At 32.8% G+C, this 144,179-nt stretch overlaps 6 protein-coding genes, 1 long non-coding RNA gene and 1 pseudogene across 26 annotated transcripts; 5 read left to right on the plus strand and 3 right to left on the minus strand.

Moving 5' to 3' along the window:
* Positions 1-15,252: 15,252 nt before the first annotated feature.
* Positions 15,253-17,531, minus strand: LOC112293330 (BURP domain-containing protein BNM2C). 3 transcript variants are annotated; one of them, XM_090243476.1, is made up of 2 exons: positions 16,999-17,531; positions 15,253-16,665 (listed from the first exon to the last, which is right to left on the minus strand). In XM_090243476.1, the coding sequence occupies exons 1-2, from the start codon at positions 17,110-17,112 to the stop codon at positions 15,766-15,768; spliced, it is 1,014 nt and encodes a 337-aa protein (XP_090099602.1). In that variant the 5' UTR covers positions 17,113-17,531; the 3' UTR covers positions 15,253-15,765. The 3 variants fall into 3 exon arrangements, with proteins under 3 accessions (XP_090099602.1, XP_024398383.1, XP_024398382.1); XM_024542615.3 differs by having other exon boundaries at positions 16,784-17,526; XM_024542614.3 differs by having other exon boundaries at positions 15,253-16,668; positions 16,784-17,526.
* Positions 17,532-31,773: 14,242 nt separating this feature from the next.
* On the plus strand, positions 31,774-32,891 carry LOC149987681 (uncharacterized). The gene is made up of 2 exons (XR_016506835.1): positions 31,774-32,059; positions 32,514-32,891. It is a non-coding gene; the product is annotated as an uncharacterized LOC149987681 (long non-coding RNA).
* A 14,250-nt stretch (positions 32,892-47,141) lies between these two features.
* LOC112293017 (long chain acyl-CoA synthetase 9, chloroplastic-like) lies at positions 47,142-52,845 on the plus strand (annotated as a pseudogene). The gene is made up of 13 exons (XR_016497859.1): positions 47,142-47,209; positions 48,186-48,438; positions 48,579-48,815; positions 48,950-49,006; positions 49,257-49,370; positions 49,731-49,862; positions 50,117-50,290; positions 50,511-50,740; positions 51,019-51,136; positions 51,349-51,477; positions 51,773-51,907; positions 52,059-52,261; positions 52,437-52,845. The product of XR_016497859.1 is annotated as a long chain acyl-CoA synthetase 9, chloroplastic-like (transcript).
* Positions 52,846-54,019: 1,174 nt separating this feature from the next.
* On the plus strand, positions 54,020-58,117 carry LOC112293659 (putative HVA22-like protein g). 2 transcript variants are annotated; one of them, XM_024543343.3, is made up of 8 exons: positions 54,020-54,658; positions 54,948-55,058; positions 55,326-55,382; positions 55,737-55,800; positions 56,181-56,459; positions 56,847-57,097; positions 57,496-57,640; positions 57,757-58,117. In XM_024543343.3, exons 2-7 carry the CDS (start codon positions 54,961-54,963, stop codon positions 57,551-57,553), a joined length of 807 nt encoding a protein of 268 aa, XP_024399111.1. In that variant the 5' UTR covers positions 54,020-54,658; positions 54,948-54,960; the 3' UTR covers positions 57,554-57,640; positions 57,757-58,117. The 2 variants fall into 2 exon arrangements, with proteins under 2 accessions (XP_024399111.1, XP_024399110.1); XM_024543342.3 differs by having other exon boundaries at positions 54,960-55,058.
* Positions 58,118-76,396: 18,279 nt separating this feature from the next.
* LOC112293712 (splicing factor U2af small subunit B) lies at positions 76,397-78,725 on the plus strand. 2 transcript variants are annotated; one of them, XM_024543463.3, is made up of 4 exons: positions 76,397-76,884; positions 77,102-77,188; positions 77,345-78,011; positions 78,355-78,725. In XM_024543463.3, exons 1-3 carry the CDS (start codon positions 76,639-76,641, stop codon positions 77,993-77,995), a joined length of 984 nt encoding a protein of 327 aa, XP_024399231.1. In that variant the 5' UTR covers positions 76,397-76,638; the 3' UTR covers positions 77,996-78,011; positions 78,355-78,725. The 2 variants fall into 2 exon arrangements, with proteins under 2 accessions (XP_024399231.1, XP_024399230.1); XM_024543462.3 differs by having other exon boundaries at positions 78,425-78,725.
* A 69-nt stretch (positions 78,726-78,794) lies between these two features.
* LOC112293710 (uncharacterized) lies at positions 78,795-84,229 on the plus strand. 11 transcript variants are annotated; one of them, XM_073539659.2, is made up of 11 exons: positions 78,795-78,933; positions 79,707-79,830; positions 80,403-80,623; positions 80,765-80,960; positions 81,179-81,349; positions 81,711-81,827; positions 82,056-82,253; positions 82,694-82,753; positions 83,001-83,099; positions 83,337-83,421; positions 83,551-84,229. In XM_073539659.2, the coding sequence occupies exons 3-10, from the start codon at positions 80,448-80,450 to the stop codon at positions 83,418-83,420; spliced, it is 1,101 nt and encodes a 366-aa protein (XP_073395760.1). In that variant the 5' UTR covers positions 78,795-78,933; positions 79,707-79,830; positions 80,403-80,447; the 3' UTR covers position 83,421; positions 83,551-84,229. The 11 variants fall into 11 exon arrangements, with proteins under 11 accessions (XP_073395760.1, XP_073395761.1, XP_024399223.1 ...); XM_073539660.2 differs by lacking the exon at positions 79,707-79,830 and having other exon boundaries at positions 78,798-78,933; XM_024543455.3 differs by lacking the exon at positions 78,795-78,933 and having other exon boundaries at positions 79,644-79,830.
* A 314-nt stretch (positions 84,230-84,543) lies between these two features.
* Positions 84,544-93,033, minus strand: LOC112293709 (homeobox-leucine zipper protein HOX32). Of its 5 annotated transcripts, none has more exons than XM_024543448.3 (19): positions 91,881-93,005; positions 91,515-91,657; positions 90,452-90,651; positions 89,917-90,115; positions 89,606-89,709; positions 89,284-89,374; positions 88,762-88,971; positions 88,468-88,551; positions 88,159-88,314; positions 87,950-88,024; positions 87,714-87,820; positions 87,403-87,592; positions 87,037-87,219; positions 86,747-86,824; positions 86,370-86,507; positions 85,917-86,230; positions 85,549-85,654; positions 85,147-85,296; positions 84,544-84,913 (listed from the first exon to the last, which is right to left on the minus strand). In XM_024543448.3, exons 2-19 carry the CDS (start codon positions 91,563-91,565, stop codon positions 84,773-84,775), a joined length of 2,577 nt encoding a protein of 858 aa, XP_024399216.1. In that variant the 5' UTR covers positions 91,566-91,657; positions 91,881-93,005; the 3' UTR covers positions 84,544-84,772. The 5 variants fall into 5 exon arrangements, with proteins under 5 accessions (XP_024399216.1, XP_024399218.1, XP_024399219.1 ...); XM_024543450.2 differs by having other exon boundaries at positions 91,515-91,663; positions 91,881-92,023; XM_024543451.3 differs by lacking the exon at positions 91,515-91,657 and having other exon boundaries at positions 91,881-93,033.
* Positions 93,034-123,155: 30,122 nt separating this feature from the next.
* LOC112293018 (uncharacterized) lies at positions 123,156-126,473 on the minus strand. The gene is made up of 3 exons (XM_024542053.3): positions 126,113-126,473; positions 125,481-125,798; positions 123,156-125,246 (listed from the first exon to the last, which is right to left on the minus strand). The coding sequence occupies exons 1-3, from the start codon at positions 126,266-126,268 to the stop codon at positions 123,591-123,593; spliced, it is 2,130 nt and encodes a 709-aa protein (XP_024397821.3). The 5' UTR covers positions 126,269-126,473; the 3' UTR covers positions 123,156-123,590.
* Positions 126,474-144,179: the final 17,706 nt, after the last annotated feature.

Below are 144,179 nucleotides of genomic sequence, written 5' to 3' on the forward strand. Positions count from 1 at the left end.
ACGCATGGAGGGTGTTGTTATATGCAAACTCAGCTAGTGGCAAATATGCGGTCCAATCGTCTTGCTGATAGTTGATGCTGCATCGTAAGTATTGTTTCAAGTCTTGGTTCACTCGTTCCATTTGGTTGTCAGTTTGAGGATGAAAAGTCGAAGAAAGCTTGATATCCATCTTCAGTATCTCAAAAAGAGATCTCCAAAATTTTGATATGAACTGGGTTCCTCGATCTGATATGATATCATCTGGTAGTCCATGATATCGATACACATTATCGAGAAAGAGCCTTGCTGTGACTTCACTAGACGATGTCTTCTTGCAAGGCACAAAGTGTGCGATCTTTGTAAGCCGATCTACCACGACAAAGATGATGTCCAATGAATTTGATGATGGCAGGTCCGTGATGAAGTCCATGGAAACTGAAGACCATGGTCGACATGGAATTGGCAATGGCTGTAGAAGTCCATAAAGGCGATGCCCAGGATTCTTGGATCTTGAAAAAATATCGAAAGAGAGGACAAAATCTTTCACATCCTTCCACATTTGGAGCCACCAAAAATCTTAAGAAATAAGCTCCAGGGTCTTGTTGAATCCAAAATGTCCCGCAGCTGGAAAATCGTGGCGAGATTGAAGAACTCGGAGTCGTGGTAGTCCTTTTGGAATATACAACCGCTCATCAAAGTATAAAAGATCTCCTTCCACCTTGAACTTGTCGTCATTGGTATGCTGCTTGATATCAATGGCTACTAGATCTTCAATGGTCACGGCACGTACCTGGTTCAAGAAGTCAGTATCAATTGGCACAATAGTAGCCCAAAGCTGAAATTGCTCTGGCTTCAACAACGTAGTACATTGTTGATCAAATGCTGCTTCTCCAGCCTTTGGTACAAGATATGATCTCCTCGATAAGGCATTGGATAGTCCTTGCTGTTTTTCAAGTCGATAAGTGATAATAAAATCGAATCTAGATAGCAACATACTCCACCGAGCTTGACGTCGATTTAGAACTCAAGCCGACATGAAATACTCCAAATTCTTGTGATCCGTCTATACGGTCACTGGGTGTGCAGCTCCTTCAAGAAAGTCATGCCATTCTTGGAAAGAATCCACTATAGCAAGAAGTTCTTTATCGTGGATCTCATAATTGATTTCAGCAGCAGAGAAATTTCAAGAATAGAATGCAACAGGATGGAGTTTCTTGTCTTCTCCCATTTGTGAAAGTATAGCTCCCAAAGCAAAATCCGAAGCATCAATTTCTAAATAAAAGGCCTTTGTAAAGTCTGGATGTACGAAGATTGGAGCCGTAATAAATGCCATCTTCAGGTCTTGAAACGCCTTCTCTGCTAGAAGTTCCCATTCCAGCTTATCCTTGCATGTCAATCGAGTGAGAAGAGCAGCAACTTCAGAGTAATTCTTGATGAAGATTCGATAGAAGTTAGCAAAACCAAGAAAGCATTGTACGTCTCTAAACGTCTTCGGAACCTCCTAGGACACGATTGCTTCCACCTTCTTGGGGTCCATCTTCAAGCCTTCCGTAGTCGCAACGAACCCCAAAAACTCCATCTCCATTTGGTGAAATAAACACTTCTCCAACTTGGCATATAGTCCTCGCTTGCGTAGTTTCTCTAAGACCAAACGAACGTGCTTTTCATGCTCTTCCTCATTTTTGGAGAATATCAAAATATCATCCAAATAGATGACAATAAAATCGTCAAGGTGCTCCCAAAAAATATCATTCATCATATGTTGGAAGACTGCTGGAGCATTGGTAAGACCAAAGGGCATGACATTATACTCAAAATGGCCATACCTTGTATGGAAAGCTGTCTTCCACTCATCTCCTTCTTTGATTCGTACGAGGTTGTAAGCTCCTCTTAGATCAATTTTTGTAAAGATCCTTGTACATCCAAGTTATTCTAAGAGACCAGAAATCAAGGGTAACGGGTAATGATTCTTCTTTGTTACCTTATTGAAGCCTCGATAGTCCACGCACATCCGCAACGAGCCATCTTTCTTCTTTACAAATAAGATGGGTGCCCCAGTTGACAATTTTGAATGACGGATGAAGTTCTTGGCTAGATTCTCATTGATGTACTTTCGCAACTCTACCAACTCCGTCTGCGATAGATTGTAGATTGGGCCAAAAGGTGGTTGTGCTCCTTCCTGCAACTCTATGGTGCAATCATATGGTCGGTATTCCGGTAGCATGTCGGCATTCGACTTTTGAAACACGTCTTTAAAATCCTTATATTGCTCCGGTATACTTGCTGTCGAGATCTTCTCTCTGGTAGTTGGAGCCGCATAAATGACAAACGATGTGCCTTCCTTGGATGATCTTACAAACGCTCTTGCTCCAATGAATAAGGATTTTTCTATTCGGGGTTTTCTACTAGGCTTGTTCTTGGATGGTTTTGTGGCAAAGGTCATCTTCCGCAACCTCCAATCTATAGATGGATTGTGCTTTTCCAACCAGGAAAGACCAAGAATAATAGGATTTGATGGGATTCTAATAATATTGAAAAGAATATGGCTACTATGGCCCTTAAACGTCACTTCTATAGGTTCTGATTAATGGGTGACACTACCAGACAATAAAAGTTGCCCATCTATGACCTCAACGTGAACAGGTTTGGATTTTTGTACTAAAGGGATCTTATGACGCTTTACAAATTCTTTGTCTAAGAAACAAGCAGATGCTCTTGAATCTAATAATGCTAAGGTTCTCAATTTTTGAGGGCCAATAAACAAAGGAATTGTAAAACAAAGGGCAGGTTGAGCGGAAAGAAAGGAACCTGGTTGTTGTTGCGATATTTCAATGTCCAATCGCACGGTTCTTATTGTGGCTGGGCATCCTCGTTTTCCTGAACAAACGTGCCCCTAGTCTTGACAATGCGTCAATTTTGCTTCTTGGGACAGTTTCCAACTTTGTGGCCTTCTTCACCGCAATATAAGCATAGACCTTCCTCCATATGTCGCTTTTTTTCTTCTAGAGTAAGGGATTTGACACGTACCGCATCATTTTGCATGTCTTCTATCTCTGAATGTGAATTCACGCTGCTTGCCAACATAGTTGGGGCGTGGCGAACCATATGTTGTCTTGAGCATTGGTCTTGGCGACGTTGGAATAGGTGATTATTGTACTTTTCAGCTTGGCTAATAGCTTCGTTGAGTATTCGCAGATCAGGAAGAGTTAGCAGCAAATCCTTCACATCGTCCCTTAAACCCCAATAGAATTGACTCATCAATGCTTCTTCATCCCAATTGATGTCGCATGCTAGTTGCCTAAAATTCGATGCATAGATTGATGTAGAGTGCATCCCTTGTCGTAGTGACTGGATCTTTGTTGTAGTCCATCGAACCTTGTCATGTTCACCAAATGCTTCCGCAAACGCCTCCAAAAAGGTTTCAAAGTTGTTTAGCATGGATGATCGTTTCTCAAACAAAGGAGCAAACCATGATAGAGCTTGCCCTGTAAGTAAGGTTCCAACAAGCCCAACACGTGACTCCTCCGTTGGATAGTGTTCGGGCTATAAAACTGTTATCAACCTGATTTGATTGACAAATCCTCGAAACTTGGAACGCGTACCATCGAACTTGTCCGGAAGACTAACTCGGGACTTCTTATGTTGTAGAACTAGCGGTGCTTGTCAAACCTGAGGCAAAGTTGTTCTCTAAGTGTAGAAGTTTGAGGCTGGTGCAACCTAGATTGTGCCATCCCAGATGCTCCGTCATTATGAAGCCTTGCCATGACTCCTTCAATCTCTGCAGTTCTTTGCGATAACGTAGCGAGGGCATTCATGATAGCATCCAACTTGGACTTCGAACTTTCTGTCATACTAATGTCTTGGCCTCCGGCCATTCTAAGAGAAGGACAGAAATGACTCTACAAGAAGACACTATTGGTTTAGAAGAAGGTACTCCGCAACGTCTAAAACGCCTTAAGAGCTTCAAGAAAAGGGATAATCCACTCTCTCCAAGAAGAATAAGACTCCAATATTGTAACAAAAGAAGTATCAATTTAGAGGAGGGTAATCCGCAACCTCTAAAATGCTAGTACACCTTCAAGCAGAGGAATAATCGACACTCTAACGAGGAAGAAATTAGCTGTGATATCAGAGGTGAGTTCAGTCTGGACAAACTGTCATGGACACAGAAATACAGGCTCAAGATCTAACAAGAAGTCCAAGAAGAATTGACAAGAACTAGATTAATCAGATGAATACAAGAACAACACCAGAGAGGTGAGCTAGAGCTCCAAGAGAAGTGTTGTTGAGACTGAAGAACTCTTCAGCCTCGATTCTAATATATACTCATATTTAGGAAGCTTCTTAAGTAACTTCTACCAACTAGGAAGCTTCTCAAGTAACTTCCACCAACTAGAAAGCTTCTCAAGCAACTTCCATCAACTAGGAAGTTTCTTAAGTAACTTCCACCAACTAGAAAGCTTCTCAAGCAACTTCCATCAACTAGGAAGCTTCTAGAAGGTTCTAGAGACTTACTTCTAGAAGATTCTAGAAACTTATCTCTAAAAGGTTCTAAGTACTATGTCCCTAACAGATAGTCGTAAGTCGGGGCAAGCTTGGTGCTACCTCTTTTTGTTTCTTTGTTATTGACGAGTAATAGTTAGTTTCTGAATACTGAGAAGTTAGTCTGGACTGCCAGACTATGATAATTGTAAGCCAAGATATTGAATTCTGTGTGATGAATTGAGAAAGTGAAAACAATAGATAAGCTAGAGATCAATAATTGAATATATATAAACCACAAAGAGAGTAAGTGGGAGATGAATGGATAAAAATATGGAAGTATTGTTGAATTGATAGTCATAGAATGGATTATGTGTTGAATTAAGATGGAAGTAATAAGCCTTGGTGTTTTGTAGTTTGATAATTGATTTCAAATAGCTCGAATATAGTCAATTGTAACACTAACAGACCTAATTCATATAACCAGTCTTTTCCCGTGTTCGAATCCACCTCTATTAGTTCAATTACTTTGGTATATTGAAGCTTGAACACAACGAGAACAACATTTTGATGCCACTGCTGGAGAAATGATAACAATATGAAATGTTAGAAATTGATTGTATGAAAGATGGAATTATATGTTGAATGAGAACGTGATAAGAACCAGTTTTAGGATTACAAATTTGTGAGTTATAATTCAAGGCAATATTGATTTTGTAAAGAAGAATGGAAGATTATGAATGACATTCATGAAGGGAAGGATTATCAAAGAATTAATCGACAATCAAAAGAAAGACATGAGCAATTATGCATAAGAAATCTCCTACGGGAACGATAAAAAGAAATTATAGGTCCAAGTAAAACCAAAGGATGAAAAATTCAAATTGAAATAGCAAGGAGACGAGTGATAACACCAATGGCCACAAGAGTGCTTGAAGTACCAATTGTAGTATAAATGGGAGCAATAGGAGACCGAACTACAAGTGTGACACCATTACCTACTTTTAGTGGTTGGCCGGGCTGTCATCCCGATCACCATATATCTCAATTTTTGACAATATGTGTGGCTAATAATGGTAGAACTGAAGACATTTGGTTGAGATGGTTGCCAACAACTTTAAAAGATACAGCTTTTGAATGGTATAATTGGCAACCAGTGGATAGATTTTTCAATTGGGAGGCCTTGAGGAATGCCTTCCTAACCCATTTTAGACCAATTGAATTTGAAGATCGGCTTAGAGAAAGTTTTATGAATAGCAGGATGTTTGCGAGGGAATCAGTAGAGTCCAATTATGGCCGGGTTGCGGATATACTTTATAAATGGGCAAATAATCAAATGCTAGATGCGTTTATATTATCGATATTAATCAATGGTTTGTATCCACCAGAATTAAAAATGTTTGTAAAAGAGGCTCGACCAGCTATGGTAGAGGCATCGTTGGCACGAGCAAAGGTATGGGAAGAATGTCATTATGACCAATTGTTAACAGTGGGGGCCACGATGATTCCAAGTTCAGGAAGCCAACAAATACAATCGGAAAATGTGTCGATGGATAATTATCCACAAATGGCTGACTCCAACATGAAGAATATTATGTTGCAACAACCAATTAATCCTACTCCACTCCAAGCAATAGCGCCAATAACAATGACACCTTATTTTACATCGCCAACTTATCAACAACCGGAGTTGCTCACAAATGCGACTGTTAAAGATTCAAATGAAGCCTTGTTATTAAATCTAACAAAGAAGATGGAAGAATTGGCCGTGAATTTGACTAAAGACAAGGAGAAACGTTATAAGCCTTCTAATACGAGACCTAATGTATGGTATAATAATTATAAGGGACAAAGTCATTTTGATACAGAATGTCCATCACCCAGACAAACAGGTGTTCAATGTACATTTTGTGGAGGAAAGCACCCTACCCTAAATTGCTGACATTTACAAAGGCAACAAGAATTCAATAACCAGATGATACAACCAATTCAATGGGATATTAATCAAGTACAGATTACAAATATGGATGGTTGAAATAGTAATCGCTCAAATCGACCTAATCATGACTTTGGAAATTTTCAAAATACTAATTATAATTCGGTTTATGGAACGAAGATGCAGAACGATGGAAATAATCAAGGGGGTAATCCCCAAACTATACCAATTCAGCAGTCCAATTCTCAACCAGTAGCAACTGGTCAGTCAGGATCATTTACTATGGCTACTTGGAATCAGCCTAGTAGATATATTCCAGTGGAGACTCCAAGTGTACCTGACGGTATGGATCGAAAACCACTACGTTGCTACCGGTGCCAGTAAATTGATCATTATGCCAGTGAATGCCCTAATCCAAGGTTTATAGATGAATATGCTCCAGTATGTGGAAATTATAAGCAATCGGGTCATTTTCATTATCAATACAATTTTCCATTTGATCCTAATAATCATGATCAAAAGATACAATCGACTATGCAAATTATAGAAGAAAAAAATAATGTGACACAGGAATCACTAATTCATCGGATAGAAGTAGTCCAAGCTATCTATACAAGAAGTCAAAAAAAGGGGAATGGACCAATTCAACATTTGAGTGATCCTAAAGCGAAGGTTCAATTGGACCCATTTATGGAGCCATCCAATCCAGGTCCTAACATGGGTCCCTTACTCATTATAATACCTAAATCAGTTGTGTACCCCAATGAGGTACCAATTACAGAGACTTCGGTTCCATGTCAAGCTATTCTATTCTCTACACAATTTCGAGAAATGTCTTTTCCGTTGAAAGATCCTCTCAAAGGCATGAATTCCAAAGAACTAATATCAGCCCAATTGGGAGAACAATCTTACCTGTTGAAAGAACTGATTTTATAGGCTCCGTCAAATTTAGTTCCAGTAGCTTTACCAATTTTCAATATAGAGAAAACCAATTTATCTGCATCGGTGTCTAGGACTGGGAAGAAATGGACATTGAAAATTACCACTAATATAGAACCATATCATATTCTAAAAGATTTGGGCACCATATAACCCACAATCTCTATGAAGCAACTATTGGTGGTAGCACCTGAGTGCTGAACCATCTTGAATTCCTCATTAATTTTTTGCAGATCTCAAAATGAAGAAATTCGAGAAGTAAGTTTGAATCTTGATCCGGGTGCACCAACGATTGATGTCTCAATTGATGGAATATTATTATTAGAAGTGCAAGTAGACGGAGGATCTAGTCTAAATCTTATGAATACCGCTACAATGGAGGAGTTGGATTTGGATCACTTCTTGCCTACTACAGTAGTTTTGAAAATGGCTGACTCTAGTCAAGTTAAACTTATGGATATTTTACAAAGTATTGATACAGTAATTGTGGGGATTACCTATAAAATGGATTATATTGTTTTTTGATTGCAAAGCTCTACATTGTCATATCCAATTTTATTGGGGCGACCGTGGTTGTATCAAGCTAATGCTCGAAATGATTGGGGCCATGGTACATTGACAATTGGGAAAGGTAATGATAAAATTGTGCTTCAAATGTACCTTGTCCAATATCACGAAGAAACTCAATTTGTCAGTTCAAAGTTCATGTCGAATTATGAAGATGAGTCTACAGAAGAAGAAATTAGTACACCTGATCTAATTTATGCTGATACAAGGTAAATTGTCGAGCATACTAGAGTGAAATACTAGTGCAGTGGATCGAGAGAGTACTTAATTCCTCTAGATTTTATTGACGATTCTGATCATATGATTGCATATTGGATGAATAGACAGGATGTTAATCATGTTAATGCTATTGAATTGAAGTTGGAAAGTTCTAATTTGTCAGATTTTATGAAAGATTTTGAAATAGAGCAGAATATTATTCTAGAGACTCCTGAAATTCCATGATGTTAATCAATTAATTTAGGTATAGAGGAGGCTCCTCAAATCATTCAGATTTCCGATGGTATAAAAGACAAGGAGAAAGAAATTTGGATGGATTACTTTTTAATGCATAAAACTACTTTTGTATAATTGTATGTGGATTTGAAAGGAATTCTAGCTGAAGTTTGTGAGCATTGAATTATATTGGAGGAGAACACTACACCAGTATGCCAAAGACAACATTGACTTAATCTAAAATACTCACTTATGGTAAAAAAAGAGCTAAATAAACTCTTGGAAGTTGGATTTATCTATCTAGTTCCTTCCAGTGAATGGATTTCACCAATTATTATGGTACCAAAAAAGAATGAAAAAGTTCACATCTGTCAAGATTTCCGCAAATTAAATACGGCTATCAAGAAGGATTATTTTCCTTTACCATTCACAGATAGTATATTGGATGCTATTGCTGGACATGAATGTTATTCATTTCTTGATGGTTTCTCCGGTTATAATCAAGTTAAAATTGCAAAAGAAGATCAGTTAAAAACTACTTTTATTACGGATTGGGAGACCTTTGCCTATAAAGTTATGCTGTTTGGGCTTTGTAATGCATCAACTACATTTCAGAGGGTAATAATGCAAGCATTCCAAGATTATCTATAAATTTCAATGGAAATATTTCTAGATGATTTCTGTACATTTAGTATGAGAGTCCGACATTTAGAATGTCTAAGTCAATGTTTGCATCAATGTGCCAAATATGGAATTTCTTTAAATTTAAAAAAGTCCCAATTTAGTGTGCCTTCTGATAAACTATTTGGTCATATAGTTTCAATGGCACGCATTACTATAGATCCACATAAAATAAAAATTATAGTAGAATTAAAGCAACCAAATACTATTACGGGTGTTTGAGCATTTGTCGGCCATGTCAGTTATTATTGGTGATTTATCTATCTATTCATAGTTATATGCCTTCTCTTGACAAATTTCTTGAAAAAACCACCAATCAATGGGACCAGTCCATTTTAAACAAACGAATGTACAATTGCATTCGAAACATTGAAACAGATATTGGTTTCAGCACCAATATTGGTGGCACCTTGTTGGACAAAACCATTCCAAGTTCATATAGATGCATCTAATGCCACGATTGGTTTTGTGCTAAGCCAGAAAGATGACTAGAGTTTTGATCACCCTATTTATTATGTAAGTCTTCAATTGGTAGCAGCTAAAAGAAATTATACAACAACTGAAAGAGAAGCATTGGGGATGATGTATTATGTACAAAAGTTTTGACATTATCTTCTTGGTTATAAATTTGTTTTCCATGTCGACCACGATGTTTTAAAATATATGATTAATAAGCCTCAATTGAATGGTCGTATTGCACAATGGATTTTACTATTGCAAGAATTTGACTTTACTATTCAGGTAAGACAAAAAAAATCACATTCCAATGCAGACCATTTATCTCGGTTATCTAATATATTGGATAATGAACCCATTAACGATGCACTACCTGATACAGAATTGTTTGCAGTAGATGTAATTACTTCGAAGTATAGTGAAATAATTCAATACTTGACATTTCAAACCTTTTCACTCAATTTTAATGAAAAGCTTAAAAGACGCTTAATATTAAAATGTGCACCTTATATAATGATTGGTGAAGCTTTATATAAACAAGGCAAGGATGGAGTTTTGCGATGCTATATTTATCAAATTGAAGTGCGTACTATATTGAAAGATTGCCACTTAGATAGTTGTGGTGGATATTTTGCGGGGGACAGCACGTCTTGTAAAGCTTTACAGGCTGGTTATTGGTGGCTAACAATGTTTGCAAATGCCTACCAATTCATCCATTATTGTGACCCATGTCAGAGAACGGGTCGACCTAGTCGAACTTCAACAATGCCATTGGTACCAATTCTGGCTCAAGTACCTTTTAAAAAATAGCAAATTAATTTTACAGGACCAATTACATCAACCTCGAGAAATGGAAAAAAATGGTATATATTAGTAGCAATGGATTACGTAACAAAATGGGCCAAAGCTGTAGCTACAAAAATTGATAGTGTAAGTGCAGTAGCAACCTTTTTGTATGAAAATATTATTATATAGTTTGGTTAGTGATCAAGAAACTCATTTTATAAATAGTACAATCAAAGCACTCACAGCTAAATATGAAATAAAACATCGGAAGACTACACTGTATCATCTTAGAGCCAATGGACAAACAAAAAAGACTAATGGAATTTTATATAAAATCTTAACAAAAACAGTTTCAAGAGCAGGAACAGATTGGGACACTAAGTTGTTCGCAACTTTATGGGCATACCATATTGCGTATAAAGTTACTACCAATGCTACCCCTTTCTAATTGGTTTATGGCCAAGAAGTAATATTACATATTGAATTGGAAGTCCAAAGTTTACAAATTGCTATAGATACTAGATTGGGAGATCAGGATTCATTATGGCACTGTTTAGAAGAATTGAAAAAATTAGATGAAACTAAAGCCAATACATTAATGATCATAGAAAGTATATAAAAACGAAAGAAGACTTATTATGATAGTAAGCTTAGACCAAAGGCTTTTATGCCAAATGATTTGGTACTTCTTTATGATAGTCGATTTAAAAAATTTCCAGGAAAAATTCATGTTTGATGGCATGGACCATATCAAGTTATTGACGGATTTCCAAATGGTTCCATGCAATTGGAAGATTTTATGGATACTAAATTTACAACGTGGGTCATTGGCAATCAACTTAAATTTTATTATACATAAATCCGTAATGGATTTTTTGTTCCAAAAAGGGGTGGGGTAAATAATGATGATTATAAGGTATTTCATCATGAAAAATCGTGGAAAATAAGTGAGAGTCGATCCAATTGATTGGACCATAGTAAGAAGTAGGAGGAGGGCTCTTGACAAGCATCATATTTTCTTTTGTGGTTAAGGAGAAGATGGCGAACATGGTGTCTGAGAAAACAAGGTTAGAGACCGATTCGAAGGAACGGCAAGAACGGCTGTAAGTAGAGGTTGTGATGTTGCAGACTAAACTAGCTGCATTAGCAAAAGAGGCCAATAATTTAGTGTGGGCCAATACGCCAGTTTCAACAACAACACCTTCAGAGATACCTTTGAAATTGACAAAAGAATGACAAAAGATGTTAGAGGAGCACGACAACCAAATTGCCCGACATGAGTCTAAGGTACGGGAATTGGATTTGTTGAATGAAGATCTAATGGCACGTTTGGATAGAGAACCCTCGAACATTGAGGCAGATGATGAAGATGTAAAGAAGAGAAGGTTACTAATCCAAAGGGTGGTAAGCCAACGCCATTGACTGAAGAAGCCAACAGTACTATGTCTATATAAGTTGAGGCTAAATAATGTTTGCGAAGACACTGCATAGATAGGAGTGGGCTATGTAGAATAGGCAAATAAACTTTGTTGTAAGTTACTGATTGGTTATTGATAACCTTGAAAATTAGACTGATGGTTAGGCAGTTTAGTTGGTAACAGTAGGTTGTTAGTGGAATAAATAGTTAAGAATTCAAAGGGTCATAACCTTTGAAATCTGCTAGCCGACGATCCATCTTTTGGTAGGATAAAGAGGTTGAGGAAAGGAAGATCGGGGCCAGACTGTGATAGTCGTAAGCCGGGGCAAGCTAGGTGCTACCTCTTTTTGTTTCTTTATTGTTGGCGAGTAATGGATAGTTTCTAAATACTGAGAAGTTAGTCTGGAGTACTAGACTGTGATAGTCATAAGTTGGGGCAAGCTTGGTGCTACCTCTTTTTGTTTCTTTGTTATTGACGAGTAATAGTTAGTTTCTGAATATTGAGAAGTTAGTCTGGACTGCCAGACTATGATAATTGTAAGCCAAGATATTGAATTCTGTGTGATGAATTGAGAAAGTGAAAACAATAGATAAGCTAGAGATCAATAATTGAATATATATAAACCACAAAGAGAGTAAGTGGGAGATGAATGGATAAAAATATGGAAGTTTTGTTGAATTGATAGTCATAGAATGGATTATGTGTTGAATTAAGATGGAAGTAATAAGCCTTGGTGTTTTGTAGTTTGATAATTGATTTCAAATAGCTCGAATATAGTCAATTGTAACACTAACAGACCTAATTCATATAACCAGTCTTTTCCCGTGTTCGAATCCACCTCTATTAGTTCAATTGCTTTGGTATATTGAAGCTTGAAGACAATGAGAACAACACTAGTAAAAAGATGCAAGAAAAGACATGGCTTGAGTTTTGATAATATATTTTTTATATTTTAATAGAAATACAAGATTTTTTTAATTTTTTAATTTTTTTATTAACAATAACCATTCTATTTTCTTTTAATATCATATTTTCTTTTTATTTGTTTATTTTTTTCTTTTAGCTATACAAGAGAGTATTATATTTTTAAGATTTAATTCTTATTTATATTCTTATATATATACATACACCACAATATTCTTTATAAAAAAATTGGTTTAGTGTAAAAATATTATCTTTGTTTTAGTATCTTGTAAATTATGTTATGTAATGATTAATTTGGTCCTAATACAAATATTAACTTTATTATCCAAATTTTAAAGTAATATTAATAACAACTAATTCTTAGCATAAGCTACTATATAAATGTTTTTTTTATATAATTTGAATAAATTAAGTTCTATCTTTGAAATGACTTCTTTGCTTATTTTGTTAGCAAAAAGGTCAAATTTAAAATAGAAGCAATTTTTTAATTAAAATATATTAAAAATAATCTATTGATATATTTAACTTAAATATTACAAAAATGAAGACATAATACTTTCTAAAGACCTTAAAATATAATTTAAAATTTATTAAAAAATATCATATATATTTTCTATTATAATAGTGGTGCTACTATATATTCAATATAATATTAAACATATTGATTAAAATTAGAAATACATATATATATATATATATATATATATATATATATATATATGCATATTTTAATCTAATAAAAATATGTATTTATTAGAAACTTATATATATATATATATATATATTTATTTATATATATATATATTTATTTATATATATATATATTTATTTTTATATATATATATTTATTTATATATATATATTTATTTATATATATACATATTTATTTATATATATATATATATTTATTTATATATATATATTTATTTATATATATATATTTATTTATATATATATTTATATATGTATTTATATATATATATATATATATAGATATATATAATTTTTTTAAAAAAACACAACACAAACTAAAAGCAAAAAATCTATGTAGTTGCATTTTACATATTTTTTTGTTATGTTTTTAGGATATTGCTAATGCCACCACATTTTGCTATTGCCAGCACATCTTGCCACCCACTCAACATATTTATTTATTTAGTTTTTTATTTTTTATTTTTTATTATTTTCAATTAAAACATTTATAGCTTTATTCTACAAAGTGAGTAATGTTCAATTCAATTTTTTTGACTGGAATAAAAAAAATCAAATATACAGATTGAGAAGATTGCAAATTTTAGTGATAGTAGCAAGAGCTCTATTTGCATTTGTAATATTCTATTTTTATTGCATATATAAGTATAATTATCATTTTTTAATTAATTTTTTTAAAAAATATTTTAGATTTTTAGATTTCTATAAAAATATATTTGTAAGATTTTTTATGTGTTTTTTGAATTGTAGTTGTTTAATATAGATTATTTTATATCAATAAGTTATTTCTTTTATATTACTTCTAAAATGAGCAAGGATTGTTAATATTCTTGATTAAATAATTAATTTTAAGCATATTTATTTTTTATTATTACAGAAGTTTTGTGATAGAATAACTTAAATATGAATAAATGTTGCTGGATTAATTTTCTTTTGTATTTTTACAAGAATTCCAAGATAGCTTTTGCAAAATCAATCAATTGACATTGTATATTAATTGTTTATTATGACATATTTAACTTAAAATTTTAATTCTCATGGTTATCAAATTCAACATTGCTGTTGGATCTTACATTATGATTCAAATTGGTATTGGAATCTAATTTAATATTAAAACATTATTGCATATTGATACATCGTTTACATAGCATCTTTTACAATAAAATACATAATCAACCACTACACTACATTCAACTGTTAATTGTTCTAATATTAGAAAAGAAACTTGAGGTTTAGAATTTGAATTTTGCAGTTCAATTAAAAAAATTATGGTTTCATAGCCAAGGTTAGGAATTTAGGGTTTGAGGTTCTAAGTTGAGGTGTAGAGCTTAGGATCAACTCTCATGTTCAGGGTTTAGAGCTCAGCCCTCTCATGTTAAGGATTTCAACTCTCATGGTTAGGGTTTAAGAATGTGGACAGTAGAATCCAGACCGCTGAAATTAGTAACTAGCTACCAGATCTCGCTGGCTTCAAAGCACTAGATTATAAGAAAATGGCTGAAAGTTAGCGTTACGAATCGGATTGTCGGCATCGCAGAAACGAAAAGTGCGGAGCCACAACACCGCATTTATTGTCCACTCCAACCGAATCATTCATCAAAGCTCAGAAAACCAGGTCACCAGGCTTCGAATTGCCGTCTGCATCATCGCATGGCGTCACCGCGTCTAGAGCCTGGCCTCTTGATGCGGCACTGCCATAAAGATCCTGGTCGCAGGCCATGCCGCAGCAGAAGAGGATGATATGCAGCGGCCATAATTGCTTTAGCAATTGGGTTTCTCAGAATCGACACCCACGATATGGGGATGCGTTCAGAGCTGGGTGGAACTTCAGTCGGATCTGAGAGACACAAAGACGGTAATCGAAGCAGGATTGTGCTGACGCGATGGTTCTGGACGATTCATTAGAAACTGAACTATCGCTGATTGATCCACAGCCCCTTTGTTCACAACCATACATAAACCTTTATTTAATAAGAGCTGTTGTACAATAATCACTCCGGTCCATACCATGATGCACGATTGCAACCACGGACAAGCCACAATCTATAGTCTCGGAGCTTCGACGACGTACATGTACTGTGCTAGTAGCACTCTGCTACGCTCCTTGCCGTGTAGGACCTCAACTGGCTTATTTCAAAAAGTTTCCTGGGAGCATAATTTTCGGCTGGTTTGCTCACTACCGGTAATGGCGGTTTAGAGCCGACATTGCCTTTGTTTGGATACTTCCTGCGCAAGAGCTCTAGCCGCACATACTCACGCCCTCTCATACAACTGAACTCAGGAACTGTTCAATAATCTACCAGATTCATGGAGAGGTGAAAGAAACGAAAACATGAAGATCAACTACAACAACATCCGCAAATGTAGGTCACACATGAATGATGTGTGGACTGGACGGCTCAGTATTGGTAGATCAGATTTGGATAGAATGGAATAGCTGCAATTTGAACCTCAAACTTTTGATGTAGGCTTCGTGGCAGGTACCCACACAAGGTCACCCTCAACGGTCCAATGGCAAGCTTCTGCGCCATTTGGGACGTTAAGTGCCGCAAATGCAGGATGCGACGACGCCCACAGACTTGTATCCAGATGACATATGCCAACGGCGTGGATCGTGTAATCGGAAGGGGCATCAACCTTGAGCGACGCCTCGATCACCTTCGTCCTCCTCACAGCATGACAGTAGTAAGCTTGCGCCGGGAACATTATGTTGTGACAAACAACGATGTGTGCAGCTTGCTCGATAGAGCTGGTGTGGAAGTCTACGATCGTCACCGGGGCCTTGTGAGTTGGCGGCGCCTTGGGGGCGCCAATCGTGGCCAGCAGCTGAACGTTTGATCCCATTTGCTTTGCAACGAAATCGCTCATTGCTTCTAGGGAGGTTAGGCAAGCGCGTGCTTCTCCGGGAAGCGCTGGACTCTCACAGAGATAAGCACTGGTTGCAATCATCGCTGCCTGCTTCGACCTGCGATCAACACTAAAAATGTCGAAAATAGCAGGAAGGTTGGGCACTGTCAGGGCGGGTATTAGTCTCGCATCTTCGTCATTGAGGAATGGGCGCAGAGGAATGCTGTCTCGAAGATTGGAATCCAAATTCATCTTCTCTCCAACCACGAGAGCGGGTTCAACAAAGAAATGTTGGAAATCATTGATTGTCTTAATACCCTCCTGTCGAGAGATTGATCCTACGGTCTCAACAGTGCCCATGACGTGGACGAAGTAATCTAGGTCTGCCTCGCAAGCCACGCCAGTTTCTTTACAAAGCTGCGTCAGAATCTCTGAGATGGGCTTCTGGAAATGTGTAACTTCTTGCTGTGATTCCAAGGGCCTCGTTGCCAAGACAGCATCGATCTGCTAAAGTCCATGAAATTCATACAGCTCAGTGAGAACTCGAATGGATAATTGCCAGAAAACTCACCGTTCAGCTCAAGATAAATTACATGTGGAATACTGAGTGGTACTAACATACCACGCTGGTACATCCGATCAGCAAGGCTATCAGAAACATGAATACTGGTACACCCTCCATATCTGAACTTTTGGCGTGGATAGATGCTCGAGCACCTCTGCATGTGCTGAGACACTCCAGAGACCTACGACAAAACCAACAAAAATATACGCAGATGGAAAATTTGTAAGCTGAAGCTTCAGGACATCGAGCGACAAAGTTGAATTGTGTGATACCAAGGGTGAACAAGGTTGTATATGTATCCCCTGGGGAGTGTAATGATTGCTGTCTCCCATTTTACTAACGTTTCCACGCCACTCAATGATGAGCACTTCTTCGTGTTCATGCATGGGTTGCGATACATAGCCGGAACGCTTTGGATGATTCCAAAGTGTGGTCACACCGCAACAACTTGCACAGTATGATTGTCGCAGAGGTCGCTTTCAGCGAGGTCTTTATTTGCTGACCATTCACGTTGTGATCGCCAGCATTATGGACAACTTGTTCCACTGTACTGTTGAGTAACTGGGGGTTTGGAGGAATCTTCAGCTGTAGATTTTCCATAGATCTCACCCTAAAACTCAGCTGTCTGCACTTGAAAATATCAAAAACCAAACACGGAAGAATCTGAACCTCGAGGTTGATTCAATAGTTGCTTGTAGTACACAATTGGTTTGATTGACTAGCTTGGCATTGCACAGGGTAGAGAAGATATGCGAATATATGTAGGTTGGCCCTTCAATCTGCACTCATTGGGTGCACCACTCAGAACCAACCAGTTCACAGAAGAAACTGCTCCTTGTTTTCGTGTGTGTGCTCAGCTTGAAGAATTGGTCGTATTCGCTTGTCCATCTCAAAATGACTCTTCCACTGGAATTCGAACCGGGTGGGGAAAATCTAACCCTTGGTATTTCCGCCCCTGCGAAAAATTCAAGGGTCGCATTCCGGTTCTTTGAACTGTTTACATTCCTGGTGCGATTCTAGTCAGGGATGGGATCAGTAGTGCAAAAGATCACCCTCTCAGCGAAATTTTGGTGCTTCTAGAGCAAAAACGTTGTGAACAGAGCACTTAACAAAACTTGCAACCTGTATGTTGGCATCGAACTTTACAGGCTTGTTGAACTGAATATGGCTAGAGGATTCCAATTCTTACGTACGTACACGAGCGCTCTCTCTTTCACACTCTCACACACACACTTATATATATACATATATATATATATATATATATATATATATATACGTACATATATAGAATTCTTTCCTTCCGTTACCACATGATTAACACAAAACATCTCATATTAGGTGTGAAAGACGCAACAACAAAACCATTTAAGGTTTGAGACAATTTTACTATATAATTTTTTCATAATATAGTTTCCTAACTTTTCTAACTTTAAACTGAAGAACATCTGTTATACGTACCATAACAAACGATAGGAATATTGCTGCGGATGCCGAAGGGAGAGAGCACCCTACTAGGAGAAACTGCTGACAACTTAAACATCATTAAATTTTCATGCATTAACCATAACAAGGGTTCGAAATGACGCATCCTCGCTGTGTACTACAAGGTTTAATAATGTCATTGACTATTCTCCACGGATTTGAACAAATCTTCACCAATTTCCTCCAATTTTTGGATTTGTTACAGCAACGCGACACAAGGCCTATCACACGGAGGAGAAGATTGGCCATAGAAATATCGTCAGAAATGTTCACGAGTGTAGGTTCAAGGCAGTGGAAGCGTGGAATAGCCGTAACAGCTTCTGACTGATTGTGTCCACTTCATGGTCCCTCCGCCGTGCTCCCCATGATTGGGTCCCTGCAACGGGTGGGCTTGGTCAGGCTAGGGTCAGGTTGCGATGCAGCTGAGCAGTTCGCGGTCAATCACGTCACAAAAGCTGCAGCGCTGTCATCCGGCGATGCCGATGCCGTCGACTGATAGCCATTGCAACACCCACCTTGTGGTTCGCGGCTTCACAGCTCATCAGCCTGAACCTGGTGCGTAACCCCCTCCTGGATGTGAGCTTCAGCATGGTGTCTCAAATCGCAGCTTCCAATCTTCCCTTTCAGTCCCCCGATTTCATGGCTTCTACTGCAGTCTAGTGCTGGACGCACGCGCCGTGTCGACGATGTGAGCGTTCATCTTCAGCTCCCGAGCAGCCACGCGACGATGCTTGTGGTGGCGTCGCGATGCTTCAAAGTGCCTGACTAGACTGTTTTTTGCATTCTAGTTGTGCTTGTTTTGTGTTTGTTCTTTCTGCGTTTTGGCAGACTGCATTGAATGATGGTCTACGGCGAAGACTGATGTGTCCTTTGCAAGGTTGCCGAGTGACCATGTTTATCAAAAAGTGCTTTTATGCACCGTTTAGCTCGTTTGTGGAGCGGCAGATGAGCAGTTTCCCACATGATCTCAGTTTTAGTTATAGGTTCGATGAATGAGAAGGCTCCATTTCTCATATTTCTTTCGAACTGCAGGAAAAACAAAACCACAAACAAACAAACAAACAAAATCGTAACCAAGACAAGAATAGACAAAAGAAATAACAAACAAAAACAAAAACACAATCATAGACAAAGTCTCTATCGTATGAATCTGCCTTTCAATAATAATGATAATAAAAAGGCTATAGTCAATGTGGAATAAGATATTATTGTGCCATTGTAGGGTTCACTACTAAATATGTCATTTTTCGCTAGATATTTGAGTAGAAAATACTACAATATGATAGGTTGATTTTTGTGTGTTTTGTAATTTGGAATACCAAATCATAAATTTGCAAATTGTGCATGTGCAAAGTTATTCAAATTTTGAATATTTAAAATTCAAATCTAGATCTAATCCTGAAGACAAGTGAGATTTTGTAAATTTATTAAGTCTGGTGTTAGTAATGATAATAGGCTCTTTAAGAAATTAACCTTTGTATTATAATGATAAATAGGCTCTTATTTTAATGCTAATTTATGTGATGTTTCAAATTATTGTGTAAATTATTGTGTTTTATTTTTTATTATTATTAATCTAGCAATTTTATCCTCAAAGCTCTATTAACTCCAAATTGATAAACTTTTGATTAGTAAGTAATTATAGAACCAAGTTCCAAATCAAAGGCACAACAAAGACATGTAAAGACTTTACATCAACAGACCCTTATAGTTCCGAAGACCATACTAATGGCTCTACAGGTCAATGTTTGGATTTTAGACCAAGCAATATTTGCTCTTTTTGTCTTGTCTTCTCTACTTTTACACCTGTTAATTTTGGTGGTTATTTTGGATGGAATATCTTTTTTGACCAGTGTAAAAACTAAAGTTAATAATAATATATTATAATATCTTTTTTAAATATAAATTCAATATAATTTAATATATATATATATATATATATATATAGCAATAGATCAGGCCATCAAAGGAAATGAAGGTTATCAAGAAAGGTCTTTCTAAACATCTAATGTTTTTTGAATTATAAGAAGAATTTTAGGCTTTAAAAAAATGTCGTCCTTAATTAGATGATTGATGCATTTCCAAGCTATAATTCACATAATATAATACTTTCTTTCAAATATTACAAATTTATTAGATACTGAAGCTAATTATGAGCCCAATCTATTATTGTGAGCTTTATGAAGTTAAAAACTCATTAATCTTATTTAGATGGCCAATTTATAATGATTTTATTCAAGGACACAATCCAATAGTTATGTTGGCTAAAATGAAGAAGAGTACTAATAAAACATTATAACTAGAATAAAGTGACAAAAGAATAGAAAAAAACTATAGCATTAAAATAAAAATCTAAAAATAGATAACTTAAAAGCTATAAGAGATTGTTGTTTGATATAGATTGTGTTTTTGCAAAAAGACAAAGTGCATACTGAAAAGAACACCAACAAAAGTCATTCAAGAAAACTAAGATTATTTTAGAATGTATAAGTAGAAGAAAAAAATATTAGATTTTTATTCATTATAAGGTGTCTTAATTCAAATAATAAGTTATGAAATACTAAAATTAAGTTTCAATCAAATTACAATATTAGAGTTAATATTTATTTATATTATGGTAAAAAAAGATAAAATGATATGAACAAGGTTAAAAGATCATCAAATATATAGTAATAGATGGTTGGATTAGTAGTATGATAAATAAGTGATATATTGATATTGAAATTAATTATAGAACTATAAATAATACAAGAACAAGCTAACAAAAGCTTTTAAATAAGAGGCAGTGCCAATTAATGCCTTGAAATTACACACTTAGATTTAAGACTTAAACATATTATAAGTAAGAAGTGGCAATAGGTAGGAAAGATAATTCATCAAATCTTATAACAATGCATGATAGAAATAAAAGTAATCCTAATTCTTTTAATGGAGACATGATTAAGATATAATATGGCTAAGAATTGACAAAAAACCTCTAAAGTTTTGTCTACACCAGACAATTAGGATACTTAACAAATACTTTAAATAAAAATTATATAAAATCAATAGAAATTGAGGATGTAAATCAATAGATTTAAATGATTAGGTTGAAATTTGTACAAAATTTACTATTAAAAAAGAAGAAAGAAAAAATTTAAAGTCACATTATATCAAGTCAAACTCATGCATGTTGATGTAAGTGTGACAAAAAATTTTATTTTTCAAAAAAATAAAAAAGAAGTATTACTTAAAATTTGTTTAGAATTAGTGATTTGGTTAAAAATCTTAATAAAAAAAAGTTAATTAAAGAATAATAATCAAAACTAAATTTATAATATTTATTTGATTTTTATTTATTAAATGATAGAAATAAAATTTAATTAATTCTTTGATGTTTTTAATGATATTATAAAAATTACATTATAATATTAATAAATATTTTATAATAATTTAAAAATAAAAAATAAAAATAAAAATTTAAATAATTAAAATTTATCTCAAGAATAATTTGATTATGTGATACAAGATTTGAGCCTCAAAAAGACTCATAAGTTGTGTGTAGAATTTTCTAGAAGGATCTTGAGGTTTTAGTCTTATACTCTTATCTACTTCTAAAGCACCACAATCCATATGAGACATATACCTACCCAAATTTTTATTAGTTGTTGCTTATACAATTTTTTCCTAATTTTATTTATTTATTTTATTTTTATTTTTTATTTCTCTATAAATGTGGCTTAATTATGATGTTTATTTATACTTGATTGCTCTAAAAAATCCCAAGATTTGCTCTAATTTTTCTCTAATTTTTTATAATAGCCTCTAAAAGTTGGTAAAATTATTATTTATTTAAACCTTTAAAATATTTTTAAAAAATATTACAAAATAGTCTGATTAAATTCTAAAAGTTCTTCTAATATTTTTAAGGTGCCAAAATAAATTATAATATCTTCTACTTTGGTATAGATATGTTACTATTTAATATATATGGAAGTGATATTAATATATATATAAATATATATACATAGATATATATATATATATAAATATATATACATAGATATATATATATATATATATATTTATTAACAAAAATCCTAAAAATTGATGATTAACCATCGATAATAAGATGGTATAAATTAAGAAGAATAAAGTTTAGAAATCAACTCTTAGAAACTATTTGCATCATAGAGAATCAAAAGCCACCAAATTCATTTCAAGAATTTTCATTTGAAAAATTAATAAGTAAAGCATTCAGTTTATCTTAGCCTTCACAAAATAAGAATCAAAACAAAGATTCTGAAAAACAAAAGGTCTTTCTTTGAATAGATGTGAAGATAAAAACATATATGGTATTACAATTTTAGAAGAAAAACTTGATGAATAATGATATTAAAGAAGATGGATAAATATCTAATGGCATTTAAATTTTATTATTTAAAAATAATTAAAATGACCTAAAGAATAATTATATAATTCTAAATTTATAATTTATGTTCAACAAAACTTTGACTTCATCAATTTATAAAAGAACTTAATCAATTATTTTAGAATTCTTTTCTAAAATAAGAAATAATAGAAAAGATACTAATATTGATTTAGTAAGTAGAAGTAAATAAAATTAAATATAGATATAATCTATATTTGTAAATATTAAAAAAATATATATTTTTTTAAAAACTTTGAAGCCGTTTTATGAATATAGATTGGATCTATAAATTTCTTTAGATATGCCATGCAATTATTGAAACTTATCTCACATATTTTTTAATTTTGTGAAGCTATATTTAAAAAAACCTACAACTTTGTGGTTGAGGTATAAATCTTATGGCCTTCAAGTAGTTTATTCAAGGTATTCTTAGTAGCTAAGATATAAATAGGAAAATGTTAAAATGATCGAAGCTTTTGTTAAATTGATCCACTTGTCTAAACCATTATTACATACTTTATTGTCCATCTCCATTTTCTTGTTTTCAACTACTATTCAGATTCTTTATTCTTGTTCTCTATCCTAAATAATTTTCATATAGAAAAAATGAAAGCACAATGGAGGTGGATCATTTGAAGAAAGGATCCTAAATTGAAGAGTATCTTGTGCAATGGCTCTAAGAAATCAAAACTAGTATAGGCTTTAAGAAGGCGACTATTCCTTGTTTTAACAGATGGATGTTTATTCGGCTTCAAGAGTAGTATAGAAAAAGGAGCACAATGTGAATCTATAATAGAAACTAATGTAGCTATGACAACAAGCCTTCTTGTAAGCCTATGACATGCTCTAATTCCATCTGCTGATGCTCCAAACAAAGTAAACCTTCGACCCAATACAACTTAATTGCATTCATTCTTTATTTATGGATTGCAAAAGTCCAATTGGATTCCAAATTTACTAGATCTATGTCAACACATGATTAAATCTTGTATTGACAATTTGTCATCTCCTCCTTCAAAATCAATTTTCTAAGCACATTCAAATACATGCCGCTGATAGTGTCATTGAGGATGATAATAAGTACAAAGCTCCAACACATAAAGGTGTAGATTGAGAAGTTATGTTGCATCTTTTCCAAGAAGATATTTACGTGCTGATGAAGGTGGACAATACATTAAGGCTTGTATCCAACACCGTGTTATTTTCTCAACAAAATAATATGTACTTGATTGATGAATTATTAAAACATTGATCTTCTGCCATTAAACTTCTTATACAAGGTAATTCTTGGTTTTCTAATACTTAAATTATATTCCACCATAGGAGAAGTAACATAATTTAGAATAGAAGTTGAAGCAATTTCAATCATCTCTATATCTTTACTTCTTATTAATCTTATTACTTCTTGTAGTGATAAATTGAATTAATGTATTGTAAGCATTAAACCTCTTATTTGTACTTGTATTTGTGCCGTTACATTCTTCATTTTAACAAGAACTTCTATGATAAGAGAAAAAAAAATCTAACATCACTTAAGATAAGTTAGAAAAAAAAAAAAAAAAAAAAAAAAAAAAAAACTCTAAAATATAAAAAATTCTAAAAATAATATTACTTTAAAAATAAATAATCTACAATTACTAATGTATATATGTCTTATAAAGAAAAAGATGTAATATATTTTTAATCAAGAAAAGATAAAATTTTAATATTATAAATATAATTTTATCAAATTAATAAGGATAATAAATCAAATAATATAAATAAATAAGTAAAATATTTTGAAAACAATAAAAATAAAATAAAATAATTATATATATATATATATTAAAAAAAATTAAAATAATTTTTGTCAAAGACTAGAAAACTAAAGATCCTTCAAACTAGATTATAAGTAAGAAAAGAATTGACAAGACTGAGAAAGGTCTCACTCTTGCTTCTACATATGCTATCTAATTAGGAGTTATATGACAACATTCTATAAAACCTCTAACATGTATCAAATTTGTAAGACATATGTTTAATTTGCAAAGTAAGTTGCTTGTATATATGCCACATGTCCAATTTGTATTGGAAGTGGCCAACATGTACAATACATGGCCAAGTTGTTAGCCAAGTTTTCAATCTATCAATTACCTATAGACATATATAAAGATATCAAGGACATGAATCTTGAAGAAAAAACATCCTCAATATACTCTTATATCACTAAAAAAAATTAAAAATTCATTTAAAGAAAATATTGTATTAGAATGGCTATTTCCAAAAACAAAAAGATTGGGAAGTCTTAAAACAAGAATAAAGACTAGAAAGGTATTGACAAGAGTGAAGAAGGCTTCACTTTTGCCTCTATATATGCTCTTAACTAGCAGCTATGTGGTGATATCCTATAGGACCTCCAAAATGTGCTGACTTTGTAAGACATGTATCTTAACTTGCAAGATAAGTTTTTATATGTGCTCCACATAGTTAGCTTATTTGACAAACTATCAATATGTGATTAATTTGTTGACCAAGTTTTTAACCTATCAATCAACTATAAACATATGTAAAATCAAAGTAGCATCTATGAAGCTTTTAAAAAGCTTCTCTAGAAGATATTATGAAATTTATCTATTTTTACTTACTTCTATCTAATTATATAGGTATTTATTAGAATACTTATATATACATATATATACATATATATATATATATATATATATATATATATTTGTGACATTGCCTCATCTTCTAAAGACAAGTTCCACAAGGAGCAGTCTTCATATATTGAAGAAATCTAAGATACGATGAATTCTATTTGTTCATACTTTAATATTTGTTCTATTTGAAGATGGTTGATAGGTCTTCTCAGCCATTGATAATATCTCATACTAGGGCAAAAAGACCACCTTGTTAATTGGTTGTTATTGAGGCCTTTATAACTTCTTTCAAATAAACCTTTGAAATACCATCAAGAACTATTCCTATCTCAAATAATATCACTAAACATCAAGAGTCTCTTTGAAGTTTGTAATACCAAATATGTTGTATCTCACCATCTATTCAAAGAAGGACATGTCATTCTTGAAGAACTTCATCCCGATTTCATTGTCTTGAAAGTTGTGACAATCACAATGTCTCAACTGGTAAGTCTACAAATAAAAGCTCTTGAGTTGAATTTGCTAGTTGTTGGTTCTCCATCTCTTTAGCATTACAAATACACAAAAGTTAGAAAGACGAATAAAAAATAGAGTTTTATATTTCTTTGATCTTGTTTCTTTTATAGAAAAGATTTATTATTCTTCATCTTAGTTTTGATGAATATTGTCAATAAAAAGTTTCAACTCTCTTTGCTACATTTGCAAGATTTTGTGTTGGCTCCCATGTCCATTCATTAATATCATATCCATCCTAATAAACAAGATATTCTAACATATTTCAGCACCGCCTTAAATCTAAGTCTTCTTCTACCTCAAACTCTTAATTATTATCCACTTCTATAGGAAGAGGTGGTATTTGTCTTCTTTTCAAGATATTCACTGTCTTATATGGCTCAAAAAGAGACACGTGAAATACATAGTAGATCTTCATAGACTCCGATAGATATAATCAATAAACAATAGGCTTGACTTGTTTGCTAATAAAAAAAGGTTCAAGCCAATGATAGTCTAACTTATTACAAAGATGAATAGTCTTGATACTGCAATGAAGTAATTATATTTTATGACCTACATTAAATGGTGGTTATTTCTTATGAAAGGCATCTCCATTAATCTTTTGTCATTTTTGAGCTCCCTTTAATTACGCCTTCATTGTTGTATGTAGCTATGACAAACAATTTGTCAAATCTTCCACCACAAGATTATTAACTTTTGAAAAGTCAAAAATATCAAGTCATGGATGATAATAATATTTGGCAAAAAAAGGTGTTTGTTGAATGGAAGAATGTACCAAATTATTATATGCAAACTCTGCCAATGATAAAAGAGTTGTGCAATCATCTTGATGATAGTTAATGGTACACTTCAAATATTGCTACAAAACTTAATTTTCTTATTCTACTTGTCCATCAATTTTGCAGATGAAAAGCCAAAGAGAACTTTAGATCCACCTTTAAAATTTTGCAAAGGATTTTTGAAAATCTTGATATAAATTGAGTCTTCTTATCCAATATAATATCTTTAGGCAATCCGTGATAGTGATAGAGATTATTAAAAAAAAACTTAGCTATTTTTTCATCTATGATACATTTTGTATATGGTATAAAATATTCCATCTTAGTAAAACAATCTATTACTACAAAGACAAAATCATACAAACCTAAGATTGGAAGATCCATAATAAAATCCATAGAAATAAAAGGCCTCAGTTGTTTTGAAATAGGTAAAAGTTATAGAAGTCCATAAGGTCGATAGTGAAGAGTTTTGGATCTTGAACAAATATCACATGATTGTAAAAGGTTTTTGACTATCTTCCACATTTGAGGACACCAAAAATCTCTTGATATTAGCTCTAAAGTCTTGTTGTATCCAAATTTTTGTTGCTCAAAGGTGAAAATATTTTAGCTTCAAGAGAATCATTTTTTTTTTTTTTTTTTTTTTTTTTTTTTGTACAAGATAAGAATGTCTAAAAAGAGTGTTCAACAAATCTTGTTATTTTTTGGATTGATAAGTGACCTTGAAATCAAATTTTGATAAGGACATACTTCAATTAATTTGGCAATAATTTAAAATATGTGCTAATATGAAATACTCAAGATTCTTAAAAATTGTATACACGATGACTAGATTTGAGGCGCTTTCTAAATGATGATACCATTCTTGAAATGAATCCATGATTATAAGGAGCTCTTTGTCATGGATCTCATAATTAATTTTGGCTGCTAAAAATTTTTTGGAATAAAAAGCTACTAAATAGAGTTTGTAATCTGCTCCCATTTGTGATAATACTACATCCAAGGCAAAGTTTGATCCATCTATTTCTATAAAAAAATACCTTGGATAAATTGACACAATATAAGATTAGTGCACAAGTAAATTCTTTTTTTGAAGCATCAAACCATGCTTTGGATTCTTTACTCCACTCAAGTTTGTTTTTACAAATCAAACATGTAAGTGAAGCTGCAACTTAAGAATTTTTTTAATAAAGATATGATAGTAATTGACAAAGCCTAAAAAACATTACACATTTCTTATTATTCTTGGAATCTCCCAATCCATGATAGTCTGGACCTTCTTTGGATCCATCATTAGTCCTTTATTGAAAATGATGTATCCTAAATACAATTAGGGCTAGCACTCTTGGCTAGTTCCCATAATTGGTATCACATCTATAATTTAAAATTTGATGATATTTAGTTGATTGGTTGTAATAAGTGTATGTAAAATTTTGTATCAATTTAATAATGCAATTGAGAGATATCTAGGTTTTGATACAAAAGGGTATTAGAAGTTGGTAGTTTGGAGTTGGGTAGGATTTCTATAATATCTAAAGATCTACTAATTGGATCAAGATGAAATTTTTCATAGTATTGGAAGACTTCAATATCAAGCTACACACTGATTTTGAATTGAAGTTTACTATTGAAGAAGGAGAAATTGCTACTAGAACATTTGCATCAACTTTCAAGTTGGCGGCCAAGTGACATCAATACAGTTTTTGGACTTTTTTTCACAATTTGTAAGTTGAATTGGGTTGAATTTTTTTGAGTATAAAGAAGAATTATAGTAACATTTTGTACCAAGTAGACAATCAAATTAGGAGTTAGGGCTTATAAAGATAAATCAAAATTATCTAACTATAAAAATAATAAGACAATTGGAGTTTATATATGATTGAGGTTAATAAAAATAGTCTTTTTGAGCACTTTATACTGATTTTAAGTACTTTTTAATTAAAATTCGAATTGCATTCTTCTTATATAGATAAAACCTATTAAGGTTTCCTAAATATTTATAAAACATAACTTCACCTTACATAGCCAAGTGCTTGATTCAGTTCCAAACAAGACAGCATATAATACAATAGTCGTGCATTCTCAAATAAGAAATTATGTAATACAACAACATGTTATTGTATTACATGAAATTTGCTTAAGAATTTACTAAATACTTGGCTGTAGAAGAAAAAATAGAACTTGCAATAAGTTGATCATAATAATTATAATAGAATCCTAAACAAAATTCAATCAAATTATAAAAATTCTAATCAATTTTTAATTAAATCCAAAAGAAGTCTCAAGAACTTATAAAAAAAAACATAAAGAAATCATAAATTCATGTTAACAAAATAAATATAATAAAAAAATCTTAAATAAGTATTAAAATTAAAAATCTTAATTGAATCTTAATTAAATTTTAATATAACTTTCATTAAATCCTAATGAAATCCTAAACCAATTTAAATCAAACCTTAATAAAATCCTAAATCCTAAAAAAATCCTAAGTAAATTCTAAATCTCAATTTTAGACCAAATCTTAATCAAACTCTAAGTCCTAATTATAGATCAAATTCCAATAAAACCATAAATCCTGATCAAATCCTATCAAATCTTAAAAAAATCCAAATCAAATTCTAAAAAACTCCTAAATCTTAATCTTAAAGCAAATCCTAATGAAATCTTAAATCTTAAATAATTCTCAGAAAATTCCAAGTAAATTTTCATTAATTATTATAATTATTTGAATCCTCAATAAATATCAATTAAATTATAGATCTTGAATATAATTTTGTCCAAATTTCAAATAATAAGTATTTAACAAGCATACAAAATTTGAGAAAAAATAGACTTATCAATTGCAAGAAAAGCTTCTAAAACCTTTTGGTCATTGGCCACCCTCCCTCTTTAACTTGAATGTTGATCTTTCAACACCAATTTTTTATTTTCAAACTATATAATTTCTCTAAAAATTAGATTAAATATAAATATTTAAGTTTTAATTGCTTTCACCAAATTTTACTTCAATCCAACTAGCAGATGTTACTAGATCTTTGAATCAATCACTAATTCTAAATTTCAAATATCCAAGACCATTATCTATAAAAACCCTCATATATTTCAATCTAATTGCTCGATTGATCTCAAATTTTTCACACATATTTATAAAAAGTAAAAAAACAAATTATCCAATTTTTACTTATAAATATGCTACAAAATTCACAAAATCCTAAAATTTGTAAACTTATTTTTATTTCTTAAAATTCAAATCTATTAAGTACATTATTAATTTTAAAAATCCTCTAAAATCTCAATATTAATCTAAATGACATAAAACCAATACTCAAAAATCTCTTCTCAAGTTTGCTCTCAAACCTTATTTTTCAATTTACAAAAGAACCTTGAAGTTGCTATAGGTGCTCAGTTTTATATTTTAGGATCTGATTTTGATCCTAATTAGCAATTAGTCCTCTCTAGATATCAATTCCTGTATTTTTAGGTAATTTTTATTAAAAATAAATTCTCAACTCTTTCTTATATATGCTTATATCATTTATTTTTTTAATCTATTTTATTTTGCCTTATTTATGGCCCTATAAAGCTAATAGAACATATTTTTATAAAAGGTGATTCTAACACGAATAGATTTTACTACTTGCCTTCATTTATCTATGATTTTTTATCATATATTTTTAATTAATTTCTTCTATAATAAAATATTTTGTTATTTCTTTCACCTAATGGCCATTTATATAGGTGTTGATTTTGAGGGTTTTGGGTGGATAATGACTTTGTAAGAGCTTTGCAAAGTCAATGTTGTTTTTGATGACTTTGATTTTTGGAAAATAAAATAGGATTAACGTTTTGGGCAACTTCAAGAGTTTAATAATACATCTATTAGTGAAATTTTTTAGATTTGTGGGTATGATTGTGCTTGATGTGTGTTGTGAATTTGGATTTGAAATGTTAGATTGAAATGCATGAAGGTTTTTGTGGGTTATAGTCTTGGAATTCAAGGCTTTGAGAACTAGTGAGGTTTTCTTAGATATCTATCGATCTGCTAGTCCAATTGAAGTAAAATTTATTTATAAAGGTAGTAGACTTGATTTTCTATTCATGTATGAAATTTTAAAAAAATTGAATGGTTTGAAAGGGAGATTATGGCACTGGAATTTTATCATTTAGATTTGAGTACGAGGATAGCTAAGACTTGAGCAGATATTAGAGTTGATCTTTCTTTTAGTGAGTTTGATCTTTTTCAAAAAAAAATTGCTTATTGTCAACTTAATTGTTAAGTAGTATGTAAATTTTGAGTTAAAATCATTGGTTCATTATTAGTTATTGAGGTTTAAATTTGCTATAGAAATTTCTTGGGATTGATTAGAGTTTTGTTAAAGATAAGAGTTAGGATTTTGGATTTGATTTAAGGTTTGATTAGGGTTTGGTTCAGGTTAGAATCTATGAAGCTTCTAAAAAGCTTTTCCATAATATATTATCAAATTCATTTACTTCTACCTACTTCTACCTACTTCTACATACTCATATTCTCTTGATAATTATTGGAGTATATATAGATGTTTATGATATAGCATGTGGTTATAAATATTCTTTTAAAAATAAATGAGAAATTAAAAATACTTAAATTTGTACATATCAATATTTGTAGTTTTGTTCTTCATTAAATAAATTAATCAATCAAATTTTTACACAACTTGAAAGCTTAAAATAAAAATATAAAAGATAATTAAAAAAACTAAAAATGGTATTTAAGAAATAATTATTCATTAATAAATAATCCCACATTTTTATAAAAGGAGTCTAGCATTGTTTTATTCATATACACATTATAATCCTATATAATTTATAAATTTAGATAAATTTTAAAACAATAATATACATATATATTATTAAGAAGAGAAAAAATAAGAAAAAAAATAGATAGATACAAGATAGAAAAGAACTTGAATGACTACCATCAAATAATTAGTAAGTTGAGGGTCTTAAATCTAGATTAGAATATAAGACTCTCTCTCTCTCTTTATATATACATACATATATATATATATATATATAAGGAAATGTTAAAATGACCCAAACTTTTATTAAATTGGCCCACTTGTCTAAACTGTCATTACATACTTTGTTCTCCATCCCCGTTCCCTCGTTCCCAACCTCCATCTCCGTTCTCGGCTACTGTTCCGACTCCTCTCCCTATCCCTGTTCCCCATCCTAAGTAATTCTCATATAGAGAAATGAGAGCACAGAGGAGGCCCTGAATTGAAGAGTACCTTGTGCAAGGGCTCTAAGAAATCGAAAGCAGTACAGGCTTCAAGAAGGCGACTATCCATTGTTCGAGCAGGTGGATGTCCGTTCGGCTTCAAGAGCACCATGGAGAAAGGAGCACAACGGGAATCTTCGATGGAAACTAACGTAGCTGCGACAGCAAGCCCTCTCGTAATCACACCACACGCTCCAGTTCCATCTGCTGCTGATGCCCCAGACGAAGTGAACCTCGGACCCGGTACGACTTCGTAGCCCTCATTTTTCATCTGTGGATTGCAAAAGTTCGATTGGGTTCCAAATTTGCTTGATCTATGTCAAGACGTGATTAGATCTTGTGCTGACAATTTGCTCCTTGGTATGGATATATTGAAAATCCATGAATTGATTTTCATATTATTCACGTATTGTGAAATATTTGATGTCTATATATTTTGTTTGTCAATGGTATTTTGGATTCTTTATGAGAGCAATCACAGCTTGGTTGTCAGAGTATATAGATGTTGGTAGTTCTTGCTCTGTATTGAGAGATTTCAATAGGCTGCATAATCAGGTTGTTTCTTTAATAGATTCTATAAGTGCAATTAGTTCAGCTATTGTCATTGTTAGACATCATTAGACATCCTTGCTTGTGGTTTCCCTATGCAATGGCAATAGACCCTCGGATCGCTCCATCACAACTTGTGTCTCTGCAGTTTGTTTGTGGAAAAGGGTTCCGCAGAGCATCAACAGTGAATGAACCACCAGTATTACCAACACGGAGATGTCGATCAAGAGCGTTTCAGTTCATGATTCCGTGGGACGGCTAGCGCATTCCCGAAGATATTTGAGAGCAATGTCATTGAAGCATGCCATAGTCTTGTACCTGGTGATGGATGTTGGATGAACATCCAAACACATTATACTCGAAGATCCATTCGTCCTCAGTATACAAGTTCATGTTCGATGGATCCATAGTGTGGCGATAAGTGTTAGACAATCAGAGAGTGTAAGTTGATTAGAGAGAGAATACGAAAAGTGTTGAGCTTTGATGTCACTAAAGGAGTTTACAATGGAATAAAGAAAGTGTTTAATACCTTATTCTGAGTGTTTGATCATAGAGAGAGTAGAATTCCTTTAGGTTACGGGCCCACCCTTGAGTGTACTCTGCTCAGACTTCTAGAAATTGATATTTACCTTATTTTTCTACTTCGAACAATCAAGAACATTGCAAACAGACTCAAGGCGATTAAGTACTCATTAGTGCATTCTTCATCGACCTTGAGCTTCTAGCAATCTTATTTTGCAGCATGTCGTTCATAGATCATCCGATGTCTTGATTGTAGTTGTCGATCGAGGCGAAGAGTTATATATATATATATATATATATATATATGTATATAATGAAATTTTACATTTATGAGCATAGGATTCTTATAATTTTTTAATAACGAATTCAAAGGTTCTAAGTTCTAATCTTTGTAATCTTTGATCTGCATTTTTGTTTTTGTTGAATTCTTATTTCTTGTTTTCTTCATTTCTCATTTTCTTATCATCTTGAATTCTTGCTACTCTTGATTTTTATATTCTAATATCTTCTACTTTTCAAAATATTCTAATATCTTCTAATTCATTTTTTCTTTACTATTCTTTACTTTAGTATTTTTGTCATAGATAAACATGACAAAATACCTATTAAAATGTTTAATGGAACTCATTTTTCAATCTAGAAATACCACATGGATATTATTTTCAAGCAAAGAGGTTTTACAAGTTGTTATTGGACAAGAAAAAAAACTTATTATTGATACAATTTATGCCTCTCCCAATAATCAAGAACTTCTTGATACTTGGGACAAGAAAAACATAATTGCTTGTATATTTTTCAGCAAGTCTATTTCACAAAGAAAACTAAAAAATACTCACTAGTTGCTCAATTGAGGCTAAATGTGGCACAAACTATGTTTCATTTATTCAAACAAAAATCAAAAAAGCATATTTACTCTTTAAGGCAAGTTCTTCAAATATCAAATGCAACCTATTAACATATCATCTCATATATAAAATATAACTGAGATAACAACCATTCTTGTAGATCTTAGGCATTCTATTCCAAATAAAATGATAATTTTAAAGAATATATATAGCCTACTACTTAGTTACAATACTATTATAGCCACATAGTCAAATGTACCTAAAATTTCTCAAATTATAGACAACCTTGAGGAATAACTTCTATATCATGAAAATTTATTCTATTGCCAAGATGGAATCAATATTGAAATAGATCATATTTTCTTCATAAGAATAGCAATCATATCTTTTAGATTTCTTAATAAAAGAGAATAATGACATAAAGATATAAATTACATCTGAGATCTTAAGACATGAACAAAGTATTATAATTGTCATAATATTAACCATTGGTTGGTTAATTGTCCTTAACAAAAAAAAAAAATGACCTCAAAGTAAAGATCCTTGTAAAATAGATGGTGGTATTAGTGAGGGCTAATTTGGATGAAAATTTATAATCATCTAATACTTCTAAAGAAGAACCCAATTTGAGTTTTGATTGTGATTTTATGTTTTTTATTATGGCAACTATTTTTAGTCAAGTATTAGTAACTGACTCATGTCAAGATACATGGTTTGCCAATAGTGGCACAAATGAACATATAATAGACTACTTTGAATGATTCATCTCAGTTCAACAGATTCTAGAAGAGATTCACATGATCTAGATTGATGATGATACTAAGCTCTGGATGTATGGCAGAGGTGACATTTGAATTAATTCTTTCATTAATAAAAAGTATTATAAGGAGATTACCAAAAATATATTATATATAATATGCTTAAAGTATAATTTATTTTTAATTGGACTTGTTTCAAAATAAAATTTATCCTTTATTACATTCCTTAGCAAATATGAATTTTGAACTCTTGAAGGCAAAAAGGTTTTGGAGGGCATTGGCTTACAAAAACTCTATTAACTATCTATTCAAATAATATCTCCAACTACTCCTCTTCTTTTATATGAAACCACCTCACTCTCTCATGAAATTGCATCTCATGATTCTATACATCATGATTTTTTTGTTTCACAAAGCCTTCTTTTTATTCCACAAGATTTCTATCTTATCTCATGTGTATACTTTGCCTTCTCTTCTCCCTTCCATTGATTTTGATTCAACATTTACAATTATATCATCTTCACACAAACATAATATACAACTATGGCATGTGCATATGAACTACACCAATATCCCAATTATTCAAAAGATGAACAAAAGACAAAGCTTATTAGATTTCAAATTACTCAATACAAAAACATTGACACATCTTTGTTTAGGATGCATAATGGAAAAACAACATAAATTGATTTATCTACATGATCCAACCATCCAATATTTTACTATCCTCGGTGAATTCATTCATAAAGACATCCTAAATAAACAACATCAAATCTTATTTTTCAAAGGCTCTATATGTTATATATTCTATAAAGATGATATAACAACATATTCTTTTGTATATTTCACAAAGTAAAAAAAAAAGAAGCATTTTTATTTTTCTAACAAGTTGTAAACTTCATCAAGCAAGACACAAGATAGAAAATGTGGGCCTTATGCACAGATCAAGGCCCCAAATTTTGCAACAAAATTTTTGATCATTATTTAGAAAAAAATGAGATTATATAACAAATCAGCATAATATATACTCCACAAAAAAGTAGATATATTGAACAAGATAATTGAACCATATTTGAAATGCCTTGATGCATGCTTCATGGAAAATCTCTTTAAAAAAACTCTAAGTAGAGGCTATTAACATTGCAGTTTATATTCTAAATTGCACCATTAGTAATCAACTTAATGATATAACATCATACAAACTATGGTTTTGTGAAAAGCCATTAGTACAAAATTACTATGTATTTGGCTCTTTCTCATGGATCTATATCAATAAGCCATTCTAAACAAAACTTAATTCTAAAAGCATGTACATATATTTTATTAGTTATTCTATCAACAACCAAGCTTATAGATTTTGAAATCCTATTATAAATTTTATCATCAAAAGTATAGATTATAAGATTAATAAAACTTTTGGCCATTACAACTTTGATTTATAATATGATCTAGGCAATGATCTAGTCAATGTCCTAATATTGCTCTTGACATCTATACCTACCTCTTTTCAACAACTTCTTTGAAATTCAATAAATGCACCAACATTGCATATAAGTGATCACTTAATTTTTGAGTCTATATCCAATAATGACAACTTACAAACAAACCATGTATTTGATGTCACTCCAAATGATGTAGAACATAACTATTTAAGTGTAGAAGATGCTTTGATCCTAAAAAAAAAAAATTGAGAATATCAACCTACAAAGAATTACTTTTCAGCAATACATAATGGCACATCACAATTTATTAATCCAAAGAGAGATATTACTCCAATAGTGGAAGACACTACCTTAACTGCAGGAGATTTCTCTCTTGATATTACTTGACATGATTTACAATATATACTAGTATTTACTCACTCACCAACTGAATAAGATTCATCTTTGGATGGATAACTTTACTCTAGATTCAAATCTATTTAAGAACTTCTAATCAATACATCAAAAGTCATTCAATAATAACTTCTTTTTTTCTAAATCTTCTAAAGTTGAAGATTCTTTGTCATCTATAATTTCAGATTTTCTATATTCATAATCAATATTATATTCAAAAGCATTACTAGCATCTATTGGTGAATCCATTTAGGAACCTTAATTGTATAAAAAAGCCCTATTATCTTTTGATTCAAAATTATAAAAAAAAAGACATGAATTGTGAATATACTTCACTTATAAAAAAAAATACATGAAAATTAGTTCAAAGGCCACTTCATCAAAAATTGATTCAAAATAAATGGATTTACAAGGTCAAATATAAGCCAAGTGGTGACATTGAAAAATTCAAGGCATGGTTAATTGCCAAGGAATTCACGCAAAAACTAGGAATTTATTTCATTGACACTTACTTTCTAATGATCTCTTATGATTTAATGTGTGCCATCTTTGCACTTATTACTATAAAGAACATGCACATAAAATAGTTTGATATTGGAACAATATTTTTGAATGAAGTTTTAAGAAAAGAGATTTATATAGTATAACCTCAAGGTTATGAAGACTCACAAAATCCAATGTACTATTGCCAATTAAAAAAAAGAATACATAGATTGTGTCAATTTCCTAAATAATGGAACATAAGAATCTCAAATTTTTTCAAATAATTTTTATTAATCGCAAGTGAGGCAAATTCATGTGTATATTGCAATTATAGCAATCTTCATGCTATCATTGGTATATATGTTGATAAAAATATCATTGCATCTTTGATTTTTTCATTTATTATAGATATTTTATAATATTTATAATCAAATTTCAAAGTGACTAGTGAACCAATAGATTATTTTGTTGGATTTCAAATCCAACAATGTAAAATTATAAGATCTATCATTTTTTTTTATTAAAAAAGATATATAAATGATGTTCTCTTATGCTTTGGTCTCCATGAAGCCTATGAAGTTTCTACTCTAGCTAATACTTATATAAAACTCTAAAAAAATACAAATTTACATGACCCTCAAGTTTCCATTCTTTATCAATAAGGAGTTAGTTGCTTCATGTATGTAATGCTTATCACATGCCTCAACATTGGCTATACTATCAATAAAGTCTTTTTTTTTTCAAGAATCATTATGACGAAGTCATTAGACTCCAGTTAAATGTATTATGCAATATTTAAAACAAACATGTAATTATGGTTTATATTATAATGCTCAACCTTAGCTACCTCACCTTGTTCGCTATACAGACATTGATTTTAGTAGAGAACTTGATAATTGTAAGAGTAGCACTTGCTTTGTGTATACATTGGAATCTATTGCCATTGCATAGGGAAACCACAAGCAAGGATGTCTAATGATGTCTAACAATGACAATAGCTGAACTAATTGCACTTATAGAATCTATTAAAGAAACAACCTGATTATGCAGCCTATTGAAATCTCTCAATACAGAGCAAGAACTACCAACATCTATATACTCTGACAACCAAGCTGTGATTGCTCTCATAAAGAATCCAAAATACCATTGACAAACAAAATATATAGACATCAAATATTTCACAATACGTGAATAATATGAAAATCAATTCATGGATTTTCAATATATCCATACCAAGGAGCAAATTGTCAGCACAAGATCTAATCACGTCTTGACATAGATCAAGCAAATTTGGAACCCAATCGAACTTTTGCAATCCACAGATGAAAAATGAGGGCTACGAAGTCGTACCGGGTCCGAGGTTCACTTCGTCTGGGGCATCAGCAGCAGATGGAACTGGAGCGTGTGGTGTGATTACGAGAGGGCTTGCTGTCGCAGCTACGTTAGTTTCCATCGAAGATTCCCGTTGTGCTCCTTTCTCCATGGTGCTCTTGAAGCCGAACGGACATCCACCTGCTCGAACAATGGATAGTCGCCTTCTTGAAGCCTGTACTGCTTTCGATTTCTTAGAGCCCTTGCACAAGGTACTCTTCAATTCAGGGCCTCCTCTGTGCTCTCATTTCTCTATATGAGAATTACTTAGGATGGGGAACAGGGATAGGGAGAGGAGTCGGAACAGTAGCCGAGAACGGAGATGGAGGTTGGGAACGAGGGAACGGGGATGGAGAACAAAGTATGTAATGACAGTTTAGACAAGTGGGCCAATTTAATAAAAGTTTGGGTCATTTTAACATTTCCTTATATATATATATATATATATGTATGTATATATAAAGAGAGAGAGAGAGTCTTATATTCTAATCTAGATTTAAGACCCTCAACTTACTAATTATTTGATGGTAGTCATTCAAGTTCTTTTCTATCTTGTATCTATCTATTTTTTTTCTTATTTTTTCTCTTCTTAATAATATATATGTATATTATTGTTTTAAAATTTATCTAAATTTATAAATTATATAGGATTATAATGTGTATATGAATAAAACAATGCTAGACTCCTTTTATAAAAATGTGGGATTATTTATTAATGAATAATTATTTCTTAAATACCATTTTTAGTTTTTTTAATTATCTTTTATATTTTTATTTTAAGCTTTCAAGTTGTGTAAAAATTTGATTGATTAATTTATTTAATGAAGAACAAAACTACAAATATTGATATGTACAAATTTAAGTATTTTTAATTTCTCATTTATTTTTAAAAGAATATTTATAACCACATGCTATATCATAAACATCTATATATACTCCAATAATTATCAAGAGAATATGAGTATGTAGAAGTAGGTAGAAGTAGGTAGAAGTAAATGAATTTGATAATATATTATGGAAAAGCTTTTTAGAAGCTTCATAGATTCTAACCTGAACCAAACCCTAATCAAACCTTAAATCAAATCCAAAATCCTAACTCTTATCTTTAACAAAACTCTAATCAATCCCAAGAAATTTCTATAGCAAATTTAAACCTCAATAACTAATAATGAACCAATGATTTTAACTCAAAATTTACATACTACTTAACAATTAAGTTGACAATAAGCAATTTTTTTTTGAAAAAGATCAAACTCACTAAAAGAAAGATCAACTCTAATATCTGCTCAAGTCTTAGCTATCCTCGTACTCAAATCTAAATGATAAAATTCCAGTGCCATAATCTCCCTTTCAAACCATTCAATTTTTTTAAAATTTCATACATGAATAGAAAATCAAGTCTACTACCTTTATAAATAAATTTTACTTCAATTGGACTAGCAGATCGATAGATATCTAAGAAAACCTCACTAGTTCTCAAAGCCTTGAATTCCAAGACTATAACCCACAAAAACCTTCATGCATTTCAATCTAACATTTCAAATCCAAATTCACAACACACATCAAGCACAATCATACCCACAAATCTAAAAAATTTCACTAATAGATGTATTATTAAACTCTTGAAGTTGCCCAAAACGTTAATCCTATTTTATTTTCCAAAAATCAAAGTCATCAAAAACAACATTGACTTTGCAAAGCTCTTACAAAGTCATTATCCACCCAAAACCCTCAAAATCAACACCTATATAAATGGCCATTAGGTGAAAGAAATAACAAAATATTTTATTATAGAAGAAATTAATTAAAAATATATGATAAAAAATCATAGATAAATGAAGGCAAGTAGTAAAATCTATTCGTGTTAGAATCACCTTTTATAAAAATATGTTCTATTAGCTTTATAGGGCCATAAATAAGGCAAAATAAAATAGATTAAAAAAATAAATGATATAAGCATATATAAGAAAGAGTTGAGAATTTATTTTTAATAAAAATTACCTAAAAATACAGGAATTGATATCTAGAGAGGACTAATTGCTAATTAGGATCAAAATCAGATCCTAAAATATAAAACTGAGCACCTATAGCAACTTCAAGGTTCTTTTGTAAATTGAAAAATAAGGTTTGAGAGCAAACTTGAGAAGAGATTTTTAAGTATTGGTTTTATGTCATTTAGATTAATATTGAGATTTTAGAGGATTTTTAAAATTAATAATGTACTTAATAGATTTGAATTTTAAGAAATAAAAATAAGTTTACAAATTTTAGGATTTTGTGAATTTTGTAGCATATTTATAAGTAAAAATTGGATAATTTGTTTTTTTACTTTTTATAAATATGTGTGAAAAATTTGAGATCAATCGAGCAATTAGATTGAAATATATGAGGGTTTTTATAGATAATGGTCTTGGATATTTGAAATTTAGAATTAGTGATTGATTCAAAGATCTAGTAACATCTGCTAGTTGGATTGAAGTAAAATTTGGTGAAAGCAATTAAAACTTAAATATTTATATTTAATCTAATTTTTAGAGAAATTATATAGTTTGAAAATAAAAAATTGGTGTTGAAAGATCAACATTCAAGTTAAAGAGGGAGGGTGGCCAATGACCAAAAGGTTTTAGAAGCTTTTCTTGCAATTGATAAGTCTATTTTTTCTCAAATTTTGTATGCTTGTTAAATACTTATTATTTGAAATTTGGACAAAATTATATTCAAGATCTATAATTTAATTGATATTTATTGAGGATTCAAATAATTATAATAATTAATGAAAATTTACTTGGAATTTTCTGAGAATTATTTAAGATTTAAGATTTCATTAGGATTTGCTTTAAGATTAAGATTTAGGAGTTTTTTAGAATTTGATTTGGATTTTTTTAAGATTTGATAGGATTTGATCAGGATTTATGGTTTTATTGGAATTTGATCTATAATTAGGACTTAGAGTTTGATTAAGATTTGGTCTAAAATTGAGATTTAGAATTTACTTAGGATTTTTTTAGGATTTAGGATTTTATTAAGGTTTGATTTAAATTGGTTTAGGATTTCATTAGGATTTAATGAAAGTTATATTAAAATTTAATTAAGATTCAATTAAGATTTTTAATTTTAATACTTATTTAAGATTTTTTTATTATATTTATTTTGTTAACATGAATTTATGATTTCTTTATGTTTTTTTTTATAAGTTCTTGAGACTTCTTTTGGATTTAATTAAAAATTGATTAGAATTTTTATAATTTGATTGAATTTTGTTTAGGATTCTATTATAATTATTATGATCAACTTATTGCAAGTTCTATTTTTTCTTCTACAGCCAAGTATTTAGTAAATTCTTAAGCAAATTTCATGTAATACAATAACATGTTGTTGTATTACATAATTTCTTATTTGAGAATGCACGACTATTGTATTATATGTTGTCTTGTTTGGAACTGAATCAAGCACTTGGCTATGTAAGGTGAAGTTATGTTTTATAAATATTTAGGAAACCTTAATAGGTTTTATCTATATAAGAAGAATGCAATTCGAATTTTAATTAAAAAGTACTTAAAATCAGTATAAAGTGCTCAAAAAGACTATTTTTATTAACCTCAATCATATATAAACTCCAATTGTCTTATTATTTTTATAGTTAGATAATTTTGATTTATCTTTATAAGCCCTAACTCCTAATTTGATTGTCTACTTGGTACAAAATGTTACTATAATTCTTCTTTATACTCAAAAAAATTCAACCCAATTCAACTTACAAATTGTGAAAAAAAGTCCAAAAACTGTATTGATGTCACTTGGCCGCCAACTTGAAAGTTGATGCAAATGTTCTAGTAGCAATTTCTCCTTCTTCAATAGTAAACTTCAATTCAAAATCAGTGTGTAGCTTGATATTGAAGTCTTCCAATACTATGAAAAATTTCATCTTGATCCAATTAGTAGATCTTTAGATATTATAGAAATCCTACCCAACTCCAAACTACCAACTTCTAATACCCTTTTGTATCAAAACCTAGATATCTCTCAATTGCATTATTAAATTGATACAAAATTTTACATACACTTATTACAACCAATCAACTAAATATCATCAAATTTTAAATTATAGATGTGATACCAATTATGGGAACTAGCCAAGAGTGCTAGCCCTAATTGTATTGCATAAAATCCAAATCACCAATACAAAGTCTTACTTTGAACAATAATTTCAAAGTCATTCAAAATTCTCTGAAAACAAACCTTATCCTTCTTGAATCAACTTAAAACTAGCTCACCAATGCTAATTTCCAATCTTTAAATGACTCCCTACTTTTTCCTAAGTGATTGTTTTAGTAGCTAGATGTCTAATTTCGACCTTGTTCCATTGGCGATCAACCCCCGGATATCAATCTAACCTATCTTAGGAATGTTTTTAGTCCAATCTTATCTTTAATTTAATCCTAGTATCAACCATACAAATTATTTATCAATTTTAGCTTAATTTTACCAATTTATGGTCTTTTTAAGGCAATAAAAGAATTTCTATAGCCTAAAAGGTAAAATTACTAAGCAACCTTTAAGCTACTAGCTATTAAGACAAAAAAATAAACTAAGAGGTTTTTGTAAAAGCCGTGTTTAAATATCTTAAATTATTATTGAACCAAGATGCTTAAATATTAATTAAAATTTTATTTTTGATCATATTTTTATCATATATTTGTGTTACAATAAGACATTGCACACAAGACATTGAGCACTTGGTTGTGGAAGGTCAAGTCATATGTTACAATTATCTAAAAAATCCTAATAGGTTTCAACTATTACAAAGGAAACAATTTGAATTCCAATGCAAAAAGGTTTAAAGCCAATGCAAAGTGCTCAAAAATACTCTTCTTAATTACCTCAAGCAAATAAAAATCCTAATTATTATTTTTTTGTAACTTCTAATTTTATCTCTAATTCCTAATTTTATGCAATAAGTTTCAACTAGCTGTAATTTCTAATCTATTTATCTAATTAATGTGAAATTTTTTATATTAGTAAAAAAAATACTTCTTTTGTATGCTTAAAAAAATTTAATCCAATACAACTTACATATTATGAGAAAAATACAAAAGAACCATGCTAGTGTCTCTTGATTGCTTACTTGAAGGTTGATGATAAAATTCGAGCAATAATTTCTCTCTCTCCAACTATTAACCTTAATTCCAAATTGGTATGTAGCTTGATATTTTAGTCTACTAAAACCATACCAAATTCCTCCTTATTCCAATAAGTAGATCTTTAGATACTCCAAAAATCGTATCTGACTTTAAATTACCAATTTTTGGTACTTCCTTACACTTATAACTAAATATCTCTCAATTGTATTATTAAAATAATATAAAAATTTTACAAAAAATTAGCATATCTATTTAACTATGCATTAAAAAAGTTTGAACTATAGATGTCATATATATCTCATAAATCAATTGATAGTGTTAGTTCTAATTTTATTGCATAAATTCAAAATCAACAATATAAATCTTAATTTTGTACAATAATTATGAAGTCATCTCAAAACCTATGAAAATAAGATTTATAATTTTGAAAAAAATCTAAAGCCAATTCTTTCATTTAATTCTTCAATCTCCAAAATTTCTCCTATTTTGTCCTAAGTAATAGTTTTAATAGCAAGTTGTTTGATTTTGATACAATCTACAAATAGTTATTTTCTAGATATCAATCTAATCTTTCTTAGGGATTTTTTAGTACAACCCTGTCTTTAATTTAATTTTAGAATTGATCATATTAAATATTTATCTAATCTATTTTATTTTTATTAATTTATGGTCTTTTTAAGTCATTAAAAGATTTTTTTATAATCTAAAAGGTAAATTTTTTAACCAACTTTTAATCTATTAGCTATTAAAATAAAAAAATAAACTAAGAGGATTTCATAAAAGCCTTATTTAAATATTTAGAATTATTATTGAATGAAGATAATAGAATAGGAATCATAATATTATTTTTTTTGTATTTTCACTATATAGTTGTATTACAACACAATAGCTTACTACAATATGGAACAAACTTCCATCTAAAGTTTCTTCAATAATAAACTCTATCTTTACACAAGCTTCCAACAAAGTCTAATGTAGATATATAAATGCAAAAAATCTACTTAGCTCAATTGGCTATTAGGATACTAATGTTGATCACATAGTATTTTAATATGGATGTTACAAGGATTGTAATATTATATCTAAATCTATTGGTTTTTTTGTTTATGATTTTTTTGTTCTGAAAAACTTGCACTTTGTATATTTCAAAGAATCTCATCTTTTTGCAGAGGTTTGAGGACATTTTGAGTTCTTGTAAAAAAAATCATACCAAGATAAAATCAAATAGTATTTAACTGAAAGCAAAGCCATTATCTTTTTACTTGTCTTGTCTTGGAGCTAGAGAGGCCTTTTATATTCCAAAAGAGGATATTAGATTTGAGACTAAACATGGTAGGACATTAGTTTTGATGAAGTCTATTAATATATCTTCTCACAAGTTGAGATAAACAATAGATTATTGGCTAAGAGTCAAGGTGCAATGAACCAAAGGCTATTTTTTTAAGATATGATATGGTTGGAATAAACTTTGGAAATAAAGATCTCTACTATAAAGTAATTATTTTGTATCATTTCTTTATTATAAAATAAGTATGTAATCTTAAAGAGAGAGAGAGGTGGTGAGCATCTTGATTAGAAAGCTAACTCATTGGTAATCATTGTAATCTGTATTGAAGGTAGAGATGGTGAGAATGGTAATAATGGAAATGGAAGGAGATAAGGGGTGGAAGAAGTGAGGTGGTTGGAGTCCTACCACTCTAAGGAATTGTAATTGAAGATGTAGAACTAGAGACAAGCCTCTTCGTTGATTGAGTTCCTCTTCTTTTGTGTCTCTTATCTTTGTAGAAGGTTAAAATAGTGAATCATTGTCTATGTAGGAAAGAATATCAGTATCATGCATTGACTCAATGAGCATGATATCAAAACTTCTTTCATGATCTCTACACTTTATTATTCTACAAACATTGTGAGTGGAAATTCATCTTTTGATAACATCATTTAGTCTAAATATATCCACATTTTGAAGTTGTCTATATTGTTTTAATGTACATTTATGTGGACTTGATCCAAGCAAGTCTTGTGTACATCCATAATTATTTGAGTGGTATTGGTGGAGAGAGAAATCCTAATTCTCCTAATTTCATTGAAGGTATCATTGATGTAATGTTTTTAGAGGCTAGAATTATTCATGTAGATTATTGGCCAAATATGGAGTCATTTTTTTGCATCTTTTAGAATAGAAGAGAAATTGAGCAGATCTCACACGTAGACATTAATAAGGCTTAATGGTATTGGTAGTTTGTTGTTTGGAGATAGAGTTAATGGATTAAATCCTCCAAAGCAATGGAATTTTTATTACCTTTTCTTTCTTGTTGATCTTTTTTGACTCTAATTCATTTAATAAAGAGGGAAGAATTAGAGGATCCAATAAGGAAGTTTGTAGTCTGAAGTATAAGACCAAAGTGTCTACAATTATTATAGTAGTCTATTCCATTTCTTAAGTTCTTGTAAGAAAAACCTTATATTTCCATATTATAGTAGGTTGGATGGTTGGAAGTATCAAGATGGATAATGATGTGATTAAAATGTTTTGTTTTGATTTATTTTTTTATGTTCCTATTTGAGTCTTACAAAAGCATTATACAGACTTATATTCTAGTTCTAAACAAAGGCTACACTAATGAGGGATTTCTTTGTATTCTATTTTAATTTCAACTTTCTTTTTGAGAATGAGATTAATAATGCTAGAGCATTCTAATGTGTGACATCATTGTTGAAGGTTCAAATAGGTTGACATTGATCTAGTCTTGTAATTCCAATTGCAAAGGATGCTTTATCAAAGCAAATTTGATGACAGTTAAGCGAGATATAACTTGGACATCTTTATCAGTGATGACAAAAATATCTGGTGAAAGAGTAGGTCAAAGCTTAGGTTCAGAAGGGAATTATGTGGCCTTAACTATCTTGGACGATTTTGTCCAAGGTGAGGGTCAGGAAAATGTAGTAGTATCTCCTATGTGGAAGTACATATACAATTCAAACTTGTGCTATACTACTGTCAATAAACTATTCATAAATCTACACTGAAAACAAAACAAATACTAAATCAGAAAATAACAAACAAAAGAAACTTCTAGGGTTTTGAAGTGCTTCACAATTTTTCTTGAAATTCCCACTACTTGATTCCTCAAATACGTCCAAGTCGTCCGATGCACGTTCTATCGATCCAAGTATCCTACATACAAAAATGAACAGAAAATATTTGCAGAAGGTCCAAAGAGCATCACCACCGGTTTGAGCCTGATGGATGGCGTGAAGGCATGGTGCACATGCCAGGGCAGCTGCAGTTCCCACCTGTTGGCGCCAACGGGGACGGCAGAAAGAGGGGCAGGAGTGGGGCCAGGCGGAGCCCTTGGGGCAGCCAAGTGGCGCCGGGCCTGGCTGCTACCGACCATAGGGCGGGGTGCTCTGTATCCGCAAGGTCCGGCGCCACATGGCAGTCCCACGCGAGCTCCTCCTGGGCCCCACGGCGAGGATGGGCCCGTCCTCACCAAGCCATTTGCACGGCAGGCTGGAGACCAAACGCCCAGATCCGCCAGGCCCGTCCTCGCCTCCGAGCTCGAGCGGGCATGGTGGGGAAGTTTTTGAGGGCGGGGGAGCGCAGCCGCCCGATGGCGCAAGAGTTGGCGCTACCGGTGGCCATGCTCTTGGTCAGACCCTGGCGGCGGGCCAGTTTTTTTTTACTGAGCCCCATCCTACCTTTCGGCCAAAGCAATGCCGCCATAATGGAGCATTGGTTGTCGTGTGTGTTTGCTTGTTTTCCATCCTTTTGTCACACAAGGAAACCACCAATATCCGATGATTACTAATAGGGAGGTAGATCCTGTATGTTCGAAGCAGACGTCCATTCTCAGTGATCAGTGACTCCAAATACTCAACCTGGACGCTGGTATGTTCGCTGCTTCCGTCGCTCTCACTCTTGCGTACTTCCCAATCTCAGCACCCCGCTCACTGGCAACTCAATTCTTCCCCTCGCTCGCTCGCTCCCTTGCGTACAATACAATCACCGTTTTTCGTTTTGGATCGCCTTCCAGCCTTTTCTGCGCTCATGACACTTAATAATTCAAACCTCGCGCGTGCTTGGTCGGTTTCTTAAATTACGTTTCTTCTGATGGCTCACAATGTCAACTTGGTTCAGCCTAGTATAGTGAGTTGTAATCTTGGATTTGGACATTGTAGGAGATGTGAGACCGTCGTCGCTGTAGGAGTCATTGGGAGAGGATTAGCTTCGGTGCTCTAGACTTTCTTTATGTTCGCTATTTGGAATCTCTAGTGCAGTGTCCCGGAGGCTTCTGTAAGCTTTGAGTCGTGAGCTTAAATTGTGTAATGTAGCAACGTTTTTGGAGGAAGTAATCGTGTAATGTAGCAACGTTTTTGAAATGGAGAAGAATGTTATTGAGACTTGATTTAGAACTTCGTAACGCTTGAATCGGTGATGAGGTGTTTTTCAATCCGATTTTCACTCATCCTGTGTATGAGAATCAGTAGTTATCACTGTCAGATTTGCCTTAGCAAGTACCAACTTAGCCACATAATTCTTACGGAGCAGAAGTGACCAGACAGAAGTTTGTTTTCAGGTCTAGAGTGTGAATCACACGCTGCATTCCTTCTCCGCTTCGTATGATTTCATGAAAACTGTGTAAAGAATGCGAACTCAGGAAGAGAGGAAGGCTAGTGCATCTGCACGGAGCGCCTCTAAGCCACTCCTGATCGACGTGAATGGTTTTGGAGCATCAATGTTTGACAAGTGTTCCTAGTTCTTCCAATTGATTCGATGGTTGTCAATTTCTGAGATGATTTTTCTGCTGTCGAATCATGATGCTTTTGGTGACATTCACTCATGATCGTTACAATCATTCATGTAGAAATAGGTCCCCCTCCGATCGTGCATCTATCGAGGCCTCTGCTGCTCGCAATGCTTCGTTCAAATGGCAGCTGGGGAGGCGTCGGGGCTACCGCCTCTTGAAGAAGCGACTGTTCGACTGGGTAGGATACCTGCTTTGCTTAGTGCACACAACAGCTTGCGAGCGCCAAAAAGCAACGTAGGAGCGTCTCTTGCCATCGGTCTCCTCGTGCCTTTCTTGCTCTCATTGATGATCTCCAAGACAAGAAAGAAAGGTAAGGTCCGTGCTGTTACTTGTGAAGTGGGAGGAGATCCCGGGATTGCGAAACGCAATCTCAGATTTCTTCGCTTGGTGGAAATGCCGTGGGAGGGTACCGACACTTTGGCTGACCCGTTTGAGCATGCTTGTCACCAGGCCAAAGGCAACAAATGTCTCGGAACACGCGAATTCATTAAGATGGAGACTGAAACTAGTAACGATGGCCGACGCTTGGAGAAGGTTACGTTGGGAAAATACAGCTGGTTGACGTATTTCGAGGTGTTAACGCGAGTGGAGAATTTTGCGTCAGGGCTTGTTGCTCGCGGTCACAAGGAGGGAGAAAGGGTCGCTATTTGTGCTGAAACTTGAGCTGAATGGCTTCTCGGCCTTCAGGTGCGACTCCAGCACTATGATTCAGTTTCCCAGATAATGTTGTGTCGGAAGCTGTGGTGAATCGTCGTCTTTCATGCAAGTCCATTGTCCAGGAGTCGAGATCTGATAATTCATGTCTTGGGTTGAAATTTCAGGCGTGCTTCCGGCAAAACTTTCCAGTTGTTACGATCTATGCCTCGCTAGGGGAGGACGCATGTTGCACTCTTTAATCGAGGTGGGAGAGGAAACTTGAGAAACGTTGCTATCCTCTTTCATAGCGCATTATGTTTTCAGTCGCTTTCGGTACTCATAATCGATTGCTCATTGTCACACTAGCATCTCTCAGAATATTTGACGTTAATCATAACAGGTCCAATACTGCCCACTGTTTTCAATATCCATTCTCCTGCATGGGCTGGATAAGTTGTGCTTTCTCTTGTAATGAGATAGTGTTCATCGCAGACAGAGGTTATCACAGTTATCTGTGACTCCAACCAACTGAAGAAGCTGTTATTCAAGAGTGACAGGTGCGATGCTGTGAAGCATGTTGTATACATGGAGGACAATGATGCACGGGTATGCCAAAGGTAAAACAAGCTCACATTGGATATACGCCGAGTCAAAATGCTACCATTCACAAGTTGTTGTATATTCATTCAACTTGAGCCAACGAGTTAGCATATTCAATTAACTTGAGCATATCAGATTCCTTACCATATCTAATTGTTCGAAGCAGATCATGTGAAGAAAAGCTGGGTCCTTCAAAGTTCCTGCTTTTCAGTGTTTATCATCACGATTTGCATTTAACGTCAAAATAGTATGGGTGAATATTTCAGTTCGAGTAGATTTGAAGGGATGTGTCATCGTGGATATGCTCGAAAGGTTCACTTGGTAGTTTCCAAGTTGCACCATGTTCACAGTTTGTTGAAATGGCAGGGTGTGATGATGACACATGCAAACATAGATGCCACAACAGCCAGAGTTATGACGAGTGTCCCGAACATGTCAAGCAACGATACGTACTTGGCTTACTTGCCTCTCGCTCATGGGTTGGAACTTGCTGCCGAGGTAAACTCTCTATAGAACTGTTGCTCTCTATTTCCATGAAAACCTTGTATTTGTATTCACAAATGCGAAGATTATCTATAAATCAATCTGGAGTATTAAGACCTGGTTAGTTTTTGATCAGATTGGAAAATTGCCAGAGTTGTCTGGAGTGACGACTTGCTGGCAACCTGCAACATTCTCACAAGTAGAGAGACTGAGTGGAAGCTTGTGATTGTGTTTCAAATTTAACTAAGTGCAACGTTTTTCCCATTCAGATCACAATGCTTGCGGTTGGAGCGAGCATTAGCTATGGTTCACCTTTGACTCTTCTGGATACCTCAAACGAGATCAAGCCGGGGACGAAAGGAGATGCGTCTGAGTTGAGGCCCACGTTATATACTGCAGTTCCTGCAATTTTAGATCGAGTTCGGGACGGAGTGCTGAAGAAGGTACTCTCCGCAGTTTAAATCAGAGTTCAAACCTGATCTGCATGACTCCTTCTGAAGCTTAGGTTTGCGGCTGCGATTGTGTGATTCTGCCGTTTCTCCGTGCAGGACTGCAGGCTCAATATGTTTCTAAGCACAACGTTATGATATACGAGGCGCATGTATGTGTTATATCCAACACGAGAATGAAGAGAGTGTTTAGGTCTGTATTCTGTGGGGTAAGGTTGATGGGGTAGGGGGTATGGTGAAGACGCTCTTCAATACTGCTTACAACCGCCGGGTTATGGCCATCGAAGGAAGTTGGCTGGGAGCTTGGGGTATCGAGAAGGTGCTCTGAGACAAGTTGATCTTCAAGAAAATCAAGCATCTTCCCGGCGGGCGTGTAAGGGGAATGTTTTGTGGAGGAGCCCCGCTGTCTGCACACACACAGCGTTTCATCAACGTCTGCTTTGGGTTATGGTCTTGACTAGTATGCTCTTGCCGATGCGTGTCTCAGTATTCTTGAAGCTGCGACTGAATATCAGAAATTTGTGTTTCTTATTTTGGAATTGTCGTTATGGTTCTGTTGATCGGGGCTCCGGCTAAAGTCTTCGTGTGTGTTCGTTTTTGTATGTGCGTGAAACTAACTGTTTCCACGGCATGTGTCAGTGTGTACAACTCGGTTCACTCGGTCTGATGCCACGATGCTCTGGTACCTTAACTTAAGAAACTGCGTGGGTTATTTTCGGCAGAGCTACAATCGGTCAAGGCTATGGTTTAACAGAGACTTGTGCTGGTGGGACATTCACCGAATGGGATGATCGCTCCGTTCGTCGTGCGGGGCCTCCGACACCTCACTGCTACGTCAAGGTACTATTCCCGCAAACATTCATTGTTTTTCCTTCTTGTCGAACAAGATGGATCGTGAACCGTGTTCGTTAAATTTGTAAGGGTAATTGGTTGATTGTAAGCATCAATGTGTTCTTCAACCTGTCCGGTGTTTTTAATGTTCATTGACTGCAAAATTTAGTCGCTTTACGTATTTTCTATTTGAGATGCGCCATGCATTTGTGACTTTGCAGCTGGTTAATTGGGAGGAGGGCAATTATAAGACCACAGATGATCCACCGAGAGGAGAGATTGTTATAGGTGGACCTAGTGCGACATTGGGTTACTTCAAAAATCAAGAGAAGACGGATGAGGTCTTCAAGGTGTGGTTGAATAATCTTCACTAATGTTTTTAACTCTTATTCAATACATTGGAATGAAATGTACTCTTGAGTTTTCCACCGTCGTCGGAAGCATGGGTAGATTACATCGACCATTATTAAAGTTTTTGTTAGGGATTGTTTTGTGCTAGCTTTGGGGATAATTTTTGCTGAAGCTTTTCGCTAATCGATAAAATCGTTTTTCTCATTGGTCTACTTTTTGGTTCTTCCGCCTTTGATATTCGTTTTAGTTCTTGTTTGTATAGTTTCCTTAGAGTTTTCTGGCGACTTTGTCAAGGTGGATGAGAGAGGTATGCCGTGGTTCTACACCGGCGATATTGGGCAGTTTCACGGCGATGGTTGTGTTGAGATCATTGACCGCAAGAAAGATATTGTGAAACTCCAAGCTGGAGAATACGTGTCACTTGGCAAGGTATGAATTTACATGTGATTGATCTATACTGCTGTCAAAAGTGTCCGTTCAACGTATGTATTGTATTCTGTTGTACAGTTCTGAGGGTTGAATGTTTTGTCTATTCTTTGTCGAATCTTGTACCTTACTCTTTCTTCTTAATTTATTGCAGGTGGAGGCAGTGCTGATAGGCTCTGTATATGTCGACAACGTCATGCTTCACGCTGACCCGTTCCATAGTTATACTGTCGCACTTATAGTGGCAAACCAAGCTGCGCCCCAGGATTGGGCCCAAAAAGCAGGTGTTTCTCTGATTTTGCTGACTTGTGCACGAGGTCGGAGACATGCAAAGAGGTTCTTGCTTCAGTGAGCCAGGTTCGAGAACCAGACTGATTTTTCGACGTTCTTTTCTTTTAATAGACTTCCACATTTGCTCAACTACTGAATGAGATTATACAGGATTATGCATCAGTGTTCATGCCTGTCGTCATGGGTATATGGATTTGTTGTATTGATCATCTTCAAATGAATTTCTGTGTGTGTTTGGCAGGTGGCTAAGCAAGGAAAACTGCAGAGGTTTGAGATTCCAACCAAGGTGAAGCTTCTCTGTAATCCTTGGTCACCTGAAAATGGCCTGGTTACTGCTGCGATGAAGCTTAAACGAGAGGTCCTCAGAAAAGCTTTTGCATCCGACTTGGGAGTGTTGTATTCCTAAATGACAATCTCTGGTTGGCCTATGTTTAGGTTAAATCTTCATTTCTTTAGACGAGTGTCAAGAGGTATTAAAAGTGGTGAAATTTTCTTTTTGTCCTCAAGAAATTCGATTTCCTCAAAGTCTGGTTGCTTGATTCATTGTTGCTAGCATCAGGCTTTGGTTGTCGAGGACCAGGGAGTAACATGCCCTGATCTTGTAATTGGATGGTACCAATGAAAGTCAATGTTCTGCTACAGTTTTAAAATGTTCCCTTACACAAGCCCTAAATCAGTCAGCGTTGTTTCTTAATGATAATACTTACAAAATCAGAGGAATTCTTGTGTTATTTCATTATTATTATTATTATTCCTCCATTTTCCTTCACCCAGTACGAACAAAAAAAGGTATTCTACCAAAGCGGTGGTGGACAACGTGACAAGGAATTTGGATGCCAGTCAGTGTAATTACTTTACATGACGCACAAGTTGTTTCTACAGATTTGTTTTTGTACCTGGAGTGATTTCTTTCACTGTTGAGCAGGTTCTGGTGTACAATTCATGGGTCAGGTCACGGAGCGAGTTAGCAAAACCTTGTCTCTGTGCGATGGGCAAAATGTCATAAGTGATCTAAAAGCAGAAAAAGAACATTCAAATACAAGTGTTGACCCACTTCTACAGTCCTTTGTGTGTTTTTAATTCAAAATGCAATCCAATATTTCACTTTCTATGCTTTAGTTGTACGTCGATTTTATTCTGCACCAATTAATGTTGCATAATGTAATTGTTGAATGTAATTGTTAAAGACACAAATTGCACGATATTCTTATCCATTCGCCCCACCAAACCAAAAATATGAAGAGAATGACGTGTTGCAAAAGACGCATGAAGAACTAAGCGTAGCTTTCCTTATCTATCATATATTTGAGAGCACCTATCAAGATATTCTTATTTTATTTTTTAGAGACAGCGAATGAAAGGGCACAAGGAAAAGGTTGCAGGTGAACATGGAATGCAAACTATTCTATCGTTTTAATACTTTTTACAGAAAAATATTGTTCTGAAATTCACAGCACAACCACCAAATTCCTCTAACCTACATCTTGAACTGGGAAGGCTACTGCTATAAGTTTCCGGTTATCGCGGCTGTGAGAAGATCGAGGCAAGAGAAGCGATTGTCGTTTTGGTGTGGCCTTAGAAAGCACTGAAACAGTATCCGTAAGGGTGGTTTAGGAGAAAGCGCTGAAGTTTATCCTCTTTTCTTCGTCATCGTGACGCCCCCAGTCTACGGCCCTACTTTCTCTCCCTAGCGGACGAAAGCGCCACATCACCTCGGTCTGCGACAGTCCTTGGTGTCCGATCGAAGCAAGTTGCAGCCTCCGAGCATGAAGGCTTAGCCCACAAATGAGCGTGAATGGTTGTCCTACTCCTATATGTGTCAGCTCTGAGTTCCGCATGTTTGTCGCAAGAAGAGGAAGAAGAAACCCAAGTCTAGCCATGTGAGAGTGTCGGTTGTAATCGGGGGGATACTGAATCGAAAATGAGCCTTTGTCGATGATGGGTTAAGGTTTGTGTTGTTGACTGAGGTGCATGAATTAGTCGAAGGAGGAGAAGTTCGAGTCTAGCGCGTGTGAAATTCGTGCGTAGTGGGTGCAGGGGCTGGGTAGAGGCTCCCGTCGAACATTCAGAAGAATTCAGGAGGTGGGTGACAGGTCGTTTTCGCAGACCGAGCCGCGGTGGGTCTGAAAGGGTTCCAAAGGGTTTGAATTTCGAATTCGCTGGACGGCACTTGCCCTGCATTCCAGAGCGTTGGAGTAGGTTAGGAGGGATCAATTGGCGTGCTTGTGGAGGAAAAGAGGAGGAGGAGGAAAGTGGCTTATGTAATTCGTGAATCGAGGGTTTTGTTTGGCCGTGTCTTGTATATCTTTGCGATATAATCAAGTGTTGGGGTATATTTACATGAGGTGATCAATCAGGGTGGAGTCCTTGTGATGATCTTGGATTTGAGGTGAATTCTGAGAAAGGTATTGAGCACTTGTTTGCTTTCAAGATGATGGTCTCTTTCATCACCAGGGGAATTATGTAAGTGCCGCGTACTCTCTTCTTTTCTCTTTTATCCGTTTCAAAGAAACTCCCTATAAGCTCTCCCACGATAAATAGATGCTTCTTGACAACTAAACTGTAGGTGCATCATGAATTATGTGTAAGGACGTGTAGAAAATATATTCATGGTGTAGTACTTAACTGAAGAGTGGTTTTTAATTGAATACTGCAAATTCATGCACTGCCACAATCATTTTGTGATGGGGATTAAACTTGTGAGTCAAGTTATATAGTTAGAGATTTCTCAAATGTGTTGATACTAGTTTAGTTGATTTTGCAGAATGTTACTCGGCTACGTGTACCCCGCGTATGCATGCTTCAAGGTAGTGGAAAGGGATAGGCCCGATTTGGAACACCTTCAATTTTGGTGTCAGTATTGGTATGTCATCATTGATTTTGTTGCTGATAGAAGAAACTGCGCTTTGTTTTGTTTTGTTTTTTTTTTTTTTTTTTTTGTATTTTGTATTTGTTTTTGGATGATTTGGTATCCACCATTGAGGATTGGTGTTATCAGGGAAAAGTTCGATAAGGTACTCGTGAGAACCTTGATTAGCTGGTGGCTATTTCGGGTGCCTCTGGTTTGTGTCTTTTTAATTCCAAATTTTAGGGGAAAATTAGTTTTCACCCGATTTTCTTTGTCCTCCAGGATAATAATCGCAGCCCTGACAGTATTCGAAAGGCTGGGGGACGTTCTTGTTTCCTGGTATGTTTTAAATCTCTCGTGCTTCTCTTTCTCATTACTTGCTAACTTTCAAACTCTGCACGCCTGCTTCATATCTTAATCTTAAAGAAATTAATTTTACGCGAGTTGGGTTGTCAACTCTAAATCATAAGACACGAGTGAGAATGGTTCTAAGATTGCTGTTAACTTGAGGAAGAGAATTGCGTTGGAAGTACCAAACGTGATCTCGTTTTTGGATCTGAAGTTGCATAAATTGAAACAATTTGGAGACTTTAACATCTGAATTCATTCTTCCGTCTCCTTCCTACGCCTACGTGGGATGTAATAGTCTACGTTGCACTTTATCTTCTAATTCCTGGAATCTTGTAATCTTAGGGTGCCAATGTACAGTGAGGCAAAGTTGGCTTTCATCGTATACCTCTGGCACCCAAATACTCTGGTACCACTTGGCTCTTCCTCTTTTCTTGAATACTCTCTGAGCGGCGGCTTTAGCAGCATTGTGCTTTTTCTTTTTCTTTTTCTTTTGTGTGTGTGTGCATATCGATCAAGCCCAAGTTTTTATGTAAGCTATGGTTGAGATATAATGCCACCAGCATAAGATAATAGCAAGCATCCCGTATAACGTTTTGCTTGACTGGTTTATGGTTAGTAACATTAGGTTTTCAGTACCTCATATTTCCTTCTTCTTTCATCTTCTTCTTCTTCTGCTACCCTTATTTTTATTCTTTTCCTTTTTTTTTTATTTTCATTTCATTTTCATCTTCTTCTTTTTTCTATTCCATTGGTTACCTATTTGTTAATTAATTGGTTTTCCTTCAGGGTACAAAGTATGTGTACTCAACGTTTTTGAGACCCATCGTGGCAAGGCATGAGGCTGAGATTGACCACCATCTGCATGAATTGACGACTAGAGGTGGAGACTTGGCCTATTTCTGGTGGCAAAAATGTTCAAATTACGCTCAATCCAGGATATATGAGCTTTTCTCGTATGTAGCGTCACAACCAAACAGAACCCAGCAGGGTTCTATTGCCCGTCAAAGTCGTCGTCGCCCCAATTTTCAAGGTCCTCCACGTGGACCCCCACGAGATCCTTACCAGGTATGCTTTTAGACGTTACTTTTGTTTTGCCTAGAGTTGTTTCGAATCATACTGGACTTGAAGCTTATTATGTAATGAGAACAATCTGATTTTATACTAAAAACTCGTTAGATAGAACAGGTTTTTATATGAGACTTTAACTTGCACTCATACTAAATCTTACAATGTTGATATTGCTACTGCAAAAAGCGCGTCCTTTAGAACACATGAGAGAGAGGAATGATTCAGAGGAGTATGCTGTTTCTCGAGTGCTCGTTTGCAAGATAGCTGCATCTTCACTCATTTTACAGCATCTTATTCACTAGTCAGGATATGTTCTATGCAATCTACTATTATCTCCTGTAATGTATCAACTTCATAATCACCTTTTGCTCTCTGCTCATACAGGGAGGCCCTCAAGTTTACCCCCCAGCTCCACCAGCGGGATATCCTGGATCTACTCGTGCGGGTTATCCTCCAGTGAACGCTAATACCCTAGAGGATTCAGACTCGGATTATCATGTCGTCGAAAAAATTGTAGAAAGTCGTCCGGAAGGCCGTCCAGAAGGTGGAATGAAGAGTAGGTCCGAGCAAGAAGTGCCTCCTCACGTTGGCAACATAAGAGAACGTGTTCGAGCAGATGATTCCGGTGGTTCCCGGTGAGAAGTTCATAACATGCTAGACCCCTCAAGTCGAGTCTAAATTATCTGAAAATGCTAATGTTTTTCTGGTTGTGTGACTTGGTAGGAATTCTTTATTGTTGACTGTTACGGAATTTTTAAATTAACAAGATGAACAGTGTGTAGGATGACGAAATCTCTGGTTGGTATAGTGATTGCTGAAAACCACTAATAAGATCCTGATACTTGCCAGCTATTGGTTTGAAAACTCAAGGAGAATGGACCACTCTAGGTGTAAGATCTGTCATGGAGTTATTTTTAGGGCTCAGACTAATTGCAGAGTGGTGAACTTGCAGTTTTGTATCTGGTGTAATGAATCTTCTGCCTTTTCTCTAGTAAAAGGGCTTAACTTAAAATCTTTGTTCATGTGAATACAGATACTTGTACGGATGGTTGCCTGGTTGGTTTGGCACGTCTTCAGGGAAGGAAGACTGAGGTTTATCGGTTTCCATGGAACACTTACTGTTGTTTAAGACTTTTCACCTTTTCAATCAACTCAACCAGATCTTAAACCACGTTCAGGTTAGTCTTCTTCTTTGATTTTGGTTGCTAATTCCTCGTTGAGGTGGTATTTCATTAATGATGTAATTTTGTTAGTGTCTAACCTACCACTTTATGCATGTGCATGCACTTTGCAGTCTACAGCGGGCGTTAATGCAGAGTAAGATAGTGGTAGCTGTAAATACAAGTCTTTTTCACCCTTTTCAGAGTAAAACAGTTCCCAGTACTCATAAGTTGTGGCAATTGATTCTCTGGTGACATATAGGAGACATTCAAATAAACCCTGTTGGCTGAAGTTATATGGGTGGAATTTTCTGTCTCAAGAATTTCCATGGCTACTAGTTGTAGTATTAGCTTCAGATATCCTACAATAGTTAATCATCAGTTTTCTCCTTCAACTGTTTCAAGCAATCGGTAGGTACTGCTGCGATAACTAATATCTGTCTTAACATAATGTATTATAATGCTATATATTTGTAAAATGAGAATTATCTGCTATCTCCAGCCGTATTTCAGAGGTTGGAAACTTAGTGTTTAAGCATGGCTCACAAAAAAAAAAAAAAAAAAAAAAAAAAAAGGGTATTTAGTGCATGGAGTAGGTTTTCATAAACTTGTGGTTGAAATTAAGGACGTTTGACGTAAAATGTGTAATAAAGCATTATTTACTTCTGTACAATATCTCCATGAGTTCCACAGATACTTTCCTAGGTGATTCAACGAGTTCTGATCCTGAGGTATGTGTAACCTAATGTCACTCAGAATAAGTTTTTCCTTTAATCAACCAGTGAAAGGTCAACAATTTGATTTTATGCCTACCACTAAGGTCCTAATCCACTCAGAGGCTTGCTGCAACTCCTGCATAAGCTCAAAGTATGGGCATGTCTTGGCTCTTGTTTTGACACATGAATCTACTTAACATTTTTTATTTGGCTGTTCTATGTACCTTGTTACCTTCATGTTGTATGAGATTTACGACATTAGATGAATTTGCACAATTTGATTATCCAATTTTTAGTTCTTTAATGTGTTAACTACTTTAAATTGATTCATGGATTCTCATGTTTGAATCAAATATTTATAGTTGACATTGCATATATAAAAAGTCGTTTACAGTTTAACATGTGGACATCTTTTTATTCCAACTATGACTTTGTAAATATTAGTAAAGAACTTATCTTAAATTTCTTTGAGTAGTGTTGTAAGTAGTTAGAACACAATTATAACTATACTCTTAAAAAAATATTCTAAATAAATAAATAAAGAATATGTTCTTTTTTATGTGTATATATTTATTGATGATATATTCTGAAATTAAAGTAGAAAATTTTAGAATCTTTGTATGATATTTTTATTTGGCTTTATTTTATCTAAATGGTTTTTTTTTTAAATTTAATAATCAACAATATTATTTTATATCAAGTTGCATGAGTATAAATTCTTATTCTATTGCACCTCACTATGTTATTATCAAGGATAATAAAAGTGCCTTCAAAATTGAATAAATTGCATGACGTCTCTTGCATTGGCCCACTTCCAACAAAGTTGATTGCTTCACTCCTAAATAATATCCTACTACTTATAATAGCAAGACAATGAATTCCTTTAGCTTGCAATCAATTCTATAGGGATGACACAAAAGTTAAAGTGAAAAAGAAAAAGAAAATAAAATAAAATAAAAAAGAAAGAATCAAACCTTGCTCTTCAATTGTCAAGTCTTTCCTCTCCAATTTTGACAAATTGTAAGTTTTCAACAGTAAAACTAATTGTTATCACTTCTACACATGATGCCTTGAAATGCCTCCAACCTTGTACTTCTTATGTAAGTCAATTAATACAAAAAGATACACAACTTGAAGCTACTTTGAATACCTCAAATAAAGGATCTTAAATTAAGAATCAAATAATTTCCAAATTTTCTACAATACCATAATAATATATAATGCCATAGTGACTCTTAATAATTAGCTTTCACTTAATTGTTCATATGTTGTTTCTAAATCTGAAGAATTAACTACCAAAATGACAAAGCACACAACACTCAAACCATTTCACTTTAATACACTCACTCTGCAATGCAAAGTATAATAAAAAATTTGTGTATTTCAAAAATTACTTAGAAATATTTTTTGCATGATTTTTAGTGTAATACTTTGTAATCCAAAGCATAATGAAAATTTTGAAATGCAATGCAATACAAATACATATAAATTTTTGAATCTATTGAAATATCTAGAAATACACTCACTTTGCAATGCAAAGCTTGGTAACATGATTTATAAAGAATGGAGAGCATGGTATTTGAAATCTTTAAGATTGCAGAGTGCAACTTGAAGAAAGCACAAAAAAACTACAATTATGTTTTTTTCTCCATCTATGACCAAACTTCACCTTCAATTGTATTATTACATGTAACAAACAACACATTGCTAAAGCCATCTACATTCAATTAAATCCCAACACCTCATGCTTTTTTAAACCTCAACAATGACGGATCCATGTAATGAAAGAGAATTACTATTTATCTTGGCTGTTTATCTTAAGTTTGCATTGCAAGGTACTACTTGTATTTTGAGCCTTGAATCTAAAACAATTAAGTGCTTAACAGATCCATTCTTTGTTAAATACTCCTTGTTTGAGCAATTTTTGGAGAGACTTCGGGACTATGTGAATCAAAAGTTGTTATTTCTTGTCGCTCAAAGCATCTCTCAAAACTTTTAGCCATTTTTTCCAATTTATAATTCCTTGTGAAACGCCTTAATCAATTATAAAATGTCCTACGAAATGCTCTGACCATGTGTAAAACATTCTATGGAAAACCCTATGAACTTCAAAGAAGGCAAACTTTTTTAGTAAAAATAAAAATCCATCCTTACAACCATTGAGAAACACTACTTGAACCTTGTAGAACTCTTCCATTAACTACAAAATAAAATAATGAACTATAAAATATGTTGTGAATTCTACAAAATATAAACCTTTTTGATGGATTGATCCATGTAATGAATAAGAGCCACTACTTGTTTCCTTTAGCATTTTTAATATATAACATATATATTTATATATAATATTATTACCTTATTATTTATCAATATATATTATAATATATGATAATTATATAACATATATTATGCTATATAAATATTATTAATAATATGATATAATATGATATTATTATATGTTATATATATATATATATATATATATATATATATATTATCATGTCATAATATTAATATATAATATGAAGTCATTAATATAAGATCATATGTTATATATTTAGTTCAATTATATATTAGATTTTAGATTATAATATTATATTAATGTTATGACATTTTTTTAATGTCATAATGGATTTATAATGTGTCATTATGAACATGGATTCACGTCGATAAGCCTTGTGAACTTCTTATGAACTTTGCTTGAATTTCAGTCAAGTATTTAGTTCCTTTCAAACTCCAAACAATGTTAAGTTTTTTGATGAAAACCAAAAAGGGTGTATGTAGTAAATGAGAGCCACCACTTGTCTCTTTAAATAATCTTTATATATAGGTTAGATGAACCCGTGTTTTTGTGATGGGAAGTGTAACTCAAATGTGAACCAAAGAGTATTTTTCAAATTTAAGTACAATACAATACAAATAGAAAGAAATAAAATACATAATAGAGCTTTTAGGTTTGAAGTAGGATATACAAACCCATACTGTTGTCACAAATAATATATAAAGAAAAAGTAATTAATTTAATTCAAGAAATTACTTGTAAAAATATATATAAAAAAATTATATTAAAAAAATCATGAAAGTATGTTAAGACATTCAAAGATGTATTAAAGTTAATAAATAAATTAATTAAAATATAAAATATAAAAAATAAATTATTAATTTTTATCTAATTAAAACTTCTAGCAAAATAATATTCAATGTAGAATTTAAATTATCATTTCTAGGAAGAAGAATCTTGATTGAATAAGAAAAAGTGCATTGAAAAAGTACTATATAAAGTTGACTATGGAAAAAAGAATAGATTATCATAAATCCAAATCAACATGCTTCATTGATTGTCCTTGGAATTTGTTTATTTTTATTGCAAATACAAGATGGATTAGAAATTTCTTTCTTTTTAGAACAAATAGAATTTCTTTTGTTGTAGAAGTTAATATAATCTTTTGAATAAACACCAAGTTTTTAGCAAATTTTCCTCTAAAAATTCTAACTTTAAGAACTCAATCTATTAGTTGTATAATTATTAATTGGATTCTATTGAAAAGTCTTTGGCAAGAAGCAATATTTTTTAGTAGCATCACTAGAGTTCCAATCTTAAGACAAAGCCTTGATCTAGGCATTCCAAATGGATTAAGCAACTTGATGAATTTGACTGGATAAACATTATTGTTGTCTATACCATCTTCAACAATAATTTCATCAATGCTTAGATATTCTTATTCTTCTTTAGAAAATATAACTATAATCTTCTCATTAATATCTTCTATATCATCATTTTATGCAGATAAAATGATTCTATCTTTAAAAAAGGCATCATTTACTACACCTTCTTTTGATAGCCTTAGATAAACAATATCTACTAAGAATATTAATTGTTGATCTACAATCATGTCATAAAAAAATATAACTATATTATTGGATAATAAGTTTGTACTATTTTTAAATTAAAAAGTAGAAAATAGAAATATTAGTCAATAATAATACAATCATAAAGAATTCAAATGCACTACCATCTATATATGCAACATATGTGTGTATTCTATATCTGAAGAAGCCAATTAGCAAACTCAATATCTATTTGAAGTACTCATGAATTCAACCTCATATTTTCTTTTAATGTATAGATTTATATTTGAGGCCAAAGTGTTGAACGTCAAAAAGATGTTGCTATAATTTCTTCTTGAATTCTTTTCACAATGACTAGCAATATTTAGCAAAAAACTCCAGTATAAACTATTGTAGTTCCTCCAAATAGGAGATCAATATTCCAAATGTTTTTAAAAGAAAAATCAATTGTCTCAATATAATAACAATGTTGTATTACAAGTTCATTCTAAATAATAAGTGAAGTTTGGAAAAGAAACTCAATATGATATAAATTCTTAATAATTGAACTAAAAGAGTCTTCATTACAATCTAGTGGAATCTTGAACATAGAATGGACAATTCTTCTTCTCTCAAGTAGCAATGTGGTAATTCTTGATGATGCAACACATATGATAATCTTTTGCATCAATTGAACTCTAGTAGCCAAAATGTTGTACATAGATGTCTTACTAGTTTCTATAGGTTCATTTAGAAAAAAAAACATGCATCCATATTCTTCAATTATGGAGGCCACAATATCATCATATGCCTTTTTTTTTGTTGAAGATTCAATTGTAGAACTTATTGCTCCAAATTTTCTTCAAATTATTGAATGTTTCATGTTCTTTCTTCATCAATAAATTGATTTCTATTAATTATTACATTTTAATTGTTTCTTAGTAATGGCATTAGAAGAAATTGTATAAACGCTCTATCAGAGTCTTCTAAAATCTTATCTAATAAGAAAAGTCCAAAATCCTTAAATTATTCTATCATTGGATTGCTAATTCTATGCTCTTTTTGCAAAAAGGCATTGAAATCATCTAAGATGATTTTTCAAAATCTTTCTCATAGATTTAATGGATTTAGAAATTTTTTGTTTATTAGCAAAACAATAAATAATGCCCTAAATTAAAATCCAATTTGTATTCTTAATATCTCTTCTAAACATTGTTGATCTTTAATAAGGATTAATAGAAATCTCAATTAATATCTTTTTTCTATTACAAGATATGTAAAATATAATCTTATAATAGTAAATATGTATTTTTTTAATATGTGCATCATTTTAGTCTTATGCCAAACAAAATATTGTAAAAATTGTTGGTATCTATATTATCTTATCACTACAATTATTGCACACATCTCAAAAAATAAAGTTAATATTAAATTTTATCCTTTAGCATGTTTTAAAATTACAACTGCCTTGTCATTTAGATCATATACCACTTCATGCATTCTTAATAGATGAACAAGCAAATAAATAATATTTGGCATTTTTTTATGGATTTGCATGCTAAATAGTCTCAAAGCAACCTCCAAAGCTCCAATATATCTTGCATCCAAATATTTTTTGATCTTGTTTTGGTTTTCAAATTAAATTGTAATGCAATCATGGCCCTTCTAGATGTATTTGTGGATATACTTCATGTACAAATAGATAAACATATCTCAATATTAATATGACAATTATACTTTCAAGATAGTTTTGGACAAAATAAAACAACATCTCTATTATCAACAACCATTCTTCAAATTTCAAATGTTCTTCTACCATTTCTTTGTCAATATTGAGAATATCCATAAGAATCTATTATTGTTCTTTCTACAAATATCTTTGGATACTTCTTTGTACAACAACTATCTTCTATGCAAGGCGCTTAGAATTTTAGATTCTACATAGATTATGTATCATGCATTATAGAATAACTTCAAATAGCTCTTGGTGCTTGTCTTTATTTAAAAATTCTATAGAAATCATATAATCCACATTTCTAGGACATCTAATTTTGCTTTCTCTATCCAAAAAAATGAAGATGTGCATATGAGGTAGATCTCTCTTTAGAAACTCAATAGTATAAACATGTGCAACAATATGATCAAGGACAATTTTTTTCTTTATATCTTCCATAATTACATATTTCTTAAGCTCAAATATATGGATAACCAAATTTGGCCTATTACTTGTTCATTGTCTTTGAAGCAATTTATTCTTGATTTTGGACTATCTTGGATTTGGTGTCACTATCATAAAAACATCATGACACTGATAAAACCTTGTGATTGCTATAGAATCTTGAAGTATTTCTATTATATATCTTATACTTCCAATATGTGATGATAGAAATAAGATTCTATATCCTAAATTATTTAATTCATATTCTTCTTCTTCATATTTAATATTTTAATGAATTACAATAATATCTATTAATCCTTGGTATAAATCAACATGTAGATTTTTTTGATTATAATGTAGATATCGCAAATTTGATTGTTTAGTTATTGTTCATTTGTCAACCATAAATTCTTGTAATAGCTTTCTTCTATGCAAAATTGTGAAATACTAGATAAGTCTTAAAAAAATTGATAAGCAAAATAATTCATTTGTATAAGGTTGTTGCCTCTCCAATTCTCTTATTTAGTACCTTCTCTTTCTTCAACAATATTTATTACTACATTTTACACCCTTACGTCACGATGTCATTTAAGGATTTTATGTAAAAAAAACAAAACATAATGAAGAGGCAAATAAGTTAGATGAGCTTCATGAATCCTTTCTAATAACCCATTAGTACATAAGCAAATAATAATATCACAAAGTGTATTATGCTCCAATCGATCTTTAGACAATATAATAGCAATTTCTTCAAAAGTGATAGAAAGAATATATTAGCATCTATTCCTTTCATTCATGAAGTGCAAAGAAATAAGAAGATCTATCTCTAATACTTTTTTATTCCATTTTTAAGATAGTATTTTATAAGCTTATCTATACAATCCAATACATGGATTATTTTTCTTAAAAAATTCTCCAATTTCTTACATAGTTTGGCTCAATAAACCACAATTATGTCTCATTCTTCTATCTTGTGAAAATAATGCATTGTAAATATAGAGCTATGTAAAAATTAGGTCATTATCTTTATTTCGTAATAATGCTTCTATTAAATGAAGCAATTGTCATGAACATATATTTACTCTAATTGTTACCTACGTGATATGAATAGGTAGAAGTATGTAAAAGTAGATTAATTTCATAATATCTTCTAGAGAAACTTCCTAAAAACTTCATAGAGGTTGCTTTGACTTTACATGTGTTTATACTTGATTGGTAGGTTAGAAACTTGATCAACAAGTTAACCACATGCCATTCATGTTGGTAGCTTGGGAAACAAGCTAACTATGTAGCACCCACATAGAAAACTTGCCTTGTAAGTTAAGATACGTGTTATGTAAAGTCAATACGTTTTTGGAGGTCCTATAGAACGTTGCCATGTAGTTCCTAGATAAATGGTATATATAGAGGCAAGAGTGAAGTCTTCTTCACTCTTGTCAACTCTTTTCTTGCTTCTATTCTAGTTTCAAGGGTCTCTAGTTTTCTTGTCTTTTGGCAATAGCCATTCTAGTTTCTTCTTAATATACATATTTAGTTATTTCTATTTTGTCATCTTTCTTTGAGAAAAGTCTCACTTGTTTGTTTATTTTTATCAAGTCCTTATCCTTGACAGATTGACAAGAGTGCACTTATAATATCAGAGCTTTGTCTAATCTTGATTAAGAGTAGATTACTCCTTTCTCTTGATAAGACATAAGCATATTAGAAGTTAGAGATTACCTTCTAAACTGATATTGTTCTTAGTATTCTCTTTATTCTCAAGTCCTCTCTTCTATTTGTGTTGAGTGATATTAGACATCTTCTCTTTTTTAAGTATTATCATGGCAGAACTTACTGAAATAAAGAGTACAATGGCACAAATGCAAGAGCAATTGAGAGAGTTAATGCTTGTGATGCATCAACTCAATTTACTACTACAAGGAGCAACAAGATTAGTAAGAAGTGAAGATATAGAAATGATTGGAGTTGCTTCAACATTTGTACTAAATCATGTCCCTTCTCTTATGGTGGAACACCCTCAGTGTTAGAGAACCAAGAGTTGCCGTACTCGAGAAGTTTAATATGACTAGATCAAAGTTTAGAAGATTTATCAATCAAGTACAACTTAAGATTGAACTTCAATCCCAAAGCTATCCAACTATAGAATTGCAAATTAGATTCATTCGTACGCTTCTTTCAGATTTAGTATTATCATCGTTTTTATCTTTTCTTGAACGATGAGATCCAATATTAGATAATTTGAAGGCTTTTTTGGCAGAATTTTGATCCATGTATAGAGAACATGATGGAATTCGTGTCACAACCAACAATATTTATATTATGCAACAAAACAATCGATCAGTAACGTTGTATGCTTCACAGTTTTGACAACTTGCAACTGATATCAAATGAGATTATACTGCACTTGTTAGCTAATTTCTGTATAGATTACAATATGAGGTAAAAAAATTAATGCTCAACTTATTTGATACTCAAACATTGAGTCAAGCAATTGACTTTGCTATGAAGTGCGACAATCGTCTTTTTAAATTTCTATCTAAAAACCGTACAAGTGGACCTCAACGTTACTATAATTCAATGGCAACACCAATATCTCTTCAACACATACATTCGGAAGTAGAGGATATGTAAATTGATGTGGTACATTTCAAACCTTTCATTGAGCAAGAAAAGACTCATCATCGTTGGAAAGAATTATGTTTATATTATGGAAAACCTAAGTACACTGCTCATCATTGCCCAAAGAAACGACACAACCATAAAATGAAGAATACGGTTATCAAAGAAGATAGTATGTTAGCAAACAAATTTGTCCGGGTACAGTAGAAACTGTGCGGCTAGAACCTTATACAACACCTAGTGAAGGTCCTATCCTCTCCTCAGAATCCTCTCCTTGTTTTACAATAAATGTTATTTTAAGACCTAAACATCATGAAGTCTTTGCTTTGTTAGATTCAGGAGCCTGAGCATGTTTCTTAGATTAAGAATTTGCTAAAAGACAAAGCATACTTTTAGTGAAGAAAACTAAACATGTTCATATAGAAGTCATAGATGGTCATCTGTTGTCTTCAAGAGATGTTATTCATGAAACTCTTCCTATAGAAGTAACAACTAATGGTCATAGTAGTTTTGTAATATTTAATATTATTAGATCTCTTTCTAATCCAATCATTTTAGGTTTATCATGGCTAGAAAAATGTAACCCTAAAATAGATTGGACTTCTTGTAGTCTTGATTTTTTTGAAAGTACAAGTAAGAACATAGTTAATCAAGTAGAAAGTCATAAGTCTAGTATAATTAAACCTATATTTGTAGGTGCAAGAGCTTTTTTGCATGTTGTAAAATAAGGATCACCTTGTGTCATTTATGCCACACCTATTTTTATTAGTGAAAAGTCTTCAAGTGGCATTTCAAGTCAATATCAAGATTTTTAAGATGTATTTGAAAAGAAGAATGTAGATATTCTTTCAGAACATTGTTCTTATGATTGCTCAATTGACCTTCAAGAAGGAGCACAACCACCATTTCGACCAATCTACAATTTATCACAAAATGAGTTGACTGAATTCAAGGAATATATTAAAGAGAATTTGGCCAAATTCTTCATACGCCACTCAAAATCTCCAACAAGAGCTCCAATTTTATTTGTGAAGAAAAAAGATGGATCATTGCAAATGTGTGTCGATTATCAAGGATTCAACAAAATCACCATCAAGAAGAAGTACCATCAGTTGAATCAAGCTAAGATCTATACAAGAATAGATCTATCAGGAGTATATAATTTGGTACGCATCAACGAAGGAGATGAATGGAAGACTACATTTTGAACAAGGTATGGACATTTCAAATACAACGTCATGCCTTTTAGACTTACAAATGTACCAACACCATTCTAACATCTAATAAATGATGTCTTTCGGGAGTTTTTAGATGATTTTATTGTTTGTTACCTAGACGACATCTTAATCTATTCTAAGAACTTAGAAGAATATGATCTTCATATTTGTTGTGTATTACAAAAACTAAGAGATGCGAGATTCTATATCAAGATAAAAAAGTATGTATTTGACACTATACAAGTCGACTTCTTAGGATACATCATTTTAAATGATGGACTTATGATAGATCCTAAGAAATTTCAAGCTATTATGGATTGGAAGATCCCAAAAATGGTAAGAGATGTCCAATGCTTTTTGGGATTTATCAACTACTATGAGATCTTCATCAAAGACTTCTCTCAAGTTATAGCTCCACTTATACGTTTGACTTGTAAAGACAAACTTCAATGGAATCAAGAAGCGGAAGTAGCATTTGAAGCTTTGAAGACAGCCTTTGTTTTTGTATCAATCTTATATCGCATCAATTTTTCTAAGCCATTTTTTATGGAAATAGACACATCAAATTTTGCTTTTGGTACCGTATTGTCACAAATGGGAACGAATGATAAACTTCACCTAATAGCTTTTCATTCCAAAAAAATTTCAAAATCAACTACGAGATCCATGTCAAAGAACTTCTTGCAATCGTGGATTCGTTTCAAGAATGGCACCATTATCTAGAAGGTATTCTTAGTCCAGTCACCGTATATATGAATCACAAGAACCTTGAATATTTTATGTCAACACATGTTTTGAATCGTTTCCAAGCCCATTGGAATATATCTTTGTCAAAATTCAAATTCAAGATCACTTATTCACCAAGAAAACAGTAAGGTTTATCAGATGCATTCTCTAGACGATCTTATTTTACACCCAAGGGAGGAGATTCTGCTTTTGATCAGCAACAGATAATTCTCTTGAAGCCAAAGTATCTTCATCTTCGAGCAATGAAATCAACACTAACTATTGATTCAACTTTTATTAAGCAAGTTCAGTCAAGTATGTCTTCTCATCTTCTTATTCGTGATATTAAGGAAAATTCTTCAAAGTCTCATGATACTACTAAGTTTGAATTCAAGAATAATCTACTATGTTTCAAGGGACGCCTATATGTTCTAGAAGGTGAAGCTTGATTAAGTATTTTTCAAGCTCATCATGACTTTCCAGTAGCATGATATTTTGGGTACAATAAAACTTTGGAACTAATATTCAAGGATTTTTGGTGGCCTCAAATGTGGAAGGTAGATAAAGATTTTGTACAATCTTGTGATGTTTGCTCAAGATCAAAAATTCCTTGTCATCAACCTTATAGACTTTTTGAGCCATTATCCATTCTATAACAACTATGGTCTTCTGTTTCTATGGATTTCATCACGGATCTTCCAATCTCAGGTTTTTATGACTCTATATTCGTGATAGTAGATCATTTTACTAAGATGGCATATTTTGTACTATATATAAAATCTATCATAGGTGAAGAAACAGCTAAGCTCTTTCTTGACAATATCTATCACTATCATGGATTATCCAAAGATATTATATCAGATAGGAGAACTCAGTTTGTATCAAGTTTTTAGTGGACTCTTTTTAAGATTCTAAAAATAAATATAAAACTCTCTTCCATATACCATCCTCAAACTGATGGACAAATGGAGCGTGTTAATCAAGTTTTGGAGCAGTATTTAAGATGTACCATCAACTACCAACAAGATGACTGGACAACTCTTTTGCCATTGGCAGAGTTTGCTTATAATAACACGGTACATTCTTCTACAAAACAAACACTTTTCTTTGCCAATTATGGTTATCATCCACAACTTGATACTTTTGACTTTTCAAAAGATGATAATCCTATAACAAAAGATTTGGCAAATCATTTGTCAAAGCTACATGCAACAATGAATGTGCAATTAAAAGAAGTTCAAGAACAACAAAAGATCAATGCAGATGTCTATTGAAAGGAACAACCACCATTCCACATGTGTGACAAGGTATGGTTACTTCGTTGCAATATCAAGACCACTCGTCCTTATCACAAATTGGACTATTGAAGGCTTGGATCATTTTTTATTTTTATACAAATCAATTCAATTGCATACCGTTTATACTTACCGGAGTCAATGAAAATCCATCCAGTATTCCACGTGTCTCTTCTTGAACCATACAGGACAGTTGACATACCAAGAAGAGGACAAGCTTCGCTTTCTCTTATAGAAGTGGACAATAATAAAGAATTCAAAGTAGAAGAAATCATAGATTCAAGGCAGAACTGAAATATATTGAAATATCTTGTCTATTGGCATGGATATGATATTAGTGAATGCACATGGCAGCGAGTAAAGAATCTTACAAATACAGAAAAAGAGGTGGAAGATTTTCATTGATAACATCCATCAAAATCAAGATGAAAACCTTCCTTATAAAAGAAACAAGATCTAAGTAAGATAATATTTTACTTTCAATCTTTGTTTGTAACTTCTTTATAGTTGTGAAGTTGAAGAGATGGAGAATCAACAACCAGCGGATTTGACTCAAGAGCCTTAGTTTGTTGGCCTGCTGGACGAGACATTACGATTATCACAACCTTCAAGATGATGCAATTGAGATGATGATCCTTAAGAATGACATGTTCTTTCTCAAATAGTTAGCAAGATACAACGCATTTGCTATCACAACCTTTGAAGGGACTCTCGATATTTGGTGATTTTACTAGAAGTAAGAGCAACTCTTGAGGGTGTTCCAAATATTTTATTTGAAGGAAGTTATGAAGGCCTCAACAATGATCAAATAAGTGGGTGGTCTTCCCGCCTTGGTATGGGACACTATCGTTGGTTGAGAGGCCTTATCAATCATCTTCGAAGAAAACAATGATCAGAGTATGTGGCAAATACAATTCAGTGCATCTTAGACTTTCTTGACATTTGATCACCGCTCCTCATAGAACTTGTCTCTAGAAGGAGGGATAATATCATAAACATATATTTATTGTAATTATTATCTAAGTGATATGAATAGGTAAAAATAGGTAAAAATTGATTAATTTCATAATATTTCTTAGAGAAGCTTTTTAAAAGCTTCATAGATGCTGCTTTGACTTTATATGTATTTATACTTGATTGGTAGGTTAGAAACTTGATCAACAAGTTAACCATGTGCCATACATGTTGGTAGCTTGGTGAACGAGCTAATTATGTGGCGCCCACATAGAAAACTTGCCTTGCAAGTTAAGATATGTGTTGTGCAAAGTCAACACATTTTTAGAGGTCCTATAGAACATTGCCACGTAGTTCCTAGGTAGATAGTATATATAGAGGTAAGAGTGAAGCTTTCTTCACTCTTATCAATTCTTTTCTTGCTTCTAATCTAGTTTCAAGGGTCTCTAGTTTTCTTGTCTTTTGACAATAGCCATTCCAATTTCTTTTTTGATATACATATTTAATTATTTCTATTTTTCCATCTTTCTTTGAGAAAGGTTTTACTTGTTTATTTGTTTTTATCACGTTCTTGTCCTTGACAATAAATTTCTATTTATTCTAAAATTATATAGAACATTTCTTTGAAGCATAGATTGATTAATATTTGCATCTAAGGACTTAAATGTATATAAAGCATTTTACTTATAAATATTTTCTTGAAGCTTCTTTACTCTTGCATCTTGATTCTCAAATAAGTGTCTCAAAAATAATGGATGAGAGTATAGAGATGGTAGAGAAACTTTTCTTTGATGACAAAATTATTCAAATAATAGTTATTTTTTTGGCGATCAGGCTAAATGTTCATCAAACCAATGCAATGCATTACAATGAAGATATAAAACATCCATCCTTTCCAAATTGTATATAGCTTTAGCACTTGTAACTATTTTAGCTTTTCTTTGTGTTTTCTCATATTCCTTATTTTGTGGTTGAGCAATTGTTCTTTCATTTATTATTAAAGCTAAACCATTCACAATAGCACAGGTGGCTTCAACACTTATAATTATTTCAACTTCTCTTTGTACTCTGTCAAGTTTCCTATGTTGTTGTTGAGTAATTGTTCTTTAATTCATTATTAAAGCTGGATCGTTCACAATGGCATAGATTGCACTAGACAATTGGAGTAAGCTTCTACATGTCTAAATTGTATCTCCTTAAAATTCCAATAAAACCTTATTATTCAATTAAAATTACATAGTAATTATAAAATAAAAATAAGCTCATATAGCTTAATTGATCAAATTATAATGCCATAGTGCTTTAATAAAAAATATTTTATATTTATGCATTCTTACTAATTACAATTATATATATGTTTACAACAACTTGTTACAACAAAAAGCTTTATTTTTCTAAAATGTTACATTTTGAAAATCAACATGAATAAATAATGTAATAAATATCGAATTCCTCATTTAATGAATAATATTTATTAAAAATATATATGATTATTTATTTTTTATTTATACAAATATATACATATATATATATATATATATATATATATATACATATGAAATTGAATATATAAAATCTCTAATAAGAAGAAGTAATGAAATTCCTACAATTTAATTTTTATACAACAATTCTTGTTGTAATTGACAATACTCCTAAAATTCTAATAAAACATTGTTGCTCAAGAATTATATTTACAAAGAAGATATAATATGAAATGTAATATAATAAATGTAATATGAAAACTATAAAAATTATAAATATAATTATAAAAATAAAAAAATAATTATAAAATATAATTTTTATAAAAAATTATAAAAATTAATTTTTATAATTTTTATAATTTTTATAGTTATATTTATAATTTAAAATTATTTTTATATTTAAAATATAACTATAAAAATTATAAATATAATTATAAAAATCAAAATTATTAATATAAAACTATAAAATGATAAAATGACTTTATTTCTTATAAAATCTCTATATAAACCTGTGTTTAACTATGATATCCTAACTTTTATTATAGAAGAGAGAAAGATGATAGCTAAAAGATGTTAAATGTGTGTATTATAGAATCAAAAAATTCAAGAAAAAAATTCTTCTATTTATGGTTCTTTTACAGAGACTTGCAAAAAGTTGTGATTCCTCCTTTTTAGTCTTAATGCATATACTCCAAAGTATTAAAAAATATTAATTGCTCAAATTTTCCTCTCAATTAGCTTTGCAATTTAATTAATCTTTCTATTATTATTCACTTAAAATTTATAGAGTATAATTTTGATGTAAATAAAAGAAAATTTGATATAGCTAGAATAAATAAAATTTGATTGTTATAAAAATATTGCAAATGAATTCATATGCTTATTCTAGAATAAGACGGCCTAAAATATCCAATCCACAGTTAGAACTTGATGTTCATCATAATAAAGTCAAAAGATTATTTTTTTTGTAATAAATTGAATTCAAGTAGAATAAAAAATATTGATGCCTCCAAATGCTTGACATAGCATTTTTGGATTGAATAATTTCCAAATTGGCATCATTCATGTGAATAATTATCAGAGGATTCAAACTATAGCACTTGAGGATTGATTCTTACCACATAAGTAGACAACATCTATAAGATAAATTCTATCCAAATATCCTACATTCTTCAACCTCCAAGTTGTCTTTAGAAGAAGTATTAGGTTTAACTAGGTCATTCAGTAAAGTAGAGATGAAACTTTGGAGTATAAATATCATTTGAAATTTATCATTGAACTTTTTTTTTTCATACTATTGGCTCCTATTGCCTTATTGCACATTTGTTTTTATTGCTTTATGGATAAAGATGAAATGTGTGAAACCTCCTTTCAGTCTTCTTGATCTATCAAACTTCTCACATTGTATTCTATACAGTTTTTGGTGGAAAAGATTTGAAGTAGTTGGATATATGTACAAAGTGTGAACTTGATTCTCCATGCCAACTATTCTAGCTGCCATAGTTACAATGCAATAACACTGAATCATGCAACTATAAAAGAGAAGACCAAATGTTGATTATAATATAGGCGACTATGGCATTGAGATCTTTAGACACCAATTATTACAACTTGATGCATGAATAGAATCCAAACCATATCATAGAATTCAGCTCCTGTCAGTTCATGGTATCGACAAAGAAGTGTTTAGTGCTATTAAATATTCTACTTCAAGCACTTCCTTGTCATGGATTAATATAGACAAAGATAATGGATGGAAACTTATCATCTCTAAAAACACACAAAAACATAATTCAATAATGCTTGTAATTCAAACTATTATTCATATGCTTATAATTTAATATATGAATTCAAAATATTTAATCAAAAAAATCAAGACTCTTGCCATGCTAGCACTTCAATGGTGCCATTGTGTATAACTTGTTATGACTAAAATTAAGTAGGTTCAAATAGTTTGCTCATTGCTGTATTGGTATGCCATACACATTCTCGTTGTTCAAGCCACTGACCACATCAATTCAAAGCACGTCAATTTAAAGTAATTTGAATCAATTGAATTTAAATTACATCAATTCAAAGGAAACACATAGCCTACATTGTTTGCCAATTTACCTTTCAAATAGTGGCAGCTCAATATGCAATTGTGTTTTTTCAAATTCAAAAATATATATGTCAACAAGAATTATAAAATAAGCAAGGGCACAACTTAAAATGTCAATTCTTTGTAACGTTTTTGTACTTCTAAATTCAGCAAAAATCAATATGTAGATAAGTATTGATCTTGTCTAAAATTCAACAAATATTCATAGAATATTAACTCTCCAAGTCCAACAACAGTCATTTCTCACTCCTAGTAGCACCAACTTCAAGATCATCAAGTATTTATAGTGAGGAACTATAATGGTACTTTTTATGGCCTAACTCCAAACCATCCAATAACACATTACAACTATTTGCTTTAGTGCTTTGCCACACAAGTACCTATGATGATGTCCAGCCAACTAGCCAGTTGGATGCAACAGCTTAATATCATGATATAGAGGTCGCTACCCACTTGCAATAAATAGCAACCACCACTTGTTCTGTCACTCATTCATCACTCAAGAAGAAGAATGCAAAAAAATGCTCTAAGTTAGGGAAGCAATATACTGAACCTATTGTCACAACATGTTAACATCCAGAAACAATAAGTTATTAATATTTCAGTTTTATTAAAGGTAAGGGAACTCCATATAACGTAAAGTCTTATGATAAAAATAAAGAGGGGAGCATGTGATGAAAGAAAGCCACCACTTGTCTCCTTAAGCAATGTGTTGAATGAAAAGTCGCGAATAGAAACAATTGGTCTTATAACACAATGTCACCAATATGGTGGAAGAGACAAGTGTTATAGGACCAATCATTCAATGAAAGTGAAACAAAATTGTAACTTTATTAATATTATATCTTTTATATTACTAATTTTATTCTATCACTTGATTTTATCATTTGTCTCTATAACATAAAATGCTTTTTAATTAAAAAGAATTTACATGCATTTGAAATTTGAAAAAATAAAAAATATTTTGTAAATCTAAAGATCATTTTAAAAAATATTAGGGTTTTTCTCAATTGATCCACCCATCCTAACCATGATAAAAAAAAAAAAAAAAAAAAAAAAAAAGACCTTTAGATTCATTTATCTACTAATAGATCAACCAATAAAAACCAACCACATTCATTATGATTATCATATTCTTCATCATGGGTGGATCAATGTAGTAAAAGCATGGGTCTATTTAACATTTATATTATTTTAAACACAATAAATTAGTTAAATGTACAAATAATTGTAATCAAAACTTAAATGATCTACAATCCCTAAAAATATTGTTACTTCTACAATTTAAAAACAAAAAATTTAAAAACGGAATTAATTAGTAAGAAACTAGTCTTAAAAAGCCATATTAAAAGCCATATGGCTTTTGAAGACTAGTTTACAAGTAGATAATCCACATGCTGCAAAGCGTTGTAAAAATAAATAATCAATCAAGCAAGCACAGAATCATTCGTCGAGCAATGTACTTTTTTATCGTTCATCCACGGTGTGTGGTCATACGATCACTTTGGAGACCTCCCTGAGGTAAGGTGCCTATACCCGCGTTTACCTCGTCCACAACCCTAGCAAGGATCATCCTACAAAACTTATTCATTCGTTACACGGACAGAGACTTTCATCCAACATCCCGGGAGGGTAACCAAGCATCAAACTGCACCACGTTCTTCATTATGTATTCTCTTCCTCGCCGAGGTGCTTGTGGCTCCTCCTCGGCGCGCCTCGTTGCTGCGAAACCCTGATTCTGTCTCGTGTGTCTTCATCAGGCCTGATTCTTAGTGTAGTTTTGAGTTTGACACAGTGTTCATTGTTTTCTCGGTGCGGTGTTGGTGAGGTCAGAAGGTGCCGGTCCTGTCGTGGTGTATTTTAGGTCTGCTTGGGCTCGTGGCGTTTCAATAGCTGCTAGGATCTCTGCAGCTTTCCCGCTATGGCCGAACATCTTGCGTCCATCTTCGGGACGGAGAAAGACCGTGTCAACTGTCCGTTTTACTTCAAGATAGGAGTCTGCCGCCATGGCGACCGGTGCTCGCGGCTTCACAACCGGCCGACTGCAAGTCAGACTTTGCTGCTCGCCAACATGTACCAGTCCCCAGACGCTGGATTTCATGGCGGCGTGGATCAGCATGGGAACATCCAGCAGTCGGATCCTCGCAAACTTCAGGAGCATTTTGAGGTTTGTGGAGTGCCCTTGGTTTAACACTTAATTTTTCGGTGGCTGTTGATGTGGTAGTTGTGAGAAGTAGTTGAAAAAAGACTTGCTTTGCTCGTAAGTTCATGTTAAATACGTCATGAAACTTAACGATGATAGTTTTATGTAGTGCTGCAGCTGGTTTAACTTTACCGCGACACTAAAGCGTGTTATTTGCTAATTTGTGTTTACACTGGTGCAGGACTTTTATGAAGACATATTTGAGGAGCTTAGCAAGTATGGAGAGATTGAGAATCTAAATGTTTGCGACAACCTTGCTGATCACATGGTAATGTGTCAACTCTCAGGGTTGTTCCCTTTTGTGACCCTAGCTTTTGGTTATTCTTGCATGTCTTCAGAGCTGTTTCACTTCCTGCACTTGTAACTTTTTGACCTTTCGAATCTTTATCGAGGGCGTTTCTCATGTTTTATCCTTTTTTGGCAGATCGGTAATGTGTACGTGAAGTTTCGAGAAGAAGAGCATGCCGCCGCTGCTTTGAATGCCCTGAGTGGGCGTTTTTATGCAGGGCGACCCATTATTCTTGACTTTTCTCCTGTGACAGATTTCCGGGAAGCTACTTGCCGTCAGTACGAAGAGAACACTTGCAACAGAGGTGGTTATTGTAACTTTATGCATCTAAAGAAGATTTCAAGGGAATTGAGAAGGAAGCTATTCGGGAACTATCGAAGGCGCAGCAGGAGTCGCAGTCATTCTCCTTACGGTCGTGGAGAAGCCCGTGGTCCACCAAGCCCCAGACGTTACGGAGACAGGGATTTCTACGATTCTCGACGTGGTGGCGGTCGAGGTGGTGGTGGCCGAGGTAGAGGATATGGTCGAAGATATGAAGAGTGGGATGATCGACGGTACGATGACCGTAGAGGTGGGGGTCGTTCTGATGGAGGCAGGAGACGAGACAGAAGTAGAAGTAGAACTCCTACTAGGAGAGGGCGAAGTCCGGCCGCACGCGAGGGCTCTGCAGAGCGGAGGGCTAAGATTGATCAATGGAATCGTGAGCGCGAGGAACGTCAAGCAGCCGAATCTGCCCCAGCTGGATCTCCACCTCGAAGGGATTCTGCAGCTTATGATAACGAATAGGAGCACCATTGTTCTGGTTTGTATTTCGTTGTACTCTGTTCCCCTCATTATTTTGAGGTTAGGTCAAGTTCGAGTCCATAGACTTTGGAAGAAAAACCGGAAGCCGTAGTGGTCTGTGCAGTCTTTGTCGGTTTACTGACAAGAAACCTGAGCTTGTGCGCAGGTCTCAGGTATAGGTGCAATGCAGCAGCAGTCTAGCTGCTATTGATATGAACACTCTTTGAATTGTGAGCTGTCAGGGGAGCAACATGCTACTATTTTTTTTTTCTGGTGAACAGCGTGCAGAGTATTGTAGAAATGCAGGTGCATGTTAAGAAAATGGTAAGCCAGCTCACAGTTGTGTCAAGGTGGACCTGCAGGTTGCAGGGATCCCAATTCTGCTGGTTAGAGGCACAGGTTGAAAGTTAACATGCCCTTTGGACTGAACAGGTGAAGCTGATACTCAGTCAGCAGGTGCAAGCGAAGAGGCGTTCTACATGTTGGAGATCGGACAACCAGGAAGTTCTGCTGGGTCAGATAGTTGCTGAATATTGAATAGTTTTGATGGCAGCGGTTGTTGCTGTGTGTGTGCAGGTGCAGGCATGGGCCCTGTGTTAGTGTCCTCTAGGAGAATAATTTTTATCCTGAAACTCGTGTGTGTTTTAGAGACAGGTCTTGCAGGACATCTTGTAGTATTCAGGAGTTAGTGTTTGGTCTCTGTTCAGTGCAATGCATCATGGTACCACTCCAACATTTAGTGTGCGATGTGCTGTGCAATTCCTCCTAGTGAAGATGAGGCTAAGATGATGAGGCTAGGGTGTGGGGTTTCGATATGGTGATTAATTTTTGTCAATATCATCTGATGTGAGTTTCTGTCGAACAACTGCATTGTATGTACCTGATAAGTTTCTGTAATCATTCAACCCAATTACACGTGCTCAGCAGAATCAGCTTACAAGGTTATTTAACTGAACGACATTGCCTAAGACTCTCAACTGTGAAGTCTTCTTCACAAATGCCTCTTTAAGTCATATATATATATATATATATATATATAGAAGTCTTCTTCACAAAGCATATCATCTTAATTTTTAGTAGTGTCGTACTAGGCAAAGGGGAGTGTCCCTCTACACTCCAAAACGACTGTGAATGCTCGGTTACCAAGTGTTATACCCAAAATTGAAAAGATAAAAGGCACAACACTGGATTATGAATATGTTTCAATTTTGCTGTTCGACTCATGTCGGGAGCGTAGTTCACACCAGATAAGTTGATCCTGGACAGAAGTATTCCACGTTAAACGATAAAAGAAGCACAACACAACGTGAATGTAGCATAAACGTTTCCAATTCGAATTAACTAACAATATCAACACAGATGAGAACTTCAAGATACAACTCTATGAAGATACAGTCACTTTCGATGCACCAGAGTGTGAATGATTACGTCCAAATTCGGAAAGTCATTCCATTCTTGTCGAAAGTATGGAAATGAGTACGGACTTCACTGCACTCACGCCGCTTCAAATATAGTGTGACTTATCATGATAATGCGCCTTACATTTGGGCGACTGATCGCGATCAGTGAAACGATTAGTAAGATAATTAGTGACCTAGTTAATGAGTGATTAGGAATGGGACCAGGGTGCTCGGCACTCGCTGAAAGCGAAACGGCGAAGCCAGGCCACAAATCGGCACAGGAAGCTGACATCACGCTTGTATCGAGAGCGCAGGTTGAGAAGATTTTCAGCAAATCGTTGCGGGAAATTCCATCTGGTGGACTCATTCATGGCGCAGGCCCCGATGCATTGCGCTATCGCATTCAATTTGTCGCGTTCTAGATCCAGCATTCCGTAGGTACACGCCGCTCTCTAAGACTGCTCTCATTTTCGGTGGGTTTAGATGATTGTGGTGAGTAGCTCTGTAAGAGACTGCAAGAGAGTGAGAAGGAATGCCAATTTGAATACGATAGAATTCTAGATTGTGTTGTGCTTGAGAATTGCGTCAGGCATCAACAGACCTCGTGAATGATTCAAGGTTTTGAAGAAGCAATTTGTGTTTTGAGAGGGGTTGGCCAAGCATGTTCGGTGGGATTTCAGTCTCTTCTGTAAGAGTGAAACCCTAATATCTTGACGAATCTGGGTTCACGATCTATTGCCAAGTGCTCTGAGTGTTTTCGAGCGGATCGCGGAGTTGGGTATGAGATGTGGCTGCATTTTCGATCTCAAGTCTAGTTCATCGTGTAAAGGGTAGGAGAGGAAATGTTCGACCCCTGTTTCGGTAAATATAGGTTCATACGCAATGAGATTCCTGCTGTGATTAGGGGATTGGAGAGGGATTAACGATGTTTTGATTGTATCTTTTCTCTGTATTTAGTTCTTGAAGGAAACGACATGGAAATGATAGTGAGGATTGTCATGACATAGCAGGATGTTGAACTGCTTCAACCAGTTGGGAGGGAGCCAGTGATAACGATGAATAGTTTGAGGACAGATGATGAGAAGCATCGGCAATCTGAGACGGATGAGCCAGCTTCCAAGTCTGGCCCTATTCCCCTCACACGCCCTGTCGACAGATTCAGTTCCCTGAAATCTTCACCTACATCCCCTGCATCCGCCAAAGCTAGCCGACCTCAAAGTGAGCGGGATAGGTTTGTTTCTTTCATTTGGATTGGGACTATCTTAAGGTCTTCAGTGACTTTTGGTTGATCACGTAGAGGGTTGTCAGAGCCTATTGGAGTAATTGTTCCCTGATGATTATGTAACGTACCATACTTACGATCCATCTGCAGGGAGGAACGGAGGCTTCGCAAATGGCGCAACATGATTGGAGTCGGGGGCACAGATTGGAAGCTCTATGTGCGGAGAAAACCACAGGTTGTAAAACGGCGGGTGCGCAAAGGCATTCCAGACTGTTTGCGAGGGCTTGCCTGGCAACTTATATCGGGCAGTCGTGATTTGCTGCTCATGAATCAAGGAGTTTATGAGGTTTTCTACGTGACTCTAGCTTTGATCGTTGACAGTTTTCCTTTACGAAATGTTAGCACCAATGCATAAGAATGTGTACTAAATAGAACACGGGTGGATTTGTATTAATCTTAATTTGCGCTTTTAAAGAACCTGATTTAAGGAAAGAATTAGAAACCAATTCCGCCGAATGTTCCTCAAATTGTGTGCTGATAATTGTGTTTTGATTTGATTTGCAGCAACTGGTGCTCTATGAAACATCTGCCGCAGAACTAGACATTATCAGGGACATCTCGCGAACTTTTCCATCACATGTGTTTTTCCAGCAGAGACACGGACCTGGACAACGAGCTCTCTATAACGTTCTCAAGGCTTACTCAGTTTATGACCGAGATGTCGGTTATGTGCAGGTAGGAATTGCAAAATGCTCTCAATTGTTGTTTCAATGCTTTCCATTATGTCTCTGAGCTTGAGACAGTCTTATGTTTTATGTATGAAGGAATTTCGTACAGGGTTAGTTCTGTAGTAAAATTGTTTATTTGGGTGCCCATCTCATAGAATTGCTTCAGTTTTAAAAGGTCTCCGTTGATCTTATCCACCACTCATCGCTTTTGTGTCCCTTATTTTTTTCCCTTTGTGGTATCTTCTGACTACTTGGAATGTTGGAAGTGTATTACATGGTTAAATAGGGTAAAACCAACTCTGTTATGAATGTGAAATCAAGCACTTCATGTGGACCTAAATTATTATCGTAAGTGTGTATGTGTGTAGGGGATGGGGTTCTTAGCAGGGTTGCTATTGCTTTACATGAGTGAGGAAGATGCCTTTTGGCTACTAGTTGCTCTGCTTAAAGGTGCTGTCCATGCACCAATGGAAGGACTTTACTTGGTAAGACCATGTATCACAGATGTAACTTCGTCTCAGATGCATCGTAATCTCCTCGTAGATTTGAGGAAAGATTTGAAATTTACTATTAGATATTAGCTTTTTATTCGTTTTGATGATTCATATTCTCTCATGTAGCGGTTGATAGGAAAGTTTTTTTAAGAGCATGAGTTCCTCTCGAGAATAGCATTACGTGAAACTGATACTCAAAGTCATGTTCTTCTTTCATAGGTTGGCCTTCCGCTGGTTCAGCAGTACCTTTTTCAGTTTGAGAGGTTGGTCAAAGAGCATGTGCCAAAAGTGGGAGCTCATTTTGAAAAGGAAATGATAAATCCAAGCATGTATGCTAGTCAATGGTTCATCACCGTCTTTTCATACTCCTTCCCTTTCTCCTTAGCTCTGCGGATTTGGGATGTGTTCTTACACGAGGTTTCTTGCTTACTCTTCCTCTCCCTTTCAGCAGCTCTTTACACGTGTTATGCATCTTTGCAATGTCCAGTTCATGTCTTGTAGAGAAGTCTGGATAATCTCCTTCGAGAGCGCTGATACATCCCGGTTTCAATTTTGTCCGCGACGAATCATCTCTCATTCTCTTACTAGAAATCAAGGCTGATGAGTTCTTCGTTAAAAGTACTTCTGTGTAGTCCTTAAGTTTGTTTTTCACCAATTCGGTAGATTTCTTGTAAATTGAAGGATTTATTGGAATGCCAGTCATCTTTGTATTGGATCTATTTTTCTTTTGCCTACATGTTCTTTTCATGATGTGTGGTGTGCAGTAGGTTTGTCCTTTGTTTGTTGCCCATTCTGTGTGAAGTTTTCTTTGGATATGGTTGAGGATTAACTTAATATGTTATGTATTTTGAATATAGGGAGTGAAGATTGTCTTCAAACTTGGGATTGCCCTGCTCCGGCATTGCCAGGACGACCTGGTAAGCATTATTATATGGTCGTCTCCATTGCCAAACCCATGATCGTGTTCACTCTTGTGTTCATTATAAATGTATCTCTGATTCAGGTCTGTATTGGAAAGTGGGAGCATAGATTTCCTTAATTGTGCTGATCTTTGTAATTCTATGGTGAGATGGAGTCGATCGGCATTTTACCATCATGAACGGATAATGCCTGCTGCTTTATGTGTAAAACCGTTAACAATACAAGCGTCGTTGTGATCTGCAGGTCCAGCTCCCCTTTGAAAAGTTAATCCATGCACTCCGCAACTTTCCAGAAGATTCTCTGCAGCCTGATGTTCTTCTGCCATTAGCTTACAATATCAAGGTTGATTCATTTATCTGCTTTTCAGTCCATTCTCTTGTTGACTGCTACGCTTGTGGTAGAGATCTAAAATGTCATCATATTCACCCTGTTAATAAAGCACTGGCGTCTTCGTACGGGGTTTTTTTTAACTGTGCAGACGAAGATTTGGTTTACTCGCTCCTAAACGTCAGGTTTGTTACATGCATGTTTCTCTTTTCGAGTTATATTTCTCAATATTGATTCAGGGTATGATTCCAGGTTTCCAAGAGACTGGAGGAACTTCGTCAAGAATATGAACGCATGATGAAACCTCAACCACATCCAGAGAACCCCCATATATAATGTATCACCACCGATTGCAAGAGTGTCTACATTATGCTCCAACAAAGGACAGAAAATACACAGTTGTGAACCCTATTGACCCCTATTTTTTTTTTTTTTATTTATTTATTTTTTTTTTTTGATCTTGCAGGTATCTATCGTCTTTGGGGGCTTGCGAGCAAAATACTCTCACAAGCCTACACATGATCACCTGGATCTGGAACCAGTTGTACTAGGAAGCTGATCTTGAAGTATCTGTTTCCAATGTACATACAACGACTCCTGAAATTGGAATCGGCCTCGAATAGGAAACTTGAATCATGCCTGCCTTTGCTTTGTCTGTAAGCACATAAATTGATCTGGACCATGTCTGACATGTGATCTGATATGTTGCTTGAATATGTAAAGTAGGCATAAGTGAAGATATTGGATTAGTACAAAAAATTAGTGAAAGAGTTTTGTCCAACTATATGGTTCTTACTGCGATTGAATAACCTTGCTTTTGGTTCCACGTGGACAGTATCTCCTTCGAAAGCCAATAAATTTCTCTCATTAACCCCGAATGAAATATCCAACAGGTTCTTGCATCAACAAAACTATTGTACTGCAAAGATAGTGCAAAGACAGCATTGCGTAGTATTGTTGGCCTCGAATCTTTGCAGTTCAGTTGGTGCAAGAACCTGTTGAATAGCATCTTTGCAGTTTTTCTCAGTCTTCGGACCAGACTGAAAAACTTGACAATTGATTTGATAAACTATGATGTGACCACAAATCACTCAATTGACTCTAATTCTGTTACTTTGTCTTGAAAAAATAGACATTTATATTGTTCATAATGTTTGTTAATAAACCCATATTGTTATTATTTTTTTGTTACCAAAACACATTATAGCAATATATTTTAGAAGTGGATCATTGAACATGATACCAACCCTGCCGAGTATCATAATTAGAAAATACCCAAGAAGATGACATGACAAGCCATTACATACTAATGACTGTTTTGGGTTTGTAAACTAATGGATTCGCAGACTAATAGAGTCTATTGCGTACACCTCTATATAGTTGTTGAAGTTTCCTACTCAAACTTACCAAAGCAATTACCAGTGTGTATTACAAGGAGTTTCTGAAAATGGCGAAGAGGTTGTAAGGACAAGCAAATCTGAACCCTTAATAACTTGCATATAGCTCATAAATACAAAAATATGTCCCGCATGCGATCTGAAAGAGTTACCACACATGCGTTCTCACCATCATGTCCATCTCTATGATCCACTCAAACCATGCAATGTTTTACCATATCCTAAAGACAAAATACAGAGCATTACAAAGAAGCAGTAAGAAATCTTTATGGCAAGGACCGTAACTCAAGTTCAGGACCAGTTCATGAAGAGAAAGGCGATGCACTGGGTCGTCTCATCGTCATCCAACACCTTCCAAGCAAGAGCTCGCTCGTAAGTTACCGTGCGGCCAGTGCTTGAAATCCGCACTCCAGATGGTAAACAGCAATAGCCCTGTTCCAAACAATCAGAAACACTCTGGTCATTCGTTCAAAAGGTAATGCCAAAAATTGTTCATTTGTATAGTTATATGGTCTATTTCACCTTTTGCATATTCATCTTCTACCTTTTACGTCCGAGTACCGATATGTTTCACTTGTAATTACACAGGAAGATACCAGTTGCATGATTGACTGAATTGGCAAGCTAACTGTTAACCGTTTACTCGACAATAGTTCGCATCATACCTGTTGCAGGACCTGAGTAAAAGTAGCATACGACAGCTTTAGGCTATCTTCGTCTAATGTCTTATCCCATGCCAGGTCTTGTAAAGAGCTTGATGTAGTTTCGAACATCTCTAGACCTGCTCGATTGGCAAAAACAAACTCTGGCGTACCCTGTACCACATCCAGTTTCTCAGATCATAAATTGAACGGACAAGAAAATTTTAATTTCAAAAATAGTTAGTATTGAATGTGAATCTGCAAACTTAAAGATATGCATGAAATTGAAAAAGACTAAGCAGCGGACCAAAAGATAGAGACGAGAGAGAACACACACAACAGGCCGCCTAACAACATATAGTATGTTTCGAGGAAGTTCTCATGTGAAATTTCTACCATTCTCGATAAACGAGTGTAACAGCTTACCTTCCATGCACAACACACTATGGCATCCGAATGATGCCAGAACACCTTAAATAGAGCTTCAGTGCCTCCAACTTCGGGCCTAACCAGATCCATGCCCAATTGTACTCTGCACGCCAAAACCTCTTATGCTTATTCGTACAATGAGACGCTTTCATAAACCCGAGGGTATTTAGCATCATATATTGAAAATCAACTGCATAAACAGTAGATTAATTTGGAATGCACATTCGACGATTCCGAGAGCCGCTTTAAAGCAAGCTTGTCTGAAGAAACTCTACACTCCCCTTCATTTCTAATGATTTAAACACCAACTGCTCAAAACTATGCTTGCTCACAGAAATCATCCTGAGGAAAATAAAAAGCAGTACCTGTAGCTGCTCAGGATGTGACGCGCCAAACTGATGGCATCTGAGTTGCCCAGTGCTGGACGGGGCTGACCACGGGACGGTGCCAAAGCCATGGCAACCCGCTGCACGGATGCAACCACTGTGCGAACATACTGGCGGGCCATCACTGCGCATGTTTCGCGTGTATGAACTTCATACGCAAACTGAAAAGCTATTGTCAGAACGGATCGCACTTGGCTAGAGCTGCCATTAGACTTGCTCTCTCCATTCAATCCTGCCTCGTGATCTTCAAGTGTGGAAGCCAGATCAAGTGTACGATTCAGCCCGATTCCGTCCTGCACTTCAATCACTCCATCTTACTACAATCCAACTTCTCTTCAACACCACAATCTTCCTTCACAAAATTTCCAGGCACAATTACCACTGTCATGCAGCAACTACAAGCATGTCACTGTAAGGACCTGGAACGCTCACCACAACACTGCTATCAACGGGAATTACGCGAAAGCCTGAAGGAAGAAGAGGAATGTCTTCCGACACAGCCGCATCTATGGGAGCAAAAACCAGTTGTGCACCGGCCCCAACGGCGCCCTCCTCAATTCCACTGCATAGCTGTTCAAAAATATTACCAATTCGGTGGATCATTTCTTCTTGTACAATCTTGTGTTCCAGTCAGTAATGGGTTTAACACTTGCGTCTCCAAGCACTAATTAGAGAGCTTCCATGAATGCGTCTGCACCGGCTATCTTTAGAATCTTCTAAAAAATTGGATCAGGTAATGTAAAACCTCTACACTAGAACCCCGCTGGAGAGTCATTTCTGCAAACCGAGCGAATAAAATAGGTACACACCTGAAGAAGAAAACTGTCCCGCGAAAGCACCGAATGCTGCACTGCGCTGTGCCCTTCCAGCTTCACAACTTCTAGAAACTGTGCAACAATCAAAGACCTTCAAGATGGTGCACCATGAACTTACAATGACAATCTACAGATGCAAATAGCCAATGAAACTAAACGGCTCACTTTTTGCGATACTCTAGCTCTACAGTTTACCTGTCCAGTGAAAACTTTCGACTGAGGTGTTGATCCCTTTAGCTTCACGCAAAACAAATCGAAACAAATATCATGAAAGCGAAACCTACCTCCCCTTGTTCTCCAAATTGAGCCAGAGGCAGTGGCAACTGCACATGCGACATGCGTCCTCGTGAAACATGACCATTGCTGGCACCTCGAAATGCTGTGGCTGCATTTGCGTCGATTTCATGATCTGCCCATTCTGATCTATGCTCCCGCAAGAATCGTATGAGTAATGCCGGCGGTACATTCTGGAAAACAAGACACAGGCACCATTTCATCTCCAAATTTCGAGTGAAAAATTTTGAACAAACATTCACCCGCCTCTACATACTTCGAAGAATTTAGTAAATCCACATTAAAAGATACCGAACACTCATGCCACGTGCCAGTACCAAGGGCTTAAAAACAGAAGCGAATGCCTGAAGGAGAACCTGTAACAACATGGAGGCCTTCGCACATAGTATGCCTCCGCCAAGAGAAAACAGAAGCTTATCTGTTGCAATCTGCCCCTCCATAGATTTCGGAGTCGCGTTCAACATTACGCTCACGTCATCCATACCATCGCTTTCCATTGGAACCCACCCGTCGTCTCCAAAACCATTCACAGCGTCATTGAAGCCCCTGCGGTTGTGAAGCAGGCAGGTCATTTCCCACGAAATCTAGCGTGCACTCTATCCTTGGGGTAAATAAAAAAAAATAGAAATAATAAAATTAATCTGCATTCACAGCTTTTAACACCTACTTGGTAAGGCGCTGGCTCAAAGTTCGAATTACGGCAGGGTGTTGCCCATTCCGGATAATGATCTCCCCACTCTCTTCTGCTGCTATTCTCCTCAAATATCGCAATGCCTTCATCCATTCCAAAAACTGATTAAACCTGTACTAAATCCCAAGAAAACCTGACCACACACAAACACACATACCTTCAAGGTTTTTTTCGCTGTAAGAAAACACACAAGTACGGACGGTAGTCCTTACCGCAATTGTAGACTTGTGTGCAAGGACAGCTGGAGACTCGTACAGGGGCCGCAACACTTCTGGTACACTCCAAGGCTGCAGCAACCGCCCAGCCAACAGAAGAACAAATATCAACATCTTCGTCAACACATTGTAATCAATTTTTAAATACGCATCGTCGTACCAAGGCACCCTCGTGTACTGAAAATATGAGACCATGAAAAGCTCACCTCATACTCCACGTGATCCACTATATGAATGATGCACCCTCCTCCTTCACATGGACGAATCAAGTACCCGCTTGGAAACATTTCTGCTCTGATGAATGATTGTACGGGAGGCATTGTCGGCCCATTGTGCTTCCCTGTCAGTGACCGCTCACAGATCTGCACATCAAAACCTTGTCAAGCCTTCTTGAAATGCACCTACGCCTGAACTAAATCTGCCCACAGCAATCCAAGAGATTCACAATGTGAATTCATGACCTATACAACAAGGCGAAACACCCCAGAAAAGCATGGCCACATGAAGCATCTCACCACCAGATTCCCGTCCTCCAGAAGAGTAGTGTATCTAAGGGTGCAAAAATCCCGAGCAGGTGCTAAAGTTGTTGGAGCATACATCTGACATTATATCACCGTGTCAAGTTTTGCAATGCTTAACAGCCCTCAGTGCTCATCATGTGAGTAGACCAGACTGGACTGAACATTCGAACAGTAAGTTTCAACTCCTTCAATGATCATTTACAAAAACGGTGAGACTCATGTGATGGGTGTTGTTCCACCTGACACAAAGTGGCAGTCAATTGAAATCATAAGCATGAGCCGGTGTACCTGGGTGTACAAGAGCTCTATAGTGCCACCGTTTCCTGTCGGGAGAGTTCCAAGAACCTCCATGCGACGGCAATCTTGCGACCAACCAGGACGATCTTTCAGGATCTCCGCAACTTTGCTAAAATCGAGCGCCGCAAGGCCGCACGCTCGAGCTGCTATGCCCACGCAACCATGGGATATAGCAATGATGCCAATGGCATCCGGACCAGGCTGCATTGCACTAGTGACGTATCAGCAATGGCATTTGCAATCAACCACTTTAATTTGAATTAAAGAATCAATATCATTACCTTGTTAGCTCCTAAATTAATTCGAAGTCGTGTTTTGAGTCAAATTAATTTGTTTGACTTTGCTCCAGTACCATGACTCCGCTAATACTTATTTTACAAAAGGTTGGAACAAAGAGTTATTTCGTGCGATCATATCTCTGATAATGGAATCTATAGATCAAGAGTTACAGGTGAGGCTCGCTACTCCACAATACACTGTAGAACGTGCCGTAGGAAGGCATGGCATCCATACCTTCATACCAGGTAACTGTATCCAATCCACTGCGGTTCCCGTTGCCTTCGCCAGGAAATCCGTCAATGTTTCTTCCGCCATAGAAAGCAATCTGTCAGAAGGAGTGTCCGACCAAATAAGCGACATGCCTACTAGAGACTACCTTCCACACAAAGTCATGCGCTGGCTTGCTTCCTATTCACAGATAGAAACAGAAGGAATGCCTCACAGGATAGAGCAGACTAAAGGAAAAGCACTTGGACTTATAACACATTCTAGCAATATCACAGATATTCAACTTTATTCACTGGAGTGTATATTCAGAAATGAAACGATGGTTTACCCTGCAGGGCTAGCATCTGGAGAAGAATGCTGCGAAGTAAGGTGCTGAGGAAGTCCACCAGTGACAGCAGAATCGCAGCTAGTATCTGTTGAAGCCACACCAGCCTGCACTTGCAGTATAGTACATACAACATTATTGGCAGAATTCTCCACTGCACAATTAACAACATCTTTTACAATGCCTTGCAACCTAAAAAAATAAGTTCGAGGGTCACAATTTACCAAGTCCACATCTTAGTTATAAAGACTTCTTCTTTTGACCTTCAGATTCCAATTCCTCTTTCGCAGATAGTGTCCATCAGAGAGACTCACCTGACCAGAAAGGCGACACTTCCCATCAGGCACCGGTAAGTTAGGTAGCTGCTGTCGCAGGGCATGATTATCCAGAGTCAATTGGGAAGCGTGCTTCGCCAATCGCTCATTTTCCTCCATCAGCAGTTTATTCAAGGCTGTCAGCTTAGCATTCACGCTCACCAGCCTCGTTGCTTCCTTCCGTTGCTTCTCCCGACAACTGCAATACACTCTCCACTCATTTCAATTAATTGTGTCGTGTACCACCCCCCTACCCCTCGACCACAACATGGATTATCATGTTGTGCACCTGTCCACCTATCCGCACATCACGGAGCGGCACGTATGACAATCTCAAGACAGAAGTGAATAAAACATGAGATGGCTCAATACGAAGTGAAATTCGAGGCGACATAATATAGTGAATCAACTTCACGTGCATGTCATCCAGAATCTCCGTTTGAGAAAGATTTCAAGATCGAACGAACTTCTATACGAGGTTTATGCCCAAACAATTTTCCTCTCCTAGAATCTGGCGAAGGACACGGATACATACCGACGATTCTGAAACCAAACTTTGATCTGCTTAGGCTCAATGTTCGCCAGGATTGGACACTCTTTGATCAGCTGATGACGCCTAATTGAGCTTGGTTTAGGGCATTCGTGGTATACGCGCTCCAGTGCTTCCACTTGCTCGTTGGTGTAGCGCACATACTTTCCAGAGGAATCCATGCCCTTGTATTTATCAGGATCTACCTGCATTTTAGGAAAAGTGGCACGGTTAACGCAGTTACACAGCTAGCATCTTTAAATATTCAAAACCAAGAGCTTGATACAAAAGTTCAGTAACCCCGATTTAGTTCAGTTGTATCGGGGTTGAGTAGTGGCTTCACTAACAACCAAACAACCCCAATATTACTATGGAACTTTGGATCGGACTCCGTTCAATTCATAGGAACGTGAGATTTGTGACAACCACTGTGAAATCTAGGCTGTTCCAGAAGAATCTAAGCTGCATTGCGCATACCACTTGGGACCAACTTAGACCTCAAAGCAATACCAGTCCTTGGTGAACTGGAGAAATCTAGATCGCATCCTGAAGGAACCACGTTGTCTGGTAACAAGCGCAGCTCCTTTATTTGAAGAACAAAGTCTCGAGTCCATGCAAAGTGGAGAGACTGCATGTCCAGCATGTTGCCGGATGATTGCAGGATTCTCTTCATAATCACCAGAACACTTCGAAAGAGCTAAAGTGAGTCCCTCCACTCCGTGCGAAGAGGTTGGCCCAGTTACCCTTCAAAATCCCAAAAGATCGAGACCGTAGACTCCGTATGATCGGGATACATGAGAGTTCTCATCCTCACATAATCCAGATACCCGCACCAACAGTCCCGCAAAAGATTCACCAATCAAGCGTTATCCTGAACTGCAGCTGTATATGCTGAGCAAGCAAACGCTGTGACATATATATAGAAGTCCAGGCTCATTTAACTCCATACATTATGAGAATAAAGCTTTCTGCTCGTAACTACCGCATTGTTCTCAGATCTCATGCCACACGCACGCGATTCTGAAGAGCATTACAAAGTAGTTCCTACATCTGTCGTCATGTAGACTACCTTTTCCATGCACGAGCCGAAAGTGTGATGGTCGTTCTCCATGTGAAACATCGGAGCAGCCACTATGAGCTCGCTTTCCGGATTCCTCAGGCCAACACTGAACCTCACATTGTCAACGCACCTCGCAGGATTCAAACTGCCACCTGCGTCTTGTCGTCGATGGTAAAAACGCCGAGGTATACAAACCTTTGTCAGTGTCGTAGAGAGTCCCTGCCCGATTAAGAAGTTGCAAGGGTTTTGGACTAATTGTCACACGACTACATCAACTACTCACGTTGACGACAGATAGAAGCACTCCAGAAATAAGGGCTCCTAGGATGCACGAGGAAGAAGTAGAAATGCCGCTTCAATTTACTCCAGCCTTACCAAGTTGCTACTTGCTTCGAAGCACCTCTCGCCCGCCATGGTTGTCTCTTTTCCCCGCAATAGAAACTCCGTTCCACCTACTTCACACCAGAAAAGAAGAGACTAAGCGTTTGAACTTTAGCTCCGTAGCCGCACCGTCGGATTACAACGACGAGGATCAACCAGCTTTTCAAGAAGAAGGCATTCTTGTACGAATGGATGCGGACCGTCAGCCATTGCCCTCTCCAATCTTACTGAATTTGCAATCAGCTAGCCGAAACTTCACGCCTCAGACGCCTAGCACAAGTACTCAAGCTAGGACCACCCGCATCTCTTGTCGCAGCACTAGCTTTCAAAAACCAAACAGTGACGGCCACGCCTACAAATTCCTGCAACCCCCTTCCTGTAACACCAATAGGCCAGCCCTGCTCCGTCCTCTGTTCTTCTCTCCTCTCATGCGTGACATGCTGTCGCTCGCGCTCTCTCTCTCTCTCGATCTCGCTCTCTCGTTGGCCTCGCTTTCTAAAACACGAAAACCAGTTCCCAAAGCTCTCACAGGCTTCTGATTCGCAGCGCTGTGACTCCCTGAGAAACAAAAAATCGAAGGCGGAATATACTCCCTCGCTTCAACTACTAACTGAACACTAACGAGAAGATGCTGACTGGCGGCGCCTGGCTGCAGCGACAACTTATACAACTGCAATACTACTACCAGCTGGGGACGATGTCGTTGTAGAATACTGCGATGAACAGTGTCATGAACAACCACCAGGCTCAAGGCATGTAGTGCGCATACAAAGCACGCCTCCCGCGCCTACACACCTTTTTCTCTTCTTCGCCCCGCCCCACCCGCGGCCGTCCCTCTCACCAGCCTGCTGCGCCCTCAGGAGTCAGTAACAGTCTGCAGTAACAGTCGCCCGCCCTGGCCCGGTTGGTCCAGAATCATGCGGCAGTACAACACCGCCATCACAGCTGCCTGCCTGGCCGCACCCTCCGCAGAGCCTGGCACGACATGGAAGGGACAGTGCACAGAGCGCAGAGGCGGAGGAGGTGAGGGGAAGTAGGAAGAGGAGGAGGATAGGACAGCGCAGGCAGGCGCGACGCAGCGACGTCAACGCAGTGGACGGCAGCCCCCTCTCAGCTGCTGCTCAGAAGAGTGAGCGAGTGAGTGAGTGAGTGAGTGCCAAGGAGATTGAACCGCGCTGCGACCCTTCCCTCCCCCAAGCAAGCCCACTCTCCACCCCGCCCACGTCGCCCGAACGCGCGCGCGCGCCAGCGAGCGTCACGGTGGATAGGCCCCTGTGCCTGGGCCTCGCCCGTTCCCATGCATGCGAACGCTGTTCCTTGTGTGCTTTGCTCCAAGCTGAGCTGCCCGTGCTGGCTCATTATGGGGATTGATGTGGAGGTGAAGCAAAACACACACATACACACAATGTCTCTCGATCAATATATCATTGAATTCATGTATTTTTTTGGTTAATCAGACAGTTTTTAAAAACAAATCAGGCTGTACTTGTGATGAAAATTAATGTGAAGGGAACAGGATTTTTGTGTAGCAATTTCTGCTTTGAGTTCCAAATGATGAGCTTGTTATAGCATTGCAAAAAACATATTAGCTGTGGTCATGTATTTTATTAGACTATTTATGTAGTTTCTGTAATTAGAGGTGGGTTATTTTTAAATCATGCATTTTTTGATTTTTTTCAAAGTTTTCTCTCAAAATAAGGAATTGGTAAGCCCCTTATACCAGATGTGGTGCACTAAGGCAAAGCAAGTATTTGACTCTGTAGTTATGGATGTCATTCAGGGCCCAATAATTGTCTGGATTAAATTCATTCACACACACACACACACACATATATATATATATATATATATATCAGATTTAAGTCAATCAAAAAATTATAAAGAGTTCCAGATAAAGTTAGCCAGAAATTATCATTTCATGTATGATTAGACACTTGTCAATAATTGAGTTCCTTTCATTGTTCTAAATAATAACAATAATAATAAACCATAAAAAATAATATTAATAATAATAATGTACAGCATTCTTAAAATATAAACAACTGAACAATTTGAAAGATACAAAATGAAAATCAATTCATATTTTTGTATGGCACTTCAGTCTAAAGCTTTGAGTGTTAACATCCAAATTCACAAACCATAACATAAACATAAGCATGTCCAATACAATAATACCTTAATGTGGAAGTCACTTTATCTAGAACTTCCTTGGTGCAGTATACACAAATTTACACACAACCCAAATTTCATAGTAAGCAACTGGTCAAATTATTTGCCATCATCCTTTCTGTCCATAAAACAATATTAATTTAAGCCTTCCTATCTCGCTCTCTTTCTCTCTCTTTCTCAAACGGTATATTTATGTATTAATGAGACATTTGGCTATATGAGTGTGTATATGTATATATATATATATATATATACACACATACTTATGCACGCACACACACAAACATACTCTTTCACTCATCATAATTATTATTGTTATTCTTTGTTAATATATTTGTTTGAAAGATGTTGAAGTAATGGGGGGGGGGGGTGTGCAAGAGGAGGTGATAGAGTCCCTCCCTCCCTCCCTCCCTCAAGGCAATTCGCTCATTTGTCAGAATCATGGAGTGGTGTCCACAACATAGTTTGAATCAGCTCTTCCCCATGATTCCCCTTCATTTGGCTGCCCCCACTCCCCCAGATGATCATGGCCGCCCACCCCACTCCGTTCCCCCTCCCTGTTCCTCATGTTCCCTCCCTGTTCCTCATGTTCCCTCCCTGTTCCTCATGTTCCCTCCCTGTTCCCCCACTTTGTACCCCATGGTGTTCGTTCACCACATCTGTGTGTGTGAGTGAGAGCCCCCCCCCCCAGCCCAGCCCCTTCCTTCACAACCTGGAATTAGAATCCCCACATTCTGAGTGAAATCATGCACCTTCTCTCCCCCAAACCCTAATTCCCTTTCTCTCTCTCTCTCTCTCTCTCCCTCCCTTGTCCTTGAGACTTGGTGTGAGTTTGTTGTCTAGCTGGGTTGGTTTTGTACCGAAGGTAGTAACGTCAAAAACCTCATCCATGAAAAAACATCCACAGTTTCAACACACATGTCTGTTCATCCTTCGTTTGACAATGGAGATGTTGGAATGATTTTTTACTGTCTAATTCATCATCTTGTAATTATTTTGTTTATGTTGTTGATATTATTATTTTTATTATTCTTAATGTTATTGCCATCAATTTATTATTAAAAAAAATGGAGGTTCTCATCTTGTTGTAGAAAATTGCTTTTAATCTAATGTGTAAACAAGCTCACTTAATTCCATGGTCTTACTTTCTTTACAAAAAGAAGAAAAGACAAAAGAAGTAGATGGAAAAATCTTTTTGTGACACACTTAGTAGATGAATAGAGGGAGATGCTTTCACATTCTCAAATGCACAAAAAGAGCCACACTGCATTAAAAAAATATACATATATATATACTAGAAAAAACACAGGCCTCCATTGTCCAATACATTCACATACACAATTGGAAAATATACACACGACTTTCACAATGTAATACATGATAAATTACTCAAAATTTGAATCAAGTCAGAATAATATCATTTTACATTTGTCCAAAAATAATAACACACCTTACCATGACTCACTAATCATTCACTTTCTTAAAGAAAATTAGTTTTCAAATCCTGATTTCTAATATCAACCATTGAGAAACGATTCATCCCTATATATATATATATATATATATATACATACACACAGTGATGAACTTTCAACACGGAGTAATTAGAATTGATTTAAAAAAAACACGACACTAGTTGATATCATCATAATTGAGAGATGGAACATTAAAAGAATGTGTTAGCAACATTCGATCTGATCTTTCAAGGGGAAACAAAGAAAAGGGGGTTGGTTGGGGGGTCGTGCCAGGTCAGAATTCCACGTCAGCAAGACTGACACAAAGGAGGACAGTGTGAACGAAGCTGTAGGGTGGAAGGAAGGACAGCCAGGGGACAAAAGCTGGTTGTAGCAGGCACGGGCCAAGGGGCAGCGGGCAGCGGGCAGGGGCAGGGGGCAGTCTGGGCAAGGGCAGTTAGGGCAGGAGGGCAAGGGGGGCAGAGCCACAATGCCATTCTGGTACCGGGTGGCATGCTTAAGCCTGGTACTGTACAATTTCACATGCTTTGTAACCCTTGCTCTCTGCCCTCGCCAGCCCGGCACCCGAACATTCCACGTGTGATATTATAAAAAATTATAAAGTAAGAATAAAGCCATTCAAAAATAAATAAATAAAAAGGAACTACTACTTACTAATCAGTGTACTTACTACTTCAGTTGCCCCCACTTCGAGGTCACTCAATATTCTTCACCCTTCATTAATTTATAAAAGCCCCCGCCCTTCATGAAACCTTTTTCGAATTTATGACTTTTTAAATTCATCAGTGTGCAACTTTTCCTCTTTAATGAATCTCAACATCTTGTGTACACTGTGACCACTTTTAAACAGACTTTTAGGCTTTTAAGGAATATCTATCTCAGTTGTTAGCGTCTTACAAAATATTAGAAAAACAAATGTGAAATACAAGATTGGATATGTTACAATACGTATCATATATGCATAGGTGTGTGTGTGTGTGTGTATTCCTACGAGTCTTTCGTTTTTTTAAAGGGATTGTTCATTATACTGATGATGAATTTAGTCTTAATTTGACATATAATAACAACCCTGCATGATATTAGAAAAACATTCAATTTTAAAAAAAGTTGCAACCAAATTTTTTGGTGCCAAATGATTTTTTACCAACTCATATTCAGTCAATGATTTTATCCCACTTCTTCTTTCTCTATTTCTTTTCTGTTAATATATATATATATATATATATATATATATTGATACATAGATAGATAGAAAAATAAGTATACATATACACACAAACACGTAGATGTACATATATATGAAATTACACATGATACCTTTAAAGGCACACTTCAAAATGTAAGTGCCATATTATGATTTTTCATTTTCTTTTATTCATTTAAAAAAAATTGATCAACCAATATTTATATTTTATGTTGGCAACACCATTTCTACTTTAAGAAAACAATTTTTAAAAAATAATATGATTGGTCAATATGTTTACACATTCAAAATCAAGACCAAATAAAATAATAATGACCAAATTATATTTATACATCTTGGTTCAACAAATATATAGTTTTGAATATACTTTGTATATTTTTGTTACACATACATTCTTATTTTAGTGAAATTTATAATTTTGATTAGATTTTGCATATTACAATGTAATTCTACAGGGTACACAAATGAATAAATAAATAATTGTAACATACATAATTTACTCTGATTAATGTTGGATACAATATTTTATGTATTGACAATAGTTCTTTCTAATATTACCACGAGTTTTTACATACATACATGCAATCCCATTCACAATTAATAACAGATTTTTTGTATCAACTTTTGTAATTCAATGAGTTCTAAAAATCATATGTATATTTCTTATTTTGAAATCAAATAGAGTTTACAGTAATAAAATCAAATAAATGTTTATTCAAAGGTACACTATATTATAAAGTTTAATAAGTAGTTTGTAAGACATAATTACGGTAGTAATTTTAAACTCGAATTGCATACTTAGACATGTTAAGGGAATACAAGATGATATTATTAGTTTGTTCTCAATCAAAAAGAAAAAAAGAACAAGAAAAAGAAAAAGATTTTGTTTGCATAATTCAGTAGAGAACATAGCAAAATGTAGGATGGTTTACTTTTTACTTTTTCTTTTTTCTTTTTCTTAAGATAATTTGAAACCTGTATAGAAAGTATAATAAACACTCAAAGAAAAATCCAATCTAATGTTAAAACGATTCTATATAGAATTTATAATATGATGATATTATTTGTATACATTGTAAGGAAAATAGGGATATGTTTTCACGTTTACAAGTTACAAAACAGTTCATACACAAAAAAAAATCAAAATTAAAAAATTAAAAAATTAGCATGTGTGCAAACTGAAGTCCTAGTAAACTACAGCAACAAATCCTTTACATTTATCAAATCAACCAAACAAAAAACTAATTCAAAATACAGACAGATGTTTATTAATTGTGTTTTACAACTGATAATATCAATTTGGTACTTCAACCTTATATGAATATATAAACTGGAGCTACAGCAATACTTTGAAAGAGGATGAAGAAGAAACTCAGTTCATTCATTTCTTTTAACGAAGTTTTAAAATACCACGATATAATAAAGTTTTTCTCTTGAAAATCTACATATGATCTCGTGGATGAATGTGGATGACTGTTGAAACAGATATGAATGGATAAGGAAATAGGTGGGTTTCTAATGAATCTTCTGCTAACACTGAGTTTTATTTGGTGGATACTTTTTAAAAAGCATGAAAGAGAACGAAATAGATACAGAGGATAAAACAAACATTCAAACAGAAAAGAAAACAGAAAGAAAGATAAAAACGAAAATAAAAAGAAAAAGGGGGAAGATAATGAATGATATGAATTATGAGGTTCGGTCACATTCATCCATCCATTCATCCATCCATAATTCAAAGTGTGGGAGGTTGAATTAGTGTGGGATTTTGAATACAAAAGAGTAATCATACCCCACTTAATCATTTTGTTGGTTTAATTATGAAAAAATTGCTTTAGGAAGTCTTTGAGTGTAATGCTAATCACAATTATGTCATGTGATATGACATCTTACTAACCAAACCAACTTTTTGTGCCTTTGCTTACATGCCAAGGGAATTCATTTCATTCATAAGATTTGGATTGGGCTACCTTATACATCTTATATGCGTATTGTTATATATGTATATATATATATATATGTAGACACACATCCTCACATATCATATTGTAACTATAGCTATAATACCATAACATATCATATTTATGGTATTTTTGTTTAATATGTGCATTTGAAGTATAAAACTAATGTCAATTCATCTTTTGTGTTTGAAAATTATGCATTGGAACCTGTTCTTGTTAAATGTCTCCTTTTATATTCTAAAATTCTACTGTCTTATACAGTAGAAGAGTAATTTAATGGGCAAATTACTTGATACTATAACATGTGTGAAAACTAAGAAATGAATTTAAAAATTTAATAGAAATATTTCAGATTAATTCTTAAGATTCTACTAAGAAATATATATATATATATATATATATATATATATTAAAATTACATAATTTATTATTTAAATATTGGCACTATTTTTATCATATTTATTCATGTATTGAAATTTTTCTTTTTTAATCTTATCTTCATGGAATCACTCAAACGAGTTTGTAGCATAAGTATTAACTGATACATTATCAAAAAAAGGAATGAATCATGAAAATCGCAATTAGACAAATATGCACATCAATAAAATATTATAAACAGGATATATATATATATATATATATAAATCTATATGTGTGAGTGTGTATACATACACACACATATGTTTATATATATCTATATAATACTATGAAGACTTTATTTAATTTTTCTTTAGAGAAATTTCATGTTTCAATTAATTTAATCTAAAAATATGTTTCATGGATAAAAACATGGGTCATATTTTATGTAAAATAATTTTTGATCAACTGTTAAAATAAATCTTTTAATGTATTATATGATAATTAAGAACAGGTTTTAAAAGTATCAAATATTTGTTACAGAAATTCATATAGTGATGTATAATATTTTTATTTTTAATATTTATGAAAAAAATGGAAAATATTTAAATAAAATATGAAATGTTTTTTTCACTTATTAAAATTTATAGAATAAAGTAAAATCAACACAGAGGATTTATTTATTTATTTATTTGTTTGTTTTTGGGCAGTAGAAAAAACTATTTGTGTTTTAGCTAAAGTTTTACACTTAAACAGTAATTAAAAACTTGATAAAAAAGTATGCTTGTTTAAGTACTATTATTTCTTTGTCTATTTTGGAACTTTGCACATCATTCATTTATTTAGAAGAGTAGCAGTATTTGCGGTAATATCGTTGGAATAATTATTTTTGCTTTAGGCTGATTTAGCCTGCATCAAAATTGGATGCCCATTAGAAACTTCATTTATTATTGATTGTTAAATCGTCATCAAGAACAAAATTGATGAAAAGAAACCCTGGAGAGCTTTAATCTTGATATCCTTTGTATATTAAGTTATACATTTATGACTAACTTTTGGTTTTTACCCTGTAAATTAATTTAATATAATAATAAGAATATGCATTTTATTCTCTGAGATTGACTTGATGTTAATTATTTTAATAATCCTAAACAGTTTTCTTATAACTGCTGTTCTTAGATTTTATTCTCTCTCTCTCTCTCTCTCTCTATATATATATATATATATATATATATATAATTTATTTATTTGATTATTTACAGTGTTCAAATTGATAACCCTACTTAGAATCTCATTTTCACTTCATACAATAAATCTTTAACTCTCACAACAAAAAAAGTAAAAAAAATATAATAGAGGGATAATTATGCATCTCATTTTGCAAATATAGCCATGCATTGTGCATTGTTCTACGATCATTCTAGGATGCAGATGAAAACCAACATTCATCCCAATAATCCACCAGCAAGAACCCAATACTCTTAGAAGTTTGAATTGAAGTCATTTGATTAGCACTTGAATCATCATCATTATAAGATCTTAAAACTTTGTATATTACTGTTTAAAAAAGATAATACTGTTAGTTTTTAAGATTTACGAAAGTAAACATTTATGAACATTCCAAACATTTATAAACATTTATAAATAACATTGGATCTCATTGATATCCTTTTGATTATTTTAATTATTTTAATGAATGAACTGTAGAATAAAATAAAGAAATCCATAGACATTCACTTCTACATCCAAAATGACACCTTCACTATACTTTCATTTAAAGGGTGCAAATCAATAAAAATATGTATGTGTATATATATATATATATATATATGAATAAAAAGGACCACCTTAACACTTCACCACTCATGAAATTCAAACAATTACCATGTTTTGATCAAACAGTAGCAAAAATCTTATTCTTTCAAAACAAAATATGAAAAATTGATGGAAGAAGCGAAGAAAATAACCAAATTCAAAACATTTCATGACAATGTGTTGTGTTCCCAAGTCGTTAGCACCATCATGCTCATTCAAGACCATCATTTTCAAGTTAATGGGTTCAAATTGAATGATCAGTCAAATGTTTTGACAAAGAAAATTCCACATTAAACATCTGTGGTTCCAATCATTGTAAAGGAAACTTTGCATGTTAAGACGCCAGCTTTGATGGCGTGATCCTTTTGTATCTATCCGAGATTAGACAAATCACACCCTCTTTTTACTACTATTATTAGCATGTTTGTTACTATTAAACAAACAGACAAACAACAACAACACGACATTTTCTTAACGGAAATCCAGTATTATGAAGACTGTTTCAAACCCCCAACGGGTTACACGATGAGACGGCATTGTCGGCCGAAGTTGTCGGCCGTCGTCGGTGCGAACCAAGGACCCTAGACCTTGGAAACATGGCGGTGGCCCTGGCAAGTTGATTTCAGGAACTTCGATAAGTCGCTTGGTAAGTGGGATGCATACAGATGAACATGAATTGTGAGATCGGTGACAAGAAAGCTCGGAAGGTGAGTAAAATGACACTATCCTGTGAGAGTTTGCATCGAGGGATTGAACACGTATGAAGACTTGGGAGAAGCCGCACCGAATTGTTGAAATCATAGGGTGGTGCAGATTTTACGTAAGGTTGTTGCTTCTCATGAATGCCTCATAGGCACTATGTGGTGAGCTGGAAAAGCTCAGAGTGCTCAGGAGCGTGTGACGGTGGTGGAGCTCCGAATGCTCCGATTGCTCCTCCAGCGACCAGATTATGTAATTGATATATATATGTAAATGAAAATGTTTCGAATCCGTCGGGCTTAATTTAAAGCTAAAAGCAGTGAAGAGGCAATTTACTCCGCTTTCACTAGCAATAGCTTCAGGTGAATTTAACGACTTCGAGTTCAGAGACCCATGGGAAACGACACCCTCGAACCGTATGAGATGCTGACGGTGGGTTAGTAGAACTAGACGAAGAAGATTACTGGGATCGAGAATAAACGATGTGCATAATATATATATATATATATATATATATATATAGAGAGAGAGAGAGAGAGAGAGAGAGTGTGTGAGGGATGAAATTTCTTTTCCGAAGAAACTTCGATAGATACATGGACATCTGGAACGTAGTGTAGATGAGTTCTCACAGGTTCAAGTCATGTGGCTGATTTCAAACAAGACCGTGAGCCATGACACTGGAAGCCGAGAACAACGATCGGCATTCGTAAATCAGTGGAAAAGCTCTTCACGTTTAGGTATTGCAGGTAAGCTCTCGATCCATCAATCACTTCGACGCGGTGGGAGGATCTAGATAGATGGACGGTTGGACGATGAGCATCATGAGAGCTAGCCGCTGCTGTGACTGTCAGGCAGCCACAGTACTGACCCAGGGATTGATCTCAAGTGACCATCATCACATCTCCAGTGCAATTTGCGATACAGAGAGCACTGTACACTGGACAACTCATGAACTTGTTGATTGGTGATCCGGCGCCCCAGTGGAGTCACATGGACAGACTTCCTCTCGGCCAATGTGCAGCGCATCAGCGCAGGCCGCAGCACAAACTGGAGTTAATACCACCTCTGACATGCATTCGAGTCAGCGAATTCGACAGCACTGTCCAGTTCGTAGGCTGCATCATTGCGGCTTAAATGGGTTTCGGCCAAGTTGGTTGAAGGACAGCGGAGGAATGAAGCACGAGCCAATGCTCGTCCGAGGTGGGGCGTGACAGTGTCTTTCTCGCCCAGGAAGTCACAGAATCAGGTTGAGGCGACGTTTGGCGATGCAAACTCTACTGTTCCCTGCTTCATCGCCCCTTCAAGCTGCGCCTTCGACCGTCACCTGCTGTGAGGACGAGAAAGGGCCAGTTTCAGCGTCCGTCATCTACTAGGACCTCTATCTACGTGCCTGCCTATCTATCTATCTATCTATCTATCTTTCTTTCTTTCTTTCTTTCTTCTACTGCTGGTTCTTCTTCTTCGTCGTCATCGATTCGTCTCGATCAAGCAGGCGGTCACGCGAATCTGCGGTACAACGTACTCACAGCCGACTTCCAATCTCGTCCCTCTTTCCCTCCCATTGCGTCCGCTCCGCGCTGCTAGATCTTGTACCAGCGCGCTCGCGACGTCGCGGGTCACGCTGAATTGCCCATCCCCACGGAGGAACACCAACAACAACAACGACGATCGGGAAGCCCTAAAACTCCTTGTTTTCATGTCGTGCCCGTTCCATCAGTTTGTTTTAAATTAAACGTTAATGACGTTAACAGTTTTTACATGTATATTCTCTAATGAAGAAACTGATAACTTAGTAATTTTGATATGTTGGAGTATTATGAATGTATTTCATTGGAGCACTTCAAAACATTTTGGAATAATAGATTAATGTGAATGAATAAGTAAAGAAATATATAAACAAAATCTAAAATGAATGAAAGAAAGAAAAGAACATAAAAAGATAGCATTTTGATAAATATTATTTTATGTTATGGTACCAACTAGATACCATAAAGTTGGGAACAATTAATCAAAATGACTAATTAATTTTTAACAAATTATGTAATTTTTTTCTTGCCTAAAATTTATCATAAATAATAATTATACCAGTTCTATAATTTTTTAAAATTTTAGTATTTTTTTCATAGAATTAAATCCTACTATTTGTAATTTAATAAATAATATATAATAAATCATACTATAAGATATAATTTTTACATAAAAGTATTAAATGTGGATAATTTAGCATGCATAGAGGATGTAATGTTGCAATTTATCTATTATTATTTTATTTCCTTTACATTTATTTTTATAAAAATATCCATCCACTATTACATCTTGAAAATATTTGCAATTTTCAAAACAAACCAATTCAATAACAGAAAGAAATAGTTGATAAAAACAAAGAAGTTTGATTTATCGAAAAATCAAAAAAATTAAAATTAAGATTTTATTATTGATTTAATTTTAAAATTTGTATATTTAAAAATAATTTTAATATTTAAAAATAAATTTATTATGATTATTATTGTTATTATCATTATTTTTTATTCAATTGTATGGAATATTACATGCTATTTAATATATATATATATATATATATACTTTCTAAATTTTGATTGATTGTTCAAATATACTTTTAAAATAATTTGTAATTTACTATTTTTTATTTAGGATTTAAAGTCTAATAAATTAATCATCCTAATTTCAATCTTATTTTGTTTATAAATATCATCTTAATACTTGTGTTGCAACAAGATTTAATGAAAAAAAAAGAAAAAAAGAAACTGAAATACAATGTTAGTTTATTAAAATTGGACATATTGTTGATCATATAGTATATTTCAAAAATTAACATATATCACTATTTGTAAATGACAATAATATTATATAGGATATTAAAAATATGCTTATTCTTCTTTTTGATAATTAGTAGAAAATTAACTAGCATACATTGATTGTAATGATTTTTTAAATCATATTTTTAAATTATAAAAAATAAAATTTAATAAAAATGATAGAAAATTTTATGCATAATAATTTAGGATATTAAGAAATTTCAGCTTAATGATATATATATATATATATATATATATATATGACTTACATGTACGGAATTAATTTTTATTATATATATATATATATATATATATATATATATAACAAAGTCTTTATTTATAAAATAAGCAAAGGCTTCTAAATTCAATATGGCAAAGATTTTTTAGTTTTTTGGTGCTATACAAATATCTAGTGTAAAGCTAGACAATGGATCTAAAGAAAGAATATGATCTTGAAAAAGTGTTACATAAGATTTCAACTACATAGTTTTTATACTAATTAAATAAAATTATTTTTCAAAATATTGTCCTATTTTGAAACCATACTTATTATTTTGTGATTGAGTTGTTTCTTTCAATAATATTGAGTAGTAAATTTAAGATACTTCACAATATAAGAATAATAATTCTTAATCACATGAAGTCTTTTCTTGTCTAATAAGAGGTTTAAAATGTATCTAATCATTTTGCATAGGTTTTGGCTTTGATAAATAAGTTTTTAAATTTTTTAAAGACATTGATAGAAGATAAGTTGTTCTTCTCTTTCTAAATCTTATTATTTCTCTCCTACTAAATCTTATTATTTCTTGCATATTAAATCTTTATTTTTAGAATCTTTTAAAAAGTTGATTATAATAAGTAATGGTTTAAGTAATAAATTATTTTAATATTATTATTATTAGTATTATCAATAATAAATCTTTAATACCATCTTTTAATCCATATAAAATTTTATTAATAAGAGCTTTATCATTCTAATTCACATTGCAAACAAGGTTGTAGAATTCAACAATATATATGGTAGCTGATTGTAATTCTTATCATTGTAATAAAGGCTTAGTTTCTACTATCTTTTTTCAATCACTTTCTCTAAATGTGGCCATAAACCCTTTCATAGATGAATTAAGATAAATATATATTATGAATCTTTTTCCATAAAAAATACAAACAAAAAAAAAAAATCCACTTCTAAATAAGAGTGCACCTATAAATCCAACTTGGCTGAATCTATGAAGATATTGAAAAGGACGTAATATTAGATAGAACTTAATTTGTTATAAAAATCTTCAAAATTTTGATCTTGTTCAATCAAACTTCATTGGCATACTAATCTTTAATTCCCTTATTTTTGTAGTAGCTAGACTTCTAAGATTCAATTGCATAGCTTCTTGGTATGAAGATTGGATCTTATTTTTGATTTATTCTATAGGTCTAAAAATGGTACTTCTATGGTTGATGTTGGTAATATATGAAATTTCCACCTTAAAAGTGTTAAAAAGCTTGTAAAGATTTATAATATTTACAAATTTATTTTTATTTTTTATCAAATATAGTATCTATGATTTTTTCTTCTAATAATATAATATATATATTTTTAATAAATCCATAAGTCAAATTAGAAGAGGATAATTTCCAATCTTGAATATTAAATAAAAATTTCTACAAAGAAAGATATTCTTTTTTTTTTTTTTATGGAAAAAATATTGTTAGAAAAAAAAATTAATTTAAAAGAATATAGTTTGCAATCTTCAAAATAAAATAAAATAAGTAGAGAATATATTCACTTCTAAAACAAAATAAGAATAGTGAATTAGTATTTTTATCTAACTATCAAGGACATAAATCACAAGTAATCAAAACGTCAATACACTTTTGTGTCACTCAAAATATTAAATAATTATCCAAAGATAGAATAATATTAAAACTAAAATGGCTATTGCGAAAGATTAGAAGACTAGAGACTCTTGAAACAAGACTAAGAAAATAAAATGCATTGATAAGAGTTTTTCTTCTTTATCTCTTTTGTTAAGAAAATTTGGTTGTATTTGTGATAGTTACTATAATTTCTAAATATATTATAGAAAGTAAAGTTGGATTAATAGCCGACATGCCTTCTTTTTGTCATTGAACCTATACTTTTGGAAAATAATGACTCTTATGAGGTATAATTTATTATTATAAGTTACTCTATATATTACCTATTATTTAGTCATTTTTATTTTTAATATCCACATGTTAAAGATTGACACAAGATTTTAACTTTGTATTTAATTAGACCACTTAGATTACTTATGATTTTTTTTAATTATTGAATCATATCACTAGTTTGAGATTGGCACAAGATCTCATCTTAATATATGATTAAATCACATACTTTATAAACAAGTTAGCAAAGAGAGGATTTTATATTATTTTATAAATATCTTAAAAATATAATAAATTCCTTTGATTTTTTTATTTGATTTTAAATCATCTATTAGGAAATTTTTGCCTTAAGTGAGTAACTTAGAAGCCATATATTTAGTTGTATGCTACTTAAATTTTAAGTACAAGATAACTTTTCCTCTAATTAATAGAATTTTATAATTTGAACATTGTTATGTTGTGTGAAAAGTAATATGGAAGTGTATTAGGCATCTAACTTTGAAAGGATTTGAACTTACTTTAAAATTTGATTTGCAATTCAAAATGATGCAAAAGGGTGTTTAGAAACTTTCTTTTTCATCTTTGAATAACTCAAGTATGCTTACAATTATCTTAAGTACATCCTATCAAATTTTAAAAAATTATAGATAAATCTTATTATATTTTAATTAATTGTAAAAGAATCCTTAAATAACCTTTAACATATTTTGAGTAAACTATAAACAAATTCTAATCAAAATCTAATCAAATTCTGATCAAATTCTAATAAAAACTTTATTAAATCCTAACAAAATCCTAAATCTTAAATTCTAGTCAATTCTGAAATTTTAAACCTTAATCCTAAATCCTTAATGCTAATCAAATCCAAATCAAAACCAAATCAAATCCTAATCAAGCTCTAATAAAATCCTAATAAATCATAATAAAATCTTATAGAAAATTAAAACGTCAATAAAAAATAATTTAATTATTAATTTCAACTTAAATTTTTTTTACCTCTCAATTATTTAGCTGAAAATAAATACAAAATTTTTGAAGAAGATCAAACTTACCAAATGAATGATAACCTTCATAATCCACTAAGGTATCAGCTAGCTTCTTTCTTCAACCTTGATATTATTTTTTGAGTATCAATATTTTTTAATTTCATTGTTTAATTGCTCTTTAATTTTATATAATTATTAAAAATTAATTTTTCTATTAGAGATAATTTGTTTTATTTTAATTCAATTAATTCATTATTGTAAATCTTAGAAAATTATATTACTCCTCTAAATTCTAATTTTTAAAATCCTAATAAATTTAAATTCGAATAATCTTTAAATAAAATATTCAATCAAATTCAAACTTATAATAAAAATTTAATTAAATTATGATCAAACAACCATAATATTTCAACTAAAAATCAACTACCACTTTCACAAAATCCTTCAAAATATAAATCCATTATATTTCTTAGAAAATTTAATGTCACTCCAAAACAATCTTAAGTTTAAAAATCTTTTTAAAAATTATTACATACTCAAATCACTCAAAATTACTACTTAAAGAACCTTGCTTTAGTTTTCTATCAAACTTTACTCTCTAATCAACAAAAAGATCCCAAATTTTCCATAGATGCATGGTTTTGTGCTTTTGGATCTGATTTCAATTTTAATTTATAACTGGCCATCTTAAGAAATTAATTTTTTATTTCTTAAGATAAATTTTGCTACAAAATATTTTAAATTTATTTTAAAAGATGTTTATTTATTTTTATTTATTTTTCATTTTTTTATTTTATTTTTTTTATTATTATTTTTTGTTTCAAATAAGTAGAAGCTATTTTGGAAAGAAACAACATTGGTACTAACGAGTTGTACTTCCTTAACTAATATCTACACTTCTAAAATAATTTTCTATAATATTTTATATTTAGATATTTTATAATATATCTATATATGTATATATTTTACATAATAGCCATATTAAAACACAACATATTTTATAAATCTAAGTAGAATTAGAACCTACAGTTTTTGAAACTGATATATTAGAAGTACTTTGTGATAAAATGTCACAAGCTTCTATTAAAAATGAGCAAAGTAGAGGTCATTCTTCAAAACCTCAAAAAAAAAATTTCATCTTCTTCAACCTCAAGTATTAATGTAACTAATAGAGGTAATTAAAATCGTAAAGCAAACATCCAAATTGATCCAATGATGTTGTTTAAGAGATTATCAATTGTAGTACCTTCAAGATTATAGGAGCATCAATGCCATCTAACCTCCTTAGATTTAGTAGATCCATCAATAATGTCCCAATATTTCATATAAAAAAGGTTTTTTGAGGTACTCATTATTAATTTAGTAATTAATGATGGATATTACTTTATATAATTTCTAATAACCTTGACAAATTTTACATATGCACGATGTGAATCTCATATAGAGGAATCATTTATTATATGGGAATAATTCTTAGCAACTTTCTTTTATTATTTTAAGTTTAAAATTGGCCAAAAATAAGCTTTTTTAGTCTTAATAAATATTAGACAAGTTCTTCAAAAGACATTATTACTTATATGAGGAAATTTTGTATAGTATGCACTCAATACATTGATAATTTTTAAAATGAAGATACCATAAGGCACTATTTTATCTAAAGTTTTTCCATCTCTTCTACAATTATTAATATCCTAAGCAAGAAATTCAGAGATTTAAAAAGATTTATTTAAGTTGCCTTAGAAATAGATGTCATTGATAATAAAAAGATTTTATGGTTAAAAAGGTAGAAAAACCAATACATGTTTTTATACCCTTGCAACATCAATCTATAAAATTCCATCAATATCTAGCTTTAAGCTATTCACAACCTTCTACCTTTTTATTGCCAATTAGAAATTCAACACCTTTAGCTTTATACATTCTACATGTTTAAGTCTAAATCATAACCTTCTAAAATATTACATTGAAAGAATTTAAAAATAAATTAAGATAAATTAATGATGTATTCTAAGATGAGATTATAAATACTATGAAGTCCATTAATAAAAAATTATCTTGCTTTATTAAAATTCAAACTCTAGCTATAGAGTATAGTTACTATGAATTGGAAATTTATATCTCTAGATTGTAGTATGTAAATTGTAGACAAGTGAATTATACAATATAATTTTGTTTACAATTTCTATAAAAATTACATATAGAAAAATTTCAACCTTATAAGTTCTCTTTTTAATTGAAATAAGTACGTTGTAATTTTCATTTAAATCAAAGAAATAGTATGACACGTTGTTTTATTTACAAAAAGCCACATTGAGTAGGTTGATGTTGGATTGAAAATGAAAGTATTTGTTTTTATTGTAGAAAATTTTATTCTATGGATTGTTGTAGAAGATTCAATTAGATTATTCTTTTAATCTCTTTTTCAAAAGACTATAATAATCAAGCCAAAAAAATATGTAGAAAATTAAATTTATAGATCCTATTATTACAAATATTCCATTATACATATACAATGATCATTCATGAAATAGTTAAAATCACCACCCTTCATTGATAATTCAAATTAATTAAAAAATAATATATAAATTTTTAGTATGTAATCAAAACCAAAATCAAAACCAACAAATACAAACTTCTTAAGATATTAGATATTCAATTATTCAATTTTTTTAATTTGATCTATCTTCTACATCAAATTTATCACCTCTTCAATTTAATTTAATACAACTAAATAGCAAGAAGATTTCCATACATAATGCATATTTATTTTCTTTAGTTATAACTACAAGAATGAGAGCCAAAATTTTGATAGATTTAGCAAAACTTGAAGAAGATGAAATATTTGCAAATACTTCAGAAGAGTCACTTAAGTTTGTAGAATTAATAAAGACTACTCAAGAAGTAGCTAAAGAATTAGAAGAAAAATAATTTTTTTTTATATGAAACTAATGAAAGAGAATACTAATTTGTGGGCAAAGAAGGGCCTTTGACTTCTAATATTTTTTGGAAACTGCCAACAGATAAGAAAATCTTTAATTTTACAAAATCTTTTGACTTATAGCAAGAACTTTGTAGAACTAGAGCTAAATTTTTTTTTGATTAATTAATTGAAGTAGCACCAAACATCAAAAAAGTTCTCAAAAAAAGAATAAAATTAAAAAAAAATCAAGAATTTAAAAGAAATAATTAGAATTAAAGTTGATAATTTAAAAAATAATATAATCTTGGAAGAAAAAAAATATATAATATAGAATATGGACATATTGAGATAGATTTAGAAATAATAGATAAAATAATTTATAAGGTCATAGTAGATAATGGAAGAAGTATTGATATAATGCTTAAATCTATCATAATCAAATTGAAATTAAAAATCACCGACAAGGTAATTATGAAGGTGAAATTACCTAATCAAAGAATTTTTTAATATCTAAGTCAAATTTGAAATCTCTGTGTATAAGAAAGAGGTATAAATTATATAATATTATTACATGTGATATAATTATATAAAAAATTATATATATATATATATATATATATATATATATATATAATTAAAAAAAGATAATTGAAGAAATCTTAAAGACCAATTAAAGGAATTTTAAGCCTTTCTTTATTTTTAGAATATTAGACAATTATACAACAATCATAGTGTCTAGCCATATTAAACTTGAAGTCTTGATTCTATTGGATAAAAGACCAATAAAAATAGAATCCAATTAAATGTATTGATCATTTTGTCAAGTAATTAGCAAAATATTATTATGAAAAAAAAAGACATCCACATTCAACTTATGGAATTTGAAGTCCCATCTTTATGCATTGCCATTGACAAAAGATTGGATACTTCTCTATCTTTGAAACAAAAATTAAAGAATTTAAAAATATTAAATAAAATTAAATATTTACAACCAAATATATAAAAATTATTGAAAAAAAAATTTGATAAAAAGTAAATTAAAAAATAGTTGTCTATAAAAGAGGTTGAGGCTCTTGAATCTAACAAAGCTAAGAATTTGTGATTTTTTGGTTTAAGGTTTAGAATTTAGGACAAGCAAATATGAACCCTTAATAATTTTAAATTTATGGATTTTTTTTTTTTTTTTTTTTTTTTAGTATATTTTGATATTAGACTCAAAGCAAAGGTATCAATCATTTTTAAATATTCTTTTTTATAAAGTCATGGTTTTTTCCAATGTTTCTACATATGAAGACATATTAAATCTAGGAAAAATAATTATTTGTTTATGTTTTTAGATCAAAGATTGGATATTTTTTTTCAACTCTATTTTTTTTAATAGATTGTAGTATAAATTTTAATAATATCTTATATATTATTTTTATAAATTTTATTATAAATACAAATAAAATTCTTTATATTCTTAAAAATAATCCTAGCTGATTGCTACATATGAATTTTATTAATAACTCTTAATTGGTAGAGTTATTAAAAATATAATTTTAAATTATTCAATTAAAAAAATTGTATTTAAAAAATATTTTTAATATATATATATATATATATATATATATATATTAGAATTTAAATGGATCTTTTTATATTTATTTTTTTATAAAAATATATAAGTGTTAATTAATAATTAAAATAAGTATGAGAAGAATTTCTATTGAAGAAACAGAAGTTAGAAATTTCAATAGGTAGCATTAGTAAGGTTGCATATAAAAAAAAGTGTAGAATAAGATAATTATTATTAAAAAAATATAAATTAGAAGTCTCAATACTTACCATTAATAAGATTACATATAAAGAAAAGTATAATGAAATAAGGTAACTTTCACTTTTTAATATTCTTCATTTATAAGTGATATTTGTATCCTAATAGACAACTTACATCCCTTGATCTTTATATTCATCAAAAGATATATTTAATATATCTTTTGGTATCTCATCTATTATTAAGATATTTTATAAAATATACTTTAAATTATTACTTAATCTTTGAATATTTTCTAATAGTATCAAGGATATGAATCTTGAATAAAGAAATCTTTAATACACTCTTGTGACACTAAAAAGGACTAAAAAGTCACTTAAAGATGATATAATATTGAACTAGAATAGCTATTGCCAAAAATAAAAAGACTAGAAAGTCTAGAAATAAGACCAACGACTAGAAAGGCTTTATTCTTGCCTCTATATATATTCTTAACTAAGAGCTACATTACAATGTCTTATTGGACCTCCAAAACATGTTGAATTTGTAAGATACATATATCTAAACTTGCAAGGCAAGTTTTCTATATGTGCATGACATAATTAACTTGTTCCGCAACCTGCAAATATGTGATTAACTTATTGATTAAATTTCTAACCTACTAATCAACTACAAATACATATAAAGTCAAAGCAATGTTTATGAAGCTTTTAGGAAGCTTTTCTAGAAGGTAATATGAAATTAATTAATTTTTATTTATTTTTATCTACTTCTATCTAATCATATAGGTATTTCTAAGAGTAGCTATGTATATCTATGACATTATCCTCCCTTCTATAGATGAATTTTATAAGGAGTGGTCATCATATATTGATGAAATCAAAGATGCAAAAAATTATATTTGCTACATACTTTGATCTTTGTTCTCTTTAAAGATGGTTGATAGGTCTTCTTAGCCATTGATAGTAACCATACCAAGGCAAGAAGACCATCTTGTTATTTGATCATTGTTGAGGTCTTCATAACTTCTTTTAAATAAAACATTTAAAATACCATTAAGAGTTGTTCTTTTTTGTAATAAAATCACCAAACATTGAGACTTTCTTCCAAGGTTGTCATACTAAATACATTATATCTTACAATCTATTTGAAGAAAAACATGTCATTTCTAAAGATATTCATCTCGATTATATTATCTTGAAGGTTGTAACAATTGCAATGTCTTATTCGGTAAGTCAGCAAATGAAAGCTCTTGAGTTGAATCTGTTGGTTGTTGATTCTCTATTTCTTTAGCATCACAAATACATAGAAGCTATTAAAAATGATAGAAGAAAGAGTGTTAACTTCCTTTGATCTTATTTCTTTTAAAGCAAAGATTTGTTATTATTTATCTTGCTTTTAATGGATGTTGTCAATAAAATACATTAATTCTTTTTGTTGTATTTATAAGATTCTTTGCTGACTCCCATGTGCATTCATTAATATCATATCTATACCAATAAAAAAGATATTTCAACCTATTTTGACGCCGCTTTGAATCTAAGACTTCTTCCACCTTGAACTCTTAATTATTATCCACTTTTGTAGGAAGAGGTGGAATTTGTCTTCTTTCTAAGATATTCACTATCTTATATGATTCAAGAAGAGACACATGAAATACATGGTAGATCTTTATAGACTCCAATAGATATAATCAATAAGCAACAAGATTGACTTATTGACTAATAAGAAAATGTTCAAGCCTACAATAATCCAAGTTATCATGAAGATAAATATTCTTGATATTGCGACAAAGTAATCATATCTTATCACCTATATTGAATTATAATTGTTCTTTGTAATAGGCATCTACATCGATCTTTTGTTATTCTTGAGCTCCCTTTAATGTTGACTTTATTGTTGTATGTAGCTCTGAGAAATAATTTGCCAAATCTTATGTCATAGGATTATCAACTTTTGAAAAGTCAAAAGTATCAAGTTATAGATGATAACCATAATTGAAAAAAAAAGATATTTTTTGAGTGGAAGAATATACCAAATTATTGTACACTAACTCTGCCAATGGTAAAAAAGTTGTTCAATCATTTTGATGATAGTTGATGGTACATCTCAAGTATTGCTCCAAAACTTAATTCATCCATTCTATTTGTCCATCAATTTGAGGATAAAAAGTCAAAGAGAACTTTATATTTATGATTAAAATCTTCAAAAGGATTTTCCAAAATTTTAATATAAATTGATTTCATCTATCTAATATAATAACTTTAGATAATCTTTGATAGTAATAGATGTTGTCAAAAAAAAGCTTAGTTGTTTCTTCACTTGTGATAGATTTTGTAGATAGTATAAATGTGCCATCTTGGTAAAATAATCTACTACTACAAATATAAAATTATACAAATCTGAGACTAAAAGATCCGTGATAAAATCCATAGAAACAAAAGACCATGGTTGTTCTGGAATAGGTAAAGATTGAAGAAGTCTATAAGGTGGATGGCGAGGAGTTTTAGATCTTAAACAAATATCACCTGATTGTACAAAGTCCTTGACTATCTTCTATATTTGAGGCCACCAAAAATCTTTCAATATTAGCTCCAAAGTCTTGTTGTATCCAAAATGTTTGGCTGCTAGAAAGACATAACGAATTTGAAGAATATGTAATTGTGCCCATCTTTTGGAATGTATAATCATCCCTCAAAATAGAGTAGGTTTTTTTTTGAAGTATCATTACACTTAGAAGAATTATTCTTGATATTATAGACAAAAAGATTAGAGGACATGTTTGATTGAATTTGCTTGACAAAGGTTAAATCAATAGTTAATGCTGATTTTATTGCTTGAAGGTAAAAATATTCCAGCTTCAAAAAAATTATTCTTTGTTAATCAAAAGATGCATATCTTTCCTTTAGTGCAAGATAAGAATGTCTAAAAATGGCATCCAACAAACCTTATTATTTTTCAAGATGACAAGTAATCTTGAATTCAAATCTCAATAAAGACATGCTTCAATGAGCTTGGCAACAATTCAAAATACATATTGACATAAAATAATTTAAATTCTTGTAATCTATATATGTTGTGAGTAGACTCAAGGTGCCTTCTAAATAATGATGCCATTCTTAAAATAAATCCATGATTGGAAGAAATTCTTTATTGTAGATTTCATAATTAATCTTAGCTACTGAAAATGTTTTAGAATAAAAAGCTATTGGATGGAGTTTGTCATTTGCTTCTATTTGTGATAATACTACATCTAAGAAAAAGTTTGATGCATTAATTTCTATTAAAAATGCCTTAAAAAATTCAACACGATATAAGATTGGTGCATGAGTAAACTTCTTTTTTAAAACATCAAATGATACTTTGGCTTCTTTATTCCACTCAAGTTCATCTTTATAAGTCAAATGTGTAAATAGAGCTACAATTTGAGAAAAATTCTTGATGAAGGTCCGATAATAATTGGCAAGCTTAAAAAACATTACACGTCTCTTACCGTTTTTGAAATCTTGCAATCCATGATAGTCTAGACTTTCTTTGGCTCCATCATTAGTTCTTTGCTATAAACAATATATCCTAGGAAGTCAACTTAAGTAGTGTGGAATACACAATTTTTTAACTTGGCATTTAATCTTGCATTTCTAAATTTTTGTAACACATGAAAAACATAAAATTTATACTTTTTTATATTCTTAAAATAAATTAAAATATTATCTAAATAAAAAATGATAAAATCATTAAGAAATTTATAAAAGACATCATTCATTAGATATTGAAAAGTAGTTGGTATATTTGTGAGTCCAAAAGGCATGATATTATATTCAAAATATTCATACCTGGTGTGAAACATAATTTTTTATTCATCTCTTTCTTTAATGCATACCAGATTATATGCTTTTTATAGATCTATTTTTATATAGATCTTTGCTTGATTTAATTGATCAAAAAGTCTTAAAATCAAAGATAGAAGATACCAATTATTAATGGTGATCTTGTTGAGTACTTAATAGTCCACATACATCTACAGAGATTTATCTTTTTTTTTTTTCACAAATAAGATAGGAGCCCTAACTAGAGATTTAGAAGGACATATGAAATTTTTAGCCAAATTCTTATCAATGTACTCCTTGAGTGCAACCAATTCGTTTTGTGATAGGCTATAAATTGGTCTAAATGGTGGTTGAGCTCCTTTGTGAAAATCAATGGAACAATCATAAGAATAATGCTTCGAAAGAATATCTATATTTTTATTTTTCAAAAATATTTTGAAAATTTTGATACTAGCTAGGAATATCAGTTGATGTCTTCTCACCATTAGAAATAGGCATGGCATATAAAACAAAAGATAAGCCTTTTTTGCAGCATGCATAAAAGCTCTTGTACTTACTAATAAGTATTTGGATGTAGTAGACTTATGTATTTTTACTTGACTAATATAAATTTAGATTAAACTATCAAAAAAATTAAGATTATAAAAAATCCAATCTATTTGATGATTATATTTTTCTAATCAAGATAATTTTAAAATAATTAAATTGGATGGAAATCTTATTACATTAAATATTACCATGCTATTATGATCTTGAATTGCTACATCTAAAGAAATAATCTCATATGTAATACCTTCAAAAGATAGCAAACGACCATCTATGACTTCTATATGTATAGGTTTAGTTTTTTTAACTAACAATATCTCTCATTTTTTGACAAAACCTTTGTCTATAAAAGAGGCTGAGGCTCTTGAATCTAACAAAGTTAAGACTTTGTGATTTTTTGGTTCCAAATAAACTTCTATTATAAAACAAGGTGAAGGATTTAAGGAGAGAATAAAGACTTTATTAGAAATTATATAAGATTTCAAGTGCATGGTTTCCATTGTAGCTAGAGGAACTTGTTTTCCAACATATTGTCTAATTTAGCAACCATGCTTCTCATTTTGTGGTTGTGTTGTTTTTTTGAATAATGTTGAGCAGTGTGTTTAGCTTCTCCTCAATGTAAGTATAAGCCTTCTTGACATCATTGAGTCTTTTTCTGCTTTGTGAGAGATTTAAAATGTACCATATCAATTTGCATTGATTGTGGCCTTGATGAATGTGTTTCTGAAAATTTAAGAGCTACCATCATTATTTAACTAACTTTTCTTTAACCAAGTCTCTAATCTTGATATCTTTCAAATAATTGATTATTATATGCAATGGCTTGAGTAATAATTTATTCCAAAGATTTGGCCTTTGGTATTGTCAGTAACAAATCTTTGACATTATCCTTCAACCCATATCAAAATTAATTGATAAAGACTTTGTTATTTTTGTCTATGTCACAAGCTAGATTTTGGAATTCAGTAGCATATATAGTGGTTGATTGGGATCCTTGCCGTAAAGACAAGAGCTTAATCTCCACTATTCTTTCTTGATCACTTTTTCTAAATGTGGCCATAAATACTTCTAAAAATGAATTCAAATCATAAAAGAGTCATGAATCTTTTTCTATTAAAGATGCAAACCAAGAAAGAGTACTTCTTGATAAAAGTGCTCCTATGAATTTGACTTAAGTAAATTCATTGGAATATTGGAAAAGATACAAACTTAAATAGAGCTTGATTTGTTGCAGGAATCCTTAAAATTTTGATCTTATTCTATCAAACTTCTCAAGCATACTAATCCTTATCTCCATTATATTTGTAGAAGCAAAACTCTTTGGATTTGGTTGTGAGGTCGATCTACTTGCTTCTTTCAACTGTACATCTTCTTATCAAAGACTCTAAACTTCTTTTATAGGCATAAGCATATTACTTCTATGATTCACAATAGAAATATGTGAGATTTCTACTCTTAGAATGTTGACAAGCTCATGAAGATCTGCATTAGTTGTAAATCTATTTTCACTTTTACTAAGAATAGCATCCATAATTTTTTTTTCCATAGATAATTCAAACAATTTCAAAAAGTTAAATTATAAGAGGGTAATCTGCAACCTCTAATATTAAATGAAAATTTTCACAAAATGGGATAATTCACAATCTTTAAGAAAAAGATCACTGTTAGAAAACAAGATTATTTATTTAAAGGTGGGTAATCTATAACCTTGAAAATATAATAATAGAAGTGAGAATCTACTCACTTCTAAAATAAGATAAAAAAGTAAGTTAGCACTCTTGTCAAACTGTTAAAGACATGAAACTTGAAGAAAAAAATCCTCAATACATTCTTGTGACACTGAAAAGAACTAAAAAGCCACTCAAAGATGATATATTATTGAACTAGAATGACTATTGCTAAAAACAAGAAAAGTAGAAAGTATAGAAACAAAACCAAGGACTAGAAAGGCGTTGACAAGAGTGAAGAAGACTTCACTCTTGCCTCCATATATACTCTTAACTAGGAGCTACATGGTGATATCATATAAGACATCTAAAACGTGTTGACTTTGCTAGATACGTATCTTAATTTACAAGGCAAGTTTTTTGTATGAGCGCCACATAATTAGCTTATTTTGCAAGCTACCAACATGTGGTTAACTTCTTGACTAAGTTATTAATCTATTAATTAACTATAAACACATATAAAATTAAATTAGTATCTATGAAGCTTCTAAAAAGCTTTTTTTAGAAGGTATTATGAAATTAACTAATTTATATCTACTTTTATCTACTTCTACCTAATCATATATGTATTTACTAGAATACCTATGTATATCCATGACAAATAGATACTTTATGTTATTGACCTTGTTCTTGTCTCTTTATCTTATGGCTTATCTATTTGTTGATCTTTGTACACTCCAAGAGCTAATTTTTTGAAGACTAGGAATTTATCTAAGATAATATTATGTAAAAAATAATATATTCTATTTTTACTTTGATGATACTAATGCTTGTGACACAAATATTTACTATACTAATATCTATGACATTCATATCTATAATACTAATGCCTATGATACTTATATCCAAGACACTAATGGCTATGACCTTGATGTTTAAGATAATACTATGATGCTAATGTCTATGACATTACTTGAACAACTTTCACTTCCAACACTTATTACTTATAGGTAGTGATTACTATCTTTATCAAAAACTTCTATCTTTTGACTTTTGTATTTATCAAAAGATATACCATATATATTTTTTAGTATCTTATCTTCTACTATAATATGCTTTAGCATATATTTTATGCTCTTAAGATCCTTTGGCATTTGACCACTATTAAAATAATCATTAGCATATATTTTATGCTAATATATAGTCTTTATATATTTCTTAATAGATCTTCTATCTTTTGACGATTAACAACTTATTTAAGATTATATATTCTATAAGATAGCTTATTTTATTTCTAATTTTACTTACTTATTTTAATAACCTTATATCTTATTAATAATTTATATTAAAAATAAGATTTATAATTTATTTAAATTTATTTTATTTCTATAAAAAGTCACCAAATTAAAAAAATCTAATCTTTAATTAATACTGGTATTAAAAAATAATATAATTTTTTTAATAATTATTTCAAATTTATTTAGAATATTTTAGGAATTTTTAAAGTAATTTTTAAGACTTTGATAAAAATAATTTTTACCACCTTAGGAAGCATTATAAAGAAACAAAATAAGATTTAAAAGTTTTAGAATGTTTCTAGAATAATTAGGTATTTTCAAACACCATAGTGAAGTAAAAAATATAAAAATAATATTTTTAATAATAGAAAATAGGAGGACTAGTAACTAGTATAGTCTTTGTATCAATAGAGGTACATAAGTCTCATATGGATTGTAACATCTTAGGTGTAGATAGGAGGATAAGACTAATCCTTCAAGACCTTTTTAAGACACCTATATATGCTACATGTGAGCCTTTGTGAGATTAAAATTCTTCATTATTTAAACAAGTTATCTGTAAGATTTTAATTATTTAATTTATTTATTTACATTCTATCTTTGAGATATCATGACTTACTCATAATAACTTAGATTTATATATTTTTTACATCATTAGAAAGATTTAAAAAATCAATTAAATATTTTTTTTAGTTTTTAGTTTTTATTTTTTTATAAAATTCTAATAAATATATTATAGTGAAAATTCTAATTCTTTTACTTTGATGTATATTTTTTTATTCTCTCTGTATTTTCTGTGATAAGAGAAATGACCTCATTTCTAAAGATTATTTTTAAGTTGGTCGAGGTATTTTTCTTGAATTTAAGGTTTTTATTTATTTATTTATTTATTATTATATGTCCTTTGTAATATTGCTTTCTATTATACATCATTTAAGACTAGTTCCAAATGCTTTAACTTCTTAGTCATTCAAGTATCTTAGTCCATTTTAGTATGTGATATCATTATATGCTTTTATTAGAAAGTTAAAAAAATCCTTATAACTATTTAAATTCTTTATGCTAGTAAAGAAACTTATATACTAATGATAAATCATTCAAGGATATTTGTATTAGTATGTTTTAGTATTCATAATTTTTAAAAATTAGATGTATTATAATAATTTTTTTTAAAAAATAATATTATTTCTAATTTATTTATTTATTTTATTTTTAGATTATAGTATTATTATAGAATTATCAATTCATATGTTATTTTTTTAATAATTATTAAATTTTTATAAAGAAATAGAAATTATAAATTAATTATAATATTTATATTTCTTACTATGGCCTTTTTTATGTAAGCCAAATATTACAATCTTATATTTTTTTTTACAAAACAACATCAAATATGCTACAATATATTCAAAAAAAATATTCTAAGTAATATTCTTATTATATGTATTTTGGACCAATTTTGTACGATGTTAGTTAAAAAAATAAAATAAAAATATTCAAAGTAAAACTTTGAAAAAGATTAAATTAAATTATTGATAACATTATAGCATAATTATAGATAATTATAGATATTAGTTAATAAGTTTTTATAAATTATAAACTTGATAGAATAATTCTATTGTTAAATAAGATAAAATACCTTTTTATTTAGTACAAAGATTTATGATTAAAGTGCCACATAAAATGGCTTTTGATTAAAATATTTGTACTAATATATTTATGTGTATAAATTAGTATATATTTAAAATTTTTCTCTCTATAATATTTTAATAGTTGTTTGAATATATATATATATATATATATATATATATATATATGTCTTAAGATTTGTAAGAATTAATATTTTTTTACTTAAATTACTTTAAATCTAGTTAAAAAATTAAGGACTAAAAATTGCTTACTAGAAGAATACAAAAAAATTAATTAATTTTTTTTGTGCAAGTTCTCTTTGAGAAATATTATACATGATCTTTTGTTCTCCAAATATATTCTTTTTTCTCAACTTTTGTTTTATTAACATTTTTTTTTTTTCTCGGCATATACTTTTGGACATATGCTGCACTGTAAACACCTAATGCTGCACTGTAAAGTAGTCAATCTCTTCCAATTATCAACAATGAATTCTTCAATCTAATAAAGTAAGATATATTAATCAAATATTTATTAATAGCATTTAAAATTTATCAAACATAAATATATTACAATGAATTACTTGCTTCAAATACTATTCCTTTTGCAACTCTAATTAACATAATAGTATCATTTTTCTATTAAAGAAAAGTAACATAAACTTAAAAACCTCAAAAAAATCAACTCTAAATTTTTTTTTTCTTTTAAAGTAAAAACAAAGAAATTCATATATTGTAGAATACATCATATAAGAACTTATCTTTAAAAAACTTAATATTTAAGGTTTACCTAAAAGGCCAAAAAACATCACTTTTATTGATATACATGTATGTAAATAAATTTTTGTATTTAAAAGAAATATATTTCCAACATACTTCAAATTCTTTGTGACTTAATTAATTAATGTTTACTTTCAACTTTTAAAATTTTTAAGTTTATAACTCTTTTGCATTAAATTTTAGAATATATATATATATATATATATATATATACATATTTTCATTGTTTAATTTAATTTATTTAAAATTTAAATCAACAAATCTATTTATATTCTTATTCTTTATACATATTTTAAAAGCCAATTATAGAAAGAACTGCAGCTATTCGTATAATAACTAATTATGTGGCACAAACTGTTTTGAACATGTAATTAAATTAATAATAAATAATTGAAAATTTATAAAATCGTTCTATTGTAAACTACAAGAGGCAATAAATAATAATAATAATAAATAAATAAATAAATTATACCGCATCTAATGTACTGTAAGTTAGTGCTCAAATAGTACCTTTTACATTGCAAACTTTATAATCTTAGAACGACTTGAAGCCATGTACCAACCCTAATCGTAACTTCCGCTTCGCAAACACCGGCGCTAACCACCATTCCGTGAACGAAATTCAAGTTTCTCACTTTCGGTATCCAGCCACGACGAAATTTGTTTTGAGTGTAGCAGAGATCGTTACTTGTTCGGGGACTGAATCATCAGCTTCATGGACACAACTGGTAAGATTACAGTGAATCGCTGTTTGAGATGTAATACTGTCGCGAATGGAATAGAAAAAAACCGGTCCATAGGTTTCAATCAGCAAGCTGAATTCCACCTCTTGCAGCGATATGTACACGACGTAGTCTCTGAAATAGTTGTTTAAATTTTACATCGTTTGCAATTACACCATCGTTTCATCACTAGATGCAACTAAGATTTCGTGTGCTCTCCCGCTTGGATTCCAGAATCAATCCTGAAGTCTTGATCTTATAGATTGTGGCACACGGAATGGACGCATAATTTTTGTGTATTTTAGTGTGAAATTGGAGAGACACTCGACGACGAGCAACATCGTAGATTAGAATATTTTATCAAGTAGAGTAATCGTAGTTTGGAGCTTGGAATCAATTTTGTGGAAATGTTCTCAAGTTGATATCATGCAACCTCCAGTCACCGACATGAGTTCACGGTGCGACATATTCAGCGATAGGTGTGTGCAACGCGAAGAATAGACAAAAAAGACAACGTTCATTGAAAGTTTACACTTGTAATACAAACATTGATCACTTCTATATTCATGTCTCATGGCTTCCGGCAGATCATCCTCTTTAAACTTGAGAAGGTGTCCTCCAAAAACTCCAGATACATGTGGTAGGAAGTGAACTTCCAAATCAAGATAGTTCTACGTAAACTGCAGAAACTACAGCATATCATACAACCTACAATACACAAACGAAATCGGAAATGACAAAAAGCATGCTAGTCACTAGCGATGTGCTCTACACCACTTGCGTTTTACGTCTCTGTTAACAATAATACATCTCGCTCATTTCTTGAAGGACCTCTTCGAAGATTTCTCCGACGAAGTCTTTTGACGAAGGATTTACAAACTTCGACTCGAATGTGCTGTCCATTCTCCGCGTCGAATTGTTGATTCCCGGCACTTACTGACGAACGTCCTCGGTAATGTCAGCCACCTCCGTTATTATCTTCTTGTCAGTCTCCTCGACCGTGGACTCGAATTCCTTTACTTCCTGCTCCAGCTGCTGTGCCTCCTCAATCTTGGCGATCGCTTCCTCCTGCCCGCGCTTGAGCCCGCGCTTGTGCTGCTCCACTGTCACACCGACCTTGCGCAGCTGCTCCTCCAGGTCTGAGACCCTGCTGTTCGCCTCATCGAGCTCTTCCTCCAACTCCTTAATCCTACTCTCCAACTCCTTGATCCTGCTCTCGTTACTTTCGGCCCTGTCATTCTGCTTCCTGGCCTCCTTTCTAGCCTCGTCTCGCTCCTTGCGCAGGTTCTTCAGCTTCTTGTTCAGCTCGGAAAGCCGTTCGCTCTGTTTCGTCAGATTGCTGTCTTTCTCCGACACTTTGCGCTCCTCCTCGGACAACTTGCGGCTCAGGTTATCGGCATCGCGGGCCTTGTCTTTCATCTTCTCCAAGTCCTCAATCAGCTTCCTCTCAGAGTCGCGAATTGCCTCGTTTTTGTTCTGCTCGTCCTCCAATGCCTTGGAAAGAGAATCAGCTTCGTCGGCTTTCCTCCTGGCATCTTCCAACTCTTTCCTCAGCCTCCTCTGGTCCTCGGTCTTGCCCTCAGACTTCTTGATCTCTTCCTCCAGTCTCTTAGACAGACTGTGAGCATCCGAAGCCTTGGACCTCGCATCTTCTAATTCCCTGGTAATTTTCTGGACGGTTTCTTGTCGCTCCTCGGAAATCTTAATCTCTCTCTCCAGCCTCTCGGATAGGGAATCAGCCTCGTTAGCTCTGCTTCTGACAGATTCCAGCTCTTCTCTCAGTCTCCTCTGGTCCTCGGTCTTGCCCTCAGACTTCTTGTACTCTTCCTCTAGTCTCTTCTCTAAGTCGTGCGCCTCGGCGGCCCTAGATTTGGTATCCTCCAATGCTCTGGCCATCTTCGCGACGGCCTCGGCCTTCGCCTTCACTCTCTCACGCTCATCATCAAGCTCTCCGCGGACGTGATACAGCTCATCACCCCTAGCACGGGCCTCATCACTCTTTTCCTTCACCAATCGGTCCTTGGCAGCATCCATATCCTTTGCATATTGGTCTTTCTCCTCGGCCTTGGAGTATGCATCATACATCCTGTCCCGGGTCCTGTCAATTTCCTTAGACAAGCTCTCTTTTTCATGCACCAGGCTCGCGACTCTCTTGCCAGCAGCGTCTTTCTTCTCTTGCATGTGCCTCTTGGCAGCATCCACCTCCCTCCTGTCATGGTCGAGATGGTCAGCTTCCTCCTCTGCTTGTTCCACAGCTCTCTCGAGTTCGGAGATGCGCTTCTCCAAGTCTTGAGCGTGGTGCGATTCGACATCAGCCGTCCTCCTGGCCTTGTCAAGCTCCTCCTTGAAAGAGGCGGCCTTATCTTGCTCGTGGGATAGATGCTCCTCAAGATCACTGGAGCGCTGGGATTCGCGGTCCAAGTCTTCCTTGTACTTGGCCAAGATCTTCTCAATTCTTTCCTTGGAAGCACCCACCTCAGAGAGCTCGGATTCCATGCTCTTGACCTTCCTGGACAGCTCGGCAGTGCGTGAGTCCAACCTCGCAGCTCTTTCGGCATTGGAAATGGAGTTTGATTTGTACTCATCCACCTGCACAATTTGCAAATGCCGTATACGATTAGCAGGCGTGGAAATGCGCAGCAATGACCTTAGACAAAATCCGACGAATTTTGAATTTCACAAAGAAGAGATGCAGTTTGCTGGGTCTCAGAAGCCACAAGTTTCAAATCTTAAAGCGAAGTGCAAAGTATCTAGCAGCAGGTAGACCGACCCTGAGTAAATCTAGAATGTGCAGAGAAAAAACAATTGATCGATTCGACGAACCTTTCCTTCGAGACTTCCGATTCTCGACTCTTTTCCTCCGATGATGGAATCCTTCTCACTCACTGTGTCCTTAGCTTCGGAGTATTTGGCGCGATATTTCCTCAGCTCGCTCTCAAGTCCAGCAGCCCTGTTGTTGGCTGCCTGAAGCTCCCCCTCGATCTGATAAATACGAGCATCGAGCTCCACAACCTTAGCCTTAGCATCCCGAGCCACTTGGTTGGCTTTGTCTGTCTCGTTGTTGGCCATCTGAAGAGCGTGCTCGCAATCCTTGAGCTTCTTCCTCAGCCCATCGACCTCAGACTCGAGATACTTGACTCTCTGCAAGGGCAGAACCATAGCTGTCAGGAGACGCATGCATGACGGTGGCATTCAAGCAAATTTCAACTCTAAAGTGACCAGCTTACTTCTTGAGCACCATTACATAATTTGTAAGTGTACCAGAGGTGATACTGAGTTGCTAGTCGCACAATGCGACACCACATTTTCCAGCCCGTTAAACAGTGTGGTTGGAATGAGCAGTCACCGAAAAAAAATCACAATGCCTACTCATTCTCCCAAACAATTCATATAAATATTTCAAATTTCTCTTCCTAAGAGATAATCCAATCGTCTAGGTTCACCAGGATGCTTACCTCTTCGGCCTTGTGGGTATCGGCAGGAACAACAATCTGGGCAGAGATGACGGATGCATTCTCGGGGCCGCCAGCTTTGTCCTGGGTTTCCTTGGCTCCAGCCTCCAATTGATGCCTGGCGAAGTCCACCACCTTCTCGTGATCCACAGAAGCCATGTTGATGAATTATCTTACGCAACACTGTCTCTCTACAAACGGAACAACGCCTCAGCAGCTCTATGTTTGTGCAAAACCGCGATGTACAATGAACACAACCAAGTGCGAGCTATTCACCAAAACACTATGCTTCAACCAGTAGTAATTGTATATCCAGAAGAGTGGCAGCTCTCCTAGAGTAAATCCTGCTTCTCAGTGGCGAAGTTAGTATTGCGTTATCTACAGAACTGACTTCAGAGACTGATATAAGCTGCGGCGACCACCTTTGAGCAACAACGTGTCGAGTAAGCACATGGACATGCACTCCGTAACCGACCAAGTAGCTGCCACTTGGGCATACATAAGCACAAAGCGAATTCCCTGAGGGGGCAGTTTGTGACTGGTCGTTCTTAGTAAAGCTTCTCTACCGCATAATGGATCCAGCGCTTCCACTCCGTTCTCGTCATCTTGCCATGCCTGCTGGGGCAATGAGGATGCCACTTGACAGATGTTTCCCATCCGATGTTTGATGATTGGCTTCACCTCAGTTTTCATCACTAATCCAGTTATTATTAGTGTGGTAGCCACGGCTATGAACTTCAATTCATTTAACACTAGCATGCCATTGGTCCCATCTCGTAATCAAACCCAAAATTCTATGCAGTTCTCCTTTAACACCAAATAATCAGACCACGTCACCGATACAGAATTCGACGTTCAATTCCTTCGAAACATTCTGGCACGACATTAGACATTCCAGTTTTCGTGTTGCCGTCACCAGTTGTCCATGCTAAAGCATAAATGTCGTCCAGAGACATCGTGTCTTCATCAAGCGCGACGGTTTGTGTAATCGCGTGCAACCCAACTGGGTTTTAATCTTTATTTTTGTTTGTATGTGAAAGCGGTCGACGTCATCCACCGGCGTACTGGGGCTCAATGGATGGCGATGCGATGCGCTTGGTTTCAAATTAGCAGCAGCAGGAGCACCGGAGATTTGACAAGTGTTCGAAATCACTCGTTCGGCGAAAATCGTTGCAGGTGCCACGGTAGCGTCATGCATGAGGCCGCCATGGCCTCTTTCATGGTCACAACCAGATCGTGAATTTCGACATGAGTCCCGTCGAACTCCACAGCCAGACAGACAGATAGACCGAAGTCGCGGAATCGAGCAAATTTTCGTGAAATGTGCGACAACCCACCACGCAAATTGACATGAATAACACTCACATTTGTCCTCCATCGATTTCCTTGCCCGTCACGATTCGTGGGCACTGGCGCTGATTGATTGTTCGAAAGTGCTGCTAGAGGTTCGGAAGACGCCGCATAACTGATTTCAGTTTTTCACTTGTTACAGCATTTCGTGAATTGTGGATACTATTTTTTTTCCCGCAAACCCTGAAGCAAGTGTAATGAGTATCCACAAGTGTAATGTGTTCAAAATGCGCTTACCTTTTATATGTAACAGTCATAAGGTATCAAAGAATGACAAATTGGTGTTCAGAAGTTGGCAATTCAAATATTTGTTTTGAAATATTGAACCATGGTTGATGGTTGCTAGAACAAAAAGAGGGACTTTTCAAAAATATCAATTAATTTATTAAAAAAAACCACTTTTGTCATGAATTTGATAATCATAATTTAAGATTTTGAGATAGTTTTACAAAAAATATGAATGAATACATGTCAATTGTTAAAAATTGTATATAAGTTTCTACTTGATAATATATTTAGTAAATTTGTAAGAGACTAAATTAAGCTTTATTATTATTATTATTATTATTATAGTTTTTCTATGGAATTGATATGTAATTAGTATTTTTTGAAAATTAATATGTAATTAGTATTTATTCCAATAATTACTTAAATAATATGAAAAAGTAGAAGTCAATTAAAATAGATAAATTTGATAAAATCTTGTCAAATAGCTTTATAGAAGCTTCATAGATGCGGCTTTGACTTTACATGTTGTACAATTTATGATTTGAGAATACATTGGATATCTAGCTATAGAGAGTTTAGCTTTAATTTATTGGCCAAGCTTTAATAAGTGATTTATTCTAAATATAAAAGAAAAATAAATGCAACAATATTGAAAGATATTCTAATAGTACAAACCTTTTATATTTAAAAATGTTTGTACATAAGGTTTTCTAGAGCATCTAGAAATTTCCTAACATCTTTTGCTATATCAAATCATAATTAACCATTTGCCAATAACTTAGTTTTTCAATAATTTCAAAGAAAATCCATAATCTCCCTTTAAAAATTCATCTTTATATCAAAATTTTAACATAGCACCACAATCCATTATTAACATATGTATAAAGTCTTGGTTCCCAAAAACCCCTTTATTTTGCATAAAATGCCCAAATTGTAGCAAAATTCCTTTAAAATATTTTTTTTTTGGCAAAAGATTTTTTCTTTCCAAATTTTAGAATTCCATATCTCTTGATCCAAAAATTTAATTTTTTTCAAATTTCTAGATAATGTAGAATTTATCCTTAAGTTTTATAATGAAAAAAATGAATTGTAAATTTATTACAGATTGTTTGGCATCTTAGAAATCCTAGCAAAAGCTCTAAACTTTAAGTTATAAGTATCTAAGTACTATTTTCTTCATATCACAAAAATCCAAAATTTAAATGCCACAAAATTTAGTATTTAGCTTAAAAACATAATAATTATTTATTTGAAAAAAAATTTAGCTAAAGATTCATCCATATGCCTAAGATATGGCTGAAATTGAACCCCTCATGAAATTGGTTCATTGACAAATCTCAATTTAGAAGTGATGTCTTCAAGTAGTCGTTGCTCTTCTAAATCAACTCCAAACCTTTTTCTTTTTACATGCAAAATGTAGTCCTTTAAACCAACTTTTTAATCGCATAATCTGATCTTTAAAAGCTCTTTATATGCACATGCTATGGCCCAAAGGATGATAATATGTACAAAATCAACACCTTGACTTTGAGCCCCTATATCTCCTTTATAAAAATTCCAAATTTCACAAAATTTGCACCAAAACTATATCCAAAATTCTTAAATTGATCATCTTAATCTTTTATTTTTGAATTTCTTCAAAAGAATAATTCTAACTCTTAATAATGCCTCAAATAGCCTCATTGAAGTCCATTAGGTATAACTTTTGGCCAATAGAAATGGAAATTTTTATCATCTATCTCCATTCATCCATATGGATAGCCTAACTATTCTTTTTTATATAAAAATCCTTCTTTAATATTTTTTTAATAAGTTTTATATAATATGTGTTATAAATATCATACAAAAGAAATAAAATAAGATTTTAAGAGTCATCAATGTCTAATAAAGATAGCTCTAAATATGTAAAATTATTATCAATATAAAAATCAATGTCAACAATAGCCGTTTTAGACTAGCTACTTTAAAGTAATAATCTAACCACATTTTGTAACCAACTAAAATCTAATAACGTGGCTTTCACCACATCATATAATAAATTATATATAAAATATACATGCACATTATTTTCACATGATAGCCAAATTACAATATGACAATATGTTTATAATTGATTGATAAGTTAGAACTTAGCCAACAAATTAGTCATGTGTTTCATTTGTTGATAGCTTATGGTACAAACCATGTAGTGCATGTATAAAAAAACTAGCCTAACAAGTTAAGACATGTGTCTTGCAAGTTGGATATGTATTGGAGGTCCTATAAAATATTTCCACATAGTTTTTAATTGAATAGTACATATAGATGCAAGAATAAAGCCTTCTTCATCTTTATTAATTCCTTTCTAGTCCTTAGTCTTCTTTCAAGACTTTTTAATCTTTTTATCTTTGGAAATAGTAATTTTAATTTAAAATTATATCATTTTTGAGTGATTTTCTAGTCCTTTTAAGTGATATAAGAGTGTATTGATTTTCTAGTCTTTTGAGATTCATGTCTTTGATAATTTGATAAGAGTATTAATTCATTCTTCTTATTTTGTTCTTAGAAGTGAGTGAATTGCCCACTTTTATTATTGTGTTTTGAAGGTTGTAGACTTTACACCTTTAAATTAATAGTTTAAGTTTTTTAACATTGATTTTTTTTTTTTTTTTTTTTCTAAAGATAATAGACTATCTTTCTTTGTAGAAATTTTCATTTGATATTAGAGGTTGCAGATTATCTTCTTCTAATTTGAATTGTGAGTTTATTTGAGTTATCAATGAAAGAAAAAATTGTGCATGCTACTCTCAGTAGAAGTGAGAATAGATTTGCAACTATTATAGATCTTCACAAGTTTTTCAATATTCTTAGGAATAAAATCTCACATAGTTCTAATGTTAACCATAGAAGTACTATTCTTATGCCTATTGAAGAAATCAACAATGAGGTTCACACTCTATATCAAGAAGTTGTACAATTGAAAGAAACAAATATATCAAGTTTATAATTGAATGCAAGAAATCTTGCTTTTATAATTATAAAAGAAACAATGATAAGTATATCAAAGAAGTTTGACAGAACAAGATCAAAGTTTCAAGGATTTCTATAACAAGTCAAGCTCTATTTAAGGATGTATTCTTTACAACATTCTAATGGATTTACTCAAGTTGGATTTATAGGTACATTTTTATTTGAAAATACTCTTTCTTAGTTTGCATCTTTGATGGAAAATGATTTACAACTCTTTTATAATGTGAATTCATTCTTAAAAACCTTTATGGTCAAATTTGGAGAAAGTGATTGAAAAAAGATTGCAAAGACTAAAATCCTATCTTTATGACAAAGAACACGTTTATGAATTTTAGAATACTGCTAAATGTTAACAATATTTTGCAGTATATGAAAAAGAACTTCATGTCTTTTAAGTTATGTATCAAGGACATGAACTCCAAAGAAAGATAATCTCAATAAACTCTTGTGTCACTCAAAAATACTTAGAAATCACTCAAAGGTGATAATATATTGAATTAGAATGGCTATTGCCAAAGATTAGAAAATATGACGACTCTTGAAACTAGACTGGAAATATAAAAAGAATTGACAAGAGTGAAGAAAGTTTCACTCTTGTCTCTATATATACTATCTAACTAGGGACTACATGGCGACGTTCTATAGGACTTTCAATATGTGTTGACTTTGTAGGACACTTGCCTTGACTTACAAGGCAAGTTTTTCTATGTGTGGACCACATAGTTAGCTTGGTCTTTAAGCTAACAACATGTGTGGCACATGGCCAACTTGTTAACCACGTTTCTAATCCAAAAAATCAATTAAAGACACCTATGAAGTCAAAGTAGCATCTATGAAGCTTCTAGAAAGATTCCATATCAAATATTATAGAATTAATTTACTTGTATGTAATTTTACTTACTTCTACTTATTTATATATGTAATTACTAGTTTATATGAGTATGTCCGTGACATTACCTCCTCTTCTAGGGACGAGTTCCATAAGGAGCGGTCATCATATGTTGAGGAAATCTATGATGTAATGAATTGTATTTGCTACATACTCTAATCTTTATTCTCTTCGAAGATAATTGATAGGGCCTCTCAACCATCGATAGTGTCCCATACCAAGGCGAGAAGACCACCCAGTTATTTGGTCGTTGTTGAGGCCTTCATAACTTCCTTTGAATAAAACATTTGGAACACCATCAGGAGTTGTTTCTACCTCTAATAAAATCACCAAACATCGAGAGTCCCTTCCAAGGTTGTGATACCAAACGTATTGTATCTCGCCATCTATTCAAGGAAGAACATGTTGTTCTTGAAGATCTTCATCTCGATTGTGTCGTCTTGAAGGTTGTAATAATCGTAATATCTCGTCTGACAAGTCAACAAATGAAGGCTCTTGAGTTGAATCCGTTGGTTGTTGGTTCTCCATCTCTTTAGCATCGCAACTACAAAGAAGCTACAAACAAGGATTGAAAGTAGAATGTTATCTTATCTAGATCTTGTTTCTTTTATAAAGAAGAGTTTTATCTTGATTTTGATAGACGTCGTCAATGAAAAGCCTCCACTACCTTTGTTGCATTTACAAGATTCTTTACTGGCTCCCATGTACGTTCACTAATATCATATCTGTGCCAATGGATAAGATATTTCAATTTATTTCAACGTCGCCTTGAATTTAAGACTTCTTCCACTTTAAACTCTTTATTATTGTCCACTTCTATAGAAGAAGGTGGAGCTTGTCTTCTTCTTGGTATGTCCACTGTCTTGTATGGTTCAAGAAGAGATACGTGGAATACTGGATGGATTTTTATTGACTTCGATAGATGTAAACGATATGCAATGGATTGATTTGTGCAAAAATAAAAAATGGCCCAAGCCTTTGATAGTCCAACTTGTCACAAAGACGAGTGGTCTTGATATTGTGACAAAGTAACCATATCTTATCGTCCATGTGAAATGGTGGTTGTTCCTTTCGATAGACATCCACATTTATCTTTTGTCATTCTTGAGCTTCTTTTAATTACGCCTTCATTGTTGCATGTAACTTTGACAACCGATTTGCCATATCTTCTGCCACAACATTATCAACTTTTGAGAAATCAAACGTGTCAAGTCGTAGATGATAACCATAATTGGCAAAGAAAGGTATTTGTTGTGTAGAAGAATGAACTATATTATTATAAGCAAACTTTGCCAATGGCAGAAGAGTTGTCCAATCATCTTGTTGATAGTTGATAGTACATCTTAAATGTTGTTCCAAGACTTGGTTTACGTGCTCTGTCTGTTTATCAGTTTGAGGATGAAAAGTCAAAGATAGTTTTATATCCACTTGTAAAATCTTAAAAAAGGTTTTCTAAAATCTTGATACAAACTGAGTTCTCCTATCCGATATAATATCCTTTGGTAACCCATGATAGCGATAGATATTGTCAATAAAAAGCTTAGTTGTTTCTTCACCCGTGATGGATTTTATACATGGCACAAAATGTGCTATCTTGATGAAGCGATCTACTATTACAAATATAGAGTCATAAGAACTTGAGCTTGGAAGATCTATGATGAAGTCCATAGAAACAGAAGACCATGGTTGTTCTAGAATAGATAATGGCTGAAGAAGTCCAAAAGATCGATGATGAGGAGTTTTTGATCTTGAGCAAACATCACATGATTGTACAAAATCTTTGACTGCCTTTCACATTTGAAGCCACCAAAAATCCCTAGATATCAGTTCCAAAGTCTTATTGTATCTAAAATGTCTTGCTGCTGGAAAGTCGTGACGAGTTTGAAAAACACGTAAACGTGCTTCTCCTTTTGGAACATATAAGCATCCTTCGAAATATAGTAGGTTGTTCTTGAACTCGAATTTAGAGGGATCATGAGATTTTGAAGAATTATTCTTGATATCATGAACAAGAGGGTCTGAAGACATATTTAACTGGACTTGCTTGAAAAAAGTTAAATCAACAGTCAATGTTGATTTTATTGCTCGAAGATGAAATTTCTCCGGCTTCAAGAAAACCATTCTTTGTTGCTCAAAGGGTACATCTCCTTTTTTTGGTGCAAGATAAAAACGTCTAAACAAGGCATTGGACAAACCTTGTTGTTTTCCTAGTCGATAAGTGATGATGAACTCGAATCTTTATAAAAACATGCTTCAATGAGCTTGACAATGATTTAATAGATGTGTTGACATGAAATACTTGAGATTCTTATGATCCGTATACACAGTGATTGGACTTGAGGTGCCTTCTAGATAATGACGCCATTCTTGAAATGAGTCCACAATTGCAAGAAGCTCTTTATCGTGGATTTTATAGTTAATCTTTGCTGCTGAAAATTTCCTAGAATGGAAAGCTACTGGATGGACTTTATCATCTACTCCCATTTGTGACAAAACGGCATCCAAGGCAAAGTCTGATGCATCTGTTTCCATAAAAAATGCCTTGGAGAAGTCAACGTGATACAAGATTGATGCAGAAGTAAATTCCTTCTTTAAAGCATCAAACGCTACTTCAGCTTCTTTACTCCACTCAAATTTTTCTTTACAAGTCAAATGCATAAGTGGAGCTGCAACTTGAGAAAAGTTCTTGATGAAGATTCAATAGTAATTTACAAAGCTTAAAAAGTATTGCACATCTCATACTATTCTTGGAATCTTCCAATCTATGATAGTGTGGACCTTCTTGGGATCCATCATCAGGCCTTCGTTAGAAATGATGTATCCTAAAAAGTCAACTTGAGTAGTGTAGAATACACACTTTTCTAACTTAGCATATAATCCTGCATCTCTTAGTTTTTGTAACACATGACGAACATGGAGTTCATGTTCTTTTGTGTTCTTAGATTAGATTAGAATATCGTCTAAATAATAAATGACAAAATCATCTAAAAACTCATAAAAAACATCATTCATAAGATGTTGAAAAGTAGTTGGTGCATTTGTGAGTCCAAAAGGCATGACATTATATTCAAAATGTTCATACCTAGTTTGAAAAGCAGTCTTCCATTTATCTCCTTCTTTGATGCGGACCAAGTTGTATGCTCCTTGTAGATCTATTTTTGTATAGATCTTTACTTGATTGAGTTGATTAAGAAGTCCTGAAATCAAAAGTAAAGGATACCTATTTTTGATGGTGATCTTGTTAAGGTCCCAATAGTCTACATACATCCGTAGAGATCCATCTTTTTTCTTCACAAATAAGATCGGCACTCCTGTTGGAGATTTTAAATGACGTATGAAGTTTTTAGCCAAGTTCTTGTCAATATACTCTTTTAGTGCAGCCAATTCGTTTTGTGATAAGCTATAGATTGGTCCAAATGGCGGTTGAGCTCCTTCTTGAAGATCAATTGAACAATCATAAGGTCGATGTTCTGGAAGAATATGTGCATTCTTCTTCTCAAAAATAACTTAGAATTCTTGATATTGACTAGGAATACCACTTCATGTCTTTTCACTATCTGAAATGGGCGTGGCATATAGAACAAAAGATGACCCCTCTTTGGCTGCATGCATGAAAGCTCTTGCCCCTACTAGTAAGGGCTTAGATGCACTAGACTTATGTATTTTCTCTTGATTAATAGAATTTTGAAATAAACTACTAGGAAAATTAAGGTTACGAGAAATCTAATCTATTTGAGGATTGTACTTTTTTAACCAGGATAGTCCTAAAATGACTTGATTCAAAAGAGATCGTATCACATTAAATATTACTATACTATTATGATCTTTAATTACTACATCTAAAGGAACAGTCTCATGGATAACATCACGAAAAGACAACAAACAATCATCTATGACTTCCACATGTATGGGTTTGATTTTCTTAACAATATTTCTTATTTTTTGACAAAGTCTTCGTCTATGAAACAAGCTGAGGCTCTTCAATCTAATAATGCAAAGACTTTATGATTTCTGGGTCCTAAATATACATCTATTGTAAAACAAGGTGAGGGATCTAAGGAGAGAATAGGACCTTGACTAGGTATTGCACATGGTTCTAGCCGCACGATCCCTATTGTAGTTGGAGGAACTTGTTTTCTGATACATTGTCTTCTTTTGCAATCATACTCCTCATTTTGTGATTGCGTTGCTTCTTTGGACATTGTTGAGCAGTGTATTTAGCTTCTTCGCAATATAGACATAAGCCCTCTTGACATCGTTGAGTCTTTTCTTGCTCCATGAGGGGTTTAAAATGTATTGTATCAATTTGCATTAGCTCTGACCTTGATGGAAAGGTTTCCAAAAACTTAGAAGGTGTTGCCATGACTTGACTTGTTTCTCTCGAGCCATATCTTTGTTCTTGATGTCTTTCAAATAAACGATTATCACATGCAATAGCTTGAGGAATGAATTATTCTAAAGAATCTGTTTTTGGCATTGTCAATAATAAATCTTTGACATTATTCTTTAATCCATAGCGAAATTGATTGATAAGGGCTTTATCATTGTAGTCCACATCACAAGCAAGACTTTGGAATTCAGCGACATACGTAGTAGCTGAACGTGATTCTTATCGTAGTGATACAAGCTTAGTCTCTGCTATCCTTTCTCAATCACTTTTTCTAAATATAGCCGTAAATATTTCTAAAAATGAGTTCAAATCATAGAGTAGTCGTGAATCTTTTTTCATCAAAGATGTGAACTAAGAGAGAGCACTTCCAGATAGAAGTGCGTCTATGAATCCAACTTGAGTAAATCCATCAGGATATTGAAAAGGATGCAACCTTAAGTAGAGTTTAACTTATTGTAAAAACCCTCGAAATCTTAATCTTATTTTGTCAAACTTTTCAGGCATACTAATCTTTGCCTCCCTTGAGCTTATAGAAGTAAAACTCCCGGAATTTGATTGCAAGGCTAATCGACTTGTTTCCTTCAATTGCACAACTTCTTGGCGTAGACTCTGAACTTCTTCTATAATAGTAGGAATAGTGCTTCCATGGTTGGTATTGGTGATGTGTGAAATTTTGGTCCTAAGAGTGTTGATAAGCTCATGAAGATCTACAATAGTTACAAATCTATTTTCACTTCCACTAAGTGTAGCATCCATGATTTTTTCTTCTATATACAACTCAAATGAATTCAAAAGTTAAATAAGAAGAGGGTAATCCGCAACCTCTAAAAACAAATTCCACAAAGAGGGGTAATCCACTCTCTTTAAGGAAAAGATCAATGTTAGAAAATAAGAATTTTTGTTTAAAGGTGGATAGTCCGCAACCTTCAAAATGTAATAATAGAAGTGGGATAATCCACTCACTTCTAGAACAAGACAGAAATAATATGTTAGCACTCTTGTCAAACTATCAAGGACATGAACTCCAAAGAAAGATAATCTCAATAAACTCTTGTATCACTCAAAAATACTTAGAAATGACTCAAAAGTGATAATATATTGAATTTGAATGGCTATTGCCAAAGATTAGAAAATATGATGACTCTTGAAACTAGACTGGAAATAAGAAAGGAGTTGACAAGAGTGAAGAAGGCTTCACTCTTGTCTCTATATATACTATCTAACTAGGGGCTACATGGCGACGTTCTATAAGACTTTCAATATGTGTTGACTTTGTAGGATACTTGCTTTGACTTACAAGGTAAGTTTTTCTATGTGTGGACCACATAGTTAGCTTGGTCTTCAAGCTAACAACATGTGTGGCACATGGCTAACTTATTGACTACGTTTCTAATCCAAAAAGTCAATTAAAGACACCTATGAAGTCAAAGTAGCATCTATAAAGCTTCTAAGAAGCTTCCATATCAAATATTATAGAATTAATTTACTTGTATGTAATTTTACTTACTTCTACTTATTTATATATGTAATTATTAGCTTACATGAGTATGTTCGTGACATTATGTATGTAGAAAATAGAAGGACTAGTAGATAAAATAGAATAGAAAATTAATTTTATTATTATAAAAAATCATAAAGATAGAAAAATATAGCCTTATGTGGAGATTATTATTATTTAAATATTATATGATTTATTTAAAATTTATTTAGAATTTATTTAAGATTTTTTACAAATTTTTCGAGAAAATTTTAAGACCTTGCTAAAATTGAGTTTTACCACCTTGAGAGACATTATGAAGAAATGAAGCAAGATTTAGAGATTATACTAGGTTTCTAGACTAATTGGGTATTTTTGAACACCATGGTGAAGTCAAAAATGTAAAAAAAATAGTTTTACTAGTAAAAAATAGGAGGACCAGCAGCTAGTGTAGTCCTTGTAGGAAGAGTAGTGCACAATTCCCATATGGATTGTAGCACCTTGGGCATAGGTAGGAAGATAAGACTAAGACCTCAAGGCCTCTTTAGACAACCAATATACACTATTTTTGAGCCTTGGTGAGGCTCGAACTCCTAATTTCTTAAGCGAGTTATCCTTGAGGTAAAAATTATTCACTTAACTTTTTTATTATTTATATTCTAAATTAAATCTATCATAACTTATTCATAGTAATTTGGAATTGTATGGTTTTTATGTTTTTGAAAAGATAAAAAACTTATCTATCTAAAATATAATTTTTATTTTTTATTTTTACTTTTTTTTGGATGAAAATCTAGTGAACAGACTATGATTAGTTTTGTAGTGTACAATTGCTTGATTGCACTTGTTTTACTTGTTTTGTGTTATTCTTCTTTTGTTCTTATTTATTGATACTTTTACTTCATACCACAAATTACAAGCAATTCTTAATTGAGGCCATCTTGTAATTTGGGATGAGGGAGAAATTTACCTTCATACAAAATTCTTATCAATCAATTTTGATATGAATTAAAAGATAATGATAAAGATTAATTGTTGAAAATGATAAGAATAAATTTATTAGAATAATTTATTATTCAAATTATTATATGCAATAATTGATTCTTTAAAGGAGGTTAAAAATAAAATTTTGGTTGAAAAATTATAAATCAAGTTATAGTGATAATTTCTAAGTTTTTAGAGGCTTATTCATTAAAGCTAAAGCCTTTGCAAATTGACATGGTACATTTCAAATGTCTTATTGAGCAAGAAAAGTTTCACTATTATCAAAAAGAATTGTGCTTATATTATAAAGAACCTAAGTACATTTCTCAACTTTTACTTTTAACACATAAGTAGCTGACTTCTTTGCCTTTTTGCATTCTTTTATGTTTTTTTAACCTTATTTATACTTATTTTTATAAGTAGATTTTTTATAATAATTTTTTTCTTCTTTCATACTTCTTTATTTTCCTTCTATCTTTTTATAATATATATTTTTTAATATTATTTTTATTTTATTATAATTTCTAAGATTAACATTACTTTTTTTCATAATTAATTGGTTCTATTTAATTAATAATTTTTATTTTAAACACCTTAAATTCTTTTATTATTTTTTATTTTCTTTTATAAATAATAAATTTTGTGATGTTTAATTTCTAAATTTTCTTATAATGAATTTTTTTTTACATTGTAAAGTTTTTTTTTTTCCAAAATTATATATCATTTTTATTGGATTTTTTGTAGCATCTTAAATTGTCATCTTGAATTTTAGTGGAGTGGTTAAAATATGTTGTTATACCTTTCAATTTGTGATATAATATAATGAAATGATTTTTCTTGGTATTTTGTTAGAAAAGATTAACGTTAGGCATTATATGAATATTTAAGAAGAATTGTGATCCTTGCCAATTTCAAAGGCTAGTAGTCTTCGCCAATCCAAAAGGTGATAGAAGTCTTATAGAATAGTTGCAAAGAAATTGACTTTCTAATAAACCTTCTAGTGGATAGTCTTAATAGAAATCCTTTGGAATTTTATGCGTGTAATTATAATGCATGAGAATAGTTATACTATCCAAATTGGTGAAAAATCCCAATTGAGTGAATGGAAGAAGATAAGATAATAGGATAGAATTATGTTGTCAGAATAGAGAGAATTTGCCTTAAGAAAGCATTGGGCTTTTGGATGTCACTTATTGCTCAACCAAGTTTTAAGATAAAAAAATACATAGTTTATATATAATTATTCTTCTAGGGGCAATTACATCAATACATAAGCTTTAGATACCAGAGATCACCAAAAATGTGATAAAAATATTATAAAACCTTATATATCCTTAAGTGAACTTTTTCCAAACTTCAATAATTCATATCTCACGATTGAACTATCCAAAAAAACCAAAATTTTACATGACGTATTTATGTACTTTCAACAACTATTACAACAAATTTCAATTACAAATTCATTAAAAATCTTGAGATATTACCAAAATCCTAACAATAGCTTAAAATCCTTATTTATATACACTTATGTATAATTTTCTTTATATCTCAAAAATTAAGTATTTAAATACCATAAAATTTTGATATATAGCTTTTTAACTTAATAACATACACTTTTAAAAATTTCGAGCCAAAAATTCGTTTAAAAACTCAAGATATGGCTCCAACCATTATTATCAATAAAATGACTCACTTATTGCTTTTGAATTATACGTGCTCTCTTCAACGCTCTATAACTCTTTCATACAAACTTCAAATGCAAAAATTCCTTCATAAAAGATGTAGGTCTTAAAATCATCCCTGTGGTTGTATCTCTTGATTTCTAAAATCTATTGTAAAGCTCCTTGTATCCTCAAAAGAATAATAATATATCTGAAAAAGACACCTTAACTTCAAATGGCTATAACTTCATCATTTTAACTCCAATTCCTTTAAAATTTGTACACAAATTGTAATCCAAATCCTAAAACTTACAATATTTTCTTTTGATTCTTATGTACCAATTCTAAAGTCGCCAAAATCCTTGTTATGGCCACAGATAGCCTACTGAATGCCTATTGGACATGGCCTTCAATCAATAGGGATGAAGATCTTCATCTTTTTTCTTCATCCATCCATACCTTACTTTCATCCCTTCAAATAAGATTTAGAAGTTAAGATCTTCATCTTTGAGCTTCAATATTTTTATTAAATTTTATACTAAATATCTAAATTTTATATAATTTAAATATTATAATCAACATAGATAAACCTCAAAATAAATTTTCTTACATTAAATTTGTTTAAATGAACCTACTAACCACTTAAATGAATATCAATATTTATAAATATATTATATATTTTAGTTATTTTTTGCATACTATAAAAAATTATAATACAACAATGTTATATTATATGTTGTTTTATTTAAAAATACATTGGATACCTGGCTATGGAAGGTGAAGTTGCATTTAATAAATATCTAATAAAATCCTAATAGGTTTCATCTATATAAGAAGAATGTAATTCAAATTTTAATTCAAAAGTACTTAAAGCCAATACAAAGTATTCAAAAATATTCTTCTTAATAACCTCAATTATATACAAATTCCAATTACCTTATTACTTTTATAATTAGGCAATTTTGATTTTTCTTTGAAAACCCTAATCTTAGTTAGTGAACTTTAGGAAGTTGTAAATCCTAATTTTATTGTCTATTTTATACAAAAATATTTATACAAATGCCACTTTAAATCTTTTACATGCTTAGAAAAATTCAGCCCAATCCAACTTATAGATTGTGAGAAAACATCCAAAAACCATAGTGATGTCACTCAATTGTCAGTTTGAAAGTTGATGCAAATATTTTAATAGCAATTTTTCTTTTCTAATTATTAATTTTAGCTTAAAATTGCTGTGTAGCTTGATCTTTAAGTCTTATAATACTAAGCCAAATTTTATCTTTTTTTGACTAGTAGATCTTTAGATATCATAAAAATCCTATTCAATTCCAAATTATCACCTTTTGATATTGTCTTATACCAAAAATTAGATATCTTTCAACTATATTATTAAATTAATAATAAATTTTATATACACTTAGCATATCTAATCAACCAAGTATTGTCAAATTTTGAATTGTAGGTATAATATCAATTGCATAAACTAGCTAAAAATACAAGCCATAATTATATTGCATAAATTCAAAGTCATTATTAGAAATCTTAACTTTAAATAATAATTGCAAATTCATCTCAAACTTTATGAAAATAAGCCTTATGCCTTTGAAATATGCTTAAATCTAGCTCTTCAATTCCAATCACCAATCTCCAAATACCTCCATACTTTGCTCTAAGCGGCCATTTTAGTAGCTCAAGATCTGATTTTGACCTTGTCCTACAAATAGTCAATCTTCAAGTATCCAATCTATCTTAGGAGATTTTTAGCCTCATCCTATCCTCAACTTAATCTTAGTGTCAACCATATTAATTATTTATCTTTTTTATATTATTTTTTATCAATTTATGGCTTTTTAAGACAATAAAAAAGTTTCTACAATGTGAAAAATAAAATTACTATTCAATCTTTAATCTACTAGCTATTAAGATAAAAAAAACAAACTAAGAGACTTTTATATAAATCATATTTAAAGATCTTGAATTATTATTGAATCAAGATGATTAAATATTAATTAAAATTTTATTTTTGATTATATTTTTACCATATAGTTGTATTATAATACGATAATACCTATCATGCTCTAGAAATTCATTGTTGAGAGATGAAAATCTAGTTGTATTAACCAAAATATCATTATTATAAGCTTCTTGGTCTTGATCATTCTAGATATTTATAGAAGTCATGTCTATATTTTTTGTGACTACTCTTATTATGGCCCATTTTATGGCATGATATGTTATTTTCTAAGTTGATGTAGTAAGGATTAAAACCTAAGTCTGATTTATGTTTTTATATTGATGTATTAAGGGTTAAAACCTAAATCTTGTTTATGTTTTTATATTGGTGTAATGAGGGTTAAAACCTTAGTCTGGTTTATGTATCTGTATTAGTGTAGTAATGAACAAAATTCAAACCAACAAGTATCCAACAAAGACAATAGACGGATACTCAGCCTAGGCCATCAATGGATGTCTCACTTGGAATATGAGTAAAAATTTGGTTGATGTCTTTGATTGAAATTAGATCCACAACTTTTGATAGTGGCCCGGCATATTTTATTGATTGATATCTAGTTTGATTTAATCAAATATTCCTTATCTTTGATTTGTATTAACTCTACCTCTTTTGATAGTCCTTAGCCAATGTTGTCTAATAACATCGGACCTGATGCAATCTAGTCAAATAACTATTGAACTTATTTTTATTATAAATCCATCATCTGCTTTAGAATTTCTTAAATTATTAAGAATATACATTTTTTTTTCATTTAAATGCCTAAAGAGATAATAATTTACTTAAATTCTTTTTTTGTTTAATTATTGCTAGATATTGTCTATAAACTTTGTTAATTTTTTTCTTTCCATTCATGATATTAATTTAAAAGTATCTATTCTATCGCATGAATAACTAGACTAATCATCAAACTCTTCTTTCTCTTCACAAATTGTTTTAACACCTCATCTCTTATAGACTTTAATTTTACTTGCTTTAATTCCATCACCATCCTTTCCTAATTTCATTAATGTGGTTGTTATAGGATCTTTCTTTGTAGGTGTTAAGTCCACAATTTTTTCACTAGTATCTTTTATTATAGAAATCCTACTTACACTAGAATCTATAGTCTCTTTTGCTTCATTGATATAAAATCATTTAGGGCCAATAGACATGGTTTGATAATTACCTATCACATGTGATTTTTGAATATGATTACAAAATTTTAACTCCTTTTGTAGGACAAATTGTCTTCTTATGTTTGATTGTCTTATCTTTTTCTATTTTCATATGCATTATAGGTATTATAGTGCCAAATATATATATATATATATATTTTTTTTTTTTTTTTTATGATGTATATCTTTTTTTTTGTATGCATGTATTTGCTTAGCCTCTATAGTCAAAACCTCTATATATGTAGGTATTGTAATTGGAAAATATTCCATGCCTTATTGTCTATCTATTCATATATCTTATATATATATATATATATATATATATATATTTAAATATAGTAACAATAATAATAATAGAAATAGATAAATCTTCTTTATGCTTATTTTTCTTCATTCTCCTATTGTTGATTTCAGCCTCTCTTGATTCCTTATTCATTTTAATCCTCTAAATTTCAGCAATCAATAAGCTAATATGAATATTAGCCATTGTTTGAATAATCCTTTCATTAGTTTTTTTTTTTTTTTGTTTTACCCAAATCCTTTACAATTCTATCTTCAAATTATTTTTCAAAATAATGGACCAATCCACCTATTTACCTTTTAATATACTTAGCATATATTTAATGAGAGATGTAGGCACATCATTAGTGCTTCTTTGAAAATATAATATAGCATACAAGAAACAAATAATATATCTTATGGCTTGAGATTTATAAGTAGAGATGTTGAGAATAGAAGCTTTACAATTTTTCTTTTCAACAAAAGAATATAATATGATTTTATATTTAACATATATTAAATTACTGTACAATTCTTAAAAATGGTATGTGATTTTGTACAAAGCATTGTAACAAATAGGAACCAAATTAAAATTCTTTCCTTCAATAATACTACCATAGTGATCTTGTCTTATG

Source organism: Physcomitrium patens, chromosome 16 (genome assembly GCF_059467195.1).
Source record: "Physcomitrium patens ecotype Gransden chromosome 16, ASM5946719v1, whole genome shotgun sequence".
In the NCBI taxonomy this organism is placed as follows: Eukaryota; Viridiplantae; Streptophyta; class Bryopsida; order Funariales; family Funariaceae; genus Physcomitrium; species Physcomitrium patens.

Bases quoted from the DNA above. Each gene is read 5' to 3' on its own strand.
- LOC112293709 (XM_024543447.3), bottom strand. From the start codon at position 91,565: ATGTTTCACATGGAGAACGACCATCACACTTTCGGCTCGTGCATGGAA. The intron at 87,821-87,949 runs GTAAGGACTACC...GAATGGATGAAG, and splicing joins CACACAAGTCTACAATTGCG to GCATTGCGATATTTGAGGAG. The intron at 86,231-86,369 runs GTGAGCGTTCCA...ATTGAAGTGCAG, and splicing joins CCGTTGATAGCAGTGTTGTG to GACGGAATCGGGCTGAATCG.
- LOC112293710 (XM_024543454.3), top strand. From the start codon at position 80,054: ATGTTCGGTGGGATTTCAGTCTCTTCT. The intron at 81,350-81,710 runs GTAGGAATTGCA...GTATGTGTGTAG, and splicing joins GAGATGTCGGTTATGTGCAG to GGGATGGGGTTCTTAGCAGG. The intron at 82,754-83,000 runs GTAAGCATTATT...TGTGATCTGCAG, and splicing joins GGCATTGCCAGGACGACCTG to GTCCAGCTCCCCTTTGAAAA.
- LOC112293712 (XM_024543463.3), top strand. From the start codon at position 76,639: ATGGCCGAACATCTTGCGTCCATCTTCGGGACGGAGAAAGACCGTGTC. The intron at 76,885-77,101 runs GTTTGTGGAGTG...ACACTGGTGCAG, and splicing joins AACTTCAGGAGCATTTTGAG to GACTTTTATGAAGACATATT. The intron at 77,189-77,344 runs GTAATGTGTCAA...CTTTTTTGGCAG, and splicing joins ACAACCTTGCTGATCACATG to ATCGGTAATGTGTACGTGAA.
- LOC112293330 (XM_090243476.1), bottom strand. From the start codon at position 17,112: ATGCATGAACACGAAGAAGTGCTCATCATTGAGTGGCGTGGAAACGTT. The intron at 16,666-16,998 runs GTATCACACAAT...GGACTTTAGCAG, and splicing joins TACAACCTTGTTCACCCTTG to ATCGATGCTGTCTTGGCAAC.
- LOC112293659 (XM_024543342.3), top strand. From the start codon at position 54,627: ATGATGGTCTCTTTCATCACCAGGGGAATTAT. The intron at 55,059-55,325 runs GTATGTCATCAT...TTTGTCCTCCAG, and splicing joins CAATTTTGGTGTCAGTATTG to GATAATAATCGCAGCCCTGA. The intron at 55,801-56,180 runs GTACCACTTGGC...GTTTTCCTTCAG, and splicing joins TCTGGCACCCAAATACTCTG to GGTACAAAGTATGTGTACTC.
- LOC112293018 (XM_024542053.3), bottom strand. From the start codon at position 126,268: ATGGCTTCTGTGGATCACGAGAAGGTGGTGGACTTCGCCAGGCATCAA. The intron at 125,799-126,112 runs GTAAGCATCCTG...CTGCCCTTGCAG, and splicing joins ATACCCACAAGGCCGAAGAG to AGAGTCAAGTATCTCGAGTC. The intron at 125,247-125,480 runs GTTCGTCGAATC...CAAATTGTGCAG, and splicing joins TCGGAAGTCTCGAAGGAAAG to GTGGATGAGTACAAATCAAA.